This window comes from Annulohypoxylon maeteangense (genome assembly GCF_022496945.1).
Source record: "Annulohypoxylon maeteangense strain CBS 123835 unplaced genomic scaffold GGS22scaffold_4, whole genome shotgun sequence".
Classification (NCBI taxonomy): Eukaryota; Fungi; Ascomycota; class Sordariomycetes; order Xylariales; family Hypoxylaceae; genus Annulohypoxylon; species Annulohypoxylon maeteangense.
The window spans coordinates 1-113,802 of NW_025953251.1; the positions used below are offsets into that span (position 1 = coordinate 1).

The 113,802-nt window shown below is 47.2% G+C and overlaps 28 protein-coding genes across 28 annotated transcripts; 15 read left to right on the plus strand and 13 right to left on the minus strand.

The window, feature by feature from the left end:
* Positions 1-2,089: 2,089 nt before the first annotated feature.
* GGS22DRAFT_185913 (ribosomal protein L37ae) lies at positions 2,090-2,629 on the minus strand (the record flags this gene model as incomplete). The annotated part of the gene is made up of 3 exons (XM_047964384.1): positions 2,090-2,153; positions 2,232-2,396; positions 2,580-2,629. 3 exons carry the CDS (start codon positions 2,627-2,629, stop codon positions 2,090-2,092), a joined length of 279 nt encoding a protein of 92 aa, XP_047820915.1.
* Positions 2,630-3,310: 681 nt separating this feature from the next.
* On the plus strand, positions 3,311-5,382 carry GGS22DRAFT_156113 (uncharacterized protein). The gene is made up of 4 exons (XM_047960320.1): positions 3,311-3,687; positions 3,746-4,235; positions 4,289-4,848; positions 4,928-5,382. The coding sequence occupies exons 1-4, from the start codon at positions 3,633-3,635 to the stop codon at positions 5,083-5,085; spliced, it is 1,263 nt and encodes a 420-aa protein (XP_047820916.1). The 5' UTR covers positions 3,311-3,632; the 3' UTR covers positions 5,086-5,382.
* Positions 5,383-5,836: 454 nt separating this feature from the next.
* GGS22DRAFT_104116 (DUF155-domain-containing protein) lies at positions 5,837-7,967 on the plus strand. The gene is made up of 3 exons (XM_047957758.1): positions 5,837-7,146; positions 7,245-7,596; positions 7,647-7,967. The coding sequence occupies exons 1-3, from the start codon at positions 5,914-5,916 to the stop codon at positions 7,721-7,723; spliced, it is 1,662 nt and encodes a 553-aa protein (XP_047820917.1). The 5' UTR covers positions 5,837-5,913; the 3' UTR covers positions 7,724-7,967.
* Positions 7,968-8,125: 158 nt separating this feature from the next.
* On the minus strand, positions 8,126-10,133 carry GGS22DRAFT_156119 (uncharacterized protein). The gene is made up of 3 exons (XM_047960321.1): positions 9,905-10,133; positions 9,281-9,519; positions 8,126-9,212 (listed from the first exon to the last, which is right to left on the minus strand). The coding sequence occupies exons 1-3, from the start codon at positions 9,918-9,920 to the stop codon at positions 8,553-8,555; spliced, it is 915 nt and encodes a 304-aa protein (XP_047820918.1). The 5' UTR covers positions 9,921-10,133; the 3' UTR covers positions 8,126-8,552.
* Positions 10,134-10,399: 266 nt separating this feature from the next.
* On the plus strand, positions 10,400-12,506 carry GGS22DRAFT_156120 (T-complex protein 1). Its single transcript, XM_047960322.1, has 3 exons — positions 10,400-10,619; positions 10,702-12,094; positions 12,154-12,506. The coding sequence occupies exons 1-3, from the start codon at positions 10,561-10,563 to the stop codon at positions 12,343-12,345; spliced, it is 1,644 nt and encodes a 547-aa protein (XP_047820919.1). The 5' UTR covers positions 10,400-10,560; the 3' UTR covers positions 12,346-12,506.
* Positions 12,507-23,782: 11,276 nt separating this feature from the next.
* GGS22DRAFT_178319 (Pleckstrin homology domain-containing protein) lies at positions 23,783-27,131 on the plus strand (the record flags this gene model as incomplete). Its single annotated transcript, XM_047963572.1, has 5 exons — positions 23,783-24,026; positions 24,083-24,776; positions 24,830-25,071; positions 25,130-25,838; positions 25,895-27,131. The coding sequence occupies 5 exons, from the start codon at positions 23,783-23,785 to the stop codon at positions 27,129-27,131; spliced, it is 3,126 nt and encodes a 1,041-aa protein (XP_047820920.1).
* A 1,532-nt stretch (positions 27,132-28,663) lies between these two features.
* Positions 28,664-31,399, plus strand: GGS22DRAFT_178320 (exocyst complex subunit Sec15-like protein; the record flags this gene model as incomplete). The annotated part of the gene is made up of 8 exons (XM_047963574.1): positions 28,664-29,725; positions 29,772-29,903; positions 29,961-30,062; positions 30,117-30,226; positions 30,277-30,412; positions 30,467-30,916; positions 30,981-31,234; positions 31,309-31,399. 8 exons carry the CDS (start codon positions 28,664-28,666, stop codon positions 31,397-31,399), a joined length of 2,337 nt encoding a protein of 778 aa, XP_047820921.1.
* Positions 31,400-31,839: 440 nt separating this feature from the next.
* On the minus strand, positions 31,840-33,659 carry GGS22DRAFT_104177 (histone-fold-containing protein). The gene is made up of 3 exons (XM_047957759.1): positions 32,942-33,659; positions 32,850-32,863; positions 31,840-32,697 (listed from the first exon to the last, which is right to left on the minus strand). Exons 1-3 carry the CDS (start codon positions 33,039-33,041, stop codon positions 31,993-31,995), a joined length of 819 nt encoding a protein of 272 aa, XP_047820922.1. The 5' UTR covers positions 33,042-33,659; the 3' UTR covers positions 31,840-31,992.
* Positions 33,660-34,791: 1,132 nt separating this feature from the next.
* GGS22DRAFT_156131 (Fcf2-domain-containing protein) lies at positions 34,792-36,359 on the plus strand. The gene is made up of 3 exons (XM_047960323.1): positions 34,792-35,125; positions 35,351-35,919; positions 35,982-36,359. Exons 1-2 carry the CDS (start codon positions 34,865-34,867, stop codon positions 35,726-35,728), a joined length of 639 nt encoding a protein of 212 aa, XP_047820923.1. The 5' UTR covers positions 34,792-34,864; the 3' UTR covers positions 35,729-35,919; positions 35,982-36,359.
* A 161-nt stretch (positions 36,360-36,520) lies between these two features.
* GGS22DRAFT_156132 (vacuolar protein sorting-associated protein 16) lies at positions 36,521-39,563 on the plus strand. Its single transcript, XM_047960324.1, has 5 exons — positions 36,521-36,799; positions 36,930-37,694; positions 37,751-38,990; positions 39,062-39,143; positions 39,204-39,563. The coding sequence occupies exons 1-5, from the start codon at positions 36,655-36,657 to the stop codon at positions 39,453-39,455; spliced, it is 2,484 nt and encodes an 827-aa protein (XP_047820924.1). The 5' UTR covers positions 36,521-36,654; the 3' UTR covers positions 39,456-39,563.
* Positions 39,564-40,782: 1,219 nt separating this feature from the next.
* GGS22DRAFT_104225 (uncharacterized protein) lies at positions 40,783-43,266 on the minus strand. The gene is made up of 6 exons (XM_047957760.1): positions 43,128-43,266; positions 42,991-43,047; positions 42,810-42,851; positions 42,677-42,754; positions 42,320-42,610; positions 40,783-42,266 (listed from the first exon to the last, which is right to left on the minus strand). Exons 1-6 carry the CDS (start codon positions 43,129-43,131, stop codon positions 40,945-40,947), a joined length of 1,794 nt encoding a protein of 597 aa, XP_047820925.1. The 5' UTR covers positions 43,132-43,266; the 3' UTR covers positions 40,783-40,944.
* A 1,036-nt stretch (positions 43,267-44,302) lies between these two features.
* Positions 44,303-45,659, plus strand: GGS22DRAFT_104236 (uncharacterized protein). Its single transcript, XM_047957761.1, has 4 exons — positions 44,303-44,636; positions 44,693-44,806; positions 44,858-44,974; positions 45,040-45,659. The coding sequence occupies exons 1-4, from the start codon at positions 44,489-44,491 to the stop codon at positions 45,336-45,338; spliced, it is 678 nt and encodes a 225-aa protein (XP_047820926.1). The 5' UTR covers positions 44,303-44,488; the 3' UTR covers positions 45,339-45,659.
* On the plus strand, positions 45,660-46,434 carry GGS22DRAFT_104237 (uncharacterized protein). Its single transcript, XM_047957762.1, has 2 exons — positions 45,660-46,057; positions 46,171-46,434. The coding sequence occupies exons 1-2, from the start codon at positions 45,981-45,983 to the stop codon at positions 46,376-46,378; spliced, it is 285 nt and encodes a 94-aa protein (XP_047820927.1). The 5' UTR covers positions 45,660-45,980; the 3' UTR covers positions 46,379-46,434.
* A 736-nt stretch (positions 46,435-47,170) lies between these two features.
* GGS22DRAFT_104249 (glycoside hydrolase family 1 protein) lies at positions 47,171-49,064 on the minus strand. Its single transcript, XM_047957764.1, has 2 exons — positions 48,905-49,064; positions 47,171-48,823 (listed from the first exon to the last, which is right to left on the minus strand). Exons 1-2 carry the CDS (start codon positions 48,946-48,948, stop codon positions 47,437-47,439), a joined length of 1,431 nt encoding a protein of 476 aa, XP_047820928.1. The 5' UTR covers positions 48,949-49,064; the 3' UTR covers positions 47,171-47,436.
* Positions 49,065-50,436: 1,372 nt separating this feature from the next.
* Positions 50,437-51,777, minus strand: GGS22DRAFT_104255 (uncharacterized protein). The gene is made up of 2 exons (XM_047957765.1): positions 51,445-51,777; positions 50,437-51,303 (listed from the first exon to the last, which is right to left on the minus strand). Exons 1-2 carry the CDS (start codon positions 51,563-51,565, stop codon positions 50,600-50,602), a joined length of 825 nt encoding a protein of 274 aa, XP_047820929.1. The 5' UTR covers positions 51,566-51,777; the 3' UTR covers positions 50,437-50,599.
* Position 51,778: 1 nt separating this feature from the next.
* On the minus strand, positions 51,779-53,842 carry GGS22DRAFT_104245 (putative sodium bile acid cotransporter). Its single transcript, XM_047957763.1, has 4 exons — positions 53,390-53,842; positions 53,144-53,329; positions 52,651-53,089; positions 51,779-52,593 (listed from the first exon to the last, which is right to left on the minus strand). The coding sequence occupies exons 1-4, from the start codon at positions 53,529-53,531 to the stop codon at positions 51,987-51,989; spliced, it is 1,374 nt and encodes a 457-aa protein (XP_047820930.1). The 5' UTR covers positions 53,532-53,842; the 3' UTR covers positions 51,779-51,986.
* Positions 53,843-55,571: 1,729 nt separating this feature from the next.
* GGS22DRAFT_185930 (uncharacterized protein) lies at positions 55,572-56,258 on the minus strand (the record flags this gene model as incomplete). The annotated part of the gene is made up of 3 exons (XM_047964385.1): positions 55,572-55,716; positions 55,774-55,990; positions 56,048-56,258. 3 exons carry the CDS (start codon positions 56,256-56,258, stop codon positions 55,572-55,574), a joined length of 573 nt encoding a protein of 190 aa, XP_047820931.1.
* A 4,291-nt stretch (positions 56,259-60,549) lies between these two features.
* Positions 60,550-63,740, plus strand: GGS22DRAFT_185931 (uncharacterized protein; the record flags this gene model as incomplete). Its single annotated transcript, XM_047964386.1, has 2 exons — positions 60,550-62,629; positions 62,683-63,740. The coding sequence occupies 2 exons, from the start codon at positions 60,550-60,552 to the stop codon at positions 63,738-63,740; spliced, it is 3,138 nt and encodes a 1,045-aa protein (XP_047820932.1).
* A 772-nt stretch (positions 63,741-64,512) lies between these two features.
* GGS22DRAFT_104327 (DUF1709-domain-containing protein) lies at positions 64,513-69,703 on the minus strand. The gene is made up of 6 exons (XM_047957766.1): positions 69,486-69,703; positions 69,260-69,406; positions 66,642-69,191; positions 66,119-66,497; positions 65,319-66,055; positions 64,513-65,256 (listed from the first exon to the last, which is right to left on the minus strand). Exons 1-6 carry the CDS (start codon positions 69,522-69,524, stop codon positions 64,798-64,800), a joined length of 4,311 nt encoding a protein of 1,436 aa, XP_047820933.1. The 5' UTR covers positions 69,525-69,703; the 3' UTR covers positions 64,513-64,797.
* A 1,180-nt stretch (positions 69,704-70,883) lies between these two features.
* GGS22DRAFT_104386 (plasma membrane H+-ATPase) lies at positions 70,884-74,605 on the minus strand. Its single transcript, XM_047957768.1, has 4 exons — positions 74,094-74,605; positions 73,737-74,041; positions 73,457-73,680; positions 70,884-73,400 (listed from the first exon to the last, which is right to left on the minus strand). Exons 1-4 carry the CDS (start codon positions 74,291-74,293, stop codon positions 71,046-71,048), a joined length of 3,084 nt encoding a protein of 1,027 aa, XP_047820934.1. The 5' UTR covers positions 74,294-74,605; the 3' UTR covers positions 70,884-71,045.
* A 1,791-nt stretch (positions 74,606-76,396) lies between these two features.
* Positions 76,397-78,552, plus strand: GGS22DRAFT_156165 (DEAD-domain-containing protein). Its single transcript, XM_047960325.1, has 3 exons — positions 76,397-76,770; positions 76,834-77,306; positions 77,357-78,552. Exons 1-3 carry the CDS (start codon positions 76,483-76,485, stop codon positions 78,441-78,443), a joined length of 1,848 nt encoding a protein of 615 aa, XP_047820935.1. The 5' UTR covers positions 76,397-76,482; the 3' UTR covers positions 78,444-78,552.
* Positions 78,553-79,772: 1,220 nt separating this feature from the next.
* Positions 79,773-82,311, plus strand: GGS22DRAFT_198534 (uncharacterized protein; the record flags this gene model as incomplete). Its single annotated transcript, XM_047966149.1, has 5 exons — positions 79,773-80,541; positions 80,616-80,791; positions 80,859-80,898; positions 80,976-81,010; positions 81,091-82,311. 5 exons carry the CDS (start codon positions 79,773-79,775, stop codon positions 82,309-82,311), a joined length of 2,241 nt encoding a protein of 746 aa, XP_047820936.1.
* Positions 82,312-84,078: 1,767 nt separating this feature from the next.
* GGS22DRAFT_185936 (uncharacterized protein) lies at positions 84,079-90,051 on the minus strand (the record flags this gene model as incomplete). Its single annotated transcript, XM_047964387.1, has 5 exons — positions 84,079-84,321; positions 84,376-84,436; positions 84,487-89,829; positions 89,958-89,975; positions 90,041-90,051. The coding sequence occupies 5 exons, from the start codon at positions 90,049-90,051 to the stop codon at positions 84,079-84,081; spliced, it is 5,676 nt and encodes a 1,891-aa protein (XP_047820937.1).
* Positions 90,052-93,233: 3,182 nt separating this feature from the next.
* GGS22DRAFT_185937 (RecF/RecN/SMC protein) lies at positions 93,234-97,014 on the plus strand (the record flags this gene model as incomplete). Its single annotated transcript, XM_047964388.1, has 4 exons — positions 93,234-93,271; positions 93,347-96,167; positions 96,225-96,660; positions 96,719-97,014. 4 exons carry the CDS (start codon positions 93,234-93,236, stop codon positions 97,012-97,014), a joined length of 3,591 nt encoding a protein of 1,196 aa, XP_047820938.1.
* A 460-nt stretch (positions 97,015-97,474) lies between these two features.
* GGS22DRAFT_156175 (glycoside hydrolase family 20 protein) lies at positions 97,475-100,468 on the minus strand. The gene is made up of 3 exons (XM_047960326.1): positions 100,013-100,468; positions 99,430-99,947; positions 97,475-99,316 (listed from the first exon to the last, which is right to left on the minus strand). Exons 1-3 carry the CDS (start codon positions 100,053-100,055, stop codon positions 97,670-97,672), a joined length of 2,208 nt encoding a protein of 735 aa, XP_047820939.1. The 5' UTR covers positions 100,056-100,468; the 3' UTR covers positions 97,475-97,669.
* Positions 100,469-100,678: 210 nt separating this feature from the next.
* Positions 100,679-103,144, plus strand: GGS22DRAFT_156176 (Serine/threonine-protein kinase Rio1). Its single transcript, XM_047960327.1, has 3 exons — positions 100,679-102,345; positions 102,439-102,732; positions 103,012-103,144. The coding sequence occupies exons 1-2, from the start codon at positions 100,852-100,854 to the stop codon at positions 102,544-102,546; spliced, it is 1,602 nt and encodes a 533-aa protein (XP_047820940.1). The 5' UTR covers positions 100,679-100,851; the 3' UTR covers positions 102,547-102,732; positions 103,012-103,144.
* Positions 103,145-103,650: 506 nt separating this feature from the next.
* Positions 103,651-107,159, minus strand: GGS22DRAFT_185940 (uncharacterized protein; the record flags this gene model as incomplete). The annotated part of the gene is made up of 3 exons (XM_047964389.1): positions 103,651-105,819; positions 105,930-106,072; positions 106,133-107,159. 3 exons carry the CDS (start codon positions 107,157-107,159, stop codon positions 103,651-103,653), a joined length of 3,339 nt encoding a protein of 1,112 aa, XP_047820941.1.
* Positions 107,160-110,550: 3,391 nt separating this feature from the next.
* Positions 110,551-112,342, plus strand: GGS22DRAFT_104478 (terpenoid synthase). The gene is made up of 4 exons (XM_047957769.1): positions 110,551-111,138; positions 111,223-111,666; positions 111,724-111,847; positions 111,910-112,342. The coding sequence occupies exons 1-4, from the start codon at positions 110,789-110,791 to the stop codon at positions 112,216-112,218; spliced, it is 1,227 nt and encodes a 408-aa protein (XP_047820942.1). The 5' UTR covers positions 110,551-110,788; the 3' UTR covers positions 112,219-112,342.
* Positions 112,343-113,802: the final 1,460 nt, after the last annotated feature.

Here is a 113,802-nt window from a genome sequence, read left to right on the forward strand (position 1 = left end):
GACTATGAGTTAATGATCACCAGTTGACATTATGTCCACACCTGGTGACTATCCTTGTGACTATGTCCAAACACCCCCCCCTCCCGGTAGTGTAGTAGGCTAGTGTAGGAGAGGGGGGGAAACTGACCAGGTGGTGATTGCCTACCTCCTTCCAACGCAAAGTTAATGTTCACCTGGCGTTTTCAGAAATACGCCCAGTTAAACTAGGTATTAAACCCAAGTACCACACAGCACACAGCACACAGCACACAACACACAGCACAGGTGACCTTGCCCTTGTTATCGTCAGGTTGCAACCGTCGTCGTGGTCGGGTAAGTAGGTACATAATTTAGTATCAAAGTACGGGGTTTTGTGCGGTTTGGTCGGAAATACTTTCAACTCATCCCGTTCCGAACGTTTCAACAGCACGTCATTCCAGGAACTGCCCCTGGTCAGACTTTACCTACCTAGGTACCTTGGCTTATACGCTCGTAATCATAATACGATGAGCTAAGCCTGCAAAGTTTTGATGACGAAGACCATGAAATGCATCAAGAATCCCAGCTCATTGGTGGTAGGTTTAGCATTGGCGTAGCTGAGAGAGAGCCTCTGAGACTTGCTAGTTCGATATCGCCTAGCCGAATGCCAACAAGGTCTTCTTCGTCTTTGGAATCTCCGTGTACCGGTATACCTATGCCTCTGAGGCAGGTAGTAGAGAGCTGTATGCTAAGAGATATCGATGAGACGATTTCGTACCTAAGTTACTAAGAAACCTTACGAAGCTCTGTTGCGGCTAATGCAGTGTCACTCGTTCTTCCTGGGCGTTCCCCCAACTGCTTTAATCGTTGGTCGGGAGGATTGTCGAGGAACTTGCCTCACACATACTCTCCCCTTAATAAAATGGCATGGTCGTGATGCATCTCTGATCCACTCACTTACATATGACCGAACTTCCGGCCTACCTAGGTATGTTTAGTTAGAGTCACCTACTTATCAATGTCATTTTTTAAGGAAAATGTGAGAGAAGTCCAGAAACGAAATCCGGTTCTTTCGGCTATGATGGTCTGCTGTACATCCAGAAGCCAAGAACGGGCGCTTCCCGATTGTGTACCACGGGGTCTGTAATTTGCCGAAATGGGTATAAACTCGATTTCAGGTACAGCCCGAGAGCCAATAGCGATGTAGATGTTAGTTAAGACACTATTCTGGTAGTAATCAAAAGACAGTACCTACGCTACCAGAAGGAGATTTGCGCGGTGGGAGAGGAATGATAAGCTTAACAACCGATTATAGAAACAAAACGCATATACTATATTGGGGATCGGGTCCTTTTTATATTGGTCGTGGGATATCGTTAAGGTCGTTTTAGGCCACTGGTACTTGATTTGGGAAATAATAATTCGAGGTTGGTTGACCACAACGTGACACTCGTCTTGTGGGTTTTGCCCTGAAGTATTCGTCAACCTAGATCTTGATCCTGCTCGAGGGATAAGTCTGCTAGGCAGCCAAATGACTCACATGAGTAGGCGACGTTGACAGCGCACCTACACAAGGGCGGCCAAATTCATGCCTATAGGTATCAGCGAGGGCAAAACTCCTAGGCTCACATACTTCATATCTCATAATAGGCACCGACTACCCTCATCATATGAATCTCCTCACAACCTCTAGACGCAGACCCATGCAAAGCTTCCCGATATACCGAGCGTCTTCAAATACCCGGGGCAATCGACCCAAGGGATTTCCATCGATGACTCTTGGATGCACAGGTCGATTGAACTGATGACTCGAAAACCATACTCTTTCGATGACAATATCTAAGCAAAGACCTTAAGCAGCCACATAGAGGCAAATTCACGTGGGAGGCACAAAAAAAGGCCGGGCCGTATGAAGCGACTCCAGCAACCCGGAATGTTTTGTTCTTTCATAATTCTGTGTTGGCATTTGGTTATGATCGATGATCCTGGTCCATAGGCAACCTTATTGATGCTGACCGAGGAATTCATCGATCGTCGTCATGACCCTTCATGGCTTGCGTAGAAAAATCCGTTTTCCCGTACACCGAAGCCAAATGCAAAGAAAACAACCGTTCCCCCCCTTGACCCGCGTTTAAACCTCCTGGATCTCCCTCAATCGTCGTAGTGTCGATCGCATGGCGGCGGCGGCAGCGGTTCTATAATTCAGTAATTAGTATCCGCATCTCCAATCTTCCCAGCGAAATCAAGATCCGGTTGTTTATAGTTTAACATACGATACGGTGTAGGCTCCTCCGGCAACGGTCTTTCCACATGACTTGCAGTTCCAGATACCGACTGAGTGGCGCTTGACTGTGACCTTTCCGCAGAAAGTGCAGGTATACTTGGCGTGCTGAGTGATTTCCATCTTCTTGACTTGTTTTCGGAGGGAGGCACCGTATCTATTCAAGGATAATCATGGTTAGTGGAGGTTCGTAAAATTTTGGAATGTTTTCTGCGTATTTTCCTCGAGTCTAGAAAAGCATAGCTCGTCTCATGCGGTTGGCGACCTTCGCACACCAGCGACGAGAGAACCAATTGACGGACTTGCGACAAGATATAAATTAAATCTTGGATATACTAACCTAGTACCGTACTTGCCGGTAACACCGACCTTCTTCGTGCGCTTCGTCATCTTGTATGAGGGTTGTAGGAATTAACCGTGGAGTGTAGATGACCGACGGAAGGGTTGCGTAGTTTGGAGTTGTGGTCGAAATATTTCTGTAGTCAAATTCAAAATGTCGAATAGCAGAGTGGGCTGCTGCTAGGCTAACAATTTCGATTTTGCGTGTGAAAGTTCTCAAAGTGGTGGTCCTTCCTAGGGCTAAGCGAGCCGAAAAAGGCGCTTGGACCATGTTAAAATAGACTTCGCTACATAGAAGTACCTATGTAACTCGGCATGAGCTTATGTAAGGAGAAGAGGAGAAATCAGGTGACTTAAATGACTAATCCTACATTGTCGCCCAATTAGATCGCCGGAGGTAAATTGTCTGTATCAGTCGATAGATTCATCCGAGGATCTGTAGAAAATGCCCCGATTCGTCAAACTACAGGCGAGAATGATCTAGTCCCACTATCTCATTGGCTTATCTCTCAACGGCAACGGAGCAAAGAGTGCCATAGATGATCCCGGCGATGATCACTATGTGAACTAAACCGTTTGAGGAAGCAATCCGAAACCTACGGCGCTCTCTACCGGATTGACATTCACGAAACACCGGAGTTGCCATTCTTTTAGAGATGTCGAGCCGAGGCAAGTACGGCCTTGATTCCTTTCATAGCTAGAACCGCGCTCCGTGATTACCGCAGTTTAAAGCCTCCTCCTGTATGCATCCTAGTTTGTCGAGGCGATGCGAGAAATGGCGAAGGGAATATCAAACGCCCAGATCCGCAATGTTCAAAATTGCATGTCTCGTCCGCTGATGTCTTTGTACATATATAATCCTAATAGGGGAGACTCGCCGCGAATTTGATCGTTTCCTTCCCGAGTTCCCATCTTAGTAGCGAAAAAAAGAGTATTAGTTGTCCAGTCCAAGCCAGGAATAATTCCTACATACTCAACTTACGAGATCACCTTACTCTATTTTGTCATATACTTAGCTACGCCCCTTAGATCATATTCTGCGGGCGCGGTGATAATGTCGTTTAAGAAACATTCTCGCCAGTATGACTTGGTGGTATTTGGTGCAACTGGTAAACCTTCATAACCCGTTTAGAAGTATAGTTATAGTCAACTGCTAACAGCTACTAGGCTATACTGGATCATTGTGCGCGGAACACATCACGACTCACTTCCCAACGGATCTGAAATGGGCAGTAGCTGGCCGCTCCGCAGAAAAGCTGCAAGATGTCGTCAGGAAATGCAAGGCTCTTAACCCAAATCGCCAATCACCCGAGATCGAGATATGTAACCTCAACGATACAGACCTTGCAACATTGGCCAAGAAGACATTCTCATTGATTACGACGGTCGGGCCCTATGCAAAGTACGGAGAGCATGCTTTCAAAGCTTGCGCAGAAGCTGGGACGCATTACTTCGATGCGACGGGCGAGTGTGTTTGGCATCAGAACATGATAAAGAAATACGAAGCGCCTGCGAAAACTACAGGCGCTTGCCTGTTTCCCCAAACTGCCATCGAATCTGCCTTATCAGACCTTGTAACTTTTTCGATGGTATCAGCAGCCCGCTCCGAATTATCAGCCCCCGTTAGCGATGTTATTGTCTCAGTGCATGAACTACAGTAAGTGTAATGCCTTGAAGGAATCTTGTCAAAATTGAGCTAACAAAATGCAGCGGCACGCCATCGGGAGGCACGCTTCATACAGTCTTGGGTCTCTTTGACATATTCCACTGGAAGGAGATCGTCGGGTCTCATAAGCCATATGCTCTGTCACCCATCCCGAACTCAAAAGTGGCGCCCAAACCCTCATTTCTGTCGAGATTAACAGGCTTAAATTCTATACCTGATCTTGGCCTCATGGCGACGTCTGTGACTGCAGGGACAAACACGGCGGTTGTTCAGCGCAGTTGGGGCCTGTTTAAACAGGAGTCATCGTTGCAGAAGTATTTTCACGGACCAAATTTCACATACCGGGAGTATATGAGAGCTAGAAATTACCTGGGAGGCATAGCGATGCATTATGGTCTTATTGTCAGTGGACTGACGCTTATGTTCTGCCCGCCAATTCGAAAGATGATGCGCAAGTTTGTTTCCCAGCCCGGTGAAGGGCCGTCGAAGGAAGAACAAGCAAAAGAGTATATCCAGATCCGGGGAGTGGCAACGCCGGACTCTGCAACAGATATCCATAAGAAAATCTGGTGCAAGGCTGAGTATAGCGGCGGAATGTATTATCGTGAGCATTCAAATTTCAACCCAGCCAACCTAGTCAACCCTAGCAAAAGTTTCGCGACTAACAAACCCATTTGTCATAGTAACTGCGGTTCTTCTAAGCCAAGCTGCCTTGACGATGTTACAAGACGACGTTGATCTTAAAGGGGGTGTTTATACACCCGCTTGTCTCGGTCATGGATATGTTGACCGTTTGCAAGACGCCGGGTTTAAAATCGAAACGAAGGTTATTGACGCATGATGAATTATTCTCAACATTTGCCTACCACCTTGGAGGATGCGAGAGGCGTATTTATGCATGAATTATGATATTCTAGTAATGAGGATGAAGGGAGTCAAGATATAGTTATCATATAATTCAGAGTTGATATAGGTGGGAAGGAGTCACCGGCATTTAAGGTTGGCTGTTGGCAGGCTGGGTGATCCCCGTGGACATAATGAGAGAAGAAGATAGGACGACTCAGGTCATAATAGGTTTATTTATATGTTCTTCTATGTATTTCTGAAGCATTTTATATGTGATAATATACACCGGAATACACTGAGAAGAATCCCCGCAAAATCTGCAGGGATTATGGGTGACAAGCCGGCGCTAGCTACTTTTTATTTTAATTTTTTCCCTTGCCTTTTTCATTGAGCGTGGACCAATTCTCAAACGTCATAAGGCCGAGCTGCCAGGGAAGTATGCAGGTAGTATTGTACCTAGACTGCTAGCTCCTGGAAAGTGCTTCTCTAAAACTTGTTAGCTTCAAATGTTTGTAAACCGTAGTTGTAGACACCACAATCTTCCAAACGGTAACTTAGAGATATCATCATAGCTTAATTCATTCTTTAAACTGGCCTTTTCCTAATTCTGGGATAAGTATCGTTGAAACACGAACACGACTAATTGATAGTCTCTTCCCGAATTCGTCCGCAGACCTCTCCTCGTATGGCAACGCAATAACACAAGACAAAGGAGAGCTGCCATTACTCTTCGAAGGCCACCTGCGCGTCAGGGCGATCCGAGCTAGCTTTTATACGTGTAAAGCTACGAATACATATACTTTAATAATAGCTAAATATCACAATGGCTGCATCACCAAGAGCTTCGACGAGCTATGGACCAAAGTCTGAACGAACTCCTCTGCTACGCCGAGATACCGATCGTCCCAAAAGCGCGCGCAACGTAACTTTTAATCCGAACCCTGTATCAAGAACCATCGATCCAGATCCAGCTTCCTTGAGCTCGTCGCCTAGCACCATAAACACTCTTGAGCATGGACGCACGACAAGCTCCTTTGCCTCGGGGAGTAGCTCCGCCGCTCCGCCTCCTATGCTCTCGGCGCTAAACAATCGCCTACGTCGACGCAACAGCCACGGCTCCGTCTTCACTGCTCTCCCTCCGTCGATCGGCCCTGTGCCGAAGATTGGTCCTCAGCGAAGTTCCAAGACTGCGCAAAAACTGAAATTGTTACCGAATCCCGAGCTTGACGAAGAGGGGCCGGACGAGGAGAGCGGTAGAGATGTCTATTCGCAATACACGCGTATTAAAGATCCTACCGCGAGGCGAGATGCCGCACGCTTAGGTAAAGCAGACCGAGATAGGTTACCACGGGTTACGGCCTACTGTACTGCAAATAAATATCAAATGGATGGCTTGATGCGGTTCCTAAAGGGCAGGGGCAAGAACCGGGGAACGAATCCCAAATTAATCGACGAGTGCATATATTCGCCTTATAACTATACGCTTGGAAAGTCGGCAGAACGAACTGAAGCGGCAGAAGAGATACGTGAGAGGCCGGTTCAGATGTATGAAAGGAGGCATTCAACAGGTGAATTCGAAGAACACTCAGATGAGTATAGGAGGGAAAGCCTACACAACCTACAGGCGCAACAACATGACGGGGCGTCAGAGGCTGAACAAACCTTCAGCAATGGCCGAGATATACACAACAATCTCACCTACCCGTCGCGACCAGAGGACGAAAGCGCGATACATGATCCACATTCTCATTCGGAACAGCACTCGCATGACGTTGAGTTCGACACCAATGTACACACTCCGGAGGTATTCCTGTTCGATTACGGTGTCGTAGTCATATGGGGGATGACGCTGGGACAAGAACAACGATTTCTAAAAGACATAGCAAAGTTCGAACTTGAGAAGCTAGACCCGGACGATATGGAAACGGAATGCTTCAATTTCTATTATACGAACGAGTATCAGCCGCGGATATACAACGACTTCATCACGTTACGAGATAAGAGGAATTATATGACGAAACTAGCTATATCACATGCACTCGCCCAGAGCGTCAAGGTACAACATCTCCCTCTGGTATAGACATTGTTCAAGTTGACTCTCGCTTGGATCCGTCTACGTATAATACAAACGCTTTCTTACTAATGCAATGTTAGACCTCCCTTTTCGAAGAACTCATCGCTTCGACTGTCGACACATGCAAGGATATCCCGACGCAAATAGCTCTAACGGGAAAAATCGCCCTTTCACGCGCACAAATCAATATGCAGATCGGTGAGCTGTTCATCCTCAGGATCAACATCCACCTCAACGGCAGTGTCCTCGATACGCCCGAGCTCTTCTGGGTCGAGCCCCATCTTGAGCCCGTCTACCAGGCCGTCCGGAGCTACCTCGAGATGGACCAACGTGTCGGTCTTCTCACCGAACGACTTGATGTCATTGCAGATTTGCTAGCCGTGCTGAAAGATCAGCTCAGTCATGGGCATGGCGAGAAATTGGAGTGGATCGGTAGGACTTCTCTCTTCAGCCCCCTTAAATACGAGACTAACAGACTACAGTTATCGTGCTCATCGCAGCGGAGATCTTGGTCGCGGCAGTCAACATCGTCGTCGACCTGTACGCGGGCGTAGATTAGCGTCTCATCAATACCAGACTAGTTTGTTTTTTCATAGATGGGAAAAAATGCAATGGGCGGCGTTGGGGGTGCATCGGATTGGTTACATAGCCTCATACGTAGTGTAGCATACATAACATACCTCATACCTAAGTGAACTCCATCTTCATAGCATCCATACCTTCAAGTCGTTAGGTACGGCGGATCTATTAGCAAAAGGCTGTCAATTCGGGATATATAGTTTGTATATATAGCATCAATGCCGGTATCGATATTACCAAGCTGTTCAGTCATATATACCTTAGGTACCTATGCTTTACCTCATATAAATCATGGAGAACTACATACACCTTAATAAATGAAGAAAATTTCGCAACATAATACAAGAGCACATGCACATGCACACGGACGAAGGAAACGCGATTCATAGAAACTCAACGCATTTAAGTCATATTTAAAGCGATCCTATGCCACCGAGAAGCAACAAGACCCTTCCTGACTGATTACCTGCAGCTTCCTAGCTACCTAATTCCGTAGTGTACACGCAATGTCCAAAAATTTCCGTTAACGCCTGCTATTTTGGTAGGATCGTAGAACGTCATCCCGATCCGACCGTCCCCCCAAATTCATTCGTGGCGCTGAGCAGAAACTGCAGTTTTTCCCTTCTCCGTTTTCCGTCTAGTGCTAGAGATTAAGAGATAAATAGGTAGAGCTATAAATGGCCTTTCTTCCTCTGGCGAGATTATTACGTGTATGGAGGGGATAGGGGTAGTTCAGGTTCGGAGTCGTTGCATGGGGTCGCGGGGCCATGGGGCCACATCAAGCAACACGGGTCATCAGGGACCTACTCCTAGTCGACCACGCCGTCGTTTTCGTCAACCTCGGTCTCTGGGTCTGTATCCTGGTCACCTGCAGGCTCGGCGTCACCGGGCTCTGCCATCTCGACGTCTTGATCCTCGTCCATATCATCGTCCTGGACCTCCTCGAATCGGGTTGAGCGTCCTCCCGCCCCACTTCGAGAGCCTTTGTTGCCACCAGCATGGCTGTCCCTTCCGCGCGAGCGCTCACGAGTCACGTCTTTGGTGCCACGTTTGAACTCTTCGACGGCCTCCTTGTATTGAACTAACTCTTGCTCGTAACGGACTTGAAATTCTTCCTTCTCTTTCTCAGGCAGATCTTTCCAGCCTCTGGCGAGCTCCTCTTCAAGTCGAAATTCACCCGCCGCGATCTTCTCCTTATTCTGGGCTTGGAGGATAGGTCGTGTGTCGTTACAGTAGATCTCGAAGGCGTTGCTGGGGCGCTTTGGTCGTTTGGCAATGCCATTAGTTCCACCTCGGCCGTGATCTTTTTGTGTATCGAGCTGCGAGTGTGAGAAGGCGTCGGAGCTGGGTGAGAGGGTCGTTAAGTTCTGGCTGATGAAGGTAGCATTAGGATTCGTGCCGGGCTCAGAGACGGGAAGCAGAGAGGGCTTCCGATGCCCACGCTTCGTTCGGAGCGGCTTGTCCTTCGGCTGCTACGAGGTCAGATACCTGATATCAACGAAGAGTTTCCAAAAGTGGGTGGGATGGTGATACATACAGTGGGAGGCGGGCTTGGGCTGCCCTCTGAATCCTCAACATTAGTGCTTGTGCGCTTGGCAACTTGCTCAAGGAGAAATGCGCGTTCAAGACGGAGCTTCTGAACCTGGCGCTGGAGTCGGCTTAGTCGTAATTGATAGGCCTTGGCCTCTTCTTCAATCTCCTTAGTGCGCTCTTTGAGCTGAATACACTTGCGGCGGTAGGCTTCCTCAACGGTAGGGGGGAGGGAAGGCGGGTTTGCTGCGAAGTTATTAGAGTCAGCTTTATCTCTCAATAAAATGTGTAACGCGCGACCCGAGCCCTTATCAGGCTCTAGTTCGGTCATAATCGCATTGGTGTCAGATCCAGTGGTGTCCACATCAAAATCTGTAGAGATGGGTTTGACCTCGGAAAGATGCTCAACAGGGCTGGAAGCAGTCGCCATTCCCGAAGGCCATCGAAATAAATGCGGTCCATTCATATTTTTACTGTTGTGGTTCATGACAGGAGTGATTCACATTGAGGTGATGGTAGGTAATGGTAACGATAGCGTTGGGTTGCTAGGGATCCCATAACGGAATTCATATTGAAATATATTGACGGTGTCGCATCATGTAATGTTTGAGGTAGTAAGATATGTACTTACAATTCTGCGGCGCCATTGTCACGAAGGAGTGTGACTACAATCAGTCACGTTTGCTCCTCGTTATTGGCAAGAGACCCGATGAATAGTGAATAGGAACAATCCGAAGCTGGGTTTGGATTTAAAGATGAAAAAGATAAACTATTGTAGAAAGACACAATATGATGCGCCTTTGTGCGGTGTGATAATCGTCAAATTGTAAGGCTGGCAGTGGTGATGATGATGATGATGTTTGAAGAAAAGGAAATCAGAAGTAACACCAAGACGCGCGACGAATTAATCAAGTTACATAAATCATAAATCTACATAACTTCGAGTACTTCGTACTATGAGAAACGAGGCTGATATTCCGAGAGTTTAATTGGACTAGAAAAGCTTATGGTCCACTTATTCCGCAAGGCTATGATTCGTAGTTTCCCAACTATTAAACCAACAGCAAAAGGGAAGATCCACTAACATCAGCGGTACGTACCTGCCCCTGCCCAGTGGTGCCCTGTAGCTTGGTCCCACTAATATTTTTCTAGCAGAGCTTCAAATGCAGCCCACTTGACTTTGTCCAAGGTTACTGTCGGTGGCCTATTTTACACGATAACATCCCCAACCAAACTTTTACAGAGTCGACAAACAGTTGGGAAGATATCCAAGTGAAAGCAGAAAATATGTCGCTCAATATACCAAGCGCGCCAAACGCTGGCCTGTTCAAGCAAGGCTACAACAAGTATGTTGACCCCACCACCGCTAATAAATCTGCCAAATCTGTATAGACACAGAGAGAGAAAGGATGCCTAACGATACTACAGCTACGATTCCGAAGATGGCGCTGTTCTACGAAATATCGATGCTTGTCGAGCCATTTCCTCCACGGTTCAGACCTCCCTAGGTCCCTATGGCCGAAATAAGATCATTATCAACCATCTACAGAAGATGATCCTAACCTCCGACGCCGCTACCATCCTCAAGGAACTCGATGTTGTCCACCCCGCAGCCAAGCTTTTAGTTATGGCAAGCCAACAGCAAGAAGCCGAGATGGGCGATGCTACAAACCTCGTCATCGTCTTGGCTGGCGAACTCCTCAAGAAAGCCGAAGATCTACTACGAATGGGACTTAAAACGGCCGATATAGTCATAGGTTACGAACGTGCCCAAGCCTTTGCTCTCGAAGAGTTGGAGAATCTTGTCATAGATAAAGTAGATGACCTCAGAAACCAAGAGGAGCTAAGCAAGGCAATCAAAACAGTGGTCGCCAGCAAACAGAATGGAAATGAGGATACACTTGCAGACCTCGTTTCCGGGGCTGTTCTTGCCGTACTCCCTAAGAACCCTGCCAATTTTAACGTCGACAACATCCGAGTAGTTAAAATTATGGGTGGAAGTCTAGAGCAGAGCAGAGTGGTAAAGGGTATGGTGTTCCCTAAGGAACCAAACGGATCTGTCAAGAAGGCGACTAAGGCCAAGGTCGGTGTCTTCTCTTGCCCGATCGACACCAGCCAAACCGAGACCAAGGGTACTGTTTTACTGCACAATGCCAAGGAGATGATGGACTTTACGAAGGGAGAAGAAGAGCAGCTAGAAACCGCCATCAAGGAATTACATGACGTTGGGTTGAGAGTCGTTATTGCCGGTTCAACCGTAGGAGAGCTTGCACTGCACTACCTCAACCGGTACGGCATCCTTGTTATCAAGATTCTAAGCAAGTTTGAATTGCGAAGAGTGTGCCGAGTTGTTGGCGCTACCCCTCTCGCCAGATTGGGCGCTCCTATGCCTGACGAAATGGGATCCGTGGACGTCGTGGAGACCCTCGAGATTGGCGGAGACCGCGTGACGGTGTTCAGACAAGAAGACGAGGTCACGAGAACTGCCACTATTGTTCTTAGAGGCGCCACACAGAACCATCTCGACGATGTTGAGCGAGCAGTAGATGACGGTGTCAACGTAGTGAAGGCTATTACTCGTGACGCACGACTGGTCCCCGGTGCTGGTGCAGCAGAGCTACAACTCGTCAGCAGGATACAGGCTATTGCCGAGAAGACACCAGGCTTGCCGCAGTATTCTATTCGAAAGTACGGCGAGGCCTTTGAAGTGGTACCCCGAACCATTGCGGAGAGCGCCGGTTTAGATGCCACCGAGGTGTTAAGTAGACTCTATACGGCACATAACAAGAAGGACGGCTTGATTACAGGAGTTGACATAGAGGTAATAGTCTTAACTATATTTCTCCCTAGGACACAGAACTAACATTATCTCTGTTATAGAACGACGATGGCACTGGCACTTTGGACGCCAAGAAGAACGGCATCTTGGATCTTATGGTCACTAAGGCCTGGGCTATCAAGTTAGCAACAGAAGCAGCACGGACTATCTTGTCCGTTGACCAGATCATCGTATCCAGGCAAGCAGGCGGACCAAAGCCGCCTGGACCTAACCCCAACTGGGATGAGGATTAAAAGTGCGTCAGTGGTGCTAAAATAAATGGTCATATGCGGTCTTCAGGGGCAGGACGGAGTTGTACGCGAGTATAGACGGTCAACCTGCAAACTCAGGGGTACCGATAGCATTTATTGATGATTAGGTAGACCTAAAAGTAAAGCTCGACACATAGTGTACATTTGAAGCATACTCGTGACTTCGCTGCGTATGTGTTGCGTACCTCCTAATAGACCCAAACGCCAGCCACGATCTCCCACAAGATAGTGCTAGATACTATCTTGCAGAGATACAGTAGTAAAGGTATAGTATAGGAGTATATGATCTACCTGAGTATATTTCAGTTGATGGACATCCGCATATCTCATCTTGATTTCTTATATATACCCTAGATACATATCCTATATATTTGTGTACGTAGAGCACGTCGTACTACATATCTGTGCCATTATAGTAGATCCTCAGGTGCTTGAAGATAAGCTACAAACATCGTAATATTGTCCTCAATTACCCTATGGGCTACGTGTGACGACTTCGAGTATAGATAAGGGGCTCTACAATCATCGACGCACATTTGTGTCTTTCGGTCACCGAAGTGGTAGTCTTTTAGAGAAAAAAGGGATAACACAGGTGACACCAATTTCGATTTAGGGTGATATAATAGCAAAGTAGACTCACTAGGGAAATGCCAATGCTCATCCTGCATGATGCACTAAAGCCACGAAGCTGGATCTTGCTGACTGCATGCTATAGGGGTTCCCTTAAGGTAAGTAGAGCTTCCTGCATGATCTACAAGCTTTATTATAGCATTAGTAGGGATTTCTTAATTCCGAGAAGGTACAAGATCCAGGGCGCTGGGTCAAAGCTACATGATGCCAGTCACTGCGTACTCAGGCCCCCAATCACACCTACCCATATCTCTACCAACACACATGCCACAATCATCTAGTTACCTATGCCTGAGAACAAGATGAGATATCATAATGTAGTGGCAGAATTGTTTGTATATCGTTTTTAGTACACCTAGTAGGATTATATAGTACTAGACCCTTAATATGAATAAGCACCCCTTGTTGCTATCAGGCAGGTTAAACAACGTCTCCAAACCTCGAATCAAGGCTGACTATTAAGTAAGCGCAGAATCAAAATATTATAGGAGTTCAGCTATGTTCACCTCAGTCAGTACCTAAAGCTTTGGGTCAAGTACATACACCCGTCGGGACGGGTCACAGCTTGTTCATATGATTGAGCGGACTTAAAAGGGGATATACGTGCGTAGTTGACCTACAAAGTACCTAAGAAATGCATACCGACTGATAATTATGCTAGTTTGCAATCATTTATTCCGTATCCAGACTGTTTGTTTGAAAACTTTGTCCTGGATTTTCCTGCGTACATGATACGGCTCTGCTCATATCTCATATCTCCCTTCTAGCATGGGGGTCACACAATCTCATATAAGACTTAGTTATCATGATAAACAAGCGGTGGGCGTATCGCGGGTCACGGGAAGATTAGGAAGGGAAGATACCTATGCATTGGCCAACGATCACATCGATAGGGCTGAATGACTCACTTGCGTTGGTTCTGATCAAAAGCAATGAGGATATTTTCACCGAATGGGGTAGCACAGAACTTACTAGAGGATCATATGCCGACGAGCTAGTGATACACATTCTATGACCGCCTAGTTGAATACCGCGATATGATACACATTGACGAATATCGAGCTCAGAATCCCGTCGACCAACGATTTGGTCTCTTTGGTACTTTTTCTTTGTGAAGCCTGATATGAAACTAGGGGTTCAATATTTCACTACAAGTGGAATCCTCTGTAGGAACGAGGGTATACTGGCCCTGAAACCAAAGAACATAGAATTTCCGGAGATAGTAGGTATCTATGGAAAGTTCCGGAGAGATCTCAACCCGGTTTCGATCCTAAATTAGTACGGAGCCATGATCCAGTTCCAACATCACTATCACTAAGGCAGTCCGTTAAGCAAACAAGTACCCTTCCAGTATTTCCCCATGACTCGAATATCACGAACCGGATCCCGTTCTACAAGAAAGCAAGCAAGATATGTGTACGGGTCATCGCAAGTGGATCTCTGCAAAGTAAGCATGCCAGCGGCGACTAGCGGCGATGCGGCTTCCACGTGGTGCATCTATATAAGCTGACTGCAGCGATAACCCATCCCTATATTACGACGCGGGCTCTACCACGCCGCTGAAAAGGCCATACTATAATACTATAGCAGATAAAAAGTTCATCTCTTACGTATCTAGCATACGCAACAAACTGGGAACGGCCAGGAGCGTTAAGATTCTGACATGAACACTAAACCTCCCCCTACCGTAGCTTGCTCGCTCAGCCCGGGGATCCGCACGGCAGCGACGGCAGGCAGGTGCAGAAAGCGGAAGAGAGGGGAGTCAGAGGGAAGCGGGCGCGCCGGTCTGCGACCCAACTGCGTATCTCTTAGCATTACGTATCTTACCATCTGATCTGGGGCAGCCCGGCTGGTTGTATCCGTTCGTATGTAGGTATGTACGCTGACACATGATGCTAAGCTTCTTTTCTTTTCCATTTCCCTTCTTTTTCCCGCCCGCTTCTTTCAGCTAAGATGCACAGGCAGGCAGGCGGGTATTAGGTAGGTAAGTCAGGTAGTCCAGCCACCCGGAGCGGCAGCGCCTCCAGTCGAAACCTGCTTACGCATTGCACAAGAGGCGGTCCCCAGCCGACCAACCACACACCCTCTTCGCACTCGCACTCGCACCCGCCCACGACCTGCAGGCCACACAGGTCGGCGATCTGTATCGCAGCGCTGTGAGTTCATGGACGTATTCCCCCACCTACGTACCTAGTCAAGCCATAGGGCGGCTTACACAACAACTACGTAGCCAAGTGCAGGTAATCTTAAGTACCCGGGAACAAAAGAAAAAAAGAAATCGATATACGTAATCTACGCGCGAAAGTGCAGTGGACCTATGTAAGTCTCTACCTTAAATATATTACTACGACACCACACCTCTGCGTCTGGTACTTTTGCGCGCATAGGTTTGTGTGCCTGGTTAATTAAACGATCCAGCGCCGGGAGGATACCGAGGCAGCAAAAGTACTAGGAGACGAGAGAGCGCGAGGACGGATCGGGCAGGACGGGAGAGGGAAAGCAGCGAAGTGGGCTGGTCCCCCCGTCACCCACTGTAAAATGTCGGCCGGGCGAGCGAGAAGAGGGAATGCTGAGGATCCAGAAAAGTCAAGAGAGGAAGAGAGAATGTGTAGGTAGGTAGAGAAGTTTGCCGGTGCTAGGGAAGCAGGAGAGCGGCGCAGTACCCGCTGGAAGGGTTGTTCGAAGGATCTATTCGCTTTTGGAGCACATGAGATATGCAGGCGTATCTGTGTACATGCCCCACGAGTGTGTGGTTGTATCGGACAAGTAGATGTATGTATGTGTATACATACTTGCATCCGCCACAGCCAAAGGAACGATCCTCCTGAATTGTATAGGCGTGGCTTGTTTGCTTGCTTGGTTGCAGATAGATACCCCCAACTTACACAGACGCCGTTATACTCTATGGACCACGATGTTACTCAATCTACATACGCGCGCTACCCTACGTACATGATAAAAAAACCCTGACAACCATGTGGCGAGATACGGGAGGATAAACGATGTATGTAGTCACTCGCCCCAGCAGACGGGAGGGTACGGGATGTTGTATTGTCAAAGCCATATGATGACAGCCGGCTATCGACGTATGTCTCACTCGTGTAGTAGCGCATCGCCTCGCCTTGGAAGGTGGGCAGAAGAAGGTATATGCAATGCTACCGAAAACCTTCCAAGTAGCAAGCTGAAGAAAATCACCCACAGACCTGAGAGCAAGTCCGTGAGAGAATCCTATACGAGACATGCCCAGTCATCTGAGCGAAGACCGTATCTGCAAGAAAAGAAGAATAAATAGACATTCAATATCGAAAGCGAAGAATTGAAACGTGGTGGCGGCGACTTTTACAATTCGGTAGCTAGAAAGTAGTTAGTCTGCTACAAGAGAAGCTTGGGGTATTACACTGTATCTCCGCTCATTGGTATTACGTAGATCGTACCTAACCAGTCAGTTCCTAGATTGCGCCTATGTATTCTGATGAACAAAGGTGCCGTGGTGGGATGTCTCAGAGGAACGAGCAGTCGAATGTGGACGGAGACAAGGGTACCACGATGCGGAAATGCAAGGGCCATCTTTGGAGCCGTCCATACAACAGACTTAAGCATAAAAGACGGACGTGGGATGAATCAAATGGAGACTCATGTGTACCTTGCTTGCCGCTGCAACCGTCGAGATAAAACCTCCGAAACCCGAAAGTCTCGATCTCTCAACCTCCATCAACCCCCCGTCGTCCTAGACTGCTAGGATGATCACGAATCTCTCTTCTTGGGACGAAACCGGGGCCTTTGATGGCTTGCAGCTGAAGTACATTTGCACACGGAGATGGTGTGGCACTGAGACCTCACTATGACCAGTGACTTTCCAAGGAGAGACGGACCCCTCATTAGCGGTGAGCCATCTTCGACCAGAAACTGGGTAGGAATTTGGCCTTGTTAATTGCACGAACCTGCTCTGCTGCTCTCTCCCCTAGCTTTGCCCCTGGAACTAGTACTATGTTCCTGCATACAGCGTATCTTGCGCACGTTGGTCGCTAGGATATTTGAGGGGACGTACGATTAAAAGCACTAAAGAAGAAGAATATTTCCTGCAGTTGGTCCTGTTTGGTTTAGTTGATAGCATGGTAGAACCATAACTTCTGAATTCGACTTTATCGACATCGGGTGCCTCGACCGAGCTTGTGGGGAAGAGTTGGTGGAGAAATCAACGGGCGAGGTTACAATGATTGTTACCTAGTTAACCCATGCTGCCCATGATGCTGCAGAAGCGAGTCCTTGGTAAACCTGTATTGAACTTATTGAACCTAGATCTCGACGTCTGGGTGTAGCTTAGCTCATAGGTTTGCCCGGATAGCCATGATAAGTGTTGACGATATCAACAACGATGCTACCTTGAGAGGTAACAAATGGCGTACTAATAATCACCATGAGCTCTAAACGACTTACACAACTACAGAAATTCAAGCTAGGTTGACCGCTAAATAAGAGAACGAACGTGGTACAAACGCCATGGGTGCAAGGTAACGATGTGACACGGTCACAACCACGAGGGGTAGAATGGAAGAGGAAATTAAAAATTTAAAAGAGCAACCAATTCGGGTTCAAGAGAGAAAGCGTTCGGGACGGGAACTGTAAGCGAGGCGAGATCTCTGCTGTATTCCGGCGAACCAGTCTGTGCACTTCTACCAGCCGCGCAATAACCTGGGTTGACTAGACCCGAGATGTTTAGCATTTGCGCGAATGGACCATCGCGGGACAGTCCGTTCACAGAAAATCATAAAGTAGAGAGATTTGGCCAGAGCAACTGCCGATGGCGTACATATCGAAGCAGATCAGGACATGATAATAATCCGATGATATCCATGATACAGCATAGATGAAAAGAACCATGCTAAAAAGCGTTGACCATTCTTGTTACAGGGTTCAAATTCAGACGATGTAATGTACGCTGTACGAGTGCACTGGCAGAGTGGTAGCAAGATGGCGTTTGTTTCGTGGAGCGGTAGCACCGGAGCGGGTCTTGCAGTTGTGAAAGATCACCGCCGTCAAAATGACCGGCTTCCATTGCCTTTTTCGATGGCCAGGTGGGAACTTGGGAAGATTGTGATCCGTGCAGAACAAGCAGCAGAACAACCGGACTCGAGCTACCCTAGCCCATCTCGACCCCTGATCTACTACACGTTCCTGGAAAGTTTCAGGAACATTGGTAAGACAAGGTAACCCCGCCTCATCTTGGATTGCCGGGCTGAAGTTTTGGTGCATTCTTCTCGAATCTCGATATGTAAATTCGGGAATTTTATAGTGATGGCATGGTACTGTATCGACACTGATATTAATATTGCCTCGCCGAAGACATTGACAGGTGGTCGAAAAGTGAAGAGTCGGATATCTGAAGCCTGATAATGGCTATAGGTGGCGTCGTATTCTCATATGCGAACGCAACATTCATTCATCCTCCATATGTAGTTGCGGTTTTCGTTCTGCGCTTTCTATTGGACGGAAAAGTTGAATAAGTCCTAGGATAATATAGCCCATGCAGATCTACGGTATCAGAGGATGATTCGTGTAGCACCGACTGGGTAGTGAACACAAACTCGGCCAAAATATGCAATGGGTAGTTGGCGTGGAGTCTGACAACTGAATCTTCCATCTGTCTTCCATCTAAATGTTCTAAGGTCGTCGTATGTATGCTCCGGTGTACCAACCAATCAACCAACTGACTTCGAAGGATGTCTTGGGCGAATATAGCGCTCTGGATTAATCAAGTACCTACCTAGGCAGGCTAGTCACATAATACCCAACGATATGGATGAGTTCTGGAAGTTCTTTCCATGCAATGTGATGTCAACGATGTCTCATCGCCAACCCTTTGGAATTTGGATTACTCAACGTCTGTTGTCTCACAGAATACTGCGACGGGCTGGCCCTTAAGGTGAGAGATGATCATCTCTGCTGCCTTATTTTAAGTTCGTGATTTGAATTGTAGGCGTTCTTCTAAAAACGATCCTATAATGAGGTAGGTGATATCAAAGGAGGTGGGTTCGTTACTTGATCCATCATTAAGAAGTAGAAAGCCGTTCTATACACCTGCCTATCTGGTTCATGCCACGTGGGTTACGAGATTTTGCGATTTCGGTATTCGCCTTGTAAGATGCAACGCTTCACTGGCATATCCGTATTGCATGATCGATTAGCTCTCTTCCTTATAACTAACTCATCCCTTTCATCTCTGAGCTAGCATTTTAAGAGAGATGAAGTTCAAGTGGAGACATTAGATCCGTAGCTGTCGATGTGTCCTGGATATGCTCTTGAGTAAGGCATGTATCGTCATTAGCTGAAAGCCACATGTTTCGTGACTCCGCCGCAACTGTGAAATTGATACGTTCGTTGGTACAGGTTTAATAAAATTTCGTATCAAATATATCCTTAGGGTTGGTTGATTTCATGTCTGAATGAGCCGCTGATGTGAGATCTCCGAGACAAAATTAATTGGCATACTTCCTTTCTTCGTAAGGCGGACGCTGTTGCAGCAGATTGCATGATAATTGCTTTGCCACGTTACATTACGCAAAGCATTAGGGCGCTTTACCGCCGTCTTGGGCTAGATGCGATGGGTTGTCTGACATGATAGCTAGGTGTGCTGAACTTCTCGCCTAAAGAGGGCCCGTATGAACATAGCTACTGGATCGTGATGTCGAGGTTTCGTTAGCGGGATTAGACATGAATATTTTAGGGTGGTTTGGATGTTTAGATCTCGATCTATTCACCAACAGGATACCGGTGAATAGCGTGGCTTCTGCAGCTGCCATGCGGACTTGCTAGACTGGTAGGTACTTAAGCTTTATGCAGTTCACAATTGCTGCGAGTACGACACTGGTGGCTGCTCAGCGTCGGATACAGGTAGTGGCGCCTACAAAACGAAGGTTAGGCGGCTGCGAGAGACACCTGCGCGAGTTCACTAATACTGCTGAGCCCTAGAAAAGATTGTGGTGTAATATTCCAGTAAACGGACGAGTCGGAATGTCTCCGAACCTCATTGTGCCTTGCTGAGTAAAGAGGTCGTGTTATACCTGGTAGGTGGCTGATGGTTTAATGGTAGGTAACTGGTCACAATTCGGGCGTAGGATTTCATGGCGTCATTCTCGTTTCTGTACGTACGGCTATATCATCGGCACCTGATGATTGGATCATCTCCAATCATCATATGCATTGCCATCGAAGAGCGATTCCAGCAGTCTAGTTTGCCTGGAATAGTGGAGGTTGCAGGATGATAGGTCGGCAGGCTAGGTAGTATATGCATATGCGTGGTTTCTAGAATACTTCCCATCTTGAAGCCATTTCGCGAGGTGTGGTATGAATTAGGTAGAGAATATAAAATGCAAATATGATGTAGACATTGCTGGGAGGAAAGGATTGAAGTTCGTACGTGGGGTATGTAGATAGGTACCTTCCTAAGCTTAAGGTTGGGTTTGAATAGCCATTTCATTACCTCTAACGATGGTGACACAAATACTCTAGTATTAAGCTTATTAACTAACCTTAACGCGGGTTCGGAAGTGCCGCGTAGCTGGAATTTGGATCTATAAGTACTACTATACTTAAGAATAAACTTTCATACTGGTCACTTTCCAAAGCTACATCTTGCGAGTGTAATTTTAATGACCTTAATAAATATCATTTTAATGTTCGCAAGTTTTCACTTCATTTTATAAAGTCCTGCAGTGAGGAGTTGGAGAAGACTTAAACTAACTATTGTTTATATTGCTGCTGACAAGATAGATAATTTGACACCCTCTCTCACCATAATATTAGCAGTCTTGATTCTTTTTTTGCCGCGGAATACGTTCAAATCAAGGCCACTGCGAATGACACCTCGGCGGGCCACACGGGAAATTCTTAGCTTTAGCGCAGACCAAATTGACGCTATTCAGGAGTCTCAACTTGAGATACGCATATCAGTTTTAGCGCTTCTAAAGTTTTTTTTTTTTCGAACTTTTGATCGGTAGCCGAGTCTATTTTATGACGGTGGAAGCCAGTAACGGATCGGGGTTTTCGTCTCGTTCTAAGCTGCAGTTGAAAGACAGCTCGCTGACTGTTGCTGCTAGATCAAGGCACAGAATGACGCTATCATGCCGTACTAGGTATGTTTTGCTAACATCCATCAGCTTTACCGAGTGGCGCGTTTCACATCGAGTATTTTGAATGGACAAGGCTATCGCAGTTGTCAAAACCTTGAACTGGTTGTCCAGGCAGAGCTCTAGAGTTATGACATGAGAGCGGTCCAACCCGTTCAACGACGAGTCACAATGAAGATTCAAGACGGACGGGTACGCAGTTATGTACCATACAATACACTATCGTCCCTGGTTTATGGGTTATTTCCTGGAAGGCTCTAGTAGGGCGGGGAGTTGTACTATGTACGTTTAATGGGCGCCCATGGACATGGACTGCAAGATGGTTGGAGGCAAGGATCTAACCCCTGTATGGACAAGGATTTGGAAAATTCCTATTCCATGTTACAGTGGTACGCACAGACTACATGTCCCCCTGACAATAACGAAATGGTTTCTCGATAACTAGCTGGATTTGCTCTCTCGGGGCCTCATATCCAGAGACCAGTTCTCTGTATGGAACCACCCGTTCGGCAACTTCGACAGGAACGGTACATGAAGAGGCGAAGCGAATCGATTTATTCTCCTCTCCTAGTGTAAGCACAGACAACCAGACGACTGGAGATGAATATGACGATGACCACATGAAAAGTGGCTGATGTATTACATACCTGGGTCAATAGATTTAGCGCTGAAGATATTACCTACAGCTATGGCACAATACTTCATGTAGGTGGTAGGTACTAGGTAGGATACATGTCGCCAATTCAGATCACGTACATACGGTACATGTACATATTGATCACTGATGTACATGTAAGCTACGAGCGGAGTACAAGACCCAGTCCACCTTCCCCGTCTTGACAGGACTGTCAGGTACAATTATACTTCAGGTACTTCGGGACCTAAGGAAGGGGCGGGCTAGTGGGAGGTACCCATCGGCCCTGACCAGGTTGGTTTCCTTGGGAGAGGATCTCCAAGGTTAGTACCCAACGTAGCATCGCAGTACCGTACCATTGCAATAATAAACGAGATAATAATTAAGAACACCTAGGGTAATCACTATCATAATCATACATACCTGCATACATATGTAGGTACTTATTTGGATCCCTTATGGCCTGCCAGTTTCCTTATGGCCCCCATCTTCCTTTCCCTTTCCCATTACCATCGCTATTATCACTACCATACCATTTGCCACACACTAGGCAAGAGTTTCTCTTGAATCTCTTGCGTTGCGAAACATACAACTAACATCCTTTTCCCTATAATGGACTCGTCGTTCCTTTTCACTTCCAGAGTTGTCCACGCTCACTAATCTTGAATGCGACTTGTATGTACTCTCAGCCCAACCCTCAGCTTGTCGGGTTGCGAGTTACGAGATACATACATATAAGTTGGCGCCCGCTAGATCTTCCACCGGTTCAGTGTTCAGCGTTTTGAGTCAAGGATCTACCTTGTTTCGACTAGGCCCGGGGAGGGGAGGAAGAAAAAGCAAATTGGAAAAGGGTATTGATAGAAGGATCCTCTTTTTCCCTTTCTGACGACAAGTCGTCTGTTGAATAACTGCAGCTACTATTAAAGCAACGCTTTAATAATTTTCGTCAGTTTTTGCAGGGAGGGCCGGCTGCGTGCTACTGGCAATATTATTGGTGCTCCCGGACACCAAAAACTGGAACCCCCATTAACTGGATATCTTATTGGGGGGGTCCTTGGGTCCTTGGGTCCTGGATTATTGGAGAGAAGAAGACTTTGGAGAATAGAATATCTCGCCCGCTAATGAGATCCTAAAACGAATTTCGACTATTTCGACAATCTCTCCATCTTCCCCCTTATACAGGCCTTCAAACTTATTTCACGATCTACTAATTTTTCAACTACCGCTTACGACGATTGAACGAATTTGGAATTAACTTAAACATATACCCGACCCGACAGTCTGTTTATTGGGTTCAGAAACCTTGCTTTTCTGTATACGTGAGCTGTCGCTATTCAACGTTCGACCTTCAGCTGTTGCTTTTCGCCCATCATAAGCATAAACGATACCACCAACTTGAAACAGTCTTCGGCAACCAGTTGTCACAGCCACCCAAAAACAATACCGTCGAACTATATACCAGCTCTTTGACGCAACCTTTCCCCCCAGACTCTTAATCTAATCTATTCTCTGTATACAACCTACCCACCTAGAGATTTACACAGCCTTACGTCGCTCATGTTTAGTCGATCATCATCGAAACAACACGGATTTTCTGGCTCTAGCAGTTCAAAGGACCGTAATTTTCGCGACGGTCAGGTTTCTAACTTGTTCGACTTGGGTCGGTTGAAACCTGGGGCCGAGTCGCGCTCTTTGCGTTCTCTGCGGAGAAAGGAAGAGGACTGGAATAGTTTACATAGCGCCCCGTCTTATCCTGAGAAGAGTGAGTCCTGTGTTCTTCATTATATTCCCCTGGATAGAGCTGTGATTGGAATCTTCCCACCTCCCGATTCGTTGCGCAGAGCGCCGTGTCTTGTCATTGCGCAATCGTGGACTGACTGTATGTCCTCAATTATTAGATCATTCTATTACCGCGGCTACTCTTCGCCCAACATTTACGCCACAGCGAGCGCCGTCGCATCGCTCTGCTGCTTCCATAAGTTCTTCCGCATCTAGAGATACCATTCGCCAGGGTAGCATTACCGGCATGATGAATGCAGAAAGGAGTCGTACGCGGAGGGAGAGGACCTTTGTTGGGAGTGAATGTGTCGTTTGTGAGGAGCCATTGGAGCACACGCTTCGTGGCGAAAGGATTTTACAGTTTTCGTGTTCTCATGTGTCTCATGAAGCATGTTTCTATGAATTCATACGCGAATTCGAATCGCAATATTGCCCATCATGCAATGCACCTTTGCATTTGGACACTAGCCGAGGAGGTAACGTGTTAGACATCGGTAAGTACCAATCGCACAGTGTTGAGTCAGGCGCATACTAATATTGCCTCTTATAGAAAAGATAACGAGTATGGTGCGGTCAGTATCTAGTGGCGATAATAGATCACTCACCACACCAACTGCCTCGAGGGAGCCTTGGGAAACCCAGGGCGCCCGGCCGCCTAGTGGCGAGTCTAGTAATAAGAGTATGCCCGCCCCTCCCAGTAACGGCCGCGAGAGCGCTGCCCAAGGTAGTTTCCGAAATAGTCGAGAGACAGCCGGTTCGGACCGTTATGCGGCTGCCCACAGGCATGGCCGTAGCGATAGTGAGGCTACGGGTGTTGCCTCTTCGACAGGTTACCCCGAAACGACTCAGAGCGGCCCGCCCCGCCGACATGATTACGACGTTCAGGCTATGGAGGCGACGCCAGGTAGTCCGAGGGCCATGGCGCGCAATCCGATTCCGTCGCCGTCGGTCGTCGTTCGATCTGAATTCCCCACCATAAATCGATCACGACAACAGCAGACCTTGACATGTCTTATTACGGTGGAAGTCGCCGACAATAAGTGGAGGCCAGATCCCGAAGACCTTGGAGTCGTGAACCCGGCACCACAGATGCGCATGGAGGAAGCATTTGCACAAAGGCCGCCATCGCCGGCGAGGAGCTCGCAGCCACGTTTCTACCCATATGAAGCGCCTGAAGTACTGGAGGAGATGACTGAAAATCTGCGAAATCGGGTTGATAATTGGCATGGGCTCGATTTCAATAGGTGCGTGGTTTCTATCAGCCGTTTCTCGATGACTAATGACTTACGATATATAGATTTGGGAAGCTTCGACTTTATGGCACTCTGCGAGTCGGCAAAGATAAAGTCTCATGGCAGGAACTTGAATGTTATCTCTTCGCTGAAATGCTTATTTGCGTCAAAGAGAAGAAAAATCTACCACCTGCCCCACAACAACAATGGGATGAAAACGGACTGCCACGGAAAGCGACACGCTGTACCCTGAAGGGTTCCATCCTTATTAAGAAACATCTTAATGAGGTCACAGAAACTGGTATGAGTGAGTGACCTTATCTTTGTGATTAGGAACCCAAGCTAATTATCAATCTTCATTATAGTCGACGAGAATGTACTGACACTCAGCCTCTCTGTCGCTGAGCTTCCGCAGTTCCACCTACGTTTTGATAACCGAAACCAGTTGAAGCTGTGGCAACAGGCTCTCCTTGATCTTAATGCTGTTGAGAGTTCTCCAGTCCGGAGCCCAGATTACGAGCGTCACGAGACATCAGAAAACGAAGAGGACGAATGGGGTAGAGGAACTCGACCTCAACGGGTTTCGTCGGTTGCGTCCTCTTTTGGTCCGAAGTCTGTCACAACGGCCCCTACCGAGTACACCAGTCTCGCTAAGAGCCCACTTCTTTCGTCATTCCACGTGCCTATTGATGTTGTAGTGGTGGTGCCCATCTCATCTTCGATGCAAGGTGTCAAGATAAATTTAGTTAGGGATGCTCTGAAATTCATGGTTCACACTCTCGGCGAGCGAGACCGTATGGGCTTAGTCACATTTGGCTCAGGAGGAGGTGGTGTACCTATCGTGGGTATGACTACGAAGGCCTGGCACGGATGGAACAATATCTTAGCGTCGATCAAACCTGTGGGACAGAAGAGTCACCGAGCAGACGTCGTCGAAGGCGCAAATGTTGCCATGGATCTACTGATGCAACGCAAGTATAACAATCCGATCGCGACCATCATGCTTATCAGTGACGCTTCGACGTCCGATGCTGATAGCGTTGACTTTGTCGTTTCACGAGCGGAAGCTGCCAAGTAAGTTACTGCTCCGTCACCTTGGAATTATGAAAGCCAATGTTAACAAAATTTAGGATTACAATTCACTCGTTCGGCCTCGGAATGACTCACAAACCAGATACCATGATAGAACTATCTTCACGAACTAAGGCATCGTATACCTACGTGAAGGACTGGATGATGCTACGCGAATGTCTAGCTGGATGTTTAGGGTCTATGCAATCTTTATCCCACCAGAACGTGAAACTGAAGCTCAAGCTACCCGAAGGATCGCCTGCCAGATTCCATAAAATCAGCGGAGCATTGCAGATCACCAAGCGTGCTACAGGCCGTGATGCGGAAGCCTCTTTAGGCGATCTCAGATTCGGCGATAAACGGGACATTCTGGTTCAACTTGTCATCGTCCCGGATAACTCTTCACAAGAGCAGCTACCCCAAGATCCATGGGAGACGATTGTATCTGGGTTGGAGGCTTTAGGCGGACCGGTAGAACATGATGATCAAAGAGCGGTTTCGGTAGAGGAACTACCTCTCATACAAGCAGACCTAGTCTGGGGAGACATACTAAGGGATGGTACTATGATGCACCTACCTAGACCATCCCTACTTGCCATCACAATGCTACCAGCTCCTGGCAATTCAAAGAAGGCCTCATCTTGGCAGAATAACCCGCCAATCCCCCCTCATCCGCACATCGTCCAACGGCGGATGGAGCTCCTCACCTCTGACATGCTTACTAGAGCGTTAACTTTAGTATCACGAGGTCAGCACGATCGCGCACACACTCTTTTGAACGAGACTCGTTCAATCTTGAAGGGATTAGGTAAAGGTGGCCTTCCGCCGGTCCCCTTACCACCGCTACCTAACAGCAAATCAAACTCGTCTACGCCCCAACCAGGATCAGATGCTTCTCCAATCTCAGCTACGCCAGACCGGAAGCATACTCCGTCACCGACCGCGTCAGCCCACTCGGGCCTCAATGGTTTCCCGCCACCGATATCTAGGACTCGATCGAACGACGGCTTGACATTAGCTAATGCGAATGGTATCGATGTTGGCACCGTCGCCGCGCTCGATGCCGAACTTGAGGCTAGTCTTGAGTGGATTAGCCATCCCGCGGTCTTTGGTCGTGACAGCCGCAAGGCCGTCCTACAGGCTATCGGTGTGATTAGCAGCCAGCGAGCGTTTACGTTCCGAACGCCAGTCGAAAGCCTATGGGCTGGGCGCGTTAGTGGTGTTAAGAAATTGACAGACAAGAGCCGTGAATGGAGAGAAGAAGCGGGCGGCGAGGGGATCATCGAAGAGCCGTGATGACAATTATGCTTTTTCTCATCTCTTTACATACCCACATATTCCCACATCTTCCTGGAACCTTGACGTTCAAATAGACCAACGACCTCTACGGGACCATGTTTTGAACGAATATTTTATTTGATCTGAGGCTTATTTATACACCGAATTTTCATTTCTGCCTTGCTCTTCACATTCCCCTTTATCGCTACTCGAACTACCCGGGGGCTTTCGCCTTCTCCCACAGTCGAGTTTCTTTACGACCTCAAGATACCATTTCAGATTTTCTCATTACGTAAACTAAAGCGAGCGAATCTATCAGCATTATACTACCCATGTATGCTTTATGTTGCAAGCACTTGGTTTTCGTTACTTAGCGGGAAAAAGCGGCCCTGGCTAGAGGGATTTACACTTTGATTTACGGGGGATATCAATTGGAGATATATCGGTGTCTTAAAGGGAAGGGTTGAAATGGGGTCTACGGGTTGATCGATGGTTTTTATTGTCGATAGGAACCATGGCGATATTTGAGTCCTACTTAAGAGGAGGGTGGAGATTGGTGGTTGTTTCGAAGTTAAGCGTTGTATATTAACGACTTGTATGGTCTGGTATATAAATAAGGGTGGCCTGGGAGGACCTGGGTTGTCAAATTTATGTGCTGATTGTTCTATTATGAATATGTCTGTTGCAATACCATTTCAACTTGCGATTCCCGCTGCTAAGTACTTAGCGACGACCCTTAAAGTGCTAAAAAGTTCATATAAATCCCCGGGAACTAACGTATTTCATCTTTATAATGTAAATAGCTACGGGATTGTTCAGGTATGACCATAGAGCGATGGTTACATATATGAAAGTGAAAGCCGGAGGACAGGTTACAAACTGGTTAGGATGAAGGTGGTCATGTGACTATGAATGATGCAACTAGTGGCATTAAGAGTTGCATCAAAAAGTGGCATATAAATGTATCAGAAAACAGTTTCGTGTCCACATTACAAAGGACCTATGAATTAATTTCATTTGATTATTTGTAAATAACTCGATATAGTTACCTAGGAGGTATTTTCTAAAAATGACTCCTTTTTGATAGACAGTAGTAACTAGCCATATTTGAGAAAGCGTGACTTGAGTTAGACCGGGTACCATTAACATTTAACGTTAGTAGTGGGGTTAGAGCGTGAAGCTTATAGTGGTGGGCACCTCCAGCGGCTTGTGCACCGTGACGTTTCTACTTACCACCTACATACAGTACTACTCTATTATTCAGTGCTGCCTACCATACAAATCCCAAATACAACCAACGCATTTACCTGTACCTGCATTCGAAGAACGGAGAACGACGTGATCATATGTACCTAAGAAATAAATACTAGGCTCGGCGATGAATGTTTGTATTTCCGTCGATTCATTCGCCCTGATGCACCTCTTCCATTGAATTACCTATCCTTGATCTCCAGCTGTAAACCTGTAACCTGCCTCAGTCGCCTGCACAACGCATCTGGTAGCATTGGCATTCGCATTGCAGCGCTACCAAACCGACCTCCATTACAAGCATGCCTCGAAGGGTTCAGAATTACGATGACTACGGCTCTGCTGTCCAACAAATAATCCTATCCACTTCAGATGCCGAGTTCCTCGATCAATTAATACCTGTCCTGAAAGATGCGACGACAACAAATAGGGCAGTCTCCCTAACTCAGAACCTGTCACAATATGCCGAAGATCGAGAGACCGAGATCGAGAGGATAGGATTGACGAAGCATGAGGAGTTTCTGGGCTCTGTAAATCAGCTACAGAATGTCCGCGAGCGAACGGTGGCCTTGACTGCCGATATCCTCGAACTGAACCAATCCATTCAAGCTAGTACCGAGAAGTTGGCAGAGCAAAAGCAGGCATTAGTCAATACACGAGCCGTCCGAGAGAATATTTCTGATGTATCCGATGCGCTGAAGGAATCTCTGAAGATATTGCATGCGGTCAACAATGCCCATGACTTGGTCCGCAAGAAGAAATACTACGCTGCGCTCAAGTCACTCGAAGACCTCCAGAACGAATTCCTCATACCGATCATACAAAACAACTTTGCTACCCAACATCAACTTGCAAACATGATACAGAAGTCCATTCCCGCATCCCAGAAAACCATATCCGAAGCCGTCATGACCGATCTCAATACTTGGCTGTTCCGCATCAGAGAGACCTCACAATTCCTCGGGGAGGTGGCTTTCTATCACACTGAGATGCGTCGTACACGACAACGAGAACGCGCGGAGAACGACGAGTTTCTGAACCATTTCAAGCTGAACTCTGCTATCGAGCTGGTCTTCGATGAGAGTGAGGAATTCGATGTGCTTGACAACGAGGAACTAAAGGTCGATTTCACACCTCTGTTCGAGGCTCTTCACATACACGAGGCACTAGGACAGAGTGATAAATTTCGGTCCGAGTATGCTGCCACTAGACGACGACAAAAGGAACTACTCATCCCAAGTTCTGTGAGCCTCACTACTGATGATGAGTCCTCCTTAAGCAGTCTGCTGGAAGGCATTGCTGGGTTCGCTATTATCGAAAAGGCCACAATGCGCCAAGCACCTCAGCTACGAACGGCTATTGATGTGAGATAATCTATCGTCTATGAGGTAATTATGCTAATATATCCAGGTTGAGGAGCTATGGGATTCGATGTGTGCCGCGGCAATATCCCTAACATCGAAGGCATTGAGCGATATCAATGACGCCCAAATCCTCTTGAATATCAAAGGACGTGTCGATCTTTTCATCCTGACAATGGAGGTGAGCCATTTGTATGTTATCCTTTTTATATGACAGCTTCCTAACAAGTTTCTCTAGGGTTGGGGGTATTCTGTCTCAAGACTTGACGAATTCCTGGTCGATCTATTCGACAGATATGCCGAGTTGTTGAAGAGAAGATTCAGTGAAGACTTTCAAGAGGTGAGAACGTTCACATATAATGAAGAATTTTGACCGAGCTGACCATCGAAGAAGATTGTATCAACTGATGATTACATGCCAATGGCCATAAATACCCGAGAAGAATATGAGAAGGTGGCGAACGTTAGTTGGTTTGTTCCAGAGAAGCCCAACGACGAGCTTGTGTAAGCCTTTACAACATACGCTTTCCTGAATGCCCATCTAACTGTTATAGGTTCCCATGCGTTCTGCCATTCTCTCAAATGTATCCTCTGTGTTGTATCGACATTAGAAATTTCCTCAACCAGTTTTATTTCTTCTCGGATGACCATTTCCAGCATCCAAACAAGATCGACGATACACTACGCAAGGTAATGTCCTCACGCCAGTCTTCTCATAATTGCTTGCTAACTTCGCATTGTCAGTCACTTGATGAGCTCCTTACCGAGAAGGTGTGTAAGTCTTTGGTAGAAAGACTGAGCTCTCAGTACTTGGGTCAGATAGTGCAAATCTTGATCAACTTAGAACACTTTGAGATCGCATGTCAGGAGTTAGAGCAACTCCTGATCCGAGCACGATCTTCAGCATCCGCCGGAGGGCCCCTAACCCTAGCCGCTACCGAGCAGTTTAGGGAGAACAAGAAGACCGCCGAAAAGCGCATCTTCGAATTGGTGAATTCGAAGATCGACGATCTGGTGGAAACGGCAGAGTATGACTGGACTGCGTTTAATCGACCTACAGAACCGAGCAATTACATGCAGACCTTGACTAGGTATCTTTCGAACATAATGAACTCGACGTTACTAGGACTGCCAAGAGAGATCAAGGAGCTCATTTACTTCGACGCGCTCAGTCATGCGGCAAACAAGATTCTTGTTAGTGGCTTAAACATCTTTTCTACTACCTTTTTCCAAAGCTGGCACTAACATAACGATCCAGGCCCTTCCCCTGTCGCCCGATGTAAAAAAGATCAATCCGAACGGTGTCGCAGCGCTTTCGATGGACGTCCAACATCTTACCACCTTCGTGGACGGCCTCGAGAACGGCTTCATGCTTCGATCTAACCTGGACGAGCTGGAACAAACAATCCAACTCCTCCAATCAGATAATACGGACGAGTTCTTCGACATCTCGACTAGGAACAAGAAGTACGGACGAGTGGATGCTATGAATGGCCCAGTCCTGCTAGAGAAGTAAGTTTACCCCCCCGAATTTCGAAATACAGGAGATCTTAGAAGAACATGAAATGGCTAATACATATTGACAGACTTACCCAACAAATCGTCACTCCGGGCCAGGCTGCCCAGAGATTCGTCAACTTCTCGTCGAACCTCTCGTCGCGGTTCGGTACTAAGTAGAGTAGACAGTAATACCAGAGTACATATCAACGAAGCCACTAGGGATATTTCTATGCCTGATTCGAAACTACAGATAGCCCTAAAGCCCAGACAGCTAAAGTAAGACGGGTAAAGAAAATTGGTCGTTGCCGTGTCACGATCGCGACACGGTGAACATAGCAAGCAGACAATTTAATAAGTACATATGTACCAAGCAAAGCACCACGAACAAGAGTAGCTGTGTGTAAAGTAGGTATATATGAGCAATTAGTAGAAACGAAAAAAAAATCAATCGACATTGCATTCATTGCACCGCAGCCCGCAGCAATTGCGGGCTCCGGCTTCCTTGTGTGACCATATAACCCCTACGCCAAACTATCAAAGAATAAGAACATTGTGTCCCCTAGTATTATTCACTGAAAATTTTCGTTTCTGGAATGTACTGTCCCTGCGCCGCGTCTCGTGCCCCATGTTCCCTTCACTTCCAGCTCCTGGCGCGCAGCCTGCTCCGAAGCCGGATCGACTCGCGATTATTCGTCTGCCTTCTTTCCCGCCTCATCTCCTCCTTCTCCGGGGTTCTCGTAGGGAGCGCCCGGGTTTACCACACTGCGGTCCTACTGCTGTTGAGGCATCCCGGGGTAACCGTACATACCCTCCATGTCGCTGTACATCGGCTGCGGGGGCTGTTGGCTGTAGGGGCCTCCGGGACCGGCCTGCACCTGGTTGTACATAGGCGGACCGCGATATTCTTGCTCGGAACCCATGGCATGGCCGCCCATACCGTAGTCTCCTGGTGCCATATGGTTCGCGGCGCCGGGTAGCCCGTGAGATCCGGGCATCTGACCACCAGGTGCAGCAGACGGCACGCCACCTTGGGCTGATTGTGCCTGGGCGGGGTTCGTGCGCTTTGCATGGCTGGCCTCTTCGCGGGGCACGATATCGATGAGGAAGTCGAACATATCGCTCTTAGCGAGTGCGGAGGCGATGTCGGATCGCTGTAGAGTGCGACGCTTGTTCTCCTCTGCGTGGATCCACGCCCGCATCGTAAGTTCGGTGATGAATATATCGCATCCCTTCGCGAACAGGATAGGTGCTTCAGCGGAAATCATCTTAACCTCAGGATCGGCCTTCATGACCTTCTTAATCCTGGCAAGGGGTAATTGGTGTAATTTGTAATCATGTTGATCGGATTCGAGATGGTTGATGGTGTTCTGCCAATAAGTCGTCAGGATGTCCTTATATTGTCCGTGTAGACCCTGGTGAACGTTGGCCCATGGACCTGTGTAGAGCTCGGCGGGTGCGAAGCCAGAATTGGCGAGCTAGATAGATGGATTATGTTAGTCGATGGTTGGGATGAAAGAAAACTCAGAAGCTAGATAGAACAAGAAGGGTCAAAGAGACGGAGAGAAGGACGGGTAGTGGGAGGGGAGAAGAGAGGGGCAGGGGAAGAGTTGAGGATGGTGGGACTCACCGCTGCACTGGCACCTGGAAGGAGAGATGATTAGCGACGTCGCACGAGAGAAGGCAACTCGCAACGGATGAATGCGATTGTGAGTTACTTACCGTAATGACCTCCATGTGCTATATCATAAGCACCGCTTCCTCCTCCACCTCCACCTCCTCCTCGAGATGACTGCGGGTGACTCGACGAGGACTGATCCATTGTATTTGTAATTGCAATTGATTCGAAAGAACTGCGCGCCAGTCTTACAACCTCGAGTGCGCAGGCAAGAGAAGAAGCACCGAGTATTTCAAAAGCCGCGCGAAAAAACACAACCACAAGAGTTCGACGGGGCTGACAGGCAAACTGGAACTCTTGCGCTATGTAGTATTGGACGCACGCGCACTACACTAACAAAGTTGCTAGCGAGCTTTTTTTAGTCGAGTGTTGCTCTTTTTTTCGCTTGCCGAGAATTTCGTCGCAGGTATCACTGTGCGTGGATAGACTTCCCGACGGCGGAGAAAAAAATAAGGACTGTTTGTATTGTTTACACAGGCCCTTGGGTCGAAGCTTGGGTGCGCGTGGTGATGTAACAAATGAGCTTTTTGGACCAGTAGGTATTCAAAGTTGACCTCGGATTGGCGAGATTGATTGGATGGGGGGTTGGGGCGGGAGTGACCAGCTTAGAAAGGAACGGATTCGGATGATTGATTGGGCGGTGTCTTGAAAGTGGTCTGGGGTTTGAAGAATTGTCCAGTGACCAGTGCCCCAGTGCCCAGCTGCTACTAGGTAAGTGTTCTAGGTGCTCAGGTAGCTTGATTGTTTTGTGTGATTTGACGTCCGGCTCGAGGATTTGCTCGGATTTGTTTCTTATCAAGCCCGGTGATTTGCGGCGATTTATTTTGCACTTTTTATTTTTTTTTTTCTTTTATTTTTTTTGCCTTTTGTCGCTTAGAAGAATTGTTATTCGTTCCCGAGTTCTTCTTTAGTCAGAAGTTTGCTCACGTTCCAGGTTGCGGCTCGCTCCGAGACGTCCACTATTTTTTATCTTCTTGATTGAACCTGGAAATTGGAACTTAAAGGCTTTCGATTTGTCCAGTTCGTCCAGTCAAATTCTTTCTTTTCACTTCGTCCTATTTCTTATAATTCTTTTTTATCTGTCCAATCAGGATGGTTGGATGAGATGGATAAAAAAGAAGCGAAGAGAAAATAAAAATAAAATGAGGTTTAAAAAAGGATGAACTTGGATAGAAGTGCTTATGCTTGTGGACTTATGAATTGTACGTTATGTATGCATCCAAATGATCTGATCAAACAACTCAAGGCTAAGGTATTTATTAGCTTCTATGTATGTGTGTATGTGTATTGGTTGTATGGCTTGGATGGATGGATGGACGTACGTATGGACGTAGGATGTATGGGATGGGATGTGTGTGTAGGTGTGTAGGTACCGGTATGGATGGATAGATGTATGTGTTGGATGTGTTGGTCGGGATTGGGCAATGACGTGAATGCATTTTCTAGAATTGCTCTGATCTTCGATGCGCTTTTACACTTTTACGTTGTAGGGCTGGCTTTGAAAACTGGGCAGCCTCGATGGGAACCTGGAATCAATGCGCTGGCAATATGGTTGGGCATCAGCGACCCGCAATCCGCACACTTCCTTCCTGGCTTCTCACAAAACTCACAGACTCGCATCCATCGGACACTGGGGAAGGGAAGCTGCCTGGCTGCGTACCGTAGGTTGGGGGTGGCTGCAGGGATAATGGGTGTATGTCCGGGACACCTTGACAGGCAATTCCGCCTTTATCGATAGGCCGTCTCGCGTCTGAATGTCAGTACAATAGGTACATAGATACATTCATAATTCATAAGATCAATTTAACCTTGGCTACTTGGTTCGATCGCAGCCACAAACAAACTGCGCAGCCTCTGTCCCACTAAAATACAGCCACACAGCTTGAACTAGATCAAATTTTGTTATCTTCAAAGCTCAGAAAAATTATTTTTTTCTTCCTCCAAAGCTTTTGAAATTGTCGCCCAATATGGCAGACACAACAACCATTGTCGATCTGTCAGATGATCAGATTGAACAGCTTCTTAAAGAAGCTGAGATCAGATTACAAGCAAAATGTCAGGGACAAGATAGCAAGGCTGTCGCAATTCCCTCCAAATCGGACGTCGCGAAGACCTCTAAACCCCAAGCCTCGCTATTGAAGTCGGCCCCCCTAACATCAAAGGACAATGCCAAGTCAGAAGAGCTTTCGGTAAGGATACCTGAGGTCAGGCGATCAAAACAAGAGATGGTATGTTACTAATTCCATACAATATTTTTTTAAAATTTTATTCCTGGCAACGCCCTTTCATGATGAAATTTAATCCCATATTTTATTGAAGTGGTAACTATTCCCGTTATGGGTAATATCACCACGCCAGAATGATAGATCAATATCATAGTTACTCTGACTCCATACTTTTTATCATATTACTCTGTCAGTTTATGCAGAAGCTCCTTACTGACCAATCTCCAGGCTGTCAAGACAGATGCCGGATCGTCTTGGTTTAACCTCCCCAAGACCGATCTTACCCCCGAACTTAAGAAAGATCTGCAGCTACTGCGTATGCGTGATGTGCTAGATTCGAAGCGATTCTACCGTAAAGACAGCTCAAGATCCTTGGTTCCTGAATTTTCTTCAGTCGGGACTATAGTTGAGGGACCGACCGATTTCTTCAATGCCAGATTAACCAAGAAGGAGAGGAAACGCACTCTTCTTGAGGAGGTTCTGGAGACGGAAGACATCACCCGCAAATTCAAGAACAAGTATGGCCAAATTCAAGAAACTAAGGCTAGTGGTAAGAAGGGACACTACAAGAAGATGATGGCGAAGCGATATGGCAACAAAAGATGAACGTCTAGCATCGCCTCTACCAGATTCAGATCTTGATTATGCGCCGCATAGTATATACCCGGGCCAAGGCTGAGGCGGGATGTTTCCGAAGCCACTCCTAAATATCAGGGGGCGACTGGCTATAATAGTCACTCCCTGCTGAAATCAACTTTTCGGGCTGGAGATAGATGCAATCTCTAAGCTACTTGTAGGTAAGTTATCTCTAGGTGCGATTCCATGTTTGTTATAAGAACATGGCTTACCAATATCTTAGCATACCAAGTATGAGATTACCTAGTTACCTGACTTCTTAGGAACTTGTTGCATACAACATATATCGGTTTGGTAATGGGGTCAATCCATCTCAACTGCGTTATAGGATACACAACAGTCTCACTCAAGGCTAGACTATCTAGTGCAATACAAACCTCGCCTGAAGATACGGCAAGGGGTTTTGAATTGAACTATATGGCAGATTCTAAACGAATAAAAAGAAATTATACCTAACTACCTACCCGGTATTACCTGTATTCACATATTTCGTCCTATAATGATTAATAGGTGCCCTATGAAAGCAATGCCCCGAGCTATCTTCAGGGCCTCCGTATGCATAGTTAGCTCTTTTAAATAATTTATATATGCATCTCCTTCCCTAAGATCATGAACCCTGTTGATAAATATACGGCATTCTAGGTATTATGTACATAGATCCCCTCAGCTCTGTTACTCGTTGAATTTTATGAAGCTTAAGCTACAGGTCCGTGCGCGTAAAAGTTACGTAGGCAGGTACAGTATGCTTAAATAAGCCGAACTTTATCCGATGTTGTTGCCCAAGCTTAACTTCGATCATTCATCTTCCTGCCATTAAAAGAACAATACTCACATATAATCATGTCGCATTTCTGAATTTGGAACGTGTTCACCGGCTGTTCGACTATGATACTAAGATGGAAGCGACGCATCCAACTGCCGGTTGGGAGAAGGTAGGAGATAGGTTTTACCGCAAGACTCAGCTGTATACCGCAATCTTCGACCAGGATCTTGACTTGGATAACTATATCGTCGCTGGAGCTCCATATGGCGGTGCCATAGGTAAGCTACAACATATTTTAATTAACACTCCTCGTTTGGAGGTTGTTTTTTGTGTAACTCATCTTACTACAGACGACTTCTTAATGCATTTAAAACCTGTGGAGTACGAAACGCCGCTGATATCATATAGCAATATGTCGAGATGACACCAAGATCATCTCTTACCAGCCTTCCAAATCGTCAAAGCCCAGCATTGACATATACAGCTGTGCTGGTAAACTGTTAAAAAGCATCGCCTGGGATAAAGGATCTATCAAAGGCCTTGGTTGGTCTGAAGACGAGAAGCTTTTGGTTGTGAGCTACGATGGGACTGTGAGATGTTATTACAACCTGCAAGGGGATTTTACACAATTCTCTCTCGGCCGCGAGGCTGAAGATTTCGGCATTCATTCATGTCGTTTCTATGACCATGGTATGGTTGCTTTACTCACAAACAACGCCCTCATATCAGTATCCTCATACGACGAGCCACGGCCAAAAACGCTCGCGTCGCCACCAGAAGGAGAAGTTCATGCTTGGGCTATTATCTCGCCCAGTTTTACGTTATCGAGATCGGTGGAGGTACTATTGAGTATCGACAAGACGGTTTATACTGTGGATAAAACTGAATGCGAAGATCGATTCTTAGACATTGGTCCATTTTCGCACATCAGTGTATCCCCAAATGGGAAGTTTGCGGCACTCTATGCTGCAGATGGAAAAGCTCACGTGATCACCGCTGATTTCCAGAGTCGGTTGAGTGAACACGATTCCCGATCTCAACTTACTCCTAAATATCTGGAGTGGTGCGGAAACGATGCAGTTGTTATAGCATGGGAGGACGAGGTGAATGTTGTAGGGCCCAATGCTGCAGTAGCAAGCTACGTTTACGAAGGCCGTGTCCATGTAATTGCAGGTAAGCGACAATGTCACTTCCGACTTGAAGGTTAAATAAATACTAACTGATAATAGATCACGATGGTGTTAGGCTTATCACTAATGACGTCTGTGATTTTATCCAGAAAGTGCCGGACGTTATAGAAGAAGTGTTCCGCTACGGCAGCCAGTCGCCTGCTTCCGTCTTACTCGATGCTGTAGAGCAGCTTGAGAACCAGTCTCCAAAGGCTGATGATAATATCCAGCTTATTAGGCCTAATCTCGTTGAAGCTGTCGACACTTGTGTTGCTGCTGCTGGATATGAGTTTAACATCCATTGGCAGAAGCAACTTCTCAAGGCTGCCTCGTTCGGAAAATCGGTGCTTGATATCTACAACAGCGACGATTTCGTGGACATGTGCGAAACCTTGCGAGTAATTAATGCTGTAAGATACTACGAAATTGGCCTGCCCTTATCTTATGAACAGTTCCAACGCCTCACTCCTGAGGGGCTTATCCAAAGACTCATCAATCGCCATGAATATTTACTCGCACTTCGTATTGCCGGGTATCTTCGTTTACCTACAGATCGTATATACGTTCACTGGGCATCAGCTAAAGTCCGAATGGGCACGGAAGACGACGACTCAATCTGCCGATTAGTTGTAGAGAAGCTTTCAGGCAAGCCAGGAATCTCATTTGAGTCCATTGCCCGCGCCGCCTACGATGAAGGTCGTGGCAGACTAGCAACAGAGCTTCTAAACCACGAGCCTCGCGCGGGACGACAAGTACCGCTCCTCCTCAGCATGGAGGAAGACGAGATAGCTCTTGACAAGGCGATCGAAAGTGGCGACTCCGATCTAATTCTGTTTGTACTTCTTCAGCTGAAAAAGAAGCTCCCATTAGCATCCTTCTTCCGTGTAATCAACGCACGGCCCACGGCCACTGCTCTCGTAGAATCATCGGCGACGTTGGAGAACGATAATACATTGCTTAAGGATCTATACTATCAAGATGACCGTCGGGTGGATGGTGCCGGCGTGTTCATCCGCGAGGCATTGCGCCAGTTCGATGCACGCACAGCGGGCGACAAGCTAACACTCGCCGCTAAATTACTATCCGATTCGAGAGAGAACCACTTCGAGCTGGCAGCCTTGAAGGAAGCAGCAGCGCTTTTACGCATGCAAGAAGCCTTAGACCGAGATTTGACGGACACGTTTACTGGCTTGAGTGTCAACGAGACGTTGTTCAAGTTGATTCGTCTTGGCTACCATAATAAGGCCAAGAAAGTCCAGAGCGAATTTAAGGTCCCGGAGAAGGTGGCCTGGTGGACCCGGTAAGTTGTTATTTGCACAAATCTACATATTCATTCAAATGGGTTAGTAGCTAACGACAGCCTCACTCTAGGCTACGCGCGCTTGTCGCGAAGCGAGACTGGAACGAAATCGAGGACATCGCTAAGAGCAGAAAAAGCCCGATTGGGTGGGAGGTAAGCACGAATTCCAACCCCCACACTCTTCCACGTCACTAACATCCCGCGTCTGTCTAGCCCTTCTTCAACCAAATCTTACAAGCGGGCAACGCTCGCCTCGCGGCCGTCTTCATCCCCAAGTGCACGAACCTGGAACCCGGCGCCGCTATCACCATGTACGAGAAGTGCGGCATGCGCGTTAAGGCCGCGGAGGAGGCCGTCAAGGCGAAAGACGCTGATGCGTGGACAAGGCTGCTTGAGGCGGCTGGGAAAAACACGCCGGAGGGGAGAGATATCGAGAGGTTGGGAGCTCAGGTGTTTAAGAAGTAAATTTGTTAGGAAGATCGAGAAATCGCTTGCGGAAGTTAGTACGATAGGTAGGGGTTAGTCCTTAGAGAAGGTAGATAATTATATTCATTGCTACGGCATCATTTTGAACCCTATGGATGAAGTGCTCTGTCTGACTCTTAGGTTAATAAGAATTTGACATTTAAGTCGAGTAAATGGGCTATTCTAGGTACCGTATCTAGAATCCCAGGCTTACGAGAATGATTCTGAACCTCATACAATCATTACATGCATAAGATCGATAGAAATTAGGCACTTTCATTCTGGACGTACGAATCATTCTATCTATTCATCTTATAAATTCATACGTACCTAAGTCGGGTGGCACTACGTCTGCAAAAGTAGTACATTGGCTTGCGGGCGAATAGAAGTCATTATATTTAGCTATGTCAAATTCTTGCGAGATACCTTGAAGTCTACAGTTTCATGAAGTTAAGTCTGATGTTCTAATGATCTTAATTTACCACAGTGGTAACTGAGAAAGAGGACCGTTCTAGCTGAGCTGGCTAACGATAGCGTCCTCTAGTTGATCTAGATCACAGTACCCAAGAGAAAGAAGAAGAAAAAACATCTCAGCCGAAGCTAATTTCGCATTCATATTTGCACGAATCCATCGTATCTGGGGAAATATTTTGCATTTCTTCCTATGCCGATGCCTAAGTCAACGGTTGCGTCCTCGGTCTGGCGAATCGGATGGTGGTATGCTGAGCGACCAACCAAATGGTCGGAGTCCGATCCGTCACGCAATAGCGCAGCGAACGAGGTCGAAACGTCAGCCCCCTCATCGAGCGGATTAGAGTGAAGAAAAGAAATGACAAAAGCGAAGCGGAGAAGAGAAGAGAAGATGAAGAAAAAACGACCCTGAACCCTGTCCGCAAACTCCTAACTGGACTTTTTTTGGTAGCATCCGAAAAAAAGAAGAGATTTTGAAGGCCATCAATCCCTTAAAACCCGCCTCTCAATGCTCGAATCCATCCCCTACCCCCCACCTGCCTTTCAAATCAAGTTTGGTGCCGTAAACGAAAATCGTGTATTGCAGGTATCAGGCGGAAAAAAAAACCAAGTCTTCAATTCATTTTCATGCTCTTCGTGGGGTGACCCTTCCTCCTTTGCGTGGACGAATTTTGGAAAATGCTTATCAAAGTAGAACGAGTCTGAAAGCACGATGTAAGGATCCAACCCTCGCGACCCTTAAAGAAGGGCGAAGAAACTGCGAAGAGGGAGGTTATGCTGTTCAGTATTACCAGCGGCCTCGGTAGTGGGTATTTGGTATATACGATGGAACAGAAACGCAGCAGATTAACCTCATGATCGTCGTAAAGCAGTCGTCACAGCGAAGGGGGTCAATAGCAGTAAAAGATCAAAAATTTTTCTTCGTATTGCAAGTCCACAGCATTATGGATCCCGATGAACTCCCCCCATGTACCTATGCATGGAAGACCTGGTTTTTGTACATTGCTTGCCGTCGCATTCAAGCACGCGTACGGTTATTGTGGCGAGGCTTAGTTTGGACCGTTGTCCAGCCATCCGCACTCTGTGCCGGAGCAGCCTCGCCCTCTGAGGCAGGAGGCGGGGCCTGTGTAGACTGTTGAGTGGAGGGGGCGGCTGTGTTTCCGTTTGCTCGGGGAGGTCGACCTTCGTGGTTGCCGCGCGGTGCCCGCGGCGCACCGCGGCCTCGAGCATCACCACGGCCTCTTGAGGCGTTGACGTAGCCGCCACGACCTCGTTCTCCCGTTGATGCTCGCCAGTTGCCACTCTCGGCAGCTCTGGTGGTCTTAGGATTTGGCACGTTATCCTTTGGTCGAATTGGCAATTTCTGTTCTGCACCATTGCCGTTCTGAGCCTGGGTACCTCCCTCCTTAGGTTCCTCCTCCTTGGTCTCAGGGACGGCTTCGGGTTTCTCCTCGACTGGCTCAACCACCTTTGGCTTCTCTGCCTCCGCTGCAGCTTTTTCTGCAGCTTCTTTTGCCGCGGCATCCTTAGCTTCCTTGGCAATACGTCGTTCTTCCTTGGCTTTATCATCTGCCTCCTTCTTCTCCTTCAACTGTTGCTCTCGCTTCTCTGCGATCTCACGCTCCTTTGCCGCCGTATCAATAGGACGAGCGGCACCGAAGGGGCTCGCTTTAGAGTCGCCAGTAGCAGATGGCAATCCGGGGGATACGACATCAGGAGATTCGGATACCGTCCGCTTCTGGAGGTTAAGTCGAGGGCGACCTACGGGAGCTGCGAGGTTAGCCGCAGCAGGAGCTGGCGACGGCGGTGCCTCGGATCCATCACGGGACTGTCCAGGAGACTTCACGGAACGGTCGGGCTTCATGTTGTTGCGCCACTGGTTGTCTAGATCCGCTGCAGTTGGTGCGCGTTCCGGACGCTCTGTGCGCTCTGGGCGATCTGGGCGCTCAGTCCTCTCTTTGAATTCCCTAGGGGGACGAGAGCCTTCTTGACGACCCTCACCCCACGTAGCTGGAGAGGCTCTACGATCCTTGCGGAAGGAATCGCCACGGTTAGCATCGTGGGTTCGGGGACGGCTGCTATCTCGTGATCCCGCACGTTCGGGCTGAGGAAGAGGTGATAGCGGACCCTTCCGTTCCCAGTTGCCGAAATCGCGTACCTTGCCGTCGTCAGAAGGGGGTGCTGCATCCCGATCCCGGAAACCGCCAGGTCCGCGGCGCTCTCCGAATTCTGCGGGGCGTCGATCACCACCACGAGATGGAAGATCCGCCAAGGGACCTTTTCGCTCCCAGCTACTAAGGTCGCGAGCTGAGTCGCCGCCACGATCCTGTCGTTCCTTGGCTAAAAGTTTATTAATATATATCCAACAAAGAAAAACTATTGATCGAACTCACGGGGATCTGCGATCTTAATCTTGATAGTGCGACCTTGGAAGCTGGTTCCATCAAGAGTCAAGGCCTTCTTTAGACCTTCAACATTCGCAAACTCAGCATAGGCAAACCCTTTTGGGCGCTGCTCGATGCGATCCTCGATGATTCGGACGCTAGTAATGTCACAATCCTCGAAAAACTCGGTCACAGATTCGGTAGTAGCTTCGTAGGAAAGGTTGCCTAGGTGAGCGGTGAAAGGCGGTTTAGTAGGAAGTTGTGCGGGTCCCTGGGATGCGTAAGAGTCGCGAGCGTAGCCTTATAGATGATACTAATTAGCGGTCTGCAATATTAGGAGACGTTCATCGATTATTGTTGACTTACCACGATCACCGCCACCGGATCCATAGCTAGAATAGCCAGTTCGTCGGTCAGTGCCAGAGGAAGGTAGAGGCTGGGATCCTAGAATACGGCGTTAATGAAGTTGAACTTATTTGCAGAATCAAATATGTCTTACCGAATGAATCCTCAACTTCGTCAGCCCACGAACCACCGTATTCTATCTCGTGTTAGCATGTGAACTTCGTTCTTTCCATCTCAGATAAATGATCAATATTCAGTTGCCTATTTGTAAAATGATGACGACGTTGATAGGGTACACGGTGTAAAGATGGGATCAAAGGGAGGGGCGGACTGACTCTCTTCCTGCAAGAAGGCCCCGAGGGACATCTTCTGCTGGTCCTTCTTCTTGGGAGCTATAAGATATCAATTGTTAGTATAATATTCCGAGGGGTAGTTCCGAGGGGTAGTGGGAGATATTCAAGCGAGAACATACCCATGATTGCGGTGTTTTAGCCACGCGCAACGTGCAGAGGTCGTCGCGCGCAGGCAGGGAAATGAATTTGACCGAAGAAACTCTGATTAGTTCTTCGGCGAACGATGGGCGATGAGAAATTATGAGTGTTCGAGGGACAGCAGTGAATTTTGTGAATTTCACTGGTGTCGGTCGAAAAAAAGTCGATTGGGACGAAAGATGTGGTCGGCGAAAGTTGGCAAGTTTGCGAGATTGGCAGTTAACTTGAAAACTTTCCACGATCAAAAGAGAAAAAAATGGATGCTGTGGAAAAAAATGGCAGGAGGGTTAGCTTAATTTTTTTCCGCATAGAACGTATGAGGCATGATTGGGGAGAATTAAGCCTGGAGTACAAGGTGATCAGGTACCCTATCTAATTTTTATGGTTTTCATGGCGGGGTTCAACTTTGACCTACCTTGTACTTCTACCTTTAGCACCAGATATTGTGGTTTACGTAATCCAACTTTCTCCTGTATCGGTACCTAGTACCTGCACGTGGTGGATAGAGGGGCAGAACTTAGAAGGGGTTGAAAAAGGAAGGGACAATTCACGTTGTCAGTGAAGATTGTAATTACCGCTTGAGCAATATTATATATTTCTACCTCGAAGCAGGTAGCCTATTCACCTAGTACTAGGTACATATGTAAGTGCCTCGACACTAAAGGGGCATCCGAAAACATTTATGTTTACGACCCTAATTGTTTTGGGGTTTATACATCCTTTTTTACATTTCATTCATGTACGGGACCTCATACAGTACCTGGTAGCTTAAAGGATCATCCTACCATTTTAACGAATATAATTTAGTACCTAGACTGGATATTTGTATTTCCCGTTTGTGGCATGCCGCACAATGTAAAATCTTTCATTGGTTGAAATTTGTAGGGCCGTGTTAGTCAGGTACATGTTTGTCAAGTATCTCTCAGAGGAATTGATTACCGCCGATGTACAATGGGCAGAATTAACATACAGATACGACAAATCGATAAACCTCAGCTCAGGGACGGCCTCCAATCATCGTAACCGCTCCATGCCATACGTCAAATACCTACCTCTTAGTACCTAGTATTTCCAGATCGTCTCACACCTAAAAGAGATTTGTTCAATTTTATTATGACTTATCTTATATGATACTATACATCATACACGGGTGCATGTGAATCTAAGGAACACCCGTGGACTCTTTTCATTCATCTATTCCAACAACCCACTAGATTTACCAGCAGTTGAATTGATAATTTTGAAAGATATCGCTAGTGGCCAGAGTGAAGCTGGTTGGCCCCCTTTACAAACGAGAAAATAAGCTCCATTTATTTACACTATTGCGGCAACTACCCAAAAAATGGCCTCGTCATCTCAGCCGCCAACGCCTCAGCGGTCCAAAGCCTTACCCCCTAATGCAGGGGTAAACGATAGATATTCTACTGATATGTCCCATAATGTGGTTAAGGATATTGCAGCTAAATCAATACAGACAGGGGCAGCAATGGGTATAATCATACGCCAACTTGTGGACTACCGAGATAGACTTACTGACTTCACCTAGGTGCTGTTGGCATGTTGTTTGGGGCTGGTGCCGGCATTGTCCGATCAGCTCCTCCAGTAATATTTGCCTTCGTCGCTGGCCTCCAATGGTTTGGTCTCGGATCTACATATATGGGTAAGATTCATCACTACCAAATTACTATTTCTAGTTATTCACAGTATACAGCATCAAAAAGCGTCCTTTTACACTCATGGGGTGGTGAAGAAAATATTACCTTGTCGGATCGAGTTAAGGCTAGTGGAACAGCCGGCGGTGTGTCTGGAATGGTCGGCGGCATGATCCGTACGTTATTTTTTTTATTAATATACCATCTCTATACTCACGTAGTCGTTGCTAAACTCGTACAGGAGGACCTAGGAATATTATACCGGGAATTCTCGTCTTTGGCACTCTTGGCGGCGTCGGCGAATATTTATCTCAGCGCTTCAAGGATAGTTCCAGAAACAAGGAATCCAAACCTAAATCGAGCTGGCTTGATTCAAGATGGAGCCCCATGAGAAAATTATCCGACAAGGAGTATGAGGAAATGCTCGAACAGAAGATTCTCCGGATCAATGCGGAAATATCCATCATTGATGACAGCATTGCTTCTCTTCGAGAATCTAGTAACTTACCGACCAACTCAAGCGAGGAAAAGACGAAATGAGAGATAAAACAACGTTCACCAATACCTCGATCACAACTACTATAACGAGTTTTTTGATATGGTGCTGCATCGTGGGCCATCACCTTATATGGCTCCTTCTTAGGTGCAAATTAAATCAAACTTACTCAGTCTTGTCAGATAGCCTAGCAAAGAAATGCTAGGTACTACACATTCCGTACTAGAGAGATTCAAAGAGGAATTGATGAAGTTAAAGGTCAACAGGTACAAATGGCAATCCGCCCTACTATCAAATCATACCAACTCAAGAATGCTGGGTTGACTCATCTATGGATCGATTCGAATCAACATAGATCGCCTATGTAATCTACCCACCGGATATCATTACTACATTCAAAGCTTGATTTGCTATTTATATACATAGACAATCAAGATGTTAGATAAGGGCTGGGAAGCGGATGAGGCAGAGATGTTTGTATACATCAGTACAAGGGTATGACCTCAACATACGTCATCGGCGTTATCCCCCACATATTCGATATAAGATGGCAATAGATGCCACCTACGAAGTATAACTCTGAACACTCAAACATTAATACTCGACCTTACCAACTATTGAACTATCAAGTTGTTTTTTCATAAAAAATCCCGTGATACCCTGAACCTAGCCAAAGCACAATCGAGATGGCGGATTCACAAATCGGCAAGTCGTCTGGAACCAAGCAAACACCGCTTGACCCTCACCAACAAGGCCATACGCAGTAAGCCTTCTCTATTCAATACATACCCAATGCCCGCATGAGAATTATCAACCAAATTTCCAAATCTAATTTCTACCAAAATACCTACACTGGCTAACATGCTCCGCGACCAGGAATATCCTCGACGAAATCGGCGATAGACCTCAGGCCGGCCTTGGTGGCAATACGGAAGCTCAAGAAGAGGAGCTCAAGGACAAGGTCGACGGCGCGGTCAAACGCGGACCCAAGGTAGCCGACGAGCACACGGGCGGCCGAGTACAGGTTGGCGAGACGGGCGATTTGCATGACCTTGCTGCACGAAGAAACAGCTTCAAGAAGTAGAAGTCTTGTATAATATGTGAAGGAGAGGTTATATCAAAACCAGGTCGATTCGGTTACGGGCTTGGGATTTGCTGTACAATTATAGGTGTTCGGCCGGATCAGGACGGCCAATTCAACGGGAGAGGTACGGAATACGGTTGAAAGCATGTTTTATTGTGCGGATTGTCTGAAGAGCTGTTGTATCCACCAAACCTGAACGGAAAAGCAGGCTGTACTTACTATTTGCTGTATTATTTCGTTGAAATTTCCAGCACCAAATTTCATCACATTTGGACGATGTGGGATGTGGCAGTCACCTATAAATGGATTTAATATCATATCATGCCGAGAAATATCACGCGTAGGGGAGACCATTTATAGGTTCGGGCTTGTTTCTGTATAGTAAGCATGTCTGGTCTTGAAACATCTCTATTGCTACATCGTTATATTTGATGCAAATCCAGCTGCTTTCATAGGATATATCGTTTTTTTCTTCTTCGCTGTAGTATCATTGGATAATCCAATCATATTATTTCAACGATTGTAGTGGACAAGGGTGAGAGAAGACTATGAGTAACAGAATGCACGAAGACCAATCTATAGAATTCTGCCACAAGTGATCAATAAGACCGGTACACTGACGGACGGTAACAGTAAGCTCGAGGCGATGTATGATCACTTCATCGCCTCGACATCGGATAGAATAACCTAATCCCCTAGTAAAATCACCCGCATAAATGCTAAAAGCCTTCGGTTAGGTACGGTAATAAGACCGCATCTCTTTAACCAACCAACACATCTCTGACACGAAATCCCGAGGAGATTCAGTTTGTAACTACGTAGCAAAGCAATTTCAATGTGATGAGAGTTTGATTGCCTCGGAGATTCTCGAGACACGTGTCATGATATTGAGCGAAGCATTAAGCAAAAAATCCAAAAGGACCGTAATAATAACCCTGATTATACTCCAATATTACCTGAGGTATCGACGCAACTCATAACATACGCAGGAAACATATACAACAAGGAGAGAAAGAGAGGTAGTTATCGGATCGTCAGCCCTGCACTTCCCTTTCTTTCTAAGCCTTCTCGATGACCGCATCGAAGATCTCTTTCATCTTCTGTGCGCTGTACTTCTCTTTCCGTTGCTGTCCATCTGTGTAGTTAACGTAGGTAACACCGAACCGGGTCTCGTATCCTTCAGCCCATTCGAAGTTATCCATGAGCGACCAGGCCATGTAGCCTTTGACATTACAGCCATCCTCGCTAACAGCCTTCGCCATGGCGTTGACATAATCTCGGAAATATTCGTACCGAAACACGTCGTTGAGAATCTCGGGATCTTTTAAGTCGTTTTCGCCCTTGATACTGGTACCATTCTCGGTGACATAAATCGCGGGGTAACCGTAGCGCTTGCTAAGCCAATTCAAGAGACCGCGGAAGCCCTGAGGATTTGGGCGCAGCCAGAATGACTGTGTCTCCGCACCAATGCACTCGCCGCTCTTGCTGTAAGCGGTGGTCGATAGGTCGCCTAGGTAGTCTTCCGGAGGAGGGTTGCCGTCGCCATGCTTCACATAGTCGGCTGTATAGTGATTCATGCCGTAGAAGTCATTAGACCCATGAACCAGTACCAGTTCCTCGGGTGTAAACTCCGGTAACCGGTCGCCGAGCTGCTTCCGCATCGAGTCTGGATACTTGCCCAAGTAAATAGGGTCGGCAAACCACGAGATGGCAAACTCTATTTTTCGATTGGCAGCCTCAATGTCTCTTGGGTCCTCGGGGTCCCATGGGTATGTGAAGTCTCCGTTCAGGGTGATACCGATCTGGCCCTTGTCAGTAGGCTTAAACTCCTCGCGGTATACCTTGACGGCCCTGCCGTGAGCAAGAAGTAAGTTGTGGCCGACAATCCATGGCTCTCGGCTGGAATCACCGATAGCGGACTTTTCTCGGTTAGACGTATGGCCAGGGGCGAAGAAACCGGTGCTATACCCTAAGATAGAACTGCACCAAGGCTCATTGAATGTGATCCAGTTCTTACACTTAGGGATTGACTTGTAGACGACACGAGCATAGTTCTCAAAATCTAGTGGGAACTCCTGCCTGTTTAAAAGGCCACCGTATCGCTTGTCAAGCTCGTCCGGGACATCCCAGTGTAACAGGGTGATAAAAGGTACAATATCAGCCGCAAGTAGGTCGTCGACAAACTTGACATAATGGTCAATACCGGCCTGGTTGATGGGATCATTTCGTCCTCCAAGAGGGATGATTCTTGCCCAGGATAAAGAGAAGCGGTAGCACTTAGAACCCAACCTCTTCAACAGAGCAATGTCTTCAGAGGTCCTATTGTATGAGTCGCAGGCAACTGACCCGTCGGTTCCGTCTGCGATCTTTCCCGGGATTTTGCAAAAGGTATCCCAGATAGTTGGACCACGACCATCCTTTTCGGTAGCACCCTCGACCTGATAACTATGTGAGGAGAAAGGTGATGTTAGTAACGAGACTCTCCCCTAAATGTATAGAAAGGAGAATGAGTTTCATATTACTCACGCGGCTGTGGCGAAACCCCAGAGGAAATCTGAAGGCAACGACATATTGAATGGGTAGTCTGAGTGCGCAAAGGGAAATATGAGGGTATATCTAAGTTATTCAAAGCTTTCCGCTAATATTCCGATCTCGTCCGGGGAAAAGGAGATTTCTTATGTGCACGATCAAGAATATGAGTCGAAGTCTTCTCGCGAAAAAAGATGAGAAGCAGAAGGCGATGATACACAGATACCAGTCGAGTCAACCCTCCGAAAAGGGTCGCTCGGTGTTAGGGTGGAAGTTAGCATCTTCTTATATACCCCCGTGATGCCTCACAGACGAATGTGTTTATAGTAGTATATAGTATGGTATAGTATTGAACCATGCAATGTCGACATATAGTGTAGGGGAGTGAAGGGGCCGGTACTTTCCCTTTCTCCCGCGTCGGACCGTGACGACCGAGAACAACAGGCTTGTATGATGGTGGCTGTTTTCTCAAACCATTCATACCTATTCCATCCATACATACCCACATAGGCCAAAACAACTTGGCAACCATCTCCGCCGCGGGGTAATTGGAGCTTGTAGGCATACGTGTAGGTAGAGAAGACAGGGTCCAGTTTTTGATTTGGGATCGATGGGGATGCCCCCCACAAACGAACTCGTCATGTGCCGGAATCATATTAGATCTCAGCGACGGCCCGTCTCTCCGGCCACGGCTACTAAGAGAGAGCAGTCCCTCCAAGCCAGACCCCAAGTCAAGAGAGCCCTGACTCCTCATGCAGCCAGGGATCTCGTGAAAACCTCGGCGATACAGCCGAGTGGGCAGACCAGAGTAGCCTCTTTTGAACAACGGCCGTTCCTTGGATTCGGGATAGTCACGAATTGATGAGCGGTCGCGCTAACGATTCAAAAGATCGATCTTGGCCATCTTTGCACCTTGCTCTTCTGGAATGCGGCGCAACATCCCTTCACCTAGGATCTAGAACGAGGATACGACGTCGGAGGGCGGAGGATAATCCCATGGGTTAGCGGGCGGCGAGCCATCCGACTCGCGAAAATAATAACTAGATAATGATAGTAAGATCAATAACGTCCTTTACGTCTCCGGGATTGGTCCCTGGATTGAATACTCACAAAACACTTGAAAAGCGGTTAACCTATGCCGGCTTCCGACGACCAATGTCGCCGTACATACAATAACGACTTGTTTTATATATCTTGTTATGCAGAATTTGCTTCCTACGTCCATTTTCCATTCGCCGATTACCATCTTAAGTCGTCGCATAAATGTCTCGGCGAGAATTTTTCGATTATTTGAGAATCGCCTGGCTTGGGTCATACCCATTTTTTCCAGGCGAAACCTTGGAACTAAAAAATCCCTTTTCGACATACAGCTATCTCCTCGACGGAGACTCGGATCCCATTAACTGATCACTGGCCTGGATCCTTGTAAGCATAGACGCCTTCGATGCAGAATTCACGCAAATCGTACAGACGCCGTGTCGCAGGATAAAAGCAATGGCCCGACGCCAGAAAAAAAAACAGAAAGGTTTGACAGGGTCCAACAAGAACTCAACAAATGGGTGCTGGAGGAAGCGAGTATGCTTCCAATGACACTTATCCCCGTCCCTAGACAGTTTTCGTCCATCACTAATGCTTCGTAGTCGTATCGTCCAGAAGCGAGCAAACAATCGACCTGAAGAAAGACCAGGTACTTTAGACGTCGCTCTGGGCAGCATTGCCGACATTTTCATCTCCATCCTCACTCTCTCCGCGCTTCCTCTTACCCGTTGCAGGCGACTCGGGTTCAGGCTTAGCCATTGCTTCTTCTCCGTACTTTCCGTCCCCAACTTCAGTCGTTTCCTCTTCCTCTTCTTCCATCACCAAACCCGTAATTATAGCCGCATCATCTCCCTCCGCCCACTCCGTAATCTCGTATTCAACACGAACTCGACCATCTCGGCTCTCCTCAACACGTCTTGCGGCATAGATACTTCCTAAGCGACTACCAAAAGTAAGGCTTTCGAACCACGGAATACCTGTAACGTCATGACCACTAGATTGGGTAGCGTGACCAGTCTCGGAAGCGGACTCGATTTCCATGCGATCTTGTTCGGACTCCTGTTCGGGGTCGTCGGGAACTAGGCCCATATCACCTAGATCGTAGAGATCCTCAGTTAAGAGGCTACCAAGCGTGATTTGTATGTAGCCAGCTTCGGTGACGGGATCTTCGGTCCAATATGTCAGAGTGGTACCGCAGAATCCGCAAAACTGTCGAATGACAGATTGCTCGTCGGGGTGGGAATATGCGCGTCGAATGGTAGCTCGAGATTCATCGGGAAAGAATGGGAAGATTTGGCTGTGATACCAATGGATCGGAACTCGTAGGAATTCCGAGAGAAAGGTTGCGGAAGACATTCCTAGGTAAGTGCAACATTAGCAGTTTGAATATCCTAGAAGGTAAATACGTTTGTGGTCATGTAGTGATCCAAGCGAATTTTCATCTTTATAGGTCCCTGTGGAAGGACCTGGAAAGTAGCAATTAACATGATTCAACTTACTTTGACTTTCAGCCGAATCAAACACCATTTGGGCAACATCTGAGGTGTCAGTTGGAATGGTGATTATATATTGGTTTCTGCCGCAATGGCAGCTTCCTCGTAAAGCTCGGCCAGAGCTCATCTTGAACTGAAGATGCAGATAAAAGCGTGCCGAATTGTAGACAGCGATAAACTTGAAGATTGGCAATCATCAAAAGATAAAACCACAAGTACGTGAGAGGAGTGTGAATTGGTAGGGAAGACCAGGTAGAAATGAAGAAATTTCAACACTGATGCTTGATCCCAATTCGAGAATTTTCTAAAGAAAACGATCGTGTGAATTGGCTGACGATCGTTACATGATGATTATTGAGAACCAGTTAATGCTAATGCATGCTCTTGAATTAATAGGCAGGCACGTCATACCCGTAGGTGCAGTGGGCTGATATAGTTAGCCCCGCCAAATTAACTCCAAACTAGCCGTCTACCCCACCTAATCAGGTACCATTAGTGCAGTTGATATCGACCTAGCAGCCTTAGAGTGCCTTAGGGCGCCTTAGGGCCTAGGCAGCCCTTGGTTTCTCATGCACTGCACTCATATCGACAGGATCAGCCTGAACCCCGTGGCTTCCATTCTCCTCACTCTTAGGATGTGTATTTCCTCTTCCTTCATTCGTCATATACTCCTGCTCCCCAGTTGCGATCGAGTCAGTATCGGATATCCCTTTACCGTTTCGATGCAGCCACCACTTGAAGAATATGGTGAAGAACTGCGCTACGAATACTTGTTCGACTGTGTATAAGAGCACTGGAACTTGGATGGATGATATAGTATAATTATCCAATTGAGACCACATAGCAGCAGCTAAAGGAATCCCTACGCTCGTGGTCTTCGCAGCTCCGCAGAAACATACAGCAACGACGAGCTCCTTGGGCATTTTCTTAATTGTTATCGCATTCCGTACCGCCTTAGGTAGATACGAACCGAACCTTGAATCGGCAACAAAAGCATTGATCGGCATTGACAAGATTTTTGGTGGCGATGCTATCCAGAAGCAAATAGCTGTGAACAATATGTATTCTGCTAGGTTCAGAAACACATTGAATATTATCGATGACTTAGGTAGTGTGGTGAGTGCCCCTGTTTGGAATGCACCTGAGAAAGTGGTCCTTATGATTCAAGTTAGCTTGAGTTCCTATTCACTCTTTATTTTAATTTGCACTTACCAGACCACTAATATCATCAATACGGAGCAGAATTGTGCTAGGTAGAATGTCTTTAATGTCCAAGAGACCTGCTTCGGAAAAGTCCATCGTAGGCCTTGCCCTACAATTAGCGGAAGCAGTACGCTGAGACCTAGCTGCTGCATAACGTTCGCATACATAGGTCCTAGGGTACTTGCTTCTGCTGGTCTGAGCCGGTCGAATTCCCCGCCGTTGGGAAGGAATCCATATATCAGCCATGGAGAGAGAAAAGACCCAGCTACGTTGCCGATTACCACTTCGATGATGGCAGCAGCCTCATCGCCACCCGAATTTCTTGTCATCACGACATTGGATGCCAAAGTAGTCGGGATGCAACTGACTACGACCATCCCGATGAGGATGCTAGCATCAATTGTACCCGAAGTCACAGCACCAGCGGCTATCACTATATGTATGATGGCTAGGGCAAGATCAGCGAAACATTACAGCCTAAGGACATAGTTGAATTACGAACCAAGTTGAATGACGGGTATGAGGACAAGGTTTATTCCCTGCACAACAATGTGTAGTCGCCAGTTTTTCACATGTTCTTTAAGCTTCTCCGGGCTAAGTTGCATTCCATTGATGAAGAAGATCAGAGCAATGCCTCCATACAAGACCGAATATTCCGAGCGAATAACGCCACCGCGGGCCGCAACGTCTTAAGATGGATGGATTAGCAAACCGCACAATACCAAAAACATAGGTCCTATTAACATACGAGGGAAAAAATATGCCAGGAGACAAGCAAGGCCGAATCCCACGACCAACCAATTGCTCAAGATGAAATCTATAATTCGTTTGACCGTCCTCAGAACCGCCGACCGCTCTTTGGCTTCTGCACTCGTGTGAGACTCGCTCATTGCTCTAGCTACCTACCAATATAGGTATTCTCACGCAAGTATTACCACCGACAAATTTAGCAAGATACAAGATATCAACTAGTACCTGACTCAAACAACATTCATGAGTTCACGAGGCATGATATTTAAAGAACTAACATTCGACTTTCTATGGGATTTCCAAAGAAATTCTGATAATGTTGGTAGCAATGGATAGCATCCGAGCACGCCAGATGCCTGCCCCTGATGGCCTATTAGGATTTAGGATTGTTGGGTTTTCGCCTATCTCCGGTTCCGTCATCGGTTAAAGCTCCACTCGCAACCTCAAATAGTATTCTTTATCGCCGCCCAGAGTTAAGATATTTCTAACTAGGTAAATCTATGCAAATCTCGGAGCAGTATCTGACCGCCGAGTATGTAGGACTTCATGTATTGATGACTCTTCACTTTGACAATCATACGTCTCGAGAGCGCAACTCTATTCCCTGCTTTTAAAACGATTCGCAATGGCTGAACCGGACCGTCGTCTTCATCGTCCCGTCGCTTCTCTTACTATATCCTTTCCGAATATACCTTTTATACCCTTCTTAATTCTTATACTATACATATATGTTTCACGTTAGCTACGGGACCAGTTTGGGAAAATGAGTTATTTAACACGCAGACTTCGTCGTATTTCGAGATCCGGCGCTAGGTATAAAAGTGGGAGCGAGATTACGATGCGAAGATCGGCCTCGCGCTGGACTTCCGAGTCCCTTGATCCGGAATGCGTCTCGCTAAAGCACCCGCGCCTGCGTTAAACCTGGAAATTCTAGGCAACAACGAGCGTTCTGTTGAGTGCCAAGATGATTTAGACTCCTGATCTAGAGGTAGATTCTCCCCGTTCCGCTTCCGCTCCCCTTTCCGCAGGTATCATTCTCTCTCCGCGGCTGTGCTTCGGAGTTGAGGAGTTCAAAACTCCCTTTCCCGATTAGGATATGTTTCAGCCTCTAATTACAACCTTTACTAATACTGCTATCCCTTCCTAATACGTACTTGGCCTGCATTTCTTTCGTGATCTACGCTATACCATCCATCCGCTTCCGACGGCATATGTTATAGGTCGGGCCACCACGGCCGACCGATCGCCCAAGGCCGCTCAATTTAAATATCGCCGAATTTCTACTACCTCTTCCGGGATTGTCTACGCTCCAGATGCCAATCTCATCGCAGCAGCGGCTTCGTCATACGTTGCATTGGCTGGCTTATATTACAAACCGCTTCGACTCTACGGGCGGTCCCATACATCTGGTTACACTCACGCGGGACCCCTAGCTGCGCCAACTCGTGTCGACATTCGGGACTGGAACGGCACCCTTTAGAATATTCCGATATATAGACAACGATCTACCGTTACTATTGCTACGTCGGAAGGGGGAAAAGGTTATTGGCGGATCCTCGAGGTAAAACCATCTACCAGGAATCGCAATATGCCCCTCGTGTCGGGTTTCGGTGAAATGCATACGCGAATTCACTCACCTTGACCAGAAATAATTATTCTATAACTCGGGTTCCACGCTGGGTATGTATCAACACAAATACTGATAATTCACCTAGTATTGAGTAGGCCTTGCCGTGAGCTACAAATACCTCTAAATTAAAAATCTATGTAAGTCATTGAACGTATTTTAGGGTTACGATATCACATAACATTATCGCGAAATAATGGGTTGGTTGGGGCTCGGTGTAGTATTGAGTCAATTGCCACCTAATATTTTTGCTGAAATATTCTAGTGCCGGGCAAGATCCGCCTACGGAATTGAATCTATAGAAAATGAGGTTATGAATAATAGGGGATACTGCCATTGCAGCAGTCTTATATGGATGTTCTAGATCATGAACCCTCTCAAGTCCAACTCAGGGGTGTGTTTTCCACGTAGTAAATATTATGCGAGATCTAGGTTTTCCAACGAAACGGAAGGATAGGTAATGATATCCAAGTGCACCTTCACCAGCCGACAGAAAAGAGACGCTGAGTATTGATGTGGTAAATATTTAAGATCGAGGCGACATGTCCCTATGTTAAATTGTTATGCCGGTAATGTTCGCTTTTATGGGACAGTCGCAGGCGGAGGAATACGCCATCGTAGTATTGGATTTCTCCTTTAATTTGAGAGTAATATTCGGCTGTGAAAACATATTGGCCATTGTAGGCGCCGGGAAGTTCCTGAGGTTAGAAGATGTTAGCTTGTCTCTATACCTTGGGAGAGTATCTTCGCCATACTTGTTATCTTTATATGCGTGCGTCAGAGAGAGGCTGAAGTTCGATATGTCGAACATGTCCATGAACTTGAATTGGAAGATTTCGGTGTCGTCGTTCTTGCAGACGAAGTATTCCGTGCTGTAGTTGTTCATGGGCCCTTGAGATTGAGTGATGCCATTCCACTGCCAGTCTTCCTTGCAACTGCAGGATTGGTTGGCGTTTGGGTCTTCCCATTTAACTAGATACTGATATTAGGCCATTGAGAGTATATAGATGCCGATTCTAATGGACCTACATTGGATGGAACATCCGAACAATGAAGAATTCGTGTTCTTTGAACATTCGACCCCCATGTCTGTGAGATTGAAAGGTTCGAGGTGAAACTGAGCCAGCTCCCAGGGTTTATTGATTACATTTCCAGTTCGAGGGCTCACGACATCCCGAGGGAATGGAGGTCGGGCAATGGAGATCCCTAGGAGCAGAGTGATGCCGAATAAGTATTGCATTGTAGAAACTTTGAGGTGAAATTTTGTAAGAATTATGAGGAGACTTGGACAGAGGGACTCATTTAACTTATCTGCTCGACACTTCCTCGATGGGAGCCCTCGAGTGTGAACTGAGAAATTAGGATATTTATACACTTTACCGACTTCCTCATCAGCCTGCCGGCAGTTCGAATAGAAATGATTAAGTTTTCATCTCCTTGTTACTCTGTACGATGTTTTAGGTCCTAAACGGCCACGAGATTGACATGCAAGGAACCGCCATCTTGCGTGGCCGACTTATACACACACGGAGTAGATTATTGTGTGGAACGAGGACCGAAAACGCACTTTTTGATTTAAATAGCCGTTTATGTACCACTTCACGATGTTCTAGGCCATACCTAAGAAGGGTAGATCGTAGTACTACATCAGTTTACCTATACACGACCCATGATAAAATGGTGACTACCAGACTACTTACGGTTTGCCCTCTCGTGTGATCCCTATCAATATCAAAAGCGATCGTGATCTAGGAGAGACGCAAACTCAAACTATCCTTGATGTGAATATATGAGCTTCGTCGGAGTATGATGCTCTGTCGAGAGGCATCCATGACCTTTACCTGCCCCTGTGCGTCACTTATATTGAACATCGACGATTATACAACTCATACTATAAGCAAACAATTGATTTGAAAGCATTAGTCAATGAAAATGAAACCTGTCTTTACCTTAAACTTGTATTTGGTTGCTTGAGAAACAATTCAATCGAAATCGTCCTTGCATCAGAGATTATCTCAATATTGGATAATACACTTTTGAATATATCTTAATTCGAGATATTGAAGAATGACTATTTCTGGTCGGGCTGATATCTCGTGGAACATATTTCAGGAATAAAGGTTTACCGCTTGTTTGTGAGTTGGGTTGAGTAACATAAATATTCGGCAAGCCGCTGCTCAGCATTGCTTTCTGTAACCCGAGACATTTTTCTTCCACTGAAGCGGTCAGCCATACTCTTTTCGATCGATGCAGTATACTAGTTTGGCAACGGGAATGAGTTATCCGGTCTATCTTGTGCCTCCTTCATGCCTGCAGCTACACTTTATATCGCGCGGGATTTATGCAGCTAACCTTTCGTTGCCGCTCATTCCGGGATAAGCCCAGAACTCCTACGTAGAATCATATCAAGTACGAACCTTTATATACTTCCGTTCGTTGATATATCAGACTCAGGTGGCCCTTTGTATGGAAACATGTATGGAATGGTGCAGAGTCCGTTTTAATATAGATAAATTTAGCGGATGCCAGTGCTCGGGTACCCATGTAAGAAACGAGTCATATTTCCAATACCCACATTACCGCCTCGATTCTAATTCAGCAGGAGCTTCAGCTTAACGGAGTATCATTGTCGGCCTGGGACTGCCGTGGGCTATTCGGGTAGCTCCCGTGTCTAAGATGCTCGTGTAAAGCATCCTCGAAAACTAGTCGATACCGGTCGATCATTTTTGTGGGCAAGGAGGCACGAATGACCTAACGATGTAAGTTAGATGGACTGTATTGTCAATTGATACTGAGATGTGAATGAGAATGGGAAATATATGAAATGTACACCACATAATTTATTGCATGTGAGAGTCGCAGTGAGATCGTGGAACCTGGAAACCTTCACATCAACAACGTTACCTAATCACCTATAATTTTCATGTTATGTAACAGGGACCCCATAATCTTGGTTGAGCGGCAATATGTATAGCCAGTGCAAGTACATATAAAGTTAGTTATGGATGAGAAAACTGACAATAGTCTTAAACTTTTCCTTAACACTAACTTTGGTAGGTTGTATGTATAACCAGTATGACTTCTCTGAGCCTCCTATATTGACTTTGCCTTGTTATGTTATTAAGATTGTATACTTGAATCTGGTCTAGGAATTGGCCAGATCTCTTATTGATAGGGATGCGGATCCGTGAGGCCTGACCAACCGAATCCCTCGCAGCCTCGGTAGTTTCGTATTGACAATTTGTGGATATGTGATAGATCGGTATTCGTTTCGGAACATCTCCTATGCTCTTCTCCAAGCCAACCTGAGTTGTCTAAAATAGTTGCTCGATGGTTACTTGATGCCCCTATTAAATATGTAAGTAACGTTCAGTCTCACAGTCGAGAGCGGTCCTGAGACGGGCCGATGCGAGAGACTGATACCATATTATGATGGTTGACGGCTACCAGTTTTCTGTCGGTGACGGTCGAACAAAATGACGTATTTCCAACCTCGAATAATGTTTAATATCCCGTTCGTCTTACATATGGGTATGTACTAGGATTGTACTGGTACTGTGGGTGAGATCTATAAATAGCACGATGCAGAATAGCTAGCGCCTACTTAACCCCACTCACATCAATGATTGTCCTACCCTACGGGACTAAGGTTACCGAGAACCATCCCCCGCTTGCAGCTGAATTTCTAGGTTTTATGTATTGAGAAATATTTAGAAGAACGTGGAGAATCTACATCGAACTTAAACCTGGTATATAATAGCAACGGTACAAGGACCGTTACCCTAAACTGATAACTTGAAACCTCGGTGGCATATTGATAAGCTTCTACGAAGTACTCAACCTGGAAAAATTAATAAGATCTGCAGATGTAGTCTGATGTGAGAGAAACGAAACGCGCCAATTAACTGCAAACCTAGTAGTCTCTCATCTTACCTTCGATCTTATCAAGAGCCTAGAGACAACGACGTTAGGGCTGATAATCTCTTCTCTCTCTACTGGGTACTCTGTATGCGGCCTTTTTCTCGCGCTGGATGGATCGACAGAGGGGTAACCTAGTAGCTCCAACTAGCCTAACCTCAGCATAGCTTAGCTATTTTGTCTAATAAAGGTCTTTTGAAGCGACTTCATCTCTCTTCAATCGTGGTAACGTTTCGGTACAACGAAGGGGGGGCCTTTGAAGGAAAAAGAAGAAAAGAAGAAAAAGAAGATCCATAAACATACTCCGAAGTACATTGATATAAGTATTTCTAATATACTTTAGTAGCACCAAACGTTTGAACATCCACGATGTAGGTAGGTTTAGTAAATGTAGGTACACAGCAAATAGGCTTTGCTTCTTTTAGTTACTCAGTTAGGTAAGTCTAGTTGAAAACCTGTATTTTACACCTAGGATGGTTACGTTCCAATACATTAGGTAGGTGCGTGTAGTATATCATTGGAGAAAGAGGTTTGGACTGTTTGGTTAAGGGGTGGAAACTGCCTATTGCGGAACGCCCTGGCGCAATGTGCTTTCCAATCTGACAGTGATTGACTGGCTGAAAGATACGATCCGTAGATCTCCAGTGCTTTTTCTAAATTTCTCCTTCCAATCTTCCTCACTTGAGGTTCAAGGCCAAAACAACACTTCCTTCGCCATCAGGCTCTTCCCCCGTGCATCCAACGCTCTTGGCGCTTTGTACGTGTCCGTCTATCTATTTTGGGTTGTTTAGTTCCAGGTTATTATTTGCCTACTCTTTGTGTTGCCGATGAATCCAAAAAACCTTATGCTTGTGTCCCTATCTTTATCTTTATTTTCACATTTACCTAAGCAGCTCTGTGTCCTGAGAAATTGAAGCTCCTGTCGTTTATGTCCGGTTGGGTCAATTTTCCCTTACCGCGCTTTTCCTGACGCCGATCGCGACTCTAACAGCCTATTGGGAGACCCGGAATAGGTCCGTCGTCTGCGCCGTCCTAGGATAGAGAGGAGAAGACGGGTAAGGTCGATTATGAGTTGAAACATAATCTGTTTTATTTCCCACGATCACCATTTTTAAACAATCCGAATGAGCACGCAAGCCTGTCCTGCCTTGCCTTGTCAGTCAGCCGAAAAAGCATCAGCACGAAGTGGTAAAGGCAGAGCGGGAAACGAAACATCGTCAGCACAGCCCCCCACACAACGGGAACCCCTGTAAGTTAGCAGGTTAGTTAGAGGGGTGCATGTGCGAGTGCGAATCCAATCCTAGATAGGGGAGGTACGCAGTAGTTCGCTCAGACGGCACACAATATCGAACGGAATAAGCCAGATCGTTTCTAGTCTATCAAATCTCATATCCTGCACGAAGCGGCTAAACTTGGCCTTTACCTGTGCTCTGCCTCGCTTCTGACTTCCTCGGCTTCCTACCTATCTAGGTACCCGGTCCCCAGTCGTCTGGATTTGCGGCTTTGCGGCTGTGTGAAAGACAAAAGGAGGCAGAAAGAGCGCGCGCGAGACGAAAGGTACAACTCCGTTTAGGTTTAGGAAGATAAATCCGAAAACTGTCAATAATACCATTATGCCCTCTTTCGGTCGCATTGGCAAGCATAGCAATCGTTCCCAGCATAACCTGGTTGAGCAACAGCAACAGCAACATCATCAACTCCTGCTTCAACAACAGCAGCAGCAGCAACAACAACTTCAGCAGCAACAGCAACAGCAACAACTTTCTTCGCACCAGCAACAGGTGGCGGGCAGTGGAGCTACTGCACCGCCCCATCATCCTCTTCAACAACAAACAAGTGGTGCTACCACATCTACTACTTCTCTCTCTTCTCCTGCTTCGGGGTCTGTGACAGGACCTAGCCCTTTAAACGGAGGTCGTCGAGTATCTGCTGCTGGTGTCGCTATTCCCGTGACCGGCCAGTCTCTGCCAGTGTCAGTGGCCGTCGCCGAGTCTAACCCAACAACTCCGTCAGCCTTGTCAACCGGCCTTAGCTCTAGTGAGTCCTTTCAACAACAACGATTACCACCACCTCCACCACCACTATCATTACCGGCCGATACTAGGGCTGCCCAACCACAAACACTGCAACAAACTCCACATACTTCACCACACCAACTCCAACACCAGCACCACCATCAATTAAGTGGCCAGCTGCCCATCCAGCCTATCCAGCCCGCCCAGCCTCTAGAAGTGTTCGGAAACAATCCATCTAATAATTTACCCACTAATTCAATACCCCTCAATCAAGCCTCCGCTGCTTACACCGCGCGACAGCAGCCCCACGATAATTTCGCCGAATTGGTTTCGCGCTCCCAATCTGCTAGATATTCCCAATTAAACCCACTGCAGACCCAACACCCATTCGGTCTCTCCTCTAACTCGGTCGACAACCTACCTCAGACCGTCTCTTCTCCTGTCGTTCCTCCCAGCCAGCCACCCGTCCCACATAGCCAAACGGCCCCCACCGAGACAAAGCGATCAGCTCGCAAGCTGATCAAGAACTTCATCGCCGGTTCTTCTTCCTCCAACAGACCTACTTCAGATCACTACCAGGACGCGTCCTACGACAACGGCTCTGGTCTGACCCGCCGACCATCCAAGAGGGCTAGCAACACACCTGCCGTTAGAGGAGGCTCTTTGTTGTCGCGGCCTATTGACCATCCCGACTGGGTTCCGCCCCCAAGTGCTGGCTCACGCAGCCACCACCACTCACCTATCCAACCTGTACGCGACCTTGACGATCCTTATTATACCGCCTATTCTAACCAAGATATGTTTTCACAGAACCACCAAGATCTACCGCGGAATACTATTAGACAAGTTCCTAACGATCCCGACCCCGATCCTGATACGTCACCTTACAGCCGCGAAGACCTCGCTTTTCATCAACAACAGGCTATCGTCCAGCACCAAGCTCAGTTGCAGGCGCAAGCGCATGCCCAGGCCGTCCAAGCCCAAGCACACGCTCAGGCGCAGGCGCAGGCACATGCACAAGCCCAAGTAGAGCAGCAGCAACAGCTATACGGTGGCCAGATTATTGTCGACCCAGCACAGAACCAGTACCAGTACACACCTCCTTACGAGCAATATCAGACAGGAGATAGGCGTCCGTCCCTTTTTACTGGGCATCTAAGTGCGCCAAGTCCGCAGCCGCCAAACCCAGAAACAGTCTCGCAGGTGTCACATGAATCGCCTGATTCCGATTCAGACTATCAACATCAACAGCAACAGCAACCACAACCCAACTCAAGACTTACACACGATTCACCCGCCGTGAGTTTCTCGCAGCAGGACCTACAAAGCTCACAGAGCCAGCAACAATCGGTGTCAACGGGACAGACCCCGAACATGGCACCACCACCCGGAGGACCTGGACAAAGCCGCAGATCGGTAGACCACGATAAGCAAATGCGCTCCGTTGAACCTCCTCCCGGCCCCCCGCCTGGCTATAGACATAGTCAGGGGCCTCTAAATGCGATGAATCCCCTTCCACCTACGCCAGGTGTAACTGGCGCGCCACAAACCTATCGCACGAGCGGCGTGCAAGACCGACCGCAGTTCGATGGGCCTGGCCCCGAGGGTCGAAATAGTCCCCAACCCTCAAACAGTACAGATCGAGAAGCTGATCCGGAGAAGCTTTCTAAAGACATACGTAGGAGACGCCTTTCCATATTCGTGTAATATGTTACTGACTCTAGGTTATAGTAACTAAGTATAAGAACGTCAAGAGGCTTTATTTCGACGGCAAGTCTCAGATCGAACAGTTGACTGCTCAAGTGGAGCAGTTACAAAATGCGGTTGCGAACCAGAGAATGTCCCAGTCTCGGACAGCGCTCGACGACAGCGAGTATTCAACTCGGTTTAACAGACTCAATGGTGCGATCAACAACCTTTCCTTCAACATTCGTAAGGACTGGCGAACGCTACCTGGTTGGATAGAGCGATACGTGAGCCCGGAGGCTATTCAGACAGGCAAGCAGGAGATGACGGCGGTCGGACGAGCCGTAATTATTCGATGGATAGTCGAAGAGATTTTCAACAAGTGTTTCCATCCTGGGTTGGATATGCACCTAAGCTCTCATTTGAAGCAAATAGAGCAGAATATTCGCAGGTTTTCGTATACACTGAATAGTCAGGAGGAGTATGAGGCTTTAACGGCTAAGGTTGTCAACTGGCGAATGGCTACTCTGGAGGGCCTCCAACACATGCTACAAGCGCCCGAGAGCGCCGAATACCGCACCGACTTCACTAAGATGGCCACTAGTAATCTGACTGCGACGTTGTTCCAGTACCTGACAGATCCTCCCCCAGCCGGCGTAGACGGCAGCGCATCGACGATCGTCGAGTTGGCGGTAGGCATCGCGGCTAACCTACCCCTAGAAAGCCGAGATGTAGCTATCACATACCCCCTACCAGGAGACCCGATACACCCCGACACCATGGAGCAGGAGAAGACAACTTTGCCTCCGCTGCCGGAGCCGATCGAAGACGCCGACGAGGGCAACGACAAGGATGGCGACAAAGCGAAGCGCGAGAAGTCGTCAAAGAGTGGTATGTTAACAATGCTTGGCGGGTCCTACCCGTCCAGCAGGAAAGGCAGCGCGGCTTCGGTCCTTACTGACACCACGACATCGGCAGCTGCAGCATCATTATCACTCCCGCCCCCCAAAGATCCTAAAAAGGTTCGGTTTGCAGGTTTCGTCGCGGTCGAGGTCAGGGGAAGACAAGTCTTGGTCAAGGCTCCCGTATGGAATCTAGGTTAAACGGGGGCTTTCGAGACCGTTTAAGCGTGGGGATAGGATAGACGTAGTGTCGAAGATCAAAGGGTCCTAATCTAATTACTTCCTTTCCCCGTACAATATCTAGGGCTTGTCGATAAGGATAAAGAAAGAAAAGACTAGTTACTTAGGTTATAGTGATGACTTGAATGAGTAGAAGTTGTCAAATCATTGTGTAAGTGTAACTGGTGATCGCCATAATGGCCATTTTCAATCACTGTGTATCAATCAATTACTTCAACTCTACTGAGGTAGGTATATATCTACGTCATTGCGAAACGCCTCAAAAGCACATTCAGAAGAAGGAACACGAAAAAAAGATTTTAACAAGCGAATTTATTAGACTCCGTATGAACGAGCATTCCACGGAACGCGCAAATGCCTCAGAAAAAAACAGTCAACTAAAAAAACTCAAAAGGTACACACATCCTGTCGAAAGAACCCGTCCGAGAAACTCCCCTCCTACCTCCTAAAACCCGTTGACCGATGCAATTGCCGTTCACTCCTCAGTAGAAAAACTTGACGAAAGACCTCGGAGCTCCAGGCATCCTGTTCTGTTCTCGGGGGCGCGAGGACGACTTTCCTCTCCTTCCTTCTTTCCTTCCTTCTCTTTTTTTCGTGGTTTTTCTTCAATCTCTCTCTCTCTTGCTTTTAGTGCGAAAAAATGTGTTTGCGCGTGAGCAGCCAGGCGCATGCGAATTAATGGACGGGAAGAAAAAAGTTGTACACTAGAAACGGGCTTTACGGGGAAATAGCAAAGCCCAAAGTTTTGTAGCCTGAGACGTGATGGTAGGCTAGAAGAAGCGTTGGCATAGTGTTCTTGCCAAGATGCCAAATCGAGGTCTTCAAGAAACAAGACAGTTGAGGGAGAGGTAAGATAGGGAAATGAGCTAGCTCTTGCAGTAATGATGGCGCCGCAAATACCGATCATGAAGTCGTAAGCAGATCAATTGCATTCACGATCGTACCGGGCATAATTGTCGTTTGTCGTGTCCTCATTTTCTCTTCGTAGAGAGTATTCATGAACGTTGGCGGGGCCAGGTTAGACGATCATACTCTTAGTTCTCGAATGAACTCGTCTAGACTCGGCGCGCTTTCGGAGCATGTCTTCCTTCTTAAGGACGAGCTCACACCACTTGCGGCGGCCTGTAGCATTGCCACTCTCGTCGACACCGCCAGATCGGCCGATGACATCGTTCAAGGCTCTCATCCAGCCTTGCTTGTCCTCGGCAGTGTCGGCATAGAAATCAATTATCTCGCCGTTGTTGAATCGAATACGGAAACCCTCTTCGACGAACATGTAGCCTTCTTCCTCTTCTGCAAAAGCAGAGCGGCGTCGCTTGCCGCCGCGGCCTGTGGTCTCGGGATCGGTGAGGGTTCGTCGGTCATCGATGAGTCGCTTGGCGTTGGCCAAGTTGATAGTAGCACGCGGTTGGCGTGTTGTCTCGTGGTAAGCTGTTAGTCTCGTGCCGACTAGCTTGAAGTAACGACGACGCCAGTACTATAAATCTCGCAGGTTAGTTATCACATACTTTCTAGATCTCGGCTGGGATGGAAACTTACAGGGCAGTCGCCTCCTTGCTGGCTCAGGTGACCCTCCCAGTTCTTGCTCAGTCGCTCTTCGGCGGCCTTCAACTCTCGGATGCACATGCCCATACTCTTGGGCATATCGTCATCCGTACTACCCTTGGGCCGCGGGACGAAAAGCAGCTGTACTTCAAGCTTGCCGATCTTGTACGGTGCTCGGCGTACTACGGCGTTGCTGGGAACTCCAGCGCGCTTGCTCTTGACACTGCTGGCAAAAGAGGCCTCTTCAGTGGCCCATTCGTTGAATGCAGCGATCTCTACCATATAAGGTCGTCCATAGCAACGGGTCTCGTGCTCCTTGAGGCAGACGTAGGAGCGTGCGAACGTTCCGTTCTCTGCAGCGAGAGGGGAAAGCAGGTCCCAAGCTGAGGAGGCAGCGGTCATCTGCTTGGCAGCAGCCTCTCGCTGAGCGAGCGCATAGGCTTCTTCTTCTGCACGCTGACGAGCTTCCATCTCCTTTCGCTTCTTCGGGCTAGCGAAAACGCGAGAGAAGGGGGAAGACTTAGGCTTAGCAGCTTTAGGTGTTGAGACGAGCGTACGTTGAGGAGCCGGCTTGTCAAGCTTCACGTTAAGGGTAAGTTGGAATTCCAACTCACGAGGAACCACCAGCTCAAACTCTTGGCCGATTGGTGCGTTGCGGGCCAGCTCAAGCCAAGATGTGGTTACACAGTGTACACCATTGTCAAGAGTGAGGCTGAACCACACTCGTTCATCTAGTAGGAGATCAGTATTTGTGTATAAAGCTTAGGGTTAAATATTGATGTGTAAAAACTTACTCTTAGGTAAGGGAAGATCAAGATCTTTCACACCCATCACCTTGATAAACAATCTGCCTCTCTCGCCACACTCCTCCGTGGCTAGATCCGAGGAGTCCTCCTCTGGAAGCGAGTTCATCGCGGTTGCTGCTGCTGCTGTTGTTGTTGTGGCGTTGCTTTCGTGTCCTGGTACAGGTGGCACTGCAGTTCCTGTGTTTGGTCCGTGGCGCTTTCGAATGCTTCTCCTGTGCTTACCGTTCCAAGGTTCAACAGTCCAGGACTGGGGGCGCGATTGCTTAACTGGAGAATTACCAGCAGAGCGAGTGCCTGCTCGAATTTCTTCGGTGTCTTTGTCGCTGGCGGTCACTAGTTTCGTGTTCTGGCGCATGAGGTATCCACGCTGTTTCAAAGGACTGCGGTTAGCATTGGGTGAACTTGTAAAGGAGCTGGTTCTGTGGGAAGATCTCCTAGAGACAGAGGGAAGTCCTTTCTTTGGTGAAGTTGTAGGAAAGTTGTAAGAGTGGGAAGGGTATTGGTATTTAACCTTTTGTGCCTCAATGACCCGCTGGAAATCCTGATCAAGACTGAGACCGAGGTCGAGATCCAAAGTAAGACTGCTCTTCTTGAAACTGGGGTGACGCTCCAGGAAATCGTCGCCGGTAGGAACCTCTAGGCTATTGGACGCCGCGTCGGTAGAGAGACGGTTTCGATGTCGGTCCGGAATCGGTGGGATGGTGGGTGCAATCTCACGGCTTACTTGTCTACGAGCCTCACGCATGGCCTCAAGGTCCGACGGAGTTGCAGAAGGACGCGTCTTTAGCCGAGAGCCAGAAGAAGCCTTAATAGTTGCTTCGCGTTCTGGGATCGCTGGTGATTCAAGGAATGGTTCTTCCACTTGTACTTTTACCTCTTCAATCTCATCATCATCATCGTCTTCGTTGTCATCGTCAACACTGTCATCAACATCCACTTCATCATCCTCCTCCTCTTCCTCTGAGATATCGTCATCGTCGTCGTCATCATCCGAGACAGGGTGATGGATAACGGATTCTGGAGTACCAGGCTCCTCATCTTCGTCTTCTTCATACTCTTCTTCTTCATATTCTTCCTCTTCCTCGTCTTCCGGATCGCCCCAGCCAGAACCATCATATTCTGGCTTCGACAAAGGCTTCTTCTTCTTCTTCATTATCATCTCCGGAGTGTACGAACGTTGCAAGTAAGCTTGCGCGTCGGACATCTTGTGGCTTTCTGAATAGGTGAGCGCAGCCGCATCTTTAGGTTTGGGGAGCATGTGGGACTGCAGGCTTCGAGTGAATTCCGCATCCTTAGACGGACAGTTCACTTGGGGAAGAGTAGCACTGAAATTTGTGATAGCTTCTTCAGCTGCAGGGCTCGCTGCCCGAGGAGTCGTGGCCGACGGCTCAGGTTGCGTGTCATCAGTTTGAGGGTTCTTGGCCTCATCTGAGTAATGACTCTCTGTGTCATAATCCTGGCCATCTTTTTGCGATGCGACATCTTCATCCTCAGATCTCTGGTAAAGATCGTAAACGTCGGCTTTATCATCTTCGCTTTCATGGATGACAACACTGTCTTCGCTCTGCTCTGCAATATCATCAAGAACCGAGTCCTCGATACTAGCGATGGGGACATCAGGATCATAAGGAGTAGCACGAGCCAGACTCGTATCTGGGCCTACAGAGTTATTGAAGGCGAAGTCGGAGTCTCGTTCAAGAGCCCGGTTGCCATTCACGCGTCGCAGGATCGATTGACGAGAGATGCTAGGGAGTTGGAAATCAATGTCAAGTCCTGAAATGTCACCGGCAGTTTCGTCTTCTTCATTGGCTGCAGCATCAGCGTCCTCATGCTCCGGGGTGGGGCTCATCACCCTATCACGAGGACCCGCCCGTCGCATCCGACGCTCTCGTTGTTGTTCTGCGAAAGTCTTTGCAGAGCTATCCGCAGCCTTGGGGCTTGTCTCATCAGAAAGCATCATGAGCTTGAGACGTTCCTCCAAAGACATGCTACCATTGCCAATGTTCTGGATCTCCGACTTGCTCACCGAAGCCGGAGGTGGAGAAGGAAGACTTCGAGGAGAGCCTAGCATACGTTCTGTCGTAGCAGACAGTCCATTGGAAGAGGAGGATTGTGATCGAGTGTGTCCCATTCCAGGGAGAGGGGGCAATGGTCGGTGATCGTTACTCGAGGTAGAAGAATCGGAACGAGAGTGTTGTGGGCGGATAATGGCAGCTTGTTGCAGACCGCCTTCGGGCATTGGACTACTATCGAAACGTGTATCGCGATCTTGACGCCAGTCATCAGGTCCTACAACTGGGGTCTTGTCCGTGTCTTCGAGGGTCGCATCAAAACTGTCTTCCGCACCCTCGCCATCTTCTCCGGCGTAATGCCCATAGACATAATCCTCATCATCTTCATCGTCTTCAAAGCTGCCTTCGCGCGAGTTCGTGCCAACGGAAGACAGATCAGGGGTAGCCATCTCATACTCGTTGACCTGAGGTGGCGCCGCATCGAATGTAACAGATTTGGCATGACGATGGAGGAATCTACCGCTTGGAAGAACGTGTTCCTCGAATGAGCGATCTGTAAAGACGTCGTCTGGGGATTCTTGGCTGTTCTTAAAGCGATTCGCAGACATAGAGGACTTGATAGGAGAGACTTGATCTTTGCTTGGGGTCTGAGGACCAGGAGATAGGACTGGTCGGGACTTGGTAGGGGAGTAGATGGGAATACTGGTTTGGCTTTCTGACCGGCCATGACTTGCTCGAAAAGGAGAACCAGTACCGCTATAAGCATTGCCTTGTACCTTAGAAAGAGGTCGCTCGATAGTTGGTACACGCGCCGGATCATACTCCTGCTTTTGTTCTCTAGCGAACATGGTACTGTTCTTGACGCGCGATGCTTTCTGCAAGCGCTCGATGGAGGAGCGCCTGGTCGGCGATGGGGAGCCAGTACGACCACCATACAATTCGTTCTCGGTGCGATTGATATTACGATTCTGCCAAAATAGGCGTGGAGAAGCTGTGCCATCCAGAGGAGAGGACTGGAATGGCGATGAGTCGGTGTTTAGGCCCATTTTCTGCGCCACGAGAGTTAGCAAAGAACGATGTGAGTCAAGTCGGTCAGATATGGACGGGCTAGAATTACCTGAATGACCTTAGGGGATGGGTTCCAGCTGGGTGAATTGCGTCGCTGCTCGGTAGCTGAAATCTCAGACAATGGACGAGGAATGTTGCTCTTAATTGGGGATGCCACGGGAGTGCTGTTCTTAGAAATACGCAGAGGCTGCGTTACCTACACAAGAATTCTCGTTAATTCCCCAAAAACTACTTCATTATATTCTTAGTTGTTGAACATTAAACATTGAACGTACCGGCTGCTCATCAGAAGCCATAATGGCAGACGTAAACATGCAAAAAGTGCTCTGGTTATTGCAGGTTCATGTCTCCCGAAGGAGAAAATAAACACAGAAGGGATGCGCAGACGACGTGGTTAGATACCCGTGTAGATATCCGAGGCGGTGGCGCGATGCAGAATTGTGCAGAATGTAAAATGCGATATGCGACCTACTGCAATGCACGAGAGGAAGATTGGAATTCAAAAGATGTTCTTTGGGCAAATAGAAAGGGTAGAAAGGGTTGATCGAGTGACGGACGGGATTGGTCGATCAGGACGGCAATGTTTACTCTCGACTCAAGACTCAAAAAGCCAAGTGAGACAATTGCCACGTTAATGAAAGCGTGGTAATTCGAATGTTAAGCAGAATAGATACTAAATAGTATAGTATCGTGGCCAGTCAACAGCAGTAAGAGTAGTTATTTTCTTTGCAAGAAGGAAATGTTGAGAAATGAACAAAGGTGGTGACGATAACGATGGTTGATTGCAGGTTGCAAGGAGGTTATTTGGATGATGGCAGATGTAAACAGACATGGATAGTGGGGAGTGTGACGGGAGTGGGGGACGATAATAGGTCAACACTAATCCCCCACCAAACGAACAAGTCCCCGGCACTAAATTCGCTAAGTTCAGGCACAGTTTAGGGTGCTATCGTAGTACAGTTCAGGTCTGGTCCAGGTGCGGTCCAGGTGCAGTTCAGGTACCCACCTGGGCTTGCTTCCACACCTTTCCGCATCGCTGTTACCCAGTCAACCCAATCGTGCACGATCCAATTAGCGACCCGAGATTTCTCTCTTTGTCTCAAGTTTGAATTAGGTACTGGGGTACCTGCTTACTATCATGCAATAAACTTTCCAATCGAAGAGCCTGATTAGAGGAAGAATCATATCACGGCAGCTGCATAGCAACAGCCTTTTCGAATTTCCCTTGGCAACTACGAGTTGCTTTGCTAATTTCTATCCACCAATTCTCTGCATACTGTAATTAGAAGGGAAATATCACTGAGCAAACTCGACATCTCCAAGGCTACGTACCTACATATTTACGCTGTACTGTGTTGCACCATGTATGTGAAGCCATCACTGTACGAAAATAGGTACGTATGACAGAAAAGCTATGTATGTACGCCCACGGTATCAATATCATAGCTGCATAGTTGATTTATTGAGTTGTATTCGGCATACTATGCTACTGTGTGTGGTAGCACACGGAGTAATAGATTCAGCTCAATATACGAGGAGCAACCCTGCTTATGGCTTGACGCCATTCCGAGGTCCTTAGGGCTATTATATAAGCATGCATGGAGATACCTTGTATCTACCAGGTAGTAAACAACACAATCAGTAAAAACCAAGACGAGGCAAGGGAAAAACAATGTTGAACAAAGGAAGCCGATATGTATTTATCTTCCTGTAGAGACCGGCTAGATTGGTATCGAATGCATAAATATTACAAAAAACACAAGTATCGCTGAATATGAACCGTAAACCCTCATTTTATACCCCCAAGACACCTTTATGTATTGCTGTTGTGCCGCTTATTCCTCATCCTCCACGACCTGCTTCTGTGCGATGTAAAAGCGGTCGCCGCCCTTCTCGTCACGCTCATGCTCTAGCGCGACCTTGCTTAATTGTGTGAGGATGTTCTCCATCATCGTGTCCTGAGCCGATCTCTTCTTTCGGCCGAGGTCGTTGAGGCTCTTCATCCGCGTCATGGTTTGGTAGACGATAGCGATGACGATGACGCAGGCGATTGAGTACACCCAGACAACAACGATAGTTAGGATGTCGGTGGCGCCGTTTTGCGATAGCTTGGACGAAATAGAAGCTGGGCTCGACGGCTCGCCTTGTCCACCGGAGAACCAACCGAAGCCGGCAAAGAGGGATGCAAGGATATCGACGCCAAAGATGGCGCTGACTAATTGCCAAGAAGGTTTTGTCTCGAAGCCGCGTGTGACGAAGATGAGCCAGTTCTCGGTGAGTGATACTTGTAAGAAAATGATTTCCTGGATGCTGCCATAGTCCTGGACAACACCGCCACCAGGAAGCCAGAGCGTGCCGCGAAGAATCCAGGTTCCGAGGGCGAGTAGGGCTCCAAGAACAATACTGATGATCCAGATCTTGGGAAGCTGCCATTCTACAGGTCGCTTCTCGTAATGTGCGGTATCGTAAGCAACGGCGATAGTGGCCAGATCAGCAAATAGAGCCAGGAATACGATCAGGTCCGCGCGAATCGTTTCGTTGATGATGATCATAGTGGTGACTAGGTAGATCTCAAGATGCAAGCACAGCGCTATACGGTACTGGATGTAAGCCTTCATGCGTTGGAAAATCTGGCGAGAAATCTTGATAGCAGAAACGATGGTGCTGAGACCAGGCGCCAAGAATACGATGTCAGCAGCTGCCTGGGCGGCCTCAGTAGCGCCCTCGACAGCAATACCGGTATCAGACTTCTTCAGAGAGGGAGCATCGTTGACACCATCACCAGTCATAGCAACAAGGTGACCACGTTGCTGGAGCATCTCGACTACCTGGTACTTGTGCTCAGGGAACACCTCAGCAAACCCATCAGCTCTTTCACAAAGGTCGTGGATAGCAGTACCAGCCATATCACTGTGGAGTAGCTTGTCGGAGTTGTACACCTTGGTTCCCAGGGCCAGCATCCGACACGTTTCTTTCGCGATGGCAATGGCGTCACCAGTTAACATCTTGACAGAAAGACCTAGCGCCTGTGCTTCGGCGATAGTTTGAGCTGTGTCCGAACGCGGCGGGTCGAAGAGAGAAATCATTCCAAGCATCTCCCAAGGGCCATCTTCCTCCTGAACAGCAACGGCAAGGGAACGGAAGCCACGGCGCGCAAACTCTGTAGCCTTCTCCCTGAACAAGGCAGCCTGTTGTTCACTGCACTCCGTTAGAGCCAGAACAGCTTTAGGGGCACCCTTGGCACAAGTGTAGCGCACACCCTGATGAGTACATATAGCAGTAATGCGCTTGGATACGGGGTCGAAAGGGGTGAATTTCTCGGTTTTCCAGCCTTCGCTGATCATCTCCTTAGCCTTAGGATATCGCTTAAGAGTGAGGAGAGTGATTTTGTCAATGGGGTCGAGAGCCTTGATGTTATGTGATGAGGCTAGAGCTGCCACGGCCATCATCCAGTTGATGTCCACGCCCTCCATAACAAAAGGTTCGCGGACAGAGAGTTGATTAGCTGTCAGAGTGCCGGTCTTGTCAGAACAAAGGATATCAACTCCAGCAAGCGACTCGATAGCAGTAAGTTTCTGCACGATAGCCTTTTCCTTGGCAAGATACGCAGCACCAACAGCCAAGGTGGTTGTCGTGACGACAGGGAGACCAACAGGTACACCAATGATCAGGAGAATCAGAGCGTATGTCAGTAGATTGTTCGAGCTTTCCTCTGGGAGGACGATGTGAAGGTTGCGATAGAAGCCGCCAATCCAGGCGGTAAGAATCCAGAAAACGACAAGAACCAAAAGAGTAGTGCCAATCGAATCCATGATCGCCTTGAAATGGCCCGAATCCTTAGCTCCTTGAACGAGGCTAGCTGTCTTGCCCACAAATGAAGCCTGTGCACCAGAAGTAACCACGCCGTAGGCCTTGCCACGTTTGCAACCAGTTGTGTAGTAGACAGTATCGGTCATGTATTTGTCAACCGCAAGAGATTCACCAGTGATAGCACTCTGGTCGATAGCAACAATCGCATGTCCTATGTGGGGAGTTCCCTCGTCGTCTCCCTCGTCGAATTTCTCCTGGCGCGGTGATGTGACGTCTTGAGCCGTAAGCTCCGCTTCGTACTGTGCTTGTCCATTGGGGTTATCATATTCGCAGATGAGACGAGCATCACCCGCAACAACTTGACCTTCTTCGATAATAATCTATGCGAATATGTTAGTAGATGAAACTTATATAGAAATTATAGAATGAGACTCACGATGTCGCCTGGTACAAGCTCTCGGGCCTTGATCTCCGTCTCGTGCCCGTCTCGAACGACACGAGCCTTCATAGCAATGTCTCCCTTTAAGCTGGCAACAACATCCGCAGCTTGCTTTTCTTGGTACCAGCCGACAACAGCATTGAGCAATAGGATACCGATAATGATACCAGCATCTAACCAATCCTGCATACCCAGTGCAATGATTACGGCAACTTCCATGACTAGTAATTATGTTAGAAAGTGAACAGATATGACCAGTGTATTATGCAAGACGAACCGTAGAGAACAGGGCCCCGGAAAAAGCCAATGAACTTGAGGATCATGTTCTCCTTCTCAGTTGAAAGCTCGTTCCATCCCGAGAACTTCCGTCTTCGCTCGACTTCCATCGATGAGAGACCATCTCTGATGTCTGTGTTTAGCCAGTCGCTCGGCGTCTCGAATTCACTGAGAGAAGCGCGAGCGTAACCAGCTTTACCACCTCGCCAGAATGCCCACCAAGGCCTCTTCTGGTCCTCTTGTGAGAAGTCCTCCTCCCCCACTTCCGCATTTGGATCTCTATACGTATCGACATAACGAACCAGGCTAAACCATAAGTCAGTAGCTGACCGACATTTCTGTCTCGTAGTGAACTTACGCTCTGTACTCGTCCAGGTATGGGTTGTCACCCTGGTTGTTACTGTCGACGGTATTGTTCCTTGTGTTCTCCGTCAAGAAACTCCCGGCTTCTAGGTCATGATCAGACGCCTCTTCGATCGTAGTATCGATATAACCTGGCGCTGCGGCTCCTTTCTTATGACCACCGAAAGCCTTAATCTTTCTAAAATTGGGTGCCATTATGACCCGAGATACAGCCCAGCTGTATGAAGAAAAGAAAATAAAGGGAAGAGACGGAAGGAAAGAGATGCGCGGAAGCTGAGGGAGGAGGGTGAAATGATGGCGGAAGTGGCAGGACAGGAGTACAAACCTCAATTCTGAAGGACAGAGGAAATCGCTCCTACTTATACGAAATACCTACCGGACGGCGGAGAGACAAGCAATTACGCGATGCCACACTCATCGCGAAACTCTTGGCTAGTTACTCTGAGCGACCTGAAAGAACCCATCTGACAAGGGGAAAAGCTCCACAAATAGGCTAGGTAAATAACGAGGCTACTTTCTTTAGTTCAGGGCGGCAATCTGAAGCTTGTCGTGAAAGTAGCTACTAAGATTTTCATCCACGGTGAAGCCATGGGATTAGACGAATTGACCAATCACAAGTCAAGGAAGTGTTGTATTAGTGGTAAGGGTCTCTCTAACAAGAAGGCCCGTGATAATATGTCGATCCGTTTCGAGTGGACTGTTGCGGCTACTTCCAGGTGCTTCAAATTCAACAGTGGTATTTAGCCAAGATAACTCCCAAAAAGCGCAGTTGTGAAAATGCCTCACCGGCACAGTTTGTTGAACACGATCGATCTAATACATGGGGCCCGGGACTATCGTGGAAGCGTACGTAGTCCCCGGTGAAGTTTCAGCACTGATCCTATATGAAACGACCGCTTGTTGGACTCGAGAGTCGTGGCACGTGACCTACTATTCTATTCGATATCCCTGTGTCGAAGAAACAAACATGAGCGTTGAAACAGAAACAATCTGTAGCCAAGCCGTCCGGGGATTTCCCCAATGATATTTTCAAGGTCGAATCGCTCGTCTCGTCTCTCGGGAAAATGTGAATGCCAAGAGAGATATTATCAGCGATCATCGCGTCTAGAAATAGCTAAGACAAGACAGAAACAACAAACCCGAGAACTATGCTATTAATAGTTCGTACTTGGCATTTACCGTGAATACTTCAGATTCGCGATGCATCATAAACTATTTCTCTCGACGCCGACTGCGAAGATGATTAGTAACATCAAGCGCATACCTAAGATCGACGTAGGTAGGCTAATCAGTCTCTCCGAACCATTGCTAGGTGTCTCCACAACTACAACTCCAGTGCTCCCCGCGAAAGACAGGGTTCAATATCTAATTAGCGGCGAACACGATCGAGCCAACAGGATCTTTCCAGCGAACTTGCCGGACCTCATATCGTTTAGCTCGCTCAGCCCGGTCGGTCCAAGTTATGTATGATAGAGGACCCACGAAATTGCAGTGGTTCTTAAAACGCTCGGGCATATTATGTATTCGCAATGAATTGAGACTCCAATAAGACTAATACAGCGACAACTGAATTGTAGATAACCATCACATCAACCTTGCCATAAAGCGGAAGGCGTCGACGGTCCGGGCTCGCAGTAGTAGATACGTCGCGGATTGTTTTACCCATCAAGCTAGGTTGATGAAACTGGTGACGATCGGATGGCAATTTGCTCTGTAACCTCGTAAAGAAACTAGACTGCTAAAGACATCGATGCTAGACTTCACTAAGAAGTATGGTAGAGAGAATTGAACCACGGAGGAGGGATCGTCGCACCAGTTATATGAAGATAGAGGTTGTAGGGGTACTCTTGGCCAAAACGTCTTGGCTGTTGTTGGTGCGGCATCCGCGGTGCTGACCAATGAATCAAGATAACATAGTCGCAGCCTACCAAAGCCAAGACCTTTAACGACTTCAATGAAAAAAGCTTGGTTGACTTGAAGTCCTCGAATCGACAGTGGGGGGTTGTATGCGCCAATTCCAACTGCCGGATGTCGATGGGGATGAAATGCTTGTTACAAACCACCTGCAGATTAAAGGTTGCAGAGTCGTAATAGAATATGTCGCTTGTATGGAGTACGTAAGCGATAACATGCAGTGATAAGTGCATATACGTTTTTGATACATAATAGTATTTTCATAAAAACATATCGTACGAATGAATCCGGTATCGGGTGAATCAGTTGTTCCGGGATGGGAATGACGAGCGATAAGATAACAAATTATTTTTCCAAGCCAAGGAACATTGAACTTTTAGAAAGCCCACTTTGAAGAGATCTATGTAGCAGCAACGAGTGAGCGATCATCGCCAATTCTTCAAGTCCAATTGTATCGCAATTTCTACACCATGAAGCGCAAGCTAAACGAGAAAGACGAGCCCGTCTCAGTCGCAAAACAAGAAGCAACCAGTGTCGAAGAAACCCCTTCTGGAAGCACCTTCGCAGACCTCGGCCTCGACAGTAGACTTCTTCAAGCCACAGCCCACCAGAATTGGCAAACGCCGACTTTAGTTCAAAGGAAGGCCATCCCCTTAGCCATCGAAGGCTGTGATGTATTGGCAAAGGCAAAAACCGGTTCTGGAAAGACGGCCGCATACACTCTACCACTTCTCCAAGCCATTCTCAAACGAAAACAGGTGTGAACTTAGCCTACTCTCCAAGTCAATCGCGTAGCAAGGAAAAGGCTAACCGAGGAGTAGACATCGTCAGACTCTTACACTGCCGCTCTAATTCTAGTTCCAACGAACGAGCTTGTAACTCAAGTAACCAAAGTGCTTGATTCTCTTACGTCCTTTTGTTCGAGAGAAATCAAAGTCTCCAAACTCTCCGACAAGCTCTCCGATGCTGCCCAGCGCGCTGTGCTCTCAGACTCTCCCGACGTCGTAGTCGCAACCCCTTCAAGAGCATGGCACAATATCAAAAACTCCGCCTTGTCCTTGGAAAGACTTACCCATCTGGTTTTAGACGAAGCAGATCTTGTCTTATCATATGGCTACGATGAAGATCTGCAAAATGTTGCCTCGTCGCTACCGAAGGGTTTACAGACGACTCTGATGAGTGCAACATTGACCTCCGAGGTCCACACTCTAAAGGGACTTTTCTGTCGAAACCCTACTATCCTAGATCTAGAAGAGCCCGAAGAGGATGGAGGAGTTTCTCAATACATTGTCAAGTATGGCTGAATAACTCACATTTATGGACATATAACTAATAGACGCATAGGTGCGGCGAGGACGAGAAGTTTCTTCTCATTTATTGCATGATAAAACTGGAGCTGATCAAAGGAAAAGCAATTATATTTGTTAGCGATGTCGATCGTTGCTATCGACTCAAGCTGTTTTTCGAACAATTTGGAATACGAAGCTGCCTTCTAAATTCTGAATTGCCCGTCAATTGTCGAATTCATGCAGTTGAAGAGTTTAACAGAGGAGTTTACAACATTATCATTGCCTCCGATGAAAATGAGGTGATAGGTGATGAGAAAGGCCAGACTGATTTAGCCAATGAAGAGATTGCAGATAGCAATCTTGGCAATGCCAGTAACGAAGCTCCGGAAAAAAGTAATCAACTCTCAGCTAGTGCTTCATCGGCAAAGAAGCGTAAATCTTCACGGCGCGACAAGAATTACGGTGTATCTCGAGGAATTGATTTCCAGAATGTCGCAATAGTCATAAATTTCGACCTTCCGCTATCATCCCGCTCTTACCTGCATAGGATCGGACGAACTGCGCGCGCCGGTCAGACAGGTATGGCTTTATCTTTCGTCGTCCCGAAAGAAAAGTTTCGGAAACACATGCCTACCAGTATCGACACGGCGGAACACGATGAGAAGGTGCTATCTAAAATTATTAGGCAGCAAGAAAAGAGGGGCCATGAAGTTAAACCGTATAGTTTTGACATGAAAGCTGTCGAGGCCTTTCGCTACCGATTAAATGATGCTCTCAGAGCTGTTACCAAGGTTGCTATTCGCGAAGCAAGATTGCGAGAACTTAAACAAGAACTGCTCAAGAGCGAAAGCTTGAAGCGACATTTTGAGGAGAATCCCTTAGAAGTTCGTCACCTGCGACACGACGTTGAACTTCGAACAACGCGAAGCCAACCCCATCTGAAGCATGTGCCCGATTATCTATTGCCAAAGGATGGGAAAAAAGCAATCACTCCAAATGAGGTTGGATTTGTACCTTTCAAGAAGGTCCTTGATGGGAAAGGTAGAAGAGGTAGAATCTCCAAGGGCAGAGGCAGGAGGATAGGTAGCCGCCGGAATGATCCCTTGAAATCATTCAAGGCAAGGTCTAAGCCCAAAAAATAATACGACGCTATTTCGGCTTCTTTAAGGGATATCTTACGAATGATGTCCTTTCCCGATTACTCTCATAATCATAGATACCCATGAATACAGATGAATAATGTCATTACTATGTCCTCCGGATTTCTTTTCGTGAACTGCTATCTAAGGTTAATAGGTAAATGAGTCTTTATTTTTCCTATGTCTATCTAAACATTATACTTCTCCATATACTCACCATAAGGTATTCTATTCAACATCGTTACTTTCACTGTTCATATCACCATCGCAAGTCATCTCTGTAATCTCCTCCACATACACCGATTACTTTCCAAAATTAATACATATTTCATACATCATCTCTTATTTCCACCGTAACCAAGTCGATATTTAGCCCTAACATATACCCCATTTAGATGCCCCCTTGGTATACTTATTATCATCTCTATTAATCAAACTCATATTACATATGAATTCATTTGAGAAGAACACTGATCAATAACTGGGCTCCTTCCTGTTATTAAATATATCTTCGGGTACCTACCTACCTTGGTATATCATAAGTAATAGGAGTTAGTAAGGAAACTGCAATTAACAGCTGAGTCTCTTAAAGCCTCTGCGATCTACTAGGTAATATCCATATATAAGCATAGAAGATATAGTGCTGTCATACTGATTAGGTAGTTATATGAACAATTACTCTATCTACCTACGTAGTAAACAGGTAGGTAGGAAGTGGGGGTAGGGTGTATGCGGCTCGCTTCCGTTCTGCCCTCATCATGAGTCGCTACCTATTCATATTGCCCTTCTTTACATCCTACCTCTAAGTCTACTATTCCAAGATAGGTCGGCCCTGACTTGAAACGCCTTGCTATTTCCCGTTTCCAGAGAATTTCATTCTTCTCTTACACAATACCTACCACCCGGCCTCGACATTTCAGTCCACCGATTTAGCCCGTCATACGCCAACCGCCCTCGTACTTCATCGTAAACGTTTGTTGGAGAGCCTATTCCCATTTCCATCACGCTTTCTACGACCGCCTCTGTTGCATACCGGCTTATCTGATCCCACACGTCTCTGGCCACAACCAAATGCCATCTATCAGCCAGTTGAAACTCCGATCCTAGCTTTACTCGACATTCCCGTGCGCTACCTCCACCTAGTTATCCTTGTAAGCTATATTTTAGACTGACAGTAGGATAAAAGTCATATCCCTTGATAATACGAACGTACTTAGGTACGCCACAAGCTCTTCTCTACAACACGACATACATTGCTTGATGGTTCAAGATCCTCGTTTATCTTCTTGACACATATGCTCGCCCGGCTTATGGTCAAGGCAGAGAAACACAATGGAAGTGCATCATTCTTCCACCGAGGAAGAACTAGGACTTCTGTCCCAAAGAGGAGATTTTGCAGATTTCTTCAATCAATATGATGACCTCGCTAGCGAAACTGAGGTAACTGAGTCAGTTGATGGAGATAGCGTCCACCATGATCTCGAGATCAAACATGACATAGAGAGCGGTGATGGCTTTGAAGAAGATCACAGTTTCGACGGGAGAGTTGGCTTTAGTAGCATTTACACTCTAAGCACCAGCCGTGGTCCCGGTAGTGAGCCCGGTGGCGATACCGGAACAAGTGGAGACCGTGATGTCGAAGACGGATCCAACACGACTCAAAGATGGGGCAAGGGCGGACTATGCCACCTAACACAAGAGAAGACAGAGCAAGCCGCGTCCGAAGAAGTCCAGCCGCAAACTAAGAAAAATGCGCAGAACGAGACAAGCCGTACACAAAGCCATAGTTCCAAATCCATCCCACCAGAAAAGATTTCTGACTTCTCCCAAGACAATGCCAATGATATTAGCCTTCATCTTCTGAGAACCAAGCCTCCCGAGAGAACACAGGATTTTGAAGATATAATCAGAGCACTGCAAAAAAGACCTAGTGTTAACTTTGAGGGCAAGATACCAAATACCTTGGGCAACGTCAAGAAGCGCGACCACCACCGCACTCCGAAGAAGAGCGCGTACATCATGGGAGCCACATCAACTCCCGCCAAGAAGCGAGACCTTCCGGTCTCTGCTTCTGGCGATGACGGATCTCCCCAGAAGAAGCGTAAGTATTCCCATATCATAATACCAGTACCCCTTTTTTTCAATTAGACGGGCACTAACCTTGAACTCCTATAGCCAAGGTCATCGCAACAGTTGAGAATGACAAGACTAAGGATAGCGACGATGATGATCAATGGGATAATTATTCTTGCGACTCATCAGATAACGATCGTTTCTATCAACGCGATACACCACCCTCTGATCGTGGCGAAGCTTCGACTGCCGCTGCCGCTGTCCCAACAAAGTCCTCAGTATGTATTCATTTCTATAAACAAACCATAAAACCAATCAGAGAATCTCCTAACACTTGCTTTTTAGGCGAAGAAGCCGAAAGTATCGAAGAAGAAGGGTCGTCAAGGTGAGCATACCTTAGAACCAAACTTACGATTGATTTGATTTTATGTTTGATCATATACTTACGCGTTCCTCCTCTAGCTGAATACAAGCCCGTTCCTGGTGAGAGTACTACGGTATGCAATACCCCCCAAAAAATACACTCTAGTAATAACGAAGAAATAATTCAATTGGCAACCGACTAACTTCATCATAGCCGGCCGCGGCCCGCAAGAACATGCTTGACCGATACAACACATTGGATAGAAATGCCAAGTTTACAGCATTACACAACGCTATCCTCAAGCACGTCAAGAGCCCCGAGGAAAAGCAAGAGATAGCCAGCTCGGCGTGCGAGATCTGGCACAAGGTCATGGAGGATAACATCAAGGACGACAAAAACCCGGAAGAGATGGCCATGTACCACCAGGCGTCCATGAAACCTCCTGATTACGCCTTCGACAAGGATTGTAAGATACAAAAACGTTCTCAAAATGACCACCAACTTACTAACGTAACTAGTTTACCGCAAAGCCAGAATGTAACTGGTGTGGATGTGAATGAATGGAGAAAAGGGTTGCCCTTTTATGATGCTGAGCACACGACGGGAGGAGGAAATACAGAAGGCGGAACGACGATAGTGGGAAAGCACAAGTTTGAGTACCCTATCTACATAGCAGAGAATGCACAGAACCTTGCGCGCAAGGATGATATCCGCGACTACGCTACACAATTCCCAGAGTCCTTCACGGACCGTGAACAAGCCAACGCAAAGCTCCTAGAGCTCACCCAGTATGAAAACTTCGAAGGTAACGTCGCCGCCGTAACTCGTAGAAACATCTTTGAATACACGCCGCTTAAACTACTTAAGGCCGAGCTCACGCTGGCTACCGGCGAGGAGCGCGTCTTCTGGGTAGACAGACATCTCGTAGAACTAAAGAACCTAACTAAACGGCAGCAGAGCTCGAAGAAATGGTCTGCCAAGCGGCCGGCGCTCCCGCATTTCATCGTAGAATGCGAGTTCATGACCCGTAGCACGAGCGAAACCCCTCAACAACTACCCCATGACGATGACAGCGATGTGGAAGGCGAAATTCAAATGTCTAACGAAGTAGTCGGCACACAAACCGGTGAACTAGAGCTCGAGAGATTACCCCTCACTACATTCACGGATAGGAAACTAGCCAACGATCACGCCGGGGCGCTGTTTCTAAGACACTCGGCCGTTCGCGAGGAGATCCGCACGCCGCTAGACGACTTCTGGTGGGTGAACAACGCGGTTCCAGTGCATAGAGAAGCGGAAAAGAAGGCTGAAGAACGAGATGGGCGGTATGTCGCAGAGTTATACTCGATGGATATGGACACGCGGCTGGGGTTCGACTGGATGAGGGTTGCCGTTTACGCCGTGGACGATGTAATCGGGCCCCTAAACATCTAGAGCTAAGTGAAAGACCAAGGCATCAGCTCTACGGTCGGAGTTAGATGCATTTCTATCAGATTTGATCATAGGCGGGGGATATTTCCTACCTCCGTATGCAGACGAACCACGTTGATTCCTCCCGATATTGAACTTGTTTAGTGCCACATAAGGTCTTAGTATGCATATCTTTTCAATTTACTACCGAAGTTCATGTAAATATTATTGGAATATACAATCATAAACGTTGAACCTACGATGCAGGGGAATGTAAAGCAATTCCGCAAGACATCGGCGAGGTCGGCGGAGCCGGATATACGCCTCCGAGGATCTTACCTATTTAGGAAGGATCGGTGCCGGCCGATTTTAGGCGATGCCGAGATAAGCGGGTTTCTGCACGGCGAAGTGAGTGTTGAGGCAGCTGCGACTGTTCTTCGGGCAACCAGTCACATTACGTATTTCACGATAAGTGATTGATGTTCTTAGTTACTAGGACTAGGTACTCGGTAATGAACAGTAGATATATGTGTCTTGACTTGAAAATCTAGATTAGGTACATAACAAGTCTGATACCACTGTTGAACCAGCCTTTGTGTATCTCTAGGCAGCCCTTAGATTTATTTTCCATCGTATTGGATAACATGATTATTGAGCTATTGTTTGATAAAATGCTGTCATGGGCCAAAACTGTGACCGTCGCATCGCGTGATTTATTTCTTCGTTCTCTGAGCACTTAAAGCTTTAGTTAATAGACGCTTTATCTTAGGGGAGCTATAGGTGGGCAGACCACTGTTACCTAAGTGGGAGTTAGGGGGGAATAGTGGTGTTTTTAAGGCTTGCACAACCTTGGAACCCTTGTAAGGATGGATACCCTTGTTCCTCAGGGCTTGCACAAGCTTTATGAGTCCCCTAATCCCCAAATCCCCTAAAATTATAGCGATTCCCCACTGTAAATGCGCTATAATTATTTACTAATCCCCTAAAAACTTACTGATTTTAGGTACAGTAGGTACCTACTAGCATACTAGTACTACTAGTACTACTAGTACTACTACTACTACTACTACTACTACTACTACTACTACTACTACTACTGCTGCTGCTGCTGTTGTACCTACTAAGTAGCAGCTAGTATTCAGTGATTGCTGATTTGATTACGCACTTGGTAAAGAGTATGGCTCATTTGCTAACTTTTTAACTTAATAGTGATTTATTCGCTGGATTTTAGTGAGCAACAGCTGTAACCTAGGGAGCTCGGCCACTAATGAAAGCCGCCACGTAGCCTCGATCCACACCCCATTAGCAGCTGAAAATACCCGAAACTTTTGACCACTTAGTACCTACAGTACCTACCTAGTAGGTACCTAGCACCTACTGTAAGCTAATGTCCGTACGCTACCTAGGTTTACAGATAGCACCTACGGTTTACGCTGTTCGGTACCTTGCATTATCTACAGGCGGAGTAGGGAACACCTTGATTTACAGTCCAATCTAAGTAGTAGAATCACCACTTCCTCTACCCGACTGGATATCAAGAGATTGGATGAGTCTTCGTTTTTACCTAGGGTCATATCACCGAAGAAACGTCTTATTTAAAAAAGGTTAATATATTCGGCCAAGTCCTCTTGGGAGGACAATGGATGCATCATTTCATCAACTTCACCCCCTTATAATACAATTATACACAATACAAGGTATGGGTGTTTCGCCTAGAGGCATGTCATAAATACCAAGGCCACCCTCGGTATTAATCCTCGTTATGACTCGTTCGTCTTCTGCTCCTGTTCATTATGTCATCGTCTTGAGGAAGCCATCTAAATCGAAGCTTTCCTCGTACTGACGGTTATCCCAGAGCTCTCCTAGATCATCTGCCCATGCCTTTTTACCTGGAGCTCTCACATCTCCCGTCTCGACGTCCACCATGTCCTCCTCACGTCCCTCGACCGCGTTCTTAGGTTTGTCAGATAACATGTTAGGTCCTGAATCGCCCAGACTGAAGAGGTCCAGTATTTGGTCCGTGTCCATAGTTCCCTTGAAAGGTAGTCAGCAACCAGTTTAAGCACAATTGGGGCGCATGTGACTTACCAAGCCAGCATTCTGTTGATTCACCACGGTAGATGCAACATCTATCTTAAATGCTTGAAGGCTGTGCCAAAAGTTAGTAAAAATTAAAGCGACGTATATAGTTATGCATACCTCAAGATCTTTTCTTCCAAAGTACCTCTCGTAATTAGTCGGTACACGTTGACGACCTTCTTCTGTCCGATTCGGTGAGCGCGGTCCATAGCCTGTAGATCCCGCTGGGGGTTCCAATCATGCTCAACGAAAATGACGGTATCTGCTCCTGTAAGGTTGAGACCAAGTCCACCAACACTAGTAGTGAGAAGTAGACAATCATAAGAAGGATCCTTGTTGAACTTGTTAACGATATCCTGTCTCTTATTTGCCTCGACCGAGCCATCGAGCCGCAAATACGAAACGGAAGGCAACATGCGCTTCAGCACTGTATTTTGGACCATATCAAGCATCTCTTTCATTTGGCAGAAGATTAAAGCGCGGTGTGGTTTGATTGGCTGGTAAAGTGGATCATTAGAGTCAGTACCCTCAATTCCAATACCACAATCAACCAACAAATCTTTGAGGGCAGTTAGCTTAGGAGCGTGCACTGGATCCTCTATGCTAGTTCCTTGTTTGGCAAGGAAACGTTGGGTATCATCATAAAGCTTGTTGCTTGGTGTCATGACGAGTGCTGGAGAGTTACATAGTTTCCGCATGTATTGTAATGCCTGGAAGATGTGAGACTTGGCTTCTTTATCTTCTTTGCTAGCCTCTTCCGTGAGTTTCTTGCCCTGTTTCTTCGTAAAATCTTCGAAGAGCTTCCTCTGTAGATCGCTAAGATCACAGTAGTAGTTCTGAAGGATCTTAGGTGGAAGGTCGTCAAGAACTTCTTCTTTCAAGCGGCGAAGTAAGAATGGTAGGACCTGCTTGTGCAAGGCTTCGATTGCTAAGGCACCGGCTTCTTGCTCTTTAGACGAAGCCTTACTAAAACGACTAGCGGCAATTGGTTTTGCAAACCGATCTAAGAATACTTTCTCGGCACCAAGGAAGCCAGGCATCAGGAAGTCGAAGAGAGACCAGAGCTCCAAGACATTGTTCTGGATTGGGGTACCGGTTAGAATCAAACGGTGGTTGCTTGCGAATTTCTTGACAGCAAGGGTAATCTTTGCTTTTGGATTTTTGATCAAGTGGCCTTCGTCGAGTACGATGTAATTCCAACTCTGCTTCTCGAGATACTCGGAATCATTGCGGCAGACTTCGTATGAAGTAATGACAATATCAGTGGATGCGAACTGAACGGCCTTGGCTCTTCTCTCTGCAGGAGGTCCTACAAAGGCCGTGACACTCAGGAACGGCGCGAAGGTCTTCAACTCTTGCTGCCAATGCCCTGAAAGCGTCGGTGGACAGACAATAAGAGATGGGAGTTTTCGCACATCTGAAGCACCGGTTCTCTTGAACTCTTCTTCTCTGTTGTAATGATCACTCGCGACAATACAAAGAGTCTGGAGAGTTTTTCCGAGCCCCATATCGTCGCAAAGAATACCATGTAGATGATACTTATTGAGGAAATGGAGCCAGTTGACACCATCTTGTTGGTATGAGCGCAGTTCGGCATTGATTGCGACTGGAATCTTGAACGGTTCGACTTTCTTGGGGTCAAGAAGTTGGGCAATGAATGTCCTTTCACGATCCCTACCTTTCAATAGCTCTTCAGAGAGACCAGGAGGATCGGGGATACCAGCCTCAAGCGGCACTAGTTTAACTAATGTAGCGAAAGATGTAGTTGCGATAAGGCGAATGTCATTATCGGAATCGCTCATGCGACCTAGGACTGGTACAATAAGGAAGATGACGTAAGGTAGAATGCCGTCGCCCATGACTGCAATCAGATGGTAAATGACCTCTATTGCACCTTGGCGGAAGTGTAGATCAACGGGGTTATTGACTGAAGGTAAGACCTTTTCTACGAGGGCGGTCATGCCCTCAACAGTAATAACACTGCAAATAGTTGCCAAGCATTTCGCAGCCATGTATCGGAACACGGAAAGTTCCGAATGTAGCGATTTGATAATTAGCGGAACCTGCTGCATGACGAACGGATACAGTGCTTTATCTAAAGTTGGTGTCATGGTCCGGATGACTGACATAGCATCTACAATTTCTTGACCAAACGTGCTTTCGGGGTCCTTCGCTTCGGCAGGCAACTCTCCTGAGAAGGCTTTTATCAGGGGATCTTCCATAAATGTTCTCAGGCTTGGGACTATGGTGAATATGTCTGCGCCGAACGTGCGGGATAGAATCTCAAGAGCTTCCTTCGCTCCCCTTCGGGTTATGCGAGCACCCTTAGCCTCCCGGGCGAACTTGGCGGCATCAGAGCCATGATCAACTCTGTCTTCTTCTTTTTGCATGGATAAAATAACATCGGTCTTCGTTGCGTGAACTGGGAATTCGGGGGTCTCGGCCACCTCAACACAAGAGAATTTGACTAGATTGGAGACAACCTTGTCTGCAGGTCCTCGGCGACCTTTATCTGTGAATAGTTGGACCAACCGACCGATCGTGTCGGCGGAGCGGGTCTGAAGCTGTTGATTTTCCTCAAGTTTGATGCTATCCATGATGGCTTTGATCAGTGGGCTTGGCTTCTTCGGCAACACTTTCATTGCTATCAGAGCACATGCTGCTGCTGCCTTTATACGGACGTCCCGCGTGTCTTTGATAGATTTGGAATCCTCAATTGCTGTTAACGTGCTGGCTCGGACTTCTGAGAGTTGATGATTGGCAATTAAGCGTTGCGCTGGTGCCATGGCCTTCTTAAGTCGTTCGAAATCATCATTAATACACTTGTCAGCCGTGGAAAGAGAGAAAGCACCCGGGCCTGCTTCTGCCTCGCCTTGCACAACGACAGCAAGAGCTGGGAGCTTATGTTGAGGAACCTTTCCATGATCCCTGAAGAGATTCATGAGCTGTTGGCATTGGGATCGTACCCGTTGCACGTAGCTGACTAGATCGCGATATTGCGCAGGTCGATCTGAATCTATAATCTTCTGTAGCGCATTCACATATCGTGCAGTGTCAGGTTGAGATGTAACAGAACTTCGGGCATACTCATCAATCACTATGCACGCGGCGAGCTGTGTGGATGAATAGGACGATGTGAGTCCTGGGACGAGAGTGGCGTCAAAAGAATCCAGGTGCTGTGTAGGTACGAGGGACATAATCAAGCCCATCGCTGCGGCAGCCGACACTCGAGAGCGGATGAGAGTATCCATACCAACGAGGTCTACATCCCCCTGCATCATGTGACCATCAAGATCATGGGAATGGGTTGCGGGGAGGGGATCGTCAATTTTAGTCGACTTCTTTCGCCTCTTCGTAGCCCGCTCTCCATCTGGTTCAGAGCCCTTGCGTGCAACTGGAGGAGCAAAGCCAGGCACGGAATAAGTGCCTCCGGAGGGCTTTAGGAAGAGCACACCATTCATAGGTATAGGGTGTCGAGGTACTCCTACAGGATGTAAGGTAAGTTGCATGAGAGCATCGATGTGAGGGGCGAATTCGCTTGCGAGGTTCTCGGGATCCTTGGCCAAGCATCTTACTAGAGCGGTCCATAGCTCTATAGACATATTAAGAGTTTCTTGGTCACGTTCCACGAGTATGTTTTGGAAGATTAATCGAAGAATCCTACCATCAAGCCAGCCTTGAGACTCCACGCCAAGATTGACAAAAGTCATCAAAGCCTTTAGGACAGCAAGACGAACCGAAGTGATAGTATGGCGTAGAAATGGGTATAATCGTGGTACAAGGAGAGTGAAAGACCTTTCCTCGTCTTGCTCGGCCGAATTCTTCATTGCCTCCAAGACCGCCGGGAAGCTACAAAGAGTAGCTAATAGATCCATTATTTTACCGGTGCTGGCACTTAAGTCATCGCCTAAACTGGAGAGACTTTCCCATACGATGTTTATCATCTCGTTAAGCGCTGCTGGCTTGAGCGTAACGAATTCTTGGGCTATAGGAATTAATGTGGCCGCGCTGACAGATCGGACGTCATCATCGTTATCACTAAGGCCTTTCATGACGGCTTCGACTATGCCATCGATCATGTCGTTGTGTTGAAGTAGTAAATCTTTCCTCACAGCAACGACGTATCGTAACCCCACCATGCCGCCGTGGCAGACAGGCCACACAGGTCTGTCTAGATCAAGGTCTTGTTGCATCACCATTCTCAGCAGGATGCGGTAGACGCTGTAAACGGATTGTGGCGGTACATGTTTTAGAAATGAACCCAAAGTTTGGCCGACAGTTTCTCGAATTGGCGCAACGGATGTATCTGAAGCATAGTCGGTGAATCTGTCTAGCATAAGGACGCAGCAGAGCCGGCAGGCCATGTCATCGAGCCATTTTCTGTTAAGCGTGTCATTCTCGGTCCTCGACTTTCCTCTTAGCCGACCTGCACCAGCGCCATGCACTCGCAGTATTTCTCGCAGACCTAATGCAGCACCGTGACGTGTCTCCCATTGTGCATCAAAGATATCGATTTTGAGGAACTCGCAGAGACGCTCGTACGGCCATTCTGATCCTTCCAATTCATCCTCTGTCTCAATTTCCGTTTTGATGGGAACGACGGGACCCTTGAATTCGGAAACGACTTTTGTGTCTTCATCCACGTCAGCTGGTCTATCGAGACTGAAGTAATCCGTTTTCCCGCCCTTTTTAGAATCAGCGTCAGGCATGGGGGTATCATCGACTAAATCCGACCCAGCAGTATAGGAACGGCGTATTGACAAGTCGCCAAACCCACTCTTCCCTTGCGCCGCTTTTTGCGCATCTCTTTTCCGTTTCCGTTTAAGAACGTTGAGCTGCCGAGCACTTAGACCTGACTCTTCAGTTGGTTGACCGGATGGGTTGCCGGCGATACTGTCCTGGCGAGATAGACCGTTTGTGGGATTAGCATCTTGCGGCGTAAAGGGACTAGCTGATTTTTCAGCCGTAATAGGTATCTCTTCGTCTTCGAACAACCTTCCTAGTAATCCTAGTCGACCCGTGAGGGTCTTCTTCTGGTGGCAAAGTCGAGCTTGGGGCTCAAGGCTCGCAACATTGTAATCTACGTTACCTGTCCTCAGTAATTCTCTGCCGTATTTGAGTACAGTCGAGACATCCAATGTCTCGGGCTTAAAGTACTCATCTAAGGATAATGATGATATGTCGTCTTCTTCCTTTTTTACGAATCCGTTTTCTCCACTAGGCTCTTCTTTCTTTGCTGCGGTAGGATCTTCATCGTCATTGGGATCATAAAAAGGGGCATTTTCAATGATCTTGCCAAGAGCCTTAGCTGCAGTGGCTCTGGTATCCCAGTCTTTGTGGCGTAAATAAGGTACTACTCTTGATAGTAGGTTAAATAATTCTTCGGGGTGCTGTTTTTGCCAGTCTGCTAACTGGTTGACGGCGGTATCCTTTATCAACTTCGTACTTCCTGTCTCAAGGATCCTATTGAATAAAAAGTTAGCCACAAAACGTCAGACTGCATGAGGCAGACCGATGCAAATCGGGTCGAGATCGCCATAGCTATTTCAACCGAGCTTATGAGTAGCAGAAAATATTTTATGGTTACTTACGTAACAAGACGATCAAGCCTACGATACAATCCATATGTTAGCCTAAGTTTTGTGATTTATATAGTAGGGTATGAAAATATTACCTGGACGCCATTTTCAAAGTCACACCGAGGCTACGGGGGCCAATACCAAATAAGGATTCAGCTCATAATAGCGGTCTATAAGTCTTATTAGTATTGCATACCCTTGAGTATATATATTTAATACATTGAGTGTAAACGAGTCGTGCCTGAGACGGGGGATCTTCAATGTGGAACTTCGGATCTTGAACTCGCATATCTATTGCAAGTCGCATATAAATCAAATGGGCTATTGTGATTGGACATGCTATGTGTAGCTTGTAGCCGATATGACACCAGACATCAGACACCACACTTCCCTACATGACTAAGCTTCCTGATGATATTTATGCGCTTCCTCAAGAACATCATATTCAAGTAAGCACTTTTACTTGATGGTTAAGAGGATTTTGATGTTGATTAAGACAGCCGGGTTATGCCATGGTCATCTCATCCGAGATAGTAGTTATGACAGTTGCAGGGTGCGGGAATGGTCAAGATTATATATTGGGGGGACGATGATAGGTTGCAACTCAACTATGAGAGTGATGCACGACTAAATGTGTGTACAAGGTTCCGTGTAATGATAATTAGAAAGCAAACACGATGTTGTAAATGAATAATAAATGGAATAAATGAACCAAAAAAAAAGAAAAAAAAGATAAGAAAAGGCACATACCCTGCAGGTGATATCGCGATGCCAACGATCTGCGATGAAACAGTCTTTTTTCATAAGTCCCGTGGTAATGAAACTAGACGAACGGGTTGAAAAAGCTTGGTAAAATAAAAGACTCCTAAGTAGTACCATGCATCGAATGGCGAATTTTAAGTAGAGAGTCGAACAAGAAAATATCCCGCGTCGTAGCGTCGTAGGACTTGATGGTGTTTACGATGTACTAAATGTACTGCGTGTAAAAGAAACCGGAGAGTCGGCAGTAAATAGTTACCTAAAAGAGGTTCTGGGGAAACTGTTGAACACTCTCAAATCAAAGGTGTTCGAATCGTAGAAAAATAGTGGATTGCAGATCGTAGGTTGTTAACTCTTTTTGACGTTTTCTCTATTAATGGTGGTTCGTGCGCGACGCGCTTGATTGACCTGATTGACCTTTGATTGCTTTTAGGTTGGCGTACTATTATTATGTAGGATGTAGGCGTAGGTTGTCGGATTGGGGGATTGGCGGGTTGGCAGTTTTTTGGGGGCCGGGGTCTGTCGTGCCTGTCAGAAAAATGATATGACGGGATGTGCAGCAGCAGGCAAGTCGTCGCAGATGAGGGCACCGGCTTCCTTAATATTCCTGTACCTATGGATACTTTTATACACGTTGGGATCCGCCTTGGGTGGTTCTTGTTGGCCTAAGCTCCCACCGTCAGATATGAACCATTCCTAATTGGGTAGCCCATCCACCCTTTTTCAACTGATGGCAGCTGCGAAGGCTTGAGTCAGGCCTGTCGGTCCTGTCGGGTCTTAAATAAGCTCAGGTCTACGCGTTGAACATTTTGTCCTGGAAGGAACCTGAAACTCTACCAAATATTGTTTTGGATTACAACATCATGATATCTAGAAGCATTATATTTCCCGGGGAAGTTGCTCACGAACATTTGGCTCGGCATTTACCATTGCATAAGCTACCAAGCAAGGCTTTCTTACCGCAAAAGCTAGGCAGGAAAGCAAGGTTCACTATGCAGCAGCTGGTAGGCAGGAAGGTCAATCTACTTTATTCTGCAACCATTTTTCTCATGTACCTTGTACGTCGTGCAGGTCGTGTCCGAGTGCGTGCTTTCTCGCTTCGTTTCTTAGCGTCACCAGCCTACAACGCTAAAGGCTAAAGCCGCCAGGATCCACCATTAAGAAAATATGGTGGCTTGTTGGAATGACGAGTTTCTCGACCCCTTTACAAACACCAAACTCCTGTAATATTCGAACATTCGAGCCTGAGAACTAGGTGTCTGTTATCATCGTCTTCCGCTAAGCAAGTACTAAATGTATTTTATAAGGTCATATTAACACAAGACCTTCCCTGTTTTTCTGTTACAATTACCATCAAGCAACAACGCTCTTTTCGTTCATCTAAGATCCTAGGTAGCCTATGGTTTCTGTGCCGCAAGCTTGGCAAGATCGACTCAACAGCCGGGGGGTAGCAACGGGGGCCGATCCAAACACCAATAAGGAAATCAACCTAGATATTTTAGTGCTAGTAATTCGCACATCACGATATCCATCTAACCAGCCTCAAGACCTTTGCGGTGTAATGAAACCTTCAATCTGAATGTGTCAAAGGCGGCATACAGAATATTTTTGTCCAATCAGGAATTCAAAATTAGCAGATACATACGTGGTCAATTTAATCCATAAAACACATGTTCTTTGAGTCGGAGCTTTTCTCAGCCTCTACCTGAGTACCTGGGTATTAATGCATGCTCCCGTACACAAGGCTCCGGATCCAAGGGAGAGCTTACTACCTAGTAGTGATTTATCTTGAATGTACCCCAAGTCATAAGGTACATCTATAATTGATATTTCCATTGTGCAGCCTTGTACTGGGTGTCCAGTCCGCAGAAAATGCAAGAAATATCATGATGATTAGGCATCTACCTAGGGTCCTACGTACATAGTTCCTATACAGAATTTGGGGCAAGTTCAACATCCAGGACTGCATTATAATCCAGAGAAGCCAGAGGTTGAAGTATCGGAAGTGTTTCAAAAGGCAAGAGCAACTGTAAAATACCTACCTATGTAGCTGAATAACTATTACGAAGGACTTCAGACGGGAAGTAAGGCTGAGGATCGCAACTCCCTTCATACATCATACTAGGTAGGTATTACACAAGGGTACTTCGTCATGTGACTGCCGATAAAGCCACAAAGCCACAACTTGTAATTACCTAATGAACCTTGAACAACAAGTTAAACTGTCCAGATTGCGGCTGGGCTAGGCTAGCTCAATTATTACTAACCCACCTAGGCAAACACGCTAAGCATACCTAGATTCGTCCGTTTTCCAAGATTTCCCCCCACTCCCAAATTTATCGCGCCTCAAAACGCGTCGGAATACATTTCCAAGGTTACGTGACGTGACAATTTCGAGGTTTGACGAGCCTTTCCTATTTCGCACTATCGCGATATTCTCAATTTTTCATTTTCGAGTACATGCCTCTTTTGCGACAAATATTGTGACCCTGAAAACGAGCTGCCCGACCGGCAGCGCCCACCGCGACCATGTATATCAAGCAGATTATTATCCAAGGCTTTAAGAGGTATGCGCCGATGCCTCGACGACCCTGCAAGACCCCGTCGAGGATTGCGGCTTTGCCGAACTAACATCTAAATAGCTACAAAGACCAGACGGTCATGGAGCCCTTTTCGCCGGGTACGAATGTCATTGTTGGTCGTAACGGTTCCGGGAAGAGTAACTTTTTCGCTGCGATACGATTCGTACTGAGCGATGCCTACACACAAATGACTCGAGAGGAACGACAGGCCCTATTGCATGAAGGTTCGGGCTCGGCGGTCATGTCTGCATATGTCGAGGTCATCTTCGACAATAGCGACGACCGATTCCCAACTGGAAATAAAGAAGTTATTTTAAGGCGCACAATTGGTCTAAAGAAAGACGAGTACTCGGTCGACAAGAAGGTCTCCACCAAGGCAGACGTCTCAAATCTCCTAGAAGCAGCCGGATTCTCGAGATCGAACCCTTACTATATTGTCCCGCAGGGTCGCGTTACAGCCCTCACCAATATGAAAGAGTCAGACCGGTTGAACTTACTCAAGGAGGTTGCCGGTACTCAAGTCTACGAATCTCGCCGTTCGGAGTCGCTTAAGATCATGACGGAAACCAATAATAAACGAGAGAAAATTGACGAATTGCTCGATTACATCAAAGAACGTCTTAGTGAGCTTGAGGAAGAGAAGGAAGAACTGCGCGACTACCAAGACAAGGACCGTGAGCGTAGATGTCTCGAATACGCATATTATCATAAAGATCAAGTTGCTACACAGGACGCCCTAGAAGAGTTGGAGGACTTGCGACAAGGCGGCATGGAGGATGCAGATGATAATCGCGAGGCCTTCAATACAGGCGTGAAAGTCATTGCTACTTTAGATGCCGAGATTCACAAACTGCAGCAGCAAATGGAGCTCCTTCGTATAGACCGTCGACAGCTCGATGAAGATCGACGAGAGAGCGCCAAGGCGATAGCACACGCCGAACTGGCGGTCAAAAACCTCTCGGATGGCATGTCGGCCCAAGAACAAGCGAGGCAGCAGCATGATGCGGAGCTAGACGAGGTAAAGACCGCTATAGCACAGAGAGAGGCTGAGCTTAAGAAGCTAGTCCCCAATTTCGACAAAGCCAAGCGGAAGGAGGCAGAGATCAAGCAGGCTCTCGACTCAGCAGAAGCTGGTCGACAGCGTCTCTTCACGAAGCAGACCCGAGGAAGTCAATTCAAGAGCAAAGGAGAGCGGGATGCGTGGTTAAGAAAAGAGATCGATGATCTTAATGTGACACTAAGTCAGCAAAGAGCAAACCGCCTCGATGCTGACGAAGAAGTCAAATCTATCCAGGGCGCTATCCAGCAACTCGAGAATGAAATCGCGGACCTGCGACAGAAAAACGAGGGATTTGGCGATCATCGACTAGCTGTTTCCGAGGAAGTCACAAGTGCGAAAGATGTCCTTGACAAGCTCAACGAGGAGAGAAAGCTGCTTCGACGGCAAGACGACAAATTAGAGACTATCATTTCAAATGCCCGGGGTGAGCTGGACAATTCCGAACGTGAATTGTCCCATACCATGGATCGAGTCACCGCGCGAGGTTTAGCTACTATACAACGATTAAAGCGCGAACGCAATTTCCCCGGCGCGTACGGCACGTTAGCCGAGCTCTTAGAAGTTAACGAAGCATACCGATTACCCGTAGAACAGGTTGCTGGTGCTAGTTTGTTCCATTATGTGGTTGACAACGATAAAACTGCGACGGAGCTCGCCACCGCACTCCAGAAAAGTTACGGAGGAAGAATCACATTCATGCCATTATCAAGGCTGAATCCGCGAAATGCAAATCTCCCCAGAGCTAATGATGCAGTTCCGTTGCTTAGCAAACTTCAGTATAACCCCCAGTACGAGAAAGCTTTCCAACAAGTCTTCGGCAGCACAATCATTTGCCCCAATCTTACCATTGCTAGCCAATATGCACGAAGTCATGGTGTGCACGGTGTTACTCCAGATGGAGATACCTCTAACAAGCGTGGTGCGATGACTGGCGGGTATATCGATACCCGAAAATCACGTTTAGAAGCCGTTCGAGCCGTCAACAAGTGGAGAGAGGAATATGAAAAATTACAGTCCCAAGCCGTCGACATCCGAAGACAAATAGAACAGAAGGACCAAGAGATCACTAATGCGCTAGGCGAAGAGCGCAGATTAGCTCAAAGACTGAGGCAGATGGAGGATGGCTATGGACCCCTCCGAGCAGAATTAAATGCCAAGAACAACCAAGCCGATCGTGAGAGAGATCAACTCGAAGCCGCGATCAAGCGACGAGACATCGTTGAAAGGAATATGAAGCAGTTCCAGGACAATCTCAGTGCACACGAGGCCGAGCTAGCTTCAGATTTCAAAAAGGTCTTAACGGCGAACGAGGAAAAGCAGCTAGAAAGCCTAGGTACGAGCGTACAGGAACTGCAGAAAGAGTGGAATGAAATCAGCAGCAAGCGGAGAGAACTTGAAAGCCGCAAGCGAAAGCTGGAATTAGATCTACGAACCAATCTCCAGCTCAAACTTGACCAACTCACAAGTCAAGCATTCGAGACTGCTAATAGTGGCAGCGGTAACTTGAAGGAGGCAAAGCGAGAGCTAAAGAAAGCCCAAGCAATGGCAGCTTCTGTTCACAACAAGATCCAGTCAAATGACCAGCAAATTGATTCTTCTGAATCGAGGATTAAGGATCTAGAGAAGCAGAAAGCTGATAGAGAGGCGCAACAACAAGAGGTTGCAAGAGAGATTAAGAAGCAAGAGAAGAGAATAGACAAGACCAGACAAAAGAAGGCCCTGTTAACAGCAAGGGCGACGGAATTGGCTAAGAACATCCGCGACCTCGGTGTTTTACCAGAAGAAGCCTTCGAAAAATACGAGAGGCTCGAGACTAAAACCGTAAGACCAACCCAAAATGACGAGACATGTTCATTGTTAGCTAATTTTATACCACAGGTCGTCTCAAGACTGAAGAAAGTCAACGATGCGCTGAAGAAATACAAGCATGTGAACAAGAAAGCTTTTGAACAATACAACAGCTTCACCAACCAGCAAGATCAGCTCCTTAAGCGTCGCAAGGAACTCGACCAGTCACAGTCGTCAATCGAGGAGCTGGTTGCTCACCTTGATCAGCGTAAGGACGAAGCGATTGAGCGAACGTTCAAGCAAGTATCGAAGGAGTTTGCTACCATCTTCCAACGTTTAGTGCCTGCTGGCCACGGCCGCCTCGTAATTCAGCGCAGAGCCGATCGACGAATTGACCCGGATGATTCCGACGAGGAGCAACGTACCAGCGTAGAAAACTACACAGGCGTCGGTATCAGTGTCTCTTTCAACTCCAAAACCGCGGATGAGCAGCAACGTATCCAGCAGCTCTCAGGTGGTCAGAAGAGTAGGTTCAATGATCCCCTTAATTCAATTTCTACCTTCAAGCTAACATATGTCTTTAGGTTTGTGCGCCCTATGTCTTATTTTCGCCTTGCAGCAGACGGAGTCTAGTCCTATGGTCATTTTCGACGAGGTCGACGCCAACTTAGACGCGCAGTACAGAACTGCCGTCGCCGCACTTCTTCAGTCCATATCATCGGAAGCCGGCACACAGTTCATTTGCACCACCTTCCGACCGGAGATTGTCCACGTCGCTGACAGATGCTACGGCGTGTTGTTCAGAAATAAGTTCAGTACCATTAACTGTGTGAGCCGGGAGCAGGCCTTGGAATTCGTCGAAGGTCAAGCACCTAGATAGTCATGACAACGGCGGGGTTGGGGCTTGTTACTTGTGTGTATATGATGGTCTTCGGAAGAGGAGTTTGCAGTTACTCGCGTTGTATACCACGGGACGTTCGGGAGGAACTGGTGCTGTTATTTATTATTACTACTACTGTACGGCTGAGTTCATGATTTCACCGGTGCTAATGAGGATCACCTACTTTTTGAAATGCTACCTTTTGAAGGCTCCGTGCTATTGAAGATGTTCGACCTGTAATGAGTAACTAATCTAACCAAGTTAAATTGAACATATTGTTGACTTTATCGTGTTGCGCAGTAATCAAAACTGTCCCCTACCTATGTTACACAGCCAAAATTCACTATCTATCGTGGCTTGCGCAAGCGACCTATATAGGCGGATCAGGAGATATTCATGCGTACAGTCCAACACTGTTGTATTAGCACATGAGATACTTTTCTGACGCCACTCGCCGGATGTGCGTTTCCTCCGATGGGGATAATAACGCCACTCGCGATCTGCTTCAGATCATACCAACGCGTGTATTAAATTTTCTAGAGAGGTAGTCATCTACGGATGTATATTCATACTCATCGAGAGTCTAGCTAAAGCTACGTACAATATACACCCGCTTAGTGGGTAAGGTTGAAGGTTCAAGACACCCACCCATCCATCAAGTCTCCGAACTCAACCTCATAGCCGCCAGCTCCCCCGTCCACCCCGAGCCCTCACCCCCGACCTGCGCAATCGGCGCCTCGACAGCGATAGGCGCCCACACAAGCGACACCCCATTGACGCCTAACACAGCCAAGAACTCCTCCTCCGTAGCAGACGTACTCCCGACCTCCGGCAACGGCTCGCCCAGCCCCGTCGCTTCTTGCACGCTGGCGAAAGTACGGTTTCCGCGACCGATGATACTTAGGTCGACCCAGGTTCCCACGGGAAGCGTCGTGTTTAGCCGGTAGTAGTTCCCGGACGCGAATAACGTCAGGTTCGGGGTCAGCATTAGCGCGGAGTCTGTGCCGGTTACTAAGGTCGCGTCTGTGTCCGCGTCGAGCGAGGAGATGAGCAGGCGTAGTGACAACGTGTAGCCCCGACCTTTAGACAACAACGGGGTTTTGAGCGAGCATGAAGAGTTGATGTTTAGAGTGGACTCGGAAGTGATGGTGCAGGTTGTCGAGGCGTCGTAGCCGTTGCCGGATTGATCGACGAGGGCGGTGTCCCTCCATGGGCCTACGGCTGTGAAGGATTGCCTGTCGAGTCTGGCGCTGGAGTTGTAGTGGAAGATCGTTGAGGTGGTGGAGGGGATGGCTCGGTCTAGGTTCTGTCCTGGTATGAATGGGAACAGAGTCGAAAACGCCGAAGTGAACTCAGGTTCGGAGAGATCCCCTCCCCATTGCTTATCGGCTAATGCCGGGATTCCGTCTTTCCAAGCGTAATAGGCTTCGGAGTATACGGTAGCATTCGCGCCGTAGTCATTCCACAATGCTGCCACCTCCCCGAGAACAAAGGGGTTGGTTTTCTCCGGGTTATTGGCAGCTACGTTGGCGTCGAAGATGTAAGGTTGCCAGATCCCGCCTGTGGCTGGGTTTCCGTTGAATGTTTTGGCATAGTTGATAACCGGTGGGTAGCTTCCCGACCACTTATTCACGACGTAGAATGTATCGTCGGAGTTTAAAACGGAGTAGTTGTTCAATATATAATCATGGTAGGGATTGTCCTCAAAAAATTCCCAGTGCTGTATCGAGACGTTTGTGTAGACATTAGTATACTCCGGTTTAGGTGGGAAGGTACCCCAGATGCGGATGGACTTTCCAGATTCTTCGTATATATAACTAGCCATCTCGTTGACGAATCGATTGTATTCGTTAGGGTCACCCTTATACTCATCTGCGCCAATGTGGACGGTCTTTGAATGAAACCAGTCGAGGAAAGTGCTCCAGATCGTTTTCATCGTGGGTATTGTTTCTGGATGTGAGATGTTTAATTGCGAAAGGTCGCTGCTAAGTGCCAGTTCTGGTTTCCATTGAACTATGACTAATGAATGTCCTGGGGCTTCGATCTCTGGAATGACGGTTACCCCCCGGGAAACACAAGCTAATTGAATCTCTTCAAACTGCTCTCTTGTGTAGGATTCGTTCTTATATTTACTCAAACCAGCAAGATCATCAGAATCAGACCATAGACGAAACCGGGCATACAACTCTAAAGATTGCTCTCTTGAGTACATAGCAACGTTGTTGTATAGATTATCGCTGAGATGTATGTGAAAAGTGTTCTGCTTGAAAAAGCTCATATAAGAACACAGTTCAACAATGAACTGTTCGCTCCTTTCTATTAGCTCTTATATATTTAGGATAGGAGCCAGCCAACCGGGTGATAATACCAACGGGTTTCATGTTGGAACAACTTATAATGCCGGGATAGACATACCTCAGGAGGGTAGTAATGTCGAGCGGCATCGAGCATCATACCTCGAATCCCCCATCCTGGAGAATCATCTGCATCTCCATATCCTAAAGATCCATTTGAGAGGATCGCCTGCTGCAAGACGGTTCGCGTGCCCCACCACACACCCAGGGGACTGGCTCCAGATATGACAATTCCTGAAGCATTGACGGAGAGCGAATAGCCTTCAGAGGTTTGGGCACCGCTCACACCCTTGTACTTGTTAGGATCCCCCAGCGTAAGAAATATGGCATCTTCTGTGGGCTGGTCCGCAACGGAGATGTCAATATTGAGATCTAGTGTGCTATGTAGATCGTCCACGAAGGTGTTGGCGAACTCTTGTAAGCTTGGCGGAATCAAGGTCTCTCCAGTCTCGTCACGGCTTTCCGCATATTTTGAGTCTACCACTAATGATTTGAGAGAGCTGATTGAGTAGGTACTACTCTCTGATGTAGTGAACGGGACAGCAGGTATTCCCACTATCCTTGAGGCCACAAGAACAGCTTGGAGAGCATTAGTTTCTAAGACATTTTGAAGGTTATATAGGTGGTAGGTAGCATAGACAAACCATTGAGTTGTATAGCTAGATATGCAAAGTACGGTCCAATCATTATTATACCGTTTAAATTATATTCACAGCTATTTCCTTAAGAACTCGGCTGGGAATTGATAGACATAGTAAAGAGCAGGACATGTTATACCTACAGGTTCCTGCAGCGGCCGACTGTTATTATTTAATATATTTTCACAATTCCCATCTACGACATAGCCATGCAGAGAGATCTGAATCCCTGGCCCTCGCCATCTTGGAGCATGAGCGAATCATTTTGCTCTCAAGCTGTCGAAGCTACCCTGGCAGAAGGATGACTTGAGGGGTCATGTAACATTGGTGAGCGGGGCTGATAAGACCTGCCAAAACTCGGTGACGTTAAATTCTTGGACTTCTTTAATATCGGCTTGATGCGTTGGTATGTAGATAAATACCTTGGTAGATAGGTAGGGTAGTAATGAAACGTTAATCTATTGTCCAAACTTGGTTCGCTTTGAGTCGAGATTGTTGCAAGTAATTCCCACCAATGAAAAAGGGAATATGCATGTCAGCCACTTGTGACGTCGAGACTTGAACTGTGGCTTAAAGATGGGGCGTCATGCCCTAGGTACATATGTACATCTTCTCGAATTTCACGATAAGATAAGCTAAATGAAGATTCTGGTGGGGTGAACCTTGGAAGCCGTCCCGCATTTCGACATTGTTTTATGAAATCAACTATCCAATACGTCTATGACCTTGGAATTATTGACAATTTTACTTCACATTTTGTCCCACCTGCTATTTGTATAGCCAATCACCCTTAAAGCGCATTCACGACATATTGTATGAATAGCACATCCAAATAAGAATACATCATGACGACCGACATGGCGACGACGCCATCTCAATTATCGACCAACAATGGTCATAATGAATCGACAGACCGGGAAGCTTCTAGAGATCCAGCTAATGCTGCCTCCGAATCTTTAGATGTAGACGAAGCCGATGATAGCGATTTAGACTCCGTCTTCAATCACGACGATGATATTGCCGACGGTCTCGACTCAGATGGGCAGCCTGATATAGCACGGAATTATAATAGACAACGCCCTCTAAATGCCAACCAACAAAAACCCGCCGCCAATACAGCAGCCAATATAGATGATCAGATCGCAGCTCTCTCAAAGCATGCTGGAAAGATAAGACTCGACGATGTCAAGGAGGGCCAAGATCGGGAGAAGGACAAGTCCGATAGGGCTACTAGTGACCAAGTCCTCGATCGGAGAACCCGTATGATCCTCTATCAGATGATCAACCGCGATGTAGTCAGCGAGATACATGGCGCAATAAGTACTGGAAAAGAGGCCAACGTGTACGGCGCCGTCGCGCATCCCGATCCCAATGGCCCACCAGTTCAGCGCGCTATTAAGGTCTACAAAACAGCCATATTGAGCTTCAAGGACCGAGAGAGGTACATTACTGGTGAATACAGATTCAAGTCCGGTGCAGAAAAAGGAAACAACCGCAAGATGGTCAAGTTGTGGGCAGAGAAGGAGTTTCGTAACTTGCGGAGAATTCATTCTGCTGCCATTCCCTGTCCCGAACCTATCCAGCTCAAACTTCACGTCCTTGTAATGGGTTTCCTTGGAGACAAGAAAGGCTACGCTTACCCGCGGTTACGCGACGCAAATATCGCGGACGAAGATGCCGACCAGGTTTGGAGACAGCTATATATCCAACTTTTAGGTATTATGCGACGACTCTACCAAGTCTGCAAACTAGTACACGCGGATCTGAGTGAGTACAATATCTTGTATAACGACAAGCAACTTTACATCATTGATGTGTCGCAAAGTGTTGAGCACGACCATCCTCGATCGCTCGAATTTCTTCGCATGGATGTAAAGAACACGGGCGATTTCTTTCGGAGAAAAGGTGTCGATACATTACCTGACCGGGTCATATTCGACTTTATCACAAACTCTCAGGGTGCGGTAGAAGAGCCGGGTGTTTCAGACGCAATCGAGCAGCTATATACATCAAGCTTGTCTTCCAACAACGAAACAGCAGCTAAGCAAGAGGTCGATAATGAGGTCTTCCGAAATCAATACATTCCTCAGACCCTACAGCAAGTATATGATATCGAGAAGGACGCCCAAGTGATCGGCGAGGGAGAGGGAGACAAGCTCGTTTATCGAAATCTTCTTGCAGACCAAGTAGTAGCAAAGCCTGAGGAAGAAGAGGCCAGCTCAGATGACGAGTCGGGTGATGGCGCGACACTCGAAAACGATAGTGGAAGTGATGATGAGAGCGCTTTTGCAAAAGGCCCCCCTCGAGGAAAGAGATTCCAAGATAAAGAAGCAAAAAAGGTAAGTTACATTCCTATATCAGGCAACATAAACCTACGCGCTCGTGTGTCTCATTTCCATGGCATAAGGTACGTACTGATACAATAACTATAGCAACACAAACATGCTGTCAAGGAAGCAAAGGCCGAGAAACGAAAAGAGAAAATGCCGAAACATGTCAAGAAACGCCTAGTATCCACGTCTTCCAGAAGAAACAAGTAAACCTGAGGCTGAATGAGATATGAAAATACACTTTTAACCTAGCGTACATATCTACCGACGACAACATGAATACATTCAGCGTCACACACTTTGGCGTTGCAAACTGCCTAGGACAACCACTAGGTACTCAATAGAAAATGTGTTGCTTGAGTAGAGAGAACTCCACCCATAGTAGCCTTCTCGCAAGTAAGTAGGTATTCTCTAACTTTCATCTTGAACGCCAGCAATCAAATGATGAAATCCCAACGCGCAAAGCCTAAGCCGGGTCACAGTGTTTTTGCCAATTCCTGACAATAACCGTGGCTCAGCTCTCGGTGAGTTGCGTCCTGAGCTACCCCCCAATGGGTTATGCGGATCAAAGAGAGCCCTGATGATTGTCTTCATGTTTTTCCCTTTCTCTGTTTAATACATTAGCAGCGAAATAGTGCCAAATGAGTGATTTGTGTGCTAACCCTACAGTATTAGATTGTGCGCCCAGATATCCCCTACTCTACCTATATAGGCAAGTCCACGCGCTATGGTAGGTGGCGGACGCCATCTGTGTAACTTAAGAGGTAGTTAGATTACAGTGAGACAGTAGAATGAACATACGAGTGGCTTTCTGATTCCATTCCGATATAGATGGGCGAGTAAGGACTGACCAAACTGCCATAGTTTGCGAAAATACGTGGCATTTAAAGTCATGGATATGGTATATGTGATTTGTATGTCATTCAATCGATCCTGTGATATAAATTTTATGCTATATAGTCTAGTACCCGCTACCGGATTATATCTATGCGTATCCTCCCGCTCTTTTTTGGGTATATCCAATGAAGATGGGTATTGTAGTACAGCTGTTAAGGGATGGCTATGTAGTAAAACGATAGGTATCTCCGCAGTAAAATGCTCCGCAACAAATGATAGATGTCGTAGTTATGGTATATAACAAATAAAAACCCATGATATCCCTCCGTCCATGCTACCCAATTCAACAAAACTTTTTTTTCTCCATGTCACCTCCAACCGCCAACCTCTGTTTTTTTTTCTTTTTAGGTACCGCCCATCCACTGTCCCGTCCGGTTCGTAGACTCGGAATACATCGTAATACGTCATGGTCGAAGCTTACCGAGCAATGCCCACGCTCCCTCGCCTGCCCATCAGTATCTCCATTTCGACTAACTCTACGGCATACTCGGGTTCTCCCTCTAGCGTTTCCCGTATTAAGTCAACGGCGGCTATCGTCGTCGTGGACTGGTTTTCGCCGCTGCCGGTTGTGACCTGGATATCGCATTGCGGATCGGCGCCGTGCTGAAGTAATGACTTGACGGCAGTAACCCATCTTTCTCGGTTATCCATCAATCTCGTGCTCGATGACGTCTCTAATAGGTGAGTCATCGTCAAGCTCCCTCTCGAGAAGTAGTGCCGTCCCGTCTTCAGCGCCCTAACCCACAGTTTATCTTCATCTCGTGCTGATGCTCCGGCGTCGAATAAGACATCTAAGAGACGGGAGTCCGGCATGTCGTGGTGAAAATCCAGATACTCTCCGCTAAGGCCGGCGCAGGCGCTGAAGCCCTCAGCCTTAGGGCTAACAACAAAAGGCAAAAGTTCCTGAGCCTTCTTCCTTCTCTGTTCCGTACCTAACTTGCTCAACTTCGCTTCGGTATATCGTATCAAATTGGCTTGAACAGCGAGTGCCAAGATATCCTTCCGCTTAGGCGGCTTTCCGGCGTCCATCGGTTCGTAGTTCGTCCAGTGCTTCCGGCACATGCTGGGAAGTCTGTTGTCATACCAGTCGGGATCCTCGTGGAGTGGCTTGTGGTTCTGTAGCGCGGCAACCCATATCCGTTGGCATGTTGCGTCCAGCTCGTCCATCAACTCTACGTACTTGTCCACCTCGGAAACCTCCTTGTCGACCTTCTCGGCGAACCGCAGCGCGTTTGCGATTAGGAGCCAGGCACCAGGTCGGAATCGCCAGCTTGGCCAGGCTAAAATTGGAGGCCGGTTGAGTTCAAAAGCTTTGATATGCCTTACGCATCCACTGAGACACTTGAAGTAATACTCCACGTTGGCAACTGGCCTACATCCAGGAAGTTTCAGCCATATATCCTTGCGACGCACCCATTCCTTAGCGGTCTGGTGGACGAAGACCACTCGCTGACCCGTCTCGAGAGTGTTGGGATTACTAGACGGCCCGGTTTCGGCAACAAGGAGGCCGGCGCAGGATGTTTGTAAGAGGTTTGTCATCTGATCGGTCAGGCGCTGTATAGAATCACTGTCGTAAGGATGTTCATTGTCTTCGATGGCTCTTAGTTGACCCGTTGCCGGATTGATGTAGCCCTCTGCACCGAAGGAGAGCGTAACTAGGCTGGGTGGCTGTTGGGCGCTGAGAACAAGGTGAAAAATCCTGGATGCGGTCTGCTGTTGCTCTAGAGTCATATTCTCCAACATACGCATATACAAGCCGTCGGGTCCTCCAAGATGTGTCGGCAAAGAATTTAGCATCGTCCTTAATGTCCGTAAGCTACAACCAACTATCATATCGATTGCCAATCTAGCCCATAGTATATCTCCATTGCTTTTGTGCGCCAATTCCCTACACAGATTCTTGGTATCTGGTAACCCTGGCGCTTCATCTTCGAGTCGGCCTGCCACGTACTGCGATATGGACTTTTCGGTGTGTTCTTGGAGTCTAATCCTTGGATATTCTGCGAATGCTTCTTCGAAAACGGGGAGTTCGCGAGATGAGACGATAAACTTGATATTGTCTTTGTTGCCCATGCTGTTAATAAGTTTCGATATTTCCACGTGCGAATCTGTGGCCCATTTACTCTGTCCCCAAGCCTCATCGCCCGTGTCTTTATCGTAAGTGATGTCGAGCTGGTCGGGCTCGTAATGATCCTTTCGTTCCATAATGCGATATTCGTCTATCCCATCAATAAAAACGAAGAGGCGTAGGGTGTCAGACATGTGAGCGAAGATAGAATACCAGGCCTGATTAAGGTTATTGATACTTGTAAATAGGACCGGGGGTGGCCAATCCCCTTCAAAGAAACTAGGAAAGGCGATTCTGATGAGGTCTCGTCTCACTGACAAGATCTGGTATAAGACGCTACGCAAGAAGCCCTCGTAAGACTTTTGAATACGATTGCCGCCTTCGAACATAAAAAAAGAGGCCACGAGCAAGTCTCCCTCAGCCGCCCAGCCTTCAAGGAGTTGCTGTCGCACGCTCTCGGAACGTGCAATATGCTTCATAAGTGTCGACTTGCCAGATCCGGCATTGCCACTGATCCACTAAAATTTCTCAAGTTAATGACTGCTCTGACATGCACTCTATGTTTGATACCCGTAACAATTATCCACCTGTTAAGGTCAGATAGAAATGAACAGTTTAAAACACTTACTAGCACGGGATCCTTGGACCTAAGGTGCCTGGGCACTATGGAGAGGTTTGGATTTAGGATCCAATCGCACGTTTGGCCATAAGCTGGATCAATCCGAGATTCACGTTCAGCCATAGTATCATAATAAATTGAGTTGATGATTTCTGAAGTTTCAAACGTTAGTAGCAATTCACTCATGAATAAAATAGATGTCAGTTACATACCTTGATTTCGAGGTTCTCTCGCCTCGGCCTCTGCCGGTGTCGGACCAGATGATGCTTTTGTGATCCATGCAAGCATCTGCGAATATCCCACCTCGTCCCTACTCTTAAACCTCGCAAGGTCCAGATGGGACACTCCCATATCATGCCTCGTCACATTGAAGCCTTCGTAAGCTGCCGAATCTCTCGGAACCATCGTCTGCACGGTTGATTTGCCCAATTCCATCCCATCAGTAGGATCGCTCGAGGTTGCTATCGTCGATGGAAGCCTTTCCCTGATGCACACAACTCTGATATCTCTTGAAATCATAAGAAATGTTGCGTGAAGATTTTCGAAAGCCTTGTCGTTGTCTTTGAATCCTCGTAGAAGTTGCGGGGTTGGCGCGGACGGCGATAATAGCGCTGTTGCGGCGATGCATTCGCCCAATGATCGCTTTCCACTTCTTACGTGAGGTGTACCCAAGAATACGCACCCAATAGTCCGCGGGTATACGTTGCCAAGTTCGACATGTGCACCGTAAATTCGCGACATCGCAGCCGTGACCAAGGCTTCTTTGATCACAAGTCCTCCGAGGCCATGGCCAATAAAAACGATTGGGCGCGTTATCCCAGCACGCAGCCGTGCAATATCCGCTAAAAGGTTTTCTGCTTGATCGATAAAAGTACCGCTGACGCTCAAACTACCGGTCCATCCCCATGCGATAACTCGAAGTCCTGCGATGTCTTGCCCAAGCAAGTCACGAGGGTAGCAAATACCTCCTTTCGACCAGGTCCCAGAGCGTGAGCCAAATAGGCCGTGGACGAAGACGACATCAAGTCCCTCATCAACATTTGGGGTTCCATCGTAGAGGATGAGAGGACCTCTTCCATCTGCACGCACCAAACCTTTTTCCCTCTCTCTCGAGTCCAAAGTCGAACTGCTCGATCGGCCTACACGATCCAGGCGCAGGCTGTTCGAAGACGACGACGGCTCCTTCGATCCTCTAGCGGCACGAGCTATCCTGGCTAGCGTCTCTTTAATCCTGTTCATTGTTCGTGAGCGCTCTCCCCCCCTCTCAACATGGTCAAGAGAGGATGATGTCGTGGTTGAGGTTAAGGGCGAAGAAGAAAAAACTTTAGAGTTTCGAAAACTTGGTGTTTTGAAACGCGAGTCTTTACCCATGAGCGACAGCGACCCGTGCCGAGTGAGTCGTATGGGAGAGCCGAGTTAATTCTGCTAACGGAAGGTAGCCGTTGGAGCCGTCCGACTAAGTCAAACCGCGTGAGTGTCGCCCCCCCTTAAGAATCGCCCCTTGTAATGGCGCCCCAAAATTAGCCAATTAAAGGCTCGTATTTTTTGCGAGCCACTTTTTTTCCGTTGTACCTTTTTTAAAATTCCTTTTTGTTCTTTACAACCAATTAAACGCTTTTATTCCTGTTACTTGCTCCGCAACTTTAAATACATCCAATCAACGCTTGAATCGGGTATAAAAGCCGTGCGAGGCTGTTTCTAATTGGAACACCTTAGCTCTCTTTTAAAGAACGAATCAACAGCCACAAATTCCGCCAAGTCCACCAGGAACCAATTAAGTAAAGCACTAAGACTAGTAAGGCTCAGCCTTAAATCAATTAATCCAATCAAAACGTTTCCTTCTATTTTAATCGATTCGACTAAGACGAAAAAGGTAATACTAGTATCGTCACATCTTTTCGAAAAATACGCATTAAAATTCTTTAAAAAAGCTTAGATCAATTACTTAAAAACATAAAGTTTTAGTCTAAACCCAATTAAGACTAGTACACAGGTTTTATTGGTGAAAGTAAACAATCCAATCCTAAAATGGCAATTGAACATGAATGTTTATCTATTTCTTTCGATGTACCGCGTTATACCTAAAATGGGTAAGTCTGTATCCACTCTTTGCAAGGGGCGATTCTTAAGGGGGGGCGACACTCACGCGGTTTGACTTAATAACCTGGCTGATTGAGAGTGGCCATGCAAAAGGCAAGGGATTGAAGTGCTGGGAAATGCTGGGAGTTGCTGGGATTCGTGGCCCTGCGGAGCTGCCAAAGAGCCAAATAGCCCATAAGAACCCATCCCGACATAAGTTCACAATACCCATAATCCATACCCATGTCCATGCCTCCTATCCGCCTGTCAGGCCTGTCAAGCCCAGCTTCAGGGCTTCTCGACCGCACAATAGTATGTATTAAAATGGGACACCTGGACTAGCCAGACTGCCAGACCAGCTAGACGTCGTCTTGGCCAATGGTCTACCTGGCGAACATGTATCCGTCAACGAATCTGTTGGAACACGCATGACAACAAGACTGCATGTCATCATCTACCCGTCGTATGTTATTTGTTCCCGCACCCAAAGAAATGGAAATATGAAGATCACTTACCCGGATTGCCTTGACTACCTGGGGTTATGTAACCGAACCTTTTTCATATGATGTACAATGCATACATAGCGCATGGCTGAACCTATCACATAGAAATTGACAGACGACCAGCATGCCCTTCTAACGGTTTTGCGTCTGGCCAGAACGACGAAGGTGGTGCTAGGTGGATATTACGAAAGACTACGACGGAACGGGACGGGGCTAAGACATCAATGTACGCCCCATATTTAATGTGGAATAGTTATGCCCACTTTATGCCCATATTATGAATAATACGGGCTTACGAAATCACCGTGGTCCCGTTGCGTCCCGTGTTATGTACCTACTAGTACTTCGTACCTTGGAACCTTGCCCAAAACTTTACCTCAGGGCTATTACCCACATCTGGATGTTAGTGTAATATTTGGCGTATTGTATCTTGAAACAGGGGTATACATATTCTACACCGAACAGGTCATATTGACCCATGTACCCTTTGCCCTAAGACTACCACGTGAAATTGCTTCGTAACATCGGAACGCCTGTCCCAGATTCCGTAATCATGATCACCTGACCGTCTGAAGTTCGCCTGTCTTGTAATACTTCGCTTATCTATCTCGCAGCACACGACGATGTCCCCATATTTCTTATTTCTCCATCTTCTATGAAATTTCGCCATATGCCGAATCTGAATCTGAGACAAATCGCCAACACCCGAGGGAAGAGGAAAACCTGATAGAAAAAATAAAAATTCAGGGTCTATCAAGACAGTATCCATACACTGTATTATACTCCGCCCTATCCGCCATCCTACCTTACACTACCAACACTACAGAGTATCCCCACGCACACTCAGTCCTAAATTCCGTAGTGGGCCTCGGGACTGATTTCCCCTGTCAACGCCCCGATTATCATAAAACTCTTACCAAGGGTTAGGACTATTACACTATTATGGCAACCGCGAGTGCTCGGAGGCAGACCTGGACAGACCTGGGGCAAAACGGGGAAATGTCAGGAGAAGTGTATAAGCTTATGTTTTATGCACCGTCGGACTTATGACGCTGCTCACTGCTTTCGAAATTCTAATCTGCCAGTGCCAATCTATCAATATAAAGAGTCTTCAATAGCTCTGCGGGTAAGCTTTATTGACGTTACATTGAACCAATCAAAGACGAAAAGCTCGGACTAACATACATGCTTCAAAGTTCGTCAGAGCCTCTCTTATATCATAATATGGCAAGGCTGTTCTATATCGCCATGTAGTCGTCATACCACCATACAATACACTATGTATGTTAGCTGTATGTTAGCTGTACGTTAGCCATACGCTAGTCAGCCATTCTGATGTCGTTTCCTGCTTAACATCTGTTAGTATCTTGTCATCTCCGTCTGAAAGATGGCCTAATGGCGGATTCGGATCCTTAGCTGCTTAGTCGGCGATTAATGACTGTACTATGTAAAAAGAACAATGGAAGTGGATGTTCTTCCCGGCCTTCTATACTTGGCCAATGATCGAATGTTGGTTACCTATCTCGCATAACGTTAGTAGCCGTCGCCGGACCGTTACTTACCTATGGTTGGTTCCAACTAGCCCCTAAACCTTACCTAGGTGTGCGAAGTAGCTTCCTACTATCGACTCCTATGAAGTTTATGTAACCCAACTTACATTATGGATGTGACAGTACGCTTCATCATTGGACGCTTCCAGTAACTTTCTAGATATCGAGACGGGCCAGGATACTACGTCCGATCGAACCCGTCCAACACTTCCCGCAACCGGACCGGTAAAGTGGGCAACAATAGCCTCGTGGTGTCCCATGGGACAACAGATTAGACCGTACCAGCGGCCTGGTCACGAAGGATCCTCCTGCTTACGCCTCTCATGCGGCTTTTTGAAGCATGTCGACTAATCCTCTTCGACTATCGACTTCCAGGAGTGGCATGTAGTCTTGCCATTCCTAGACGTCACGCCGCATTAGGTGATACCGATGGGTAACCTTTGTTGCTTAGATTCGCAAGATTGGCGGTTTTGTGGTCTCCAGAGATTTCAAGGTTGTCTTCGTCGGCCAGTTATCACTTTCGTACGAAAGATTTAGCCAAGTTTTTAGTTTTAGACTACTGTATTGAGTCCCAACGGACAGGAGAGCCCCATCCTATTCACTCATATAGAAGAAGAGGTTTTCCCGAGATACTTGGTCGATATATTCATCCCTATCCAGTACTCATGGACAATTTCCTTCTAAGACCTCCTCTATAAGCCAAAGACAGACAACAACCAAAGAGACCTTCGACAAGATGATGACAACTACTCTTATACGTCTCGCGCGGCGGACACATTCTAAGCTGCTTTCTATATTGTTTCCTCACCCCCGGCTGGCGTCGAACACAGACCAGAACATTTCCGAGAAGTCCAAAGCCAAACAGCAGGGACTTTGCGGTGAAGCGCTGGTCCTAGCTTCTCAGCTCGATGGCAAAACCTTTCGTCTTCCAGACCTATGGAAGGTGTTCTCAGACTGGCCGCTAGCCGCGAACCCACACGCGGAGAGGCTTGAGGTCCTAGTTGACACGTTGTTGGAGCGCATCATCACCAATGAGAAGAAGCTCAAGGCTCTGAAGCAGGCTAACTTTGGCCGTCTCATCTCCCTGTAAGGCGGTCTACCCCAGTCCTCCCCCAAACTTTTTCTTGGGAATTTTTTTTTCTTGTTCTAACGTGCCTGAACCCTGCTTAGCTGGTATCCTGACGCAGAATGGCCCGAGCTTGAGATAGCCGCGGCCTACTCTGTGTGGATATTCGTGTGGGACGACGAGGTCGACGCAGGAGACACTGACGTGTCGAACGACGAAGAGTTGTCAAGAGCCTATTACAAGAAATCTCTGAGCACCATCCACAACCTGCTAGGTCTTGATCCCAGCGAGGAGGGCAAGGAGCAAGTATTCGAGGATGATCAGTCATTACACCCCAACATGGCATTATTTGCCGATGTCGGTCGTGGAATGCGTGCTACTACAGACAAGATCCAAAGAGAACGCTTCTACCGGGAACTGGAGAGCTTCATGGTTCAGGTAGGTGTGGAACACGTCCATCGCATGAGGGGTGACATCCCGACTGTGGCCAAATACACCGAGATTCGATCCGGTTCTGTTGGATGTGCCCCTCAAATAGCCATTACAGAGTGAGTAGTGCGAAGAATAACCAATCCCGTAAGGTCTATTACTCACACTTTCTATAGCGCCATGCTCAAAGTCAGGTTACCTGAGTCTATAATGGAGTCCGCAGCTATGAGGGCTCTTTGGAAGGAGACCGTCGTCATATGTTTTATTCTTAACGACATATACTCGGTCCAGAAAGAAATAGTAAGCCCACCCCACCAATGTTATATGAGATTTTCACAGGCATGCTGACGACTGGTCCCCAGGCACAAGCATCGCTCTTGAACCTGGTCCCCGTGATGTTCAAGAACTGCGATCCGGAAAAGCAGAATCTCGATACGGTTACTCAAGATATCGAGATCGCACTGCAAAAAGCTATGAAGGGGTTCGAAGACGCAGCAGCGTCTCTCACTGAGATGACCCCTGATGATGCACAAGTAAGCAAAGATACACAATCGTTTATAAACTGGTGTCGTTATTTCATTACTGGTGTTCTACAATGGAGTTTGGAATCTAGGCGTTATGGAATGGCGCAGTGCTTGCAGGAGGATGGTTCCCTTAACATAGTGCTTTGAACACATTGGGTCGGCGTTAGGATAACTGGACAACTACTAGGTATACCACCATGCATCATCATTTTCTTTTTACATAGTAAACAACTTAGATTCTTTAAACTACATGGCCCTGGTTGCATTGGAACTTTGAGATTCATACGTGTGAACTTTTGTCTATATTGTTCCAGAATTGCTTCGTCGTTGATAAGGCTAGGTACGAAGAGTATAATGTCCGTAGGAACTTTTGAGTGAGACATGTAGCCAGCCATCCGTACCTACGTAAGATGAAACCGCATGCGAGGTCGTCAATTAGGCTACAGAGAAAAGTTGACGCCATCCGATGTTGGCACGTCCTTACAGATACTACCTAGATACCTTGCTGCATATCGGTTATAGTTGCAGGGTTCTCTTCCTGAACTCCGGGTATGCTTTTCGCTTTCGATTCCTGTTCCGGACAGAGACCCAGTCAATCACTAAGACACCTGGTTCCTAGGCGGGCAAACAAGGTCAACGGGACGAGCGGGAAGTGTAAATTGTGATTTGTCATAAATACATAGATATGTAGGACTGTTAGGACTGTGTAGTAATTAGTAGCTGAGATAATACGATCGTCGTCACCGCTAGTGTTGGTTTCCTTGCCAAATAGAAACTACGTACTAGGTAACCTCGCCACTTCTTTCCTGTGAATATTTCCGGCTTCCTACCTAGTGACCGAAGCTTCTGTTCCGATTTCGAGGTTAGCAAGGAGCGGGCCGAGCCGGGGTCGTGGGAACACAAACGCCCAGACCCGCAGAAATGCCAAGCGATTTTGGAAAATGGAAGCTGCGTAAATCTGTTGTTCCAAATTTGAAGAAGGAACGAGGGCTGCGAGGTTACATGTCAGTGCGGAATATGCGAATTATCCCCTGGCTCCGCGTGCTACAGTACACAGTGCTCCTGCAGAATGTAACCAACTTACATACATCCCCAGCAGTTGACGTGATTCCATGAGATTTAACTTCTTACCCAGGGATCAGTCCCCAGACGGAATGTCACCCGGACCTCCGGCTATGCCTCATTGAGTTCGTCCGTACTTCTACGAACACGAGATAAGTTTGGATACTATGTCCAACATCGTGAGTTTCATCACTTTCATCACTTTCTGTTTAGTCATTAATGAAAAGAAGAGGAGTATTCGCATCGGTCCTATCGATATTATACCCTTTTTAAAGTCAAGGATCTTGGATCTTATCAATTCGTTAGTTTCGCTTGATTCCCAATCTTCGTCATGCTATTAATTCTTCCCTTGCCCTAACCCTCATTATCCAGATAACTATTCCGGATCCGTGATACCTAATTGCACCACGTGGTCATGGAAGTCCTACTGAAGTAATTTTTCATCTTGACGCTATCTCGAAAGCGACCGCGAGCTGAACATTGAGTTGCAGATAACGCTAGCCGCGGCACTGGGATGCCATCCTCCCGCTCTTGCATTTATCATAGCCGCTCTTAGCTAAGCCCTGCAGAGCCTGCAGAATTTTGTCTCCAAGGGGATGGTAACTAAGTTACATGCATGTGCAAGCTTACCTGTTCTACTACCTAGGCATGTATGTAAGAACCAACCGC

What these genes read in the sequence shown, in the direction of transcription:
- GGS22DRAFT_156119 (XM_047960321.1), bottom strand. An exon ending in GCCCAAGCCCGCCTCCCACT is followed by an intron (nt 9,213 to 9,280) that starts GTATGTATCACC and finishes ACCTCGTAGCAG; the next exon opens with CCGAAGGACAAGCCGCTCCG.
- GGS22DRAFT_156176 (XM_047960327.1), top strand. Translation starts at nt 100,852, where the DNA reads ATGACGACCGACATGGCGACGACGCCATCTCAATTATCGACCAACAAT. An exon ending in AAGATAAAGAAGCAAAAAAG is followed by an intron (nt 102,346 to 102,438) that starts GTAAGTTACATT and finishes CAATAACTATAG; the next exon opens with CAACACAAACATGCTGTCAA.
- GGS22DRAFT_104327 (XM_047957766.1), bottom strand. Translation starts at nt 69,524, where the DNA reads ATGTTTACGTCTGCCATTATGGCTTCTGATGAGCAGCCG. An exon ending in CATCCCCTAAGGTCATTCAG is followed by an intron (nt 69,192 to 69,259) that starts GTAATTCTAGCC and finishes CTCGTGGCGCAG; the next exon opens with AAAATGGGCCTAAACACCGA. An exon ending in TGATCTTCCCTTACCTAAGA is followed by an intron (nt 66,056 to 66,118) that starts GTAAGTTTTTAC and finishes ATCTCCTACTAG; the next exon opens with ATGAACGAGTGTGGTTCAGC.
- GGS22DRAFT_156113 (XM_047960320.1), top strand. Translation starts at nt 3,633, where the DNA reads ATGTCGTTTAAGAAACATTCTCGCCAGTATGACTTGGTGGTATTTGGT. An exon ending in GGTGGTATTTGGTGCAACTG is followed by an intron (nt 3,688 to 3,745) that starts GTAAACCTTCAT and finishes AACAGCTACTAG; the next exon opens with GCTATACTGGATCATTGTGC. An exon ending in GTCTCAGTGCATGAACTACA is followed by an intron (nt 4,236 to 4,288) that starts GTAAGTGTAATG and finishes AACAAAATGCAG; the next exon opens with CGGCACGCCATCGGGAGGCA.
- GGS22DRAFT_156120 (XM_047960322.1), top strand. Translation starts at nt 10,561, where the DNA reads ATGTCGCTCAATATACCAAGCGCGCCAAACGCTGGCCTGTTCAAGCAA. An exon ending in TTCAAGCAAGGCTACAACAA is followed by an intron (nt 10,620 to 10,701) that starts GTATGTTGACCC and finishes ACGATACTACAG; the next exon opens with CTACGATTCCGAAGATGGCG. An exon ending in TTACAGGAGTTGACATAGAG is followed by an intron (nt 12,095 to 12,153) that starts GTAATAGTCTTA and finishes TCTCTGTTATAG; the next exon opens with AACGACGATGGCACTGGCAC.
- GGS22DRAFT_104225 (XM_047957760.1), bottom strand. An exon ending in ATCCGGTGGCGGTGATCGTG is followed by an intron (nt 42,611 to 42,676) that starts GTAAGTCAACAA and finishes ATCATCTATAAG; the next exon opens with GCTACGCTCGCGACTCTTAC. An exon ending in GATTAAGATCGCAGATCCCC is followed by an intron (nt 42,267 to 42,319) that starts GTGAGTTCGATC and finishes ATAAACTTTTAG; the next exon opens with CCAAGGAACGACAGGATCGT.
- GGS22DRAFT_104236 (XM_047957761.1), top strand. Translation starts at nt 44,489, where the DNA reads ATGGCCTCGTCATCTCAGCCGCCAACGCCTCAGCGGTCCAAAGCCTTA. An exon ending in ACAGACAGGGGCAGCAATGG is followed by an intron (nt 44,637 to 44,692) that starts GTATAATCATAC and finishes GACTTCACCTAG; the next exon opens with GTGCTGTTGGCATGTTGTTT. An exon ending in AATGGTCGGCGGCATGATCC is followed by an intron (nt 44,975 to 45,039) that starts GTACGTTATTTT and finishes AAACTCGTACAG; the next exon opens with GAGGACCTAGGAATATTATA.
- GGS22DRAFT_104177 (XM_047957759.1), bottom strand. Translation starts at nt 33,041, where the DNA reads ATGGATCAGTCCTCGTCGAGTCACCCGCAGTCATCTCGAGGAGGAGGT.
- GGS22DRAFT_104255 (XM_047957765.1), bottom strand. Translation starts at nt 51,565, where the DNA reads ATGAGCTCTGGCCGAGCTTTACGAGGAAGCTGCCATTGCGGCAGAAAC. An exon ending in TGATTCGGCTGAAAGTCAAA is followed by an intron (nt 51,304 to 51,444) that starts GTAAGTTGAATC and finishes GCACTTACCTAG; the next exon opens with GAATGTCTTCCGCAACCTTT.
- GGS22DRAFT_156132 (XM_047960324.1), top strand. Translation starts at nt 36,655, where the DNA reads ATGGAAGCGACGCATCCAACTGCCGGTTGGGAGAAGGTAGGAGATAGG. An exon ending in TCCATATGGCGGTGCCATAG is followed by an intron (nt 36,800 to 36,929) that starts GTAAGCTACAAC and finishes GATATCATATAG; the next exon opens with CAATATGTCGAGATGACACC. An exon ending in CCGTGTCCATGTAATTGCAG is followed by an intron (nt 37,695 to 37,750) that starts GTAAGCGACAAT and finishes AACTGATAATAG; the next exon opens with ATCACGATGGTGTTAGGCTT.
- GGS22DRAFT_156131 (XM_047960323.1), top strand. Translation starts at nt 34,865, where the DNA reads ATGGCAGACACAACAACCATTGTCGATCTGTCAGATGATCAGATTGAA. An exon ending in GGCGATCAAAACAAGAGATG is followed by an intron (nt 35,126 to 35,350) that starts GTATGTTACTAA and finishes ACCAATCTCCAG; the next exon opens with GCTGTCAAGACAGATGCCGG.
- GGS22DRAFT_104386 (XM_047957768.1), bottom strand. Translation starts at nt 74,293, where the DNA reads ATGGCACCCAATTTTAGAAAGATTAAGGCTTTCGGTGGTCATAAGAAA. An exon ending in TACCTGGACGAGTACAGAGC is followed by an intron (nt 74,042 to 74,093) that starts GTAAGTTCACTA and finishes CTTATGGTTTAG; the next exon opens with CCTGGTTCGTTATGTCGATA. An exon ending in CCGGGGCCCTGTTCTCTACG is followed by an intron (nt 73,681 to 73,736) that starts GTTCGTCTTGCA and finishes CATAATTACTAG; the next exon opens with TCATGGAAGTTGCCGTAATC.
- GGS22DRAFT_104116 (XM_047957758.1), top strand. Translation starts at nt 5,914, where the DNA reads ATGGCTGCATCACCAAGAGCTTCGACGAGCTATGGACCAAAGTCTGAA. An exon ending in CACTCGCCCAGAGCGTCAAG is followed by an intron (nt 7,147 to 7,244) that starts GTACAACATCTC and finishes ATGCAATGTTAG; the next exon opens with ACCTCCCTTTTCGAAGAACT. An exon ending in CGAGAAATTGGAGTGGATCG is followed by an intron (nt 7,597 to 7,646) that starts GTAGGACTTCTC and finishes AACAGACTACAG; the next exon opens with TTATCGTGCTCATCGCAGCG.
- GGS22DRAFT_156165 (XM_047960325.1), top strand. Translation starts at nt 76,483, where the DNA reads ATGAAGCGCAAGCTAAACGAGAAAGACGAGCCCGTCTCAGTCGCAAAA. An exon ending in CCATTCTCAAACGAAAACAG is followed by an intron (nt 76,771 to 76,833) that starts GTGTGAACTTAG and finishes ACCGAGGAGTAG; the next exon opens with ACATCGTCAGACTCTTACAC. An exon ending in GTTTCTCAATACATTGTCAA is followed by an intron (nt 77,307 to 77,356) that starts GTATGGCTGAAT and finishes ATAGACGCATAG; the next exon opens with GTGCGGCGAGGACGAGAAGT.
- GGS22DRAFT_104245 (XM_047957763.1), bottom strand. Translation starts at nt 53,531, where the DNA reads ATGAGCGAGTCTCACACGAGTGCAGAAGCCAAAGAGCGGTCGGCGGTT. An exon ending in CCTGGCATATTTTTTCCCTC is followed by an intron (nt 53,330 to 53,389) that starts GTATGTTAATAG and finishes ATCCATCTTAAG; the next exon opens with ACGTTGCGGCCCGCGGTGGC. An exon ending in CATACCCGTCATTCAACTTG is followed by an intron (nt 53,090 to 53,143) that starts GTTCGTAATTCA and finishes ATCTTGCCCTAG; the next exon opens with CCATCATACATATAGTGATA.
- GGS22DRAFT_104237 (XM_047957762.1), top strand. Translation starts at nt 45,981, where the DNA reads ATGGCGGATTCACAAATCGGCAAGTCGTCTGGAACCAAGCAAACACCG. An exon ending in CACCAACAAGGCCATACGCA is followed by an intron (nt 46,058 to 46,170) that starts GTAAGCCTTCTC and finishes CTCCGCGACCAG; the next exon opens with GAATATCCTCGACGAAATCG.
- GGS22DRAFT_156175 (XM_047960326.1), bottom strand. Translation starts at nt 100,055, where the DNA reads ATGATTGGACCGTACTTTGCATATCTAGCTATACAACTCAATG. An exon ending in TCTAGCTATACAACTCAATG is followed by an intron (nt 99,948 to 100,012) that starts GTTTGTCTATGC and finishes ATGCTCTCCAAG; the next exon opens with CTGTTCTTGTGGCCTCAAGG. An exon ending in GACATTACTACCCTCCTGAG is followed by an intron (nt 99,317 to 99,429) that starts GTATGTCTATCC and finishes AGGAGCGAACAG; the next exon opens with TTCATTGTTGAACTGTGTTC.
- GGS22DRAFT_104478 (XM_047957769.1), top strand. Translation starts at nt 110,789, where the DNA reads ATGATGACAACTACTCTTATACGTCTCGCGCGGCGGACACATTCTAAG. An exon ending in TTTGGCCGTCTCATCTCCCT is followed by an intron (nt 111,139 to 111,222) that starts GTAAGGCGGTCT and finishes AACCCTGCTTAG; the next exon opens with CTGGTATCCTGACGCAGAAT. An exon ending in ACTCGGTCCAGAAAGAAATA is followed by an intron (nt 111,848 to 111,909) that starts GTAAGCCCACCC and finishes ACTGGTCCCCAG; the next exon opens with GCACAAGCATCGCTCTTGAA.
- GGS22DRAFT_104249 (XM_047957764.1), bottom strand. Translation starts at nt 48,948, where the DNA reads ATGTCGTTGCCTTCAGATTTCCTCTGGGGTTTCGCCACAGCCGC. An exon ending in TGGGGTTTCGCCACAGCCGC is followed by an intron (nt 48,824 to 48,904) that starts GTGAGTAATATG and finishes CTCCTCACATAG; the next exon opens with TTATCAGGTCGAGGGTGCTA.